This window comes from Bos indicus, chromosome 7 (assembly GCF_029378745.1).
Source record: "Bos indicus isolate NIAB-ARS_2022 breed Sahiwal x Tharparkar chromosome 7, NIAB-ARS_B.indTharparkar_mat_pri_1.0, whole genome shotgun sequence".
NCBI classification, from domain to species: domain Eukaryota; kingdom Metazoa; phylum Chordata; class Mammalia; order Artiodactyla; family Bovidae; genus Bos; species Bos indicus.
In genome coordinates, this window is record NC_091766.1 from 108,967,415 (window position 1) to 109,111,593 (window position 144,179).

Sequence of the window (144,179 nt, forward strand, 5' to 3'; positions counted from 1 at the left end):
CCCAAATGGAGGAAAGCTACCTCTCCATTTCCATCACTGCCATTGGACTGGTTGGTGAATAAAACATCAACTTCTACCATATCAAGCCACTGACATCTTGGGATTTTTTTGTTAAAGTAGCTAGTGTTACCCTAGTACAAATGATCTGTACCGGTTAAAAAGGAGGAAGTAGATTAGTATATTTTGACGTAACCATATCTCAAAGATATATTGATGAAGAAAGCATATAATATCATGTATATTAAATACAATTTATATATGCGTGTGTGTGTACAAACACACAGAAAAACTTCCGGAGGGTAAACAGCAAACTAATCATAGTGACTACTTCTAAAGAGGGGAGTGGGGCTGGGTATTGAGGGAAGTGGAGACTTTTGGTCTGCATTACTGAAACTTTTATGAGGAGAGTATTTCTTGTATTACTTGTGTAATTAAAATTATGAAAGAAATTGGATTGGCTCCCTAGGCAATTGCTTGACTTGAACTGTTCATGTTTGTTTCTGTCCTCATTTATGTGAGGAAAATAGATGAAAGCTTTTCATCCTGCCCTGCTCACCAATATCCTGTAATGAGTAGAGATTATTGGGAATAATTCCCAAATTAAGGTTTTTGGCACAGTAATGAATATATCAAGAATTTTAAAAACCACAGAATACTCTAAAGTAACTGGAGAAGACAAATGCAAATAAATCAGTTATGATGGCAAAAATAAATGCAGGCGGATTTAGACATATTTTGATGAGGCTATTAATGTAGCGCTATTGAATCATAAATATGCCTTTTAAAGAAGGCTGGATTTACTCAGCTGCTGTGACATCACCTTTCATCCAGCTGTGAAGACGAAGGGAAAGAATCCCCCTGCAATGTGGAAGACCCGGGTTTGATCCCTGGGTTGGGAAGATCCCATGGAGGAGGGCATGGCATCCCACTCCAGTACTCTTGCCTGGAGAATCCCGTGGACAGAGGAGCCCGGCAGGCTGCAGTCCACGGGGTCAGAGAGGGCCAGACACGAGTGAGCAACTGAGCACAGCACTCGGCCACAGTGAGCGACTGAGCACAGCACTCGGCCACATGCAGCAAGAACGGGAGCAAGTCTCCTCTCTGCCCTGCTTTTGGGACCCAGTGAGTCACTCGGCCACATGCAGCAAGAACGGGAGCAGGTCTCCTCCCTGCCCTGCTTTCGGGACCCAGTGAGTCCTTGGGTGTGTTTCGTAAGAGAGTAAGGAGCGTCCAGTCACGAATGCCCCAGAAAGCAGCAGTAGCAGGGTGCCTTTTCCCTCGTCCCCTCTGCTTTTGTGCACAGCTTCCTCGGGGCCTGCTCTGCAGGGTCACTGCCGCCTCTACACCTGCCGCCGTCGTCAGTGCCTCTTTGGCGGCGCCCCTGGGTTACCCAGGACTGCCTGCTCTCACGCCCTTTGAGAAAAAGCTACTAGGGGCTCCGGGGCTTGGGCCAACTAGTCGGTCTCCTCACACACCTGCCTGGGGCCCCGTCTTCAGACACGCCCGGGGCACCACGTTCCACTGCCCCCAGGGAAGAAAGGGTGCGGAGTTTGGTCTCATCCCTCTCTTCCCCTCCTTTTCACTTGCTTCTCCTAAATGGGGTCAGGTTTGACCTGAACTCCCCCCTTCTTTCCCCATCCAGTTCCTGCCCTCGTTTTATTCCGTAATTCCTGCTACCGCATTTAGTAAGATTCAGACACGACAGAGACAGTGCTGTATCCGTGTGCTTACAGGGAACGCTAGGGTGTGACCTGCCTGCCTTTGCTGCCTCGTTCCTTCTCTTCCGCAGGTGTTTCTCGGTGTTGCAAAATACCAACCAGGTGGGATTTTAAGCAGGGAGTCTTGGGCTGGAAACCAGGTGTTGTGCTTTATGGACGATGAGAATCGTGCGGGAATGATGAGGGTGGTGAGGGTGGGCAGCTCCAACGTGACTTACGAGCCAGAGGAACCCAGGGATGATGGGAGCCTGCTACCCACAGAAGCTCGTCGGGCCGAGCACCTTCTCCATCAAGAGTTGGAACCTGGCGGTAAGCGTATCTCCATTGGATTCTGATATATTACAGCTAGCATCAGGGTAAACGTATAAATCCTACCCCGCTGTGTGTGTGACTGCTTACGAGTGTGAAGAGGAATTGGGGAGTGAACAACCAGAGCGGTGGAGGGATCCAGATGAGAGGAGGAACGACTGTCCTTCTGGACGTCAGACTCTCCTGCTGGTCGAGGGGCCTTCGCTCCACGCTCTCGGTCTACAGCAACGTGCTCACTCCTGCCATCCCCAGCCTGGGGCTTAGTAGAGCCTGGTGTGACCAGCATGGAGGCTCTTCCACTTACTCTCTGCTGCACCTGCTCTTCTGCCAGGGCTCGTGCCCCTTGGCTTGTGTCCTGTGGCTCATGCCCTGTGGCTCATCCACCACGGCTCGTCCACAGTGGCTCGTGTGCCACGGCTCGTGCCCCTTGGCTTGTGCCTTGTGGCTCGTCCACTGTGGCTTGTGCCCCTTGGCTCATGCCCTGCAGCTCGTCCACTGTGGCTCGTGCCCCTTGGCTCGTCCCCCGAGGCCTGTCCACTGCGGCTCATGCCCCGAGGCTCGTCTTGTCCCCCGCGGCTCGTGCCCCGTGGCCCGTGCGCCTTGGCTTGTTCTGTGGAGAGGCTGTCCTTCATCCGGTGCCTCCCCCTCCTTTTCCTCCTTAAGTAGAAACTCCGCTTCCCTCCCTCCCTCCGGGTACCAGGCTCCTTGCTTTCCAGAGCTCCTTCCGCGCCCTTGGCTGATTCCGATTCTTGCCATTTGAACGCTTCCAGTGGTGACCCTGTGGTCTCCCACTGCCTCTGCTGGTTTCCTTTTTCTAAGTAATTTCAATGTCTTGTGCAATTCTTTCTCTTCTGCCATCTTGGGATTCAAGTTAATGACCCTCACTCTCATCCTTCTTGACTCAGTTGATTTTTCCCCCGTCTCCATTCACATTTCATCCATCCCAGGCTCAGCTCAAAAACTATCCCTTCTTCACAGCTTTCCTGATCCCTGCAACAACAACTATTTTTTTCCCTCTGGATAACCATATTCCTTTATTTGTACCATTTGATGTCTTTAAATTTTTTGATTTTGAATAAGAAAGGTTCCCCTTGTTAAAAGTACGGTATTTAAGGCCAGGAACTGTGTTTTAGTCATGCTTCTATTTCTATCAACCCTATTCCAGTATCTCCTCTTGCACTTGGCATGTAGAGTATGTAATAAATGCTAATTTGAAGACTGAATGATGACACTTGCCTCCTTATCATTTCCCATTACAGTGCTGCTTATTTGCATACCATAAACTACAACCCCTCATCCTCAACAATTGCAGAAACTCCTCAGATCACTTCCACAGTTTATTTTCTAATAATAATATTCAACAACAATTTAAGGCATTTCTTATATATTGAGCCCTTTCCTAGATGTTGATGAAGCAGTATTCCAGCTGACCCCAAATGAAGCTACTGTCCATCTCTAGGGCTGGGGGAGGCCCCATCTGCTCCCCTGAGCCATGTAGCTTGACCAGGATTATAAAATCAGGAAAGAAGAAGAACATGTGTCCACTCTATTTCCCACTTAACTTCTGCCTCACCTCCATCCTGTGGCCTCCTTAGAGTAGGCTACATTGCAATTCTGAAGAAACCCTATTTTGTGGAAAATCCCTCCACAGTTGTCGGTATGAAGGGCCCGCTTGAGCACCTCAGGCTTTCCTGAGTTTCCTGTTCCTGAAGCTCCTGAAGCTCCATCTTCTTGCACTAAGCCTTGCACAAGCCCACCCCTTAATCGTGGCGACCTTCTTTTAGTTCTCAAGCCTGGCACACTATCTTGAGCATCTGTGATTTCTTCACTTCTTATTTTTTTTCTTTCTATATGGTTTTCTTTTCTTTATTTTCACCTGATTTCTTAATCAGCTGGGGCTGTCCTATCAAAATACCACAGATTGAGTGGCTTCAACCACAGAAATCTATTTCTCACAGTTCTAAAATCTGGAAAGTCCAAGATCAAGGTGGAGACAGATTCCGTTCTTGGTGAGAACTTTCTTCCCAGCTTGCACAGAGCAGCCATCTCCCTGGATGCTCACATGACCTCTTCTATGTGTGCACTTAAAGAAAGCAAGAGAGTTCCAGGAAAAAATCTACTTTGACTTCTCTGACTATGCTAAAGCCTTTGACTGTGTGGATCACCACAAACTGGAAAATTCTTCAAGAGATGGGAATACCAGACCACCTAACCTGCTTCCTGCAAAATCGGTATCCAGGTCAAGAAGCAACAGTTAGAACTGGACATGGACCAACAGACGGGTTCCAAATAGGGAAAGGAGTATGGTAAGGCTGTATATTGTCACCCTGCTTAGTTAACTTACACGCAGAGTAAGTACATCATGAGAAATGTTGGACTGGATGAAGCACAAGCTGGAATCAAGATTGGAGGGAGAAATATGAATAACCTCAGATATGCAGACGATACGACATTAATGGCAGAAACTGAAGAGGAACTAAAGAGCCTCTTGATGAGAGTGAAAGAGGAGAGTGAGAAATCTGGCTTAAAACTCAACACTCAAAAAACAAAGATCATAGCATCTGGTCCCGTCACTTCATGGCAAACAGATGGAGAAGCGATGAAAACAGTGGCAGAATTTATTTTCTTGGGCTCCAAAATCACTGTGGACATTGACTGCAGCCATGAAATTAAAAGACACTAGCTCCTTGGAAGAAAAGCTATGATCAACCTAGACAATGTATTAAAAAGCAGAGACATTATTTTGCCGACAGAAGTCCTTATAGTCAAACCTATTGTTTTTCCACTAGTCATATATGGATGTGAGAGTTAGAGTATAAAGAAAGCTGAGCACAGAAGAATTGATGCTTTTGAACTGTGGTTGGAGAAGACTCTTGAGAGTCCCTTGGACTGCAAGGAGATCAGTCCTGAATGTTCACTGGAAGAACTGATGATGAAGCTGAAGCTCCAATACTTTGGCCACCTGATGCAAAGAACCGATTCATTAGAAAAGACCCTGATGCTGGGAAAGATTGAAGGCAGGAGGAGAAGGGGACAACAGAGGATGAGATGGTTGGATGGCATCATCGACTCCATGGACATGAGTTTGAGTAAACTCTGGGAGTTGGTGATAGACAGGGAGGCCTGGTGTGCTGCAGTCCATGGGGTAGCAAAGAGTTGGACACGACTGAGAGACTGAACTGAAAAAGAGAACAAAGTTTGGTCTCTGTCTCCTGTTCTTATAAAGCAATGGCACCTCACTCCAGTACTCTTGCCTGGAAAATCCCATGGATGGAGGAGCCTGGTAGGCTGCAGTCCATGGGGTCGCTGAGGGTTGGACACGACTGAGCGACTGAGCGACTTCACTTTTAACTTTCCTGCTTTGGAGAAGGAAATGGCAACCCACTCCAGTGTTCTTGCCTGGAGAATCCCAGGGACGGGGGAGCCTGGTGGGCTGCCATCTATGGGGTCGCACAGAGTCGGACACGACTGAAGCGACTTAGCGGCAGCAGCAGCAACCCCATTATACGTGCTCCACCCTCACGCCTTCATTAAACGTAATTACTGCCCCAAAGCCTCACCTCCTGATGCCGTCACCTTGGGGATTAGGGCTTCAGCATACACTGAAGAGACACAAAACATTCAATCTCTAACAACTAGGAAACTCCTTTTCACCCATTACTCAGTTTAAGAATCATATATCCCGGGAACCCTCTCTGTTTTATTTAAATTTTCCTCCTGAAGATCCCCTGGAGAAGGGAACAGCAACCCACTCCAGTATTCTGGCCTGGAGAGCCCATGGACAGAGGAGCCTGTTGGGCTGCAGTCCAGGGGATCGCAGAGCAGGACATGCCAACTACCACGTCCACCTTTTCCACTTTCTCTGCTCCTACAGCGCTCTTCAGTTGCCTCTGTTATAGCACGTTTCACTCCTTCTACAATGGTGAGTTTATATGTCTGCTTCCTTTTGTTTTATCCAATTTTTATGTTCACAGTCCAGCGCAGGGTCTGCCCTATGGTACGGACTTGGTACCATAAGCTCAGCTTCAAAGAATTTAACTCTCAATACTTTTCAGTCCCCTCTGCTAAGTTCAAAGTAAACCCTTGCTTTATTTACTTTTTTTTAAACTTTTTTATAAGTATTTACATTAGACCCATTTGTTATTTGATCGTACAATTTGGTGAAATTTTCCATTCATTTATTTTTGGATGAACGTGCTATTTCTAACTGGATGATTATTAATAGTTGATGTTGCTATTGAAGCACTTATAAAAGGGAATTCTTTTAATTATTCATTCACTTCTCTATATCACTCTGTTGTATCCACATCCTATTCATCATGGCAGAGTCGACGCCTGGCACACACGAGGTGCTCAGGGCAGGTTTCCTGAATGAATGCAAACACGTATCATATTCTGCTTTCCCAACTCACCCCTCACCTCCTTGGAAAGGCACCGGAAGCTACTCTTTCCCGCTCTCTTTGGAGCCTACTCTCGGGCCCTTTAAGAATCCCTGTTATGAGCTCCCGCCTTCTTTGTTCACTCGGAAAAGCAGACAGCAGGAGCAGAAGATGCTGTCCGCTCCTGCTCCTGAGCCTTCATCAGGGGCCGCGCCGCGACGGGGCGGGTGGGCGGAGCGGAGGCGCCCTGGGGGCGGTGCGGAGGGCGGGGCGGGCATGGGACAGAGGCCCTGCAGGCATCGCTTGGCGCTTCACTCCTGGGTAGGAGGCCACGTGAGCAAATGCAGGGACCGGATGCGATCACAAGATCGGGGTCGTGGTGTCTGTTGCTTTCTGATTCCATGCCTGATGGTGCGCAAGCTGTCAGTCCTAAGAGCTTTGGTTTCTGTGTCTGGGGTGGGATGATCACACCTGTCCTCACTGCCTACAATCATTTCTAAAATCGAATGAGGGCTGTAAAATCTACTGCAAATTGTTAGCACGTTTGTCCCGTGTGTGAGGACTTGTTATTGTTGCTATTATTTTATTGCTGTACATCTTACCTCCTTTCCAGATTTACAGTGGCAATTAAACTGTCCACTTTGCCATATCCTGTTACTGAATTATGCTCGTTACAGATTCCTCAAGAAAAGCAACAGCCAGTCCTCAAATAAGAGGACTGGCAGCAGCATTGGTCACACGCACACACTTCACCCTAACTTTACCTGGTAATTGGGGTAACCGTCTATGTTAGTTCACTAGCTTTATTCAGAAGAGCAAACTCCTCATACCTTTAGGACAACTTGGAAGAAAGTGCCCACCGAAGTCCTGTTCCTGCCCTCCCGTGGAGATTGGACCCAGGGAGCTCTCCTAAGGTCTGCATTTCAAAGGCCTGACTCCCAGGTTCTTGACAAAGATGTTTCTGGGTTATTAAGGTGACACAAAGTCTATCTAGTTTTCAGAAGGTTTTATATCCATTGAAAAGGGAGGGGAAACCGCTTAAAATTACATTGTCAAAGTGAATAAGAAAAAGAGAAGACGTAATCTCATCCTTTATTTTCAACAGGGAGGGTTAAACCTTGTATTTAAAATTTTTATGTGCCCTATACACAGACAACTAAGAATTCCAAAGGTGGAAACATGTTCACCTCAGAAAGACTGCCCCACAGCTTCTTCTGTCTCATTGGTTTGTGAGTGCTCACTCAGACTGGGAGACAATATTTATCTCATACCCTGCACGTATGTATCCATAGTACAGTTGGCCCTTGAACAACACAGATTTGAACTGTGTGGGTCCATGTAGATTTTTTTCAATCAGTATATACAAAAATATGCATGTAGAACATCATGTGGGTGATTTGTATTAAAGGGGATAGTCTATTTTTACATTGGCGTTAAGTGAGTAATATTTAATGGAAAATTGAAAATATGTTCATTTTCTTACTGTTTTCTAACTTTACTTTCAGAGAAATACGTTACTGTACAGTATGCCTTTCTCATCATGGGAGAATCTGCCTATCAGCTTGTCACAGGTAAGTGGTTTATTTTGAAAAGCAACACTGTTTTTAATAATGTATTATGGACATGACTGTAACATTGTATGACATACAATTTTATAACCATTTGTTCATTAGTGTATAAGCTTGGCGAATGTGAAGCAATCATATTGATTATACCAGGCAACTATAAAGCAATTATGTTGCTGCTTCTTTGTTATCAACACACGAATCATTTAACCTGCGAATGCATATGAGTTTCTGGTTCACATTATCTTTTCAGTTTTGATGTCTAGTGTGAGTAACATTGAGAGTATTTTGTATCATATAAGACAATATTGACGTAGGAACTGATAGATAATCATCTTGTGAGCTGACAATATAAACTTATGTTATCAAAGAACACACTTCAGTCCTGTAAATATCTTTTCTCTTATGGTTTTCTGAACATTTTTTATCTAGTTTAGTCTAAGAATACATATAACTTAAAATGTATGTGTTAATTGACTGTGTTATCAGTAAGGCTGTTAGTAGTTAAGTTTGGGGGAATCAAAAGTTACAGGCAGGTTTTCAGCTGCACTTGGGGTCGGTGTTCCTAACTGTCCTTGTTGTTCAAATGTCAATTGCATTTCTTTTGCCTTCTGATTTCATGGCATGTTTTACTGCACCTGAATACTAGCATTCCTTGCGTTCGGGGGCTGGGGGAGCCGCAGTGAGACTTCATTTGATCGAAATGGGCCAAGTCTGAAAACTCACTGTGAAAGCAGAAAGGGCTAGAAAGGGTGGGTGCTCCTGGACCTACACCTTGTCTGGACTTTGGCCTCAAGGACGGGCCAAACAGCTGAGGGTGGTCAGAATCACACTGTAACTTGATAATGTTTCAGCATTTTAGTCTCAGCAGTTTGGAAGTCCCCGGACATGTAGGTGCTCTGTACACCTACATCTTGATGAAGAGTTGTAGAGACAGAAGCACCCTGGCTGTATGTAGAGAGAGATGAGCGTCATATCAGGGTCAGTGGCTGCCTCTGAAGATTCCCCAGATAATTAATCACACTGATATCAATGTCTCAGCATTTCCCTCTCATCTCTGCAAGCCCTCTTAGGAATATCTGAAAAGCGCTTTTAACACGGACTTAAGTTTAATGAATGTAAAGTAATAATAATTAATATGGCAAAGCTTCCTTCCGATATTCTGCCAAATTCTAGAACTTCTGCTACATCAGTTCAATTCAGTCACTCAGTCGTGTCTGACTCTTTGTGACCCCATGGACTGCAGCACATTAGGCCTCCCTGTCCATCACCAACTCCCGGAGTTTACCCAGACTCATGTCCATTGAGTTGGTGATGCCATCCAACCATCTCATCCTCTGTCATCCCCTTCTCCTCCTGCCTTCAATCTTTCCCAGAATCAGGATCTTTTCAAATGAGTCAGCTCTTCTCATCAGGTAGCCAAAGGACTGGAGTTTCAGCTTTAGCATCAGTCCTTCCAATGAATATTCAGGACTGATCTCCTTTAGGATGGACTGGTTGGATCTCCTTGCAATCCATGGGACTCTCAAGAGTCTTCTCCAACACCGCAATTCAAAAGCATGAATTCTTCTGTGCTCAGCTTTCTTTATAGTCCAAATCTCACATCCATACACGACTACTGGAAAAACAGTAGCTTTGACTAGATAGACCTTTGTTGGCAAAGTAATGTCTCTGCTTTTTAATATGCTGTCTAGGTTGGTCATAACTTTTCTTCCAAGGAGTAAGCATCTTTTAATTTCATGGCTGCAGTCACCATCTGCAGTGATTTTGGAGCCCCCGCAAAAAAGGGTCTTTTACTGTTTCCACTGTTTCCCCATTTATTTGCCATGAAGTGATGGGACCAGACGCCACATACCTGTGATGTATAATGGCTGAAAAAGTGAGGCCTCTTTTTAATCTACCCCCACCAAACAAAGACTCGCCTTCCTGATCTTTGGGTTTGTTTTTCCAAATCTCTGGTGCCGGTAGGTAGGCATGCACCACGGCACCACTGGGGTCATCAGGAGCCGGAGCTTGCTTCTCATCGCTTGTGGCCACCAGCATCTTTTTCGCTTCCCCAGCTGCTATTCCTTTGCTGCTCAGGGTCCACTCTGACAGGACTCGTCTGAGTTTGTCTCGCTGGCTCTCCATCACACATCTCTGTCACAGCCACGCACACATTGTATGCGTTTTACTTGTACCTGTGTTTAGAGTAAGAGTCACCTAGAGCTAATGATACTGTAAGTCAGCACTTTCCTCCTTCCTCAAGAAATCCTAAAACATCCAACCACGTTTTCCTAGTTTCAGCCCAAGATGTTGGTAATTAATCTCATTATTAATGAAGAAGAAGGCAGTGATTTTCCACTTTTGGGAGACACAGTCTCTTTTGGGCTATTGGGAAGGCAGAATCCCAGAAGGACAAGGGGAGCCCCGTTTAATACAGGGAGAGTGCAGTGTGTTCCATCCACCCTGACGGTGTGCAGAGACAGACAGCGGCCAGGTTTTAAGCATGCAGACAGTTGGTTGTTCGGCATCATGCCGCATAAACACACAGGCGATAGCCTATTAAAGCACTGGGCCGCCCCGTCCCGAGGCTCCACGCGTCGCGTGGCCCGTGCTCTCCGCAGCGAGGGGGGCTCTCTGCTGCCGCCTCGTGGTGAGTGAAGGCATGGCGGCAGTTGGGACTAAGCAGGCACGTTTGGGTAAACCGGGTAATTTAATCTTGGGAAATTAATTCGTGGGGGCCTCAGTTTCTTCTTTTATAAATGGTAAGTTGAATTGATTATAAGAGTCTGTAAATATAGAGCTGTCTAATTGGCAAGAAACATGCTCTGCACTCTGTGAATAACTTTGCATGAAGCCTTGCATTTTTGGCTTTTAGAAGCCAAAAGCTTCTGCAAAGCTTCCATTTTGACTTCCAATGTACTTCCTGACTCACAGGTTTAGGTGATTTATAAGGAATTCCATGTCATCCCTATGAATTAATACACCCTTATAGTCTTCCTGTCCCAGGGCTTAGGGGCACCTTCTTTTTTTTTCAGACACAATAAGGCCATGAGGATAATTGAAAGCTTTTGCCCCCAACCAACAAAACAGGCTTTAATCAAAAAGTTGGATGCGGAGCTTCCTCCCGGAAGGTGAATAATCCGGTCTGAACTGGGGTGTACATAGAGACAATCAGAGTGGAAATTACCTCTGCTGCTACCTGGAAGAGCAAATTGTTTCATTGACTTAGTTTCAACATAGTTCTTGTTCTGCCTGGGAGGGGTTTTTCTTATTTGCATTTTTAAAAAAGATTGGATTTGATGATCTGTGAGGAAGGAGGCAAAGACCTTTGACGAGCACAGCTTCTGTCTTGCTGGAGGCAGAGCTAATTTTTGACATTGTACTTTTTAATTACAGTGGAGACTTACACGGCCTCCCAAGCCAAAGCCAGCTCTGGCCTTTCAGAAAGCAGGCAAGGGTGTAGGCGAGAACACACGGGCGTCTCCGCCTTCCCAGAGACGGAGCCTGCGATGCTGCAGCAGGAGGAGCTGCTCGAGCGCTGTCTGTTCCCGTCCAGGGTTTAGCTTTTCGGGAGGCCAGAAGAGACAGCGAGTCCCTGTCGTGAGAATTTTTGAGGACGCACAGGGCCTGGACAACGTTCTTTTTACAACTTAATCGCTCCAAGCAGCAAAATGCTTTGCCTGGTGGTTATGTAAGATGTAAGGCATCTCAAAGTCGAAAGGAACTGCATTATTCAGCTGCTTTCATTTACTCTGAAGACACCCGACTATATAGGTTATGCATGAATTTCTCCCATTTGCAGGAATAAAGCACAGTAACCAAAAGTCATCAATGTTTTATAAACTGTGACTAATCTCTTACATGGTCTCAGGCTCTCTCTTCAGAATTGTTTCTATTGGCTGATATTTAGTTGCTACTTTATGGTACTATTATTTTTTAAAAAACCACTTGAGACCGTGGCACACTGTGGGACTCAGGACTGATGGGGTTGTTGGGAGAGCTGCTCTCCCAAGCCTCTCAACTGCCTTGAAATGTCTGGCTTGAAAATGCTCTCCCAAGCCTCTCAACTGCCTTGAAATATCTGGCTTGAAAATGCTCTCCCAAGCCTCTCAACTGCCTTGAAATATCTGGCTTGAAAATGGCAACAGAGAAATCCGAAGCTCTGCCTTCCAGAAGCGGCAGCGTGGTGCGTTTCCAGGGTCCTCCTGGCGCCTACTGAGCTGTTGCCACCCAAAATAGTGGTGGGCTCATCAGCGTTCAGCAAACCACGATCGCGGATGTGGCCAGGGCAAGCCTAGCCAGTGTGTGTTTGTTTAATCATGCATCATTTAGTACAAAGATGACTCTGGGATGTTCTGGCAAATTAATTTGTATTGCACTTCCGAGAAGGGAGCGAGCAGCTGGGCCCCAGCCCACGGAGCTGCTGGGCTCTGTCTGCTGATAAACTCACTGCTGCCGCCGCCTCCTGTGAAAGCGTGAACCGAACCGCAGGGCACGGGGACTTCGGGTCACTCCCCTCCGGGGTTTGGGTGGGAGCTGTCAGTCCGTTCGTGGTTCCAAGCGTTCCTGCTGTGCTTTGTCAGCAACTTCAGGGTAGCAACCAAGCCACCATTTCCAAAAGATTCATTCGTTCCCAACAGTTTGACAACCAGCCACAATGCCACCATCTTTGAAATTTGATTACACCTGTCCTTCTAGATATTTGTACCATTCATTTGTGACTTGCTCCCTCATCCCTGTGTGATATGCGGTATAACCATCATGCAAGGTTTTTACGTGGCCTAGGTATTTCGTAGGTGTTGATTTAAAAAAATGAGAAATTTGCTCTTCTCAGGAAACATCGTCTGGGAAGGAAGGATAGGGAGCTGTGTGGTAATATGCACAGAAGCGCATTAGAAATCCTTCCTAACGGTCCTCATTCTAGCGGCCTCTGCACCAATGGCTGCTGTTTCCCCCCAAACTGGTCATCATTAATCTCATCTTCCAGCTGAATCGTACCCCAGTGGCCGGCACACACCAGCCGCTAGTTTTTAATTCTTCTAAACCATTTCCCCCTCTTTGTTACGCTGCCATTCAATACTTTAAAGAAAACTGGACATATGTATTTTTGATGCAAAATCTTTTTTTTTTGAAATTTTTGCCAGTTCTGCCTTTTAACCACTGCTGGAATTCTGTAGAAGCTATCCTATTCCTCTGCTTGGAGGGCAGAGGAGAGGGAGAAGCCACAAAACTTTCTTTAGCAGGAGAAAAGAAAGGCTGGGGGATACACATATTTCAATAAGTTTTTAATGGCAATAGTCTTGTCTGTAGGTAGACATGATCTCATTCTGCAAACCCGTAAGAAAATCATCCTGTTTTCTGCCTCTCAGAAGAGCTCCAGGGTGTCAGGGGTGGTGGAGGCCTGGAGTTAGTTTCAAGTATTTTGTAATGGAAATGTGTCTCCCCAGACCTTGCAGAGTTGAGGTTAACAAAGACATTTAGAAAAAACAAAGTCTTTTCATATCATTTAATGCTAAAATATAATTTTTAAATATTTTGAGTGATAAATACATCTGTGACTCTCTTCATGTATAAGAGTTTAGCATTTTAATTTATACGTCAAGCTCATATGTTTGGTTATTTGGTTGCTGAATGGTTTCAAGGATTCTATGGTCATTGGAAAGGCGGACAGGCCACTGTTTCATGGTAAGAGTCCTCCCAGTAACTTTCATGATGATGATGATGGCTGATCTGTATGGAGAAGCTGATGTGTGCTAGGTGTCTTTGGGAACTTTGTGTGTGTTAGTATCCATATGACCTCATTAGCAGAAACTCCGATTTGCATCCTGCGCATGAGGAGACAGAGGCACAGAGACGCTGACTGATAAGACGGGCTTGGGGCCAAGTTGCCTGGATGTGTCGAGCACAGCCGGTGCCTGGCCGAGTCGCCTTTAATGATTGGCCTGAGTGCTTAGCCCGGGGCTGCCTTCAGCGGGCCATCGGCCAGCTCGCCACCTCTGCTCAACATTTATCTCTATTAGAAACCCAGATTGGAGAGTTGCCACCAGCTTCTGATGTCAGATAGTGTGGCGTGCAGAGACACATTAATAGATGAGGATAGGAGACAGAACCGCAGCTTTTGGCCTGTCTGCGGCAGACAGACGACAGACTGGAGGGCACCCAGCTTCTGAACAAATGAAAGGCGTTTCTGTAGAACCGTGGCTAGCAGTTTTCAAATCCAAGCATGTGCTCTTTCGTGCCCAGTACTGTGCTAGGCAGACAGAATAGAAAACATAAAAGAAGCAGAAAAGGACTATTATCCGTTGCAGCGCTACCTGCAGTTTTGTTGGGGAGCTTCGACAGCACGCTGGCAGTCACAGGCTGTGGGCACATGTGAGCACAGCTCAAGGTGCGCTGTTCAGATAACAAGTATTAGGGGGGCTTCATACTGCACAAAGGAGAGTGGGCCTCACACAAGGGAAACCGCGGCTGCTTCAACAGCTCGCTCACCCACGAGCCCTGGGAAATAGAAAGTGCCATCCTGCATTTACCATCTCCACAGCCCTGAAATACTGCATGGCTCTCAGCCCGGAGTTAGAAATCGGCCGGTGACACTGTTCTGCGTTGACTGTTGATTCACAGGTGAGAGGTGAGGACTGAATCAGTGCTGAAAGGTGCAGGGTGACCTCTGCAAGTGTCACGTGCTGGGAGGTTCGGGTCTTCGCTCTTCACCGGCCCTGAAATGTCCAGGGACAAAGAGTGGGCCTGAGGGCTCATTCAGTGTGGAAACAGACGTGACTGTTCTGTGTCAGGCTCTCTGCTAGCTTTCTAAAGACATTTCAGATTCTCGGAAGGCAAAGCACAGAACTTGGTGTAGGGAAATCTGAGTTTACAATACCAGCTCTCTCTTTAGTTTATACTGAGGCGGAATAAAAGTCAACTTACTTTCCTTGGCTCCAACTTCTCATTTGTGAATGAGGAACTGGCTACACCTGTGGTTCATAAGCTGCTCCCGGGAGGTCTGCAGTTTCTTCCTCGGGGTAGCGGGGGGCGGTATTCTGGAAGAGTGGCTCTCAACAAGGGGCAGTTTCCTCCCCTCATTCCCAGAGGACGTTTTGGTTTTGTCTGAGGAATGTGTTTACTACTGGCATCTGTCTGCTGGGTAGAGACCTAGGTGCTGCTGAACGTTCTACTGTATAGGAGGCAGCACCCATGACCGAGAATCACGTGCCTACAAGGCCGACAGCACCCAGGCTGAGAGCCTTGCCATGTGGGAGCCTGAACCTCTAACCCAGTAACACCAAAGAACTGTTTTTACTGGTGCCCAATAATACCATTTTTACTGGATGTAGCAGATATAAGTTTGACAGGCGATAAGGAAATGTGCAAACTTTGATTTTCTTATTTCCTATAATTGAGCTTAGATTGTATCTTCTTTCGCCCACACTGGTTCTCAGTTGATTCAGAGTTTTCACTAAGGTATTTCAAGGTTCTGCTCTTTTCTGTCCTTCTCTTCCACTCTGAATCCACCTCTGGGCTTGAAAAGCATCCTGGAATTGGAAGTGGATGTCTAGTTCATTACCCTTGCTGATCCTACACTCTTGTCTGCCCCCACTTTTTAGATTCCACATATGAGTGATATCAGATAGTATTTGTCTTTCTCTATCTGACTTATTTCACTGAGCGTAACATTCTCTAGATCCATCCACGTTGCTGCAGATGGCAGTGTTTAAGATTTAGTTTGTTTAGAGACGTTCACAGTTAAGTTGAGAGGGGGGCACAGAGAGTTCCTTACACTGCCTGCCTCCTGCATGCATAGCCGCTGCTCTTACAAACGTCCTCCACCAGAGTCAGGCATTTCTTAAACCTGATGAGCCCTCACTGACACAGCTTCGTCACCCAAAGTCTGTAGTTTACCTTAGGGTTTGCTCTTGGTGCATATGCGGGTTTGGGCAAGCACATCGTGACGTGGATCTACAATCATGGTGCCATGCAGACTGTTTCCGCACCAGGCCCCGTGTCCCACCTGCTCATTCCTCCTTCCCTGTGACCTGTAGCTGCTCATCTTCACATTGTCACTGGAGGTCTCCTTTTCCAGAATGTCACACAGTGTGTGACCTTCTCAGATCGGCTGCTTTCACTAAGTAACATGCATTTACAAGCCTTCTCCATGTCTTTTCATGGCCTGATAGCTCAGTTCTTTTTAGTACTGAATGGTGAAGAACCCGCCTGCCATTGCAGGAGGCGTAAGAGATACGGGTTTGGTCCTGGGTCAGGAAGATCCCCTGGAGGAGGGCACGGCAACCCACTGCAGTATTCTGGCCTGGAGAATCCCATGGACAGAGAAGCCTGGCGGGCTACGGTTCATAGGGTCGCAAAGAGGTGGGCGCATCTGTATCTATCTAGTCATCTCCTGGAGGGTATCTTGGAGGGTATCTTGGAGGATATCTTGGAGGATATCCTGGAGGATATCTTGATTGCTTCCAAGCTGGCAGCTGTAAGGTTGCTGTGTGCATCCGTGTGCTGGTTTCCGCGTGAACTCTAGTCATTACTGTTTAACTGCTGCCCTCCCTGACCTGCCGTAACCCTGAGGCCTTGCAGCGTCCGCAGAGGCGTGCTCTAGTCGTAACTGAACTCACACTTCGGTTCACTTTCTCAGCCACTTGTGTTCCCTTTTGAGGTTCACTGGAAATTTTGCACTTGCTTCCTAACCCCTCTGGGCTATGGAGCCTCAGGCTGGGACTCTGACACGCTCTCTACCTACACCTGCCCTGCCGGCAGTTCTGTTCACAGTTGTGGCCCCACTGTGGGGGTGGGGAGGCCTTTCTGTAAGGCTTTTTGCCTCTCCTAAGGGGGGTCTGAGAAGGGGGTACAATTCTCTCTGGCCCTGAGGCCACGCCCCTAAACCTCCCTAGACTTTTTTTGGGCAAAGACTCCCACCAGCAACTCACTCTACTGTTGTCCGCTGGACTAGCCACGCCTCCTCCCAGCTGGTTGAAATTTATCTCCTTTTGAGAGCAGAAAATGATATCTACGTAATCTGGCATTGTTTTTCTAACCTTACTGTATATAGTATAAAATTAATGCTCTTATTTTTATCAAAACTGCCATTTCAGTAAATGCTTTTTTTCTTTCAAAGTCTTTTCTCTTAAAATAGAAAAATTGTCATTTAAGCTAATGACTCTGCTATGAATTTCAAAACCCTAAGTATAAGAATTGACTTCTTTGTAACCCAGTGGTGTCTGGCTTCCTCTAATGATGTGGAATGCCACGGATTCAGTAGGTAGTGGGTTTCAGGATTAATAGTTATAATTTCAGTGTGCTTTAAAAATGTGATCTGCTGCTTAAAAATAAGAGAAGGAAAGAAAGGAGGAAGGAAGGATGGGAAGCAGGGAGGGAAGAGTAGAGAAGGGAAAAAGCCCTGGGCTGGCATTCTCGATTCTTCTTCTTCCACCGTAAGGCGATCTGAACGTGAGAAGGCCTGGGCACTGTCCACACCTGGTGTGCTCCTGTGTAATATCGCCCTACAGGGGCCGGGGAAAGAACGGCCTCTGCAGTTCACACAAGGAAGCAAGGATATCCACAAGCAGTTGTCTCCTTTTAGATTCATGTCAACAGGAAAACAGGGTTGGATAACTGGAAATATTTTACATGGACATTTGGCTAAATGCTATTCACTTATTATGCCAGTCTAGAATACCAGCACTCAATATGTGAGCAAATTTGGAAAACTCAGCAGTGGCCACAAGACTGGAAAAGGTCAGTTTTCATTCCAATCCCAAAGAAAGGCAATGCCAAAGAATGCTCAAACTACCACACAATTGTACTCATCTCACACGCTAGTAAAGTAATGCTCAAAATTCTCCAAGCCAGGCTTCAGCAATATGTGGACTAAGAACTTACAGATGTTGAAGATGGCTTTAGAAAAGGTCTCTGATCTCTGTCAGATCAAATTGTCAATATCCATTGGATTATTGAAAAAGCAAGAGACTTCCAGAAAAACATCTATTTCTGCTCTATTGACTATGCCAAAGACTTTGACTGTGTGAATCACAATAAACTGTGGAAAATTCTGAAAGAGATGGGAATACCAGACCACCTGACCTACCTCCTGAGAAATCTGTATGCAGGTCAAGAAGCAACAGTTAGAACTGGACATAGAACAACAGACTTGTTCCAAATCAGGAAAGGAGTCCGTTAAGGCTGCATATTGTCACCCTGCTTGTTTAACTTTCATGCAGAGTACAGCATGAGAAATGCTGGGCCAGGTGCAGAGAAATGCTGGGCCAGGTGCAGCACAAGCTGGAATCAAGATTGCTGAGAGAGATTTCAATAACCTCACATACACAGATGACACCACTCTTATGGCAGAAAGCAAAGAAGAACTAAAGAGCCTCTCGATGAAAGTGAAAGAGGAGAGTGAAAAAGCTGGCTTACAACTCAGCATTCAGAAAACTAAGATCATGGCATCAGGTCCCATCACTTCATAGCAAATAGATGGGGAAACAATGGAAACAGTGAGATTGTATTTTTCTCAGGCTCCAAAATTGCTGTAGATGGTGACTGCAGCCATAAAATTAAAAGCTGCTTGCTCCTTGGAAGAAAAGCTAAGACCAACCTAGACAACATATTAAAAAGCAGAAACATTACTTTGCCAACAAAGGTCCGTCTAGTCAAGGCTGCGGTTTTCCCAGTAGTCATGTATGGATGTGAGAGTAGAGCCATAAAGAAAGCTGAGCGCCGAAGAATTGATACTTTTGAACTGTGGTGTTGGAGAAGACTCTTGAGAGTCCCTTGACTGCAAGGAGATCCATCCAGTCCATCCTAAAGGAAATCAGTCCTGAATATTCATTGGAAGGACTGATGTTGAAGCTGAACCTCCAATACTTTGGCCACCTGATGCAAAGAGCTGACTCATTTGAAAAGGCCCTGATGTTGGGAAAGATTGAGGGCAGGAGGAGAAGGGGACTGCAGAGGATAGATGGTTGAATGGCATCACTACTCGATGGACATGAGTTTGAACAAACTCCAGGAGTTGGTGATGGACAGGGAGGCCTGGCGTGCTGCAGTCCATGGGATCACAGAGTCGGACACGACTGAGTGACTGAACTGAGAGTAGTAGAGTGTTTATCTCTGAACACCTAGAAATACTCAAAAGAGATAGAAAAAATGTTTCCTAAATGGGAAACATAATCTATACTCCCAGTTTAGGGATTGGGAAATCATTTACTTGTTCTCTTTCTCTTTCACTCTCTTTCTCTTTCCCTGAACCCCTCTTTTCACTATCTATCTAATCTTTAGTATAGACAATAATTTCTGCTCTTTTATTTAGGAGACTGAAATTTAAATCCCTAATGGCAGGGCAAAGATTTATTTGAAAAGCATTGCATGTCATTCATTCATTCAAAGAATGTTTATTGAATATATAGTGTGTGGATAAACCCGTTGACCTAGTCTCGTATCTAGAAGGAGGAGGGCATGGCAACCCACTCCAGTGTTCTTGCCTGGAGAATCCCATGGACAGAGGAGCCTGGCAGGCTATGGCCCACGGGGTCACAAAGAGTCGGACACGACTGCATGACTCAACACAGCACTTGGAAGACTAGATCCTAGTCCTGTTTGGATTATTAATTTGTGATATGATTGCAAAAGAGTCATTTCATCTTTATATGGCTCAGTTACTTCATCTTTAACACTGAGGGCTGTTTCTACGCTTCTATTTTAATGGTTAGAAATATATATCTTCTTCTCCCTGGGTATATACAAGATTTTTAGAATCTAATGTGCATGTAAATGTAAGGCGTATTTTTAATGCTTGAAACTGTCTGTGATTAAATACTCAAACAGTTCTATTTCACCGTTGTTATCTTTTTTAGCAAGCATTCTCTGATAAACTGCACAGCAAATAGAAATTACTGATCTAATGAGTGTAAGCCACTGGCAACCCAAGAGCTAAAATCCATTTTGATTACAAATAAACCTCTATATTTCAGATAAATTTATTTATACCATGTAAATTTTTATTCAAAGCAGTCCGACAAATGAATCACTTCAGCTGAAAACAAAGTAAAGCCAATCTATTCTTCCTTTTCTTTCCATTTAATTCTGTGAGTTTGGGCAAAATTTAATCAATGCAGGGTCATGTTGAAAGCTAACACATTTATCTGATGGGTCAGCTTTCTGATTAAAGAAGGAGCATTGAACTTTTCGTCAGGACGACATTCTGGGAAATGTGGCTTTTCTGTCATGTTGCATCTGCTATTGCAGTCATTTATTATGAAATCCATTCGTTTAAAGGAAGGTGCAGGTAATTAGATTTCAACTCAAAGCTTTGCTGTCTTGTGGGAACTAACATTTTAAATTAAGGGACTTTTGGAAGGACACGTTTATATGGGGGTGACCACAGAGTCCCAAAGGAAAAAAACCTGCCGTCACTAAACCTCCTGGCATGCTTCCAAAATGCGTCCCTGGAAGTCCTCTGTCCGTGTTAATGCCCACATTTCTACCTCTTCTTGCCAGCTGGACTATCCTGCTGTTGATGTTGAATGAGTCTCTGGGTTCACATGGTCACACTGACCTTTGAATTAGAGTAACTTTTAACTCTGCTATCAGCTGACTGAGTAACTTTTCCTAAAGTTCTAGTTTAAGGTAAGACTTCCCTTGCATTCTAGTCTCCAGACTGGATATGCACCCGTAGCTAAAAGTGTGCTTGTCACCCGTGGGTGAGAGCCAGAAAGGGTAAAGGAATGCAGGACCGAGCTTGCTGGAGCTCCCACTCCTGTCTTTCCCTCCGTCTGATAGACTGTTGTAATTCTGGTCCCACTGCTGCTCTACACCGGTAGTTACGGAATGCTGGGTAAAGCGTTCACTTACCCTCTCTTCCATCACCAAGGGGTTTGATGAGGACCGTGGTGGACTGAAGCTGTTTCTGTGGCTGCTAGTCAATGAGTATCAAAAGACTGGTTTAGTACTTTCTGCAAACATGGATGAGCCAGGGCATGTGTCCTTTAAAAATTCACAAGGCTTTAAGATGAATAGATATATAAAAATAACTCTGTTGTGTCCCACTGTTACCTGAAATTTCATTTATAGAAGAGAGTCTTTGTGTTATTGTATATGGTCTATGTATATGGTCTTTCTGTTACTGCAGATTCAATAGGTCCGTATCCTCTAGCTGCTGTGTAGGTGAGGACTGTGATTCTCTGTAGACAGATGCTCTGCTTTCTATATTCTGTCTGTAAGGAGATCTCTTAATGTTCCAGCATAGAAAGTGAACACAGTCAAGAATTGTCTTTTGAACTAATGAGATCAGATCTGCAGAAGAATCTGACTGCAATTGTTTCTTCTTTCTAAATGTTCATTTATTCAAAAAAAGCACAGCAGAGAGTTTTCGGGTCATTTGACGCTTATCACGATCTGTTGAATAAAGAGAGGCAGCTAGAGCTGCATATTTCAGTTGTGTGAAAGGAAATTAATAAGAGATGGAGATAATCACAGCTTCCATGGAAGGCATCTTGCAGTACAGGTAAGACTGTCTCCCGCTGGAGTTTACGCAGCCAGAGATACTTAGCCGCTGACTGTCCCGTGCTTCTGTGCAGACGCCTGGCACAGTGTTGCAAACGCACCATCCACCCCCACGGGTCACGGGACTCGAACACCTTGTATTCGTGTAGCACCCGGCCCCAGGGACCTCACAGGGCCGACACGCAACACTGCTCCCTGATCGGTTTCTCAGGCCCCTGCAGCGACCGGGCGACCGCTGTGCAGATCCCACCGTCGCTGCGTACTTTGCGTGGGGAAACACAACGGCGCTTGGAAATTCACCCCTGCATTTGAACTCCAAGTGTAAGGCTGCCTGATGAATTAGGGGCAAAGAGGCCTGGGCTGGCCAGAAAAGGGCTCTGTCTCCAGGGCACCATTAGGTGTAAAACTCGGTTCAGTAATAGAGTAGTCATCAGTTCAGTTCAGTTCAGTCGCTCAGTCGTGTCCGACTGTTTGCTGATAATATTTTTTAAAATGACTAGGCATTATTGATCCTTATTAAGAAATAAAGTAAGAGACCAGTTACCAAGAGAAAGATGGTCTGAACCATTGACCCAGTCTGACCACCATGCATCTCCTGTGTGTCGGTGACTCATCACGACACAGTACGAGAACGATGTGTCTTTAAATCTTTGTCATACCACATCTCTGCTTGTGTGAGAAAGCTGTAACAGAGTTGGAGAAATCTGTGGTCCAGGGAGCATCAGACACGTCCAGGCTATTTGGGAACTGGCAGACCTCCCAGTGGAGAGATTTAACACATTTATTGAGGGCAGGGGACTATACCTCTATATCAAAGGGATGTATATTCGGTCTTTCTCAGTGTATTTTCTGGATGTGAATATTGATGTTTCCCCTGATTGTACTCTGAAGTATGGGGTCCTCTGAACTCAGAAAAAAATGTGCCCATGATTTCCACATAGCAGTAATGTCTCCATTTAGATAGCTATTTATAACAGACTAATGGCATTGAAAACAGGAGCTCCTATCTGCCCTTCCTCTTGACTTTCTGGTACATGAGCTAAGGCAGTGATTCCTTCTCTTCTGTCATCAGCCTGGCCTGTTATTTATAGGTAGAATGATAATCTTCTTACTTTCATATGTGAGAGACTCCAACAAAATCTTCACGATCAAACCCAGTTGGGATACTGATTACCGTATTAATAACTTGCCAATGTATTGTCATCACCATCAGAGGGAAGGGGAGACATGAGCATCTTTGGGTCATCGAGATAAACGTAGGGACATTCCAGCTCCCTTCCTTCCACACTCAGAGCGAGTGAGGATACGATGGGTCCAAGCCTGTGGACGGAGAGATGCTGGCTGCTGCGACTCCTGCCTGAGCTCCAGGGTTTTAGTGGAAGCCCCTGCAGTGTTCCGCTTGCTTCACTCCCTGTAGGGAGAGGAGCGCACGGGGCCAAGGGGATGTGTCCACTTAAACCCACTCTCCTCTAATAATAGAGCTACTGACAGCCTGATGCCAATGGGCCCCAAAGCCACTGCCAACGATTTCGTGTGCACTTTTACCGGATTTCTCTAAGTCTGAAGACAAGGCACAGCTGCTTCAGGGGTGTGTGGATGGGGCTTAGATCTCGGGTTCTGTGCCCTGGGTCTGCTTCTTCGTCCCTCACCGTGTGATGAGTGGGAGAATGAGGGGGTGCCCTGTGAGCTGGGGGGCTCTCTCTAGCACTGAGCTGCTAGCACTGACCTGCACCCTGCAAAGACCAGGTGTGGGTCTGTGTAGACACGTGCCAGACGGTATCATCACCACCGGTGTTTGTACCAGTGCCTCCCCATAGTGAACGCTAAGCTTCTGGCTCTAGGAATAAAGTTTTTCTTTTTCTTGACTTCTACAAAGCACTGCCCTTCTGCTTTTTTGTTCAAACCCAAAGGCCAGCCTCAGAAAACATCGTACTTTTTCAATCTTCTCAAACCTGTGTAGGGACAAAGAATGCCAAAGGCAGCCCACGTATGCCCAGTTGTGAAAGTGACCTTGGAAATGATGGTCTGCGTGAGTGGACAAGGCATTAGATGCCAGTGGGCATGGTTCTAATGCTCCAGGTGAAATTACGTTCAGGGCATGTGTGTGTGTACCTGATTGCTTCTCCCTGCCCCCCGCCCAGTCTACTTTATCCCTTCTTTCTCAGAAAAAGCTTTAAGAACCCCTGTTTCCCATCAATGATTTATTTTCTTTCTCTATGGTAAGTGTGGGCCTGGCAAGGCCCCAAATGAGCAAGACTTTGAGTTAGACAGAGTAGCTGTCGTGGAATTAGAGGGTCGAGTGTAATTTCAGAGAAGCTGGCTGAGTCTCTTCTCATCCCAGCCTGATGCCTCTCCTTGTCTAAAGCTTAGGAGACAGGGGAACAGCCAAGGAACAAGGAACAGGAGGCACGGAGAACTTGAGAAGGCGGGGGCGTCAGCAGGGAGGCGAACAGCATGGAAGGGCGATGTCAACCGTCTTGGCCTTTTATATAATTTTAATTGAGGAGTGTCTCGGCAAAATGAATAGCTGCTCGCGAACTGTACCACAGGCATTTGGAATCATTTCTTAGGCTGGATCTTCAAAGCGAGATTAGATCAGTCAGAGGATATTAATATTTTAAGACACTTGATGCCTAATGTCAAACTGTAATCTGCACTACTTCCAGAAGTGAGGAGAGTTCCTACTTTATTGAATCTTTTCCAGTGTTAGCAATTATTTTTTCTTATTATTTAAAAAGTTCTCTGCCTACCAGCCAAAATACTGCCTTACTGTTTTATTTTTACTGTTATTAGTGATTCAAACGGTCCATTGCCTTGTGTTCTCCTTTTAAGCTTGTTCAAGGCTTGTGCTCGTATATGTGTTAGATTTTTAGCATTTTGGTTAGGTAAGCCCTCCTTTAAGATACCAGTGGCACAGCTAACATGTGTGCATACCATGTCACACACGGCAAGATGTACAAAATGCCAAGGCACCGAAGGCCACAGCTAGTGTGTGTGTGTAAGAAGCAGCCAGGGCAGGGTTTTAAACTCCGTGAGATTGCTTTGTATGTCACCCACGCATTCTCTTTTCCTTTTTATTTTTAAACATTTTGTTTGAGATCTTGCAGTGGTTAAGTGAGTTAGCATGGGAATAAAGCTGATTTTGCCCCATTGAAAGACTATTTTTAAACTCTGGTCACTTAAAATTCAACCAGAAGATGCTGTCGGTCATGAGTTGAATCTTAACTGTAGCTAATTCTAACATGTTTTCAAATCAGCCAAATCTATTTTTAAAAAATATAAATGCTGATTTGAGACTCATATGAGACTCACAGTGATTTTCCTAACAGAAGGAAAGTATCAAAGAGTTTCTGCTCCTTTGAGAAATCACAGAGAGATGCGAAGAGAGGAGGAAGTGTGTGTGAAGATTTTCACTTAGTTCCCAGAGACGCCTAGAAACGAAGTGGCCATGCCAGTCAGAGTCCCCGCTGCTACGGAACACTGAAGCCTTCTTTTCCTTATTTTCTGGACTGAGTTATTTCTAAGCAAGTTCTCACTTTAAAAGAATAGCATATATATCATGAGTGAAGGATGGGAGGTCGTCATAAATGTACTTGCCTTTCCAACTAAATCGAGCTTAGTGTTTTCTGGATGGTTCAAGAGGTGGCTTTTTTCATTCATTTATTCATCTGTTCAGTTGGTATTTATTGAGCTGCATGCTTAAGGCATTAAGCTGGGTATGGGGGATATAAAAACGAACTGCTGTGGACTCTGCCTCCCAAGCAGTGTGGTTGAGTGGGAATGACGTGACGCCTTCTTCAACGGACGCGATCCGAGGGGCAAGCGAGAAATACGCACAAGTTTGCTGGAGGGCCCCAGGTGTCCGGCGTGGGGAGGGTGGTCAGGTAGCCCTGGCTAGACCAGGCGTTCAAGTGACGCTCACATTTCCACACGCTGGGGCAGCCACAGCGGCTGCCCTGCCCACAGCAGGCCTTCCCTGGTGGGCAGCCAGGCTCTGCCCCTGCAGGGGACCCCTCCACGTCTAAAGCGGCACAAACTGTTTGCAGGTGGCCCAGCACACTTTTTCTGCTTTCCATTGGGATACCATTTCTAACCTGTTGAGTAGGAGCTGACAGCACTCCATTAGAGGTCTTGTATGTCCTCTTAACTAAATTTGGCACGTGGTGACTGCAGCCATGAAATTAAAGATGCTTGCTCCTTGGAAGAAAAGCTATGACCAACCTAGATAGCATATTAAAAAGCAGAGACATTACTTTGCCAACAAAGGTCTGTCTAGTCAAGCCTGTTTTTTCTAGTAGTCATGTATAGATGTGAGAGTTGGACTATAAAGAAAGCTGAGCACCGAAGAAGTGATGCTTTTGAACTGTGGTGTTGGAGAAGACTCCTGAGAGTCCCTTGGACTGCAAGGAGATCCAACCAGTCCATCCTAAAGGAGATCACTTCTGAGTGTGCATTGGAAGGACTGCTGTTGAAGCTGAAACTCCAATACTTTGGCCACCTGGTGTGAAGAACTGACTCAACTGAAAAGACCCTGATGCTGGGAGGGACTGGGGGTGGGAGGAGAAGGGGAGGACAGAGGATGAGATGGTTGGATGGCATCACCGACTCAATGGACATGAATTTGAGTAAACTCTGGGAGTTGGTGATGGACAGGGAGGCCTGGTGTGCCGCGGTCCATGGGGTCGCAAAGAGTCGGACACGACAGCGACTGAACTGAACTGAATCAGAGGTCCTGTCTGTCCTCTTAACTAAATTCGGCACAAGCTAAACTTCTGTTGTTGTTTGGCTGCTGGGTCGTGTCTGACTCTTGTGACTCCGTGGACTTAACCTGCCAGGCTCCCCTCTCCGGGGATTTCCCAGGAAGGACCCTGGAGCGGTGGCCACTTCTTCTCCACTGGGCCCTCTCTAGAATTTGGGTGACGGGGTTCATCTCACTAGATTGTCACTAGAGTCTGTCTCTGGCCGTGACCCCCTTTCATTTCTGAGCCTAGTTCTCTAACCTCCCCGAGGTTATTCTTCAGAATCCTCCCCTTTGGTCGGTTGGGTGAGTGGGCTTTGGGGCTGTGTGGGCGTCTGTGGTTTCCCGTTTCAGACTGTGTCCGACCCTCTCCCCTCTGCCCTGTCTGTGAGCTGGCCTGAGTCAATGATAGCGGCAGGCTTCCCTGCCTCCTGCCTGTGTTTCAGCAGAGGGGAGTCGCCGCTGGCGACCCAAGGCAGGAGGAGAGTGAGGTCCCGTGTCTTGGTCCGTTCTCGGTGGGAATCAGCCTTGGCTGCTGCATCTCTGCTTGTCGGGTCTGGGCAGCTGCCAGGCTGATCACACACGACCCTGTGAATACTGCAGCGAGGGGACTGGTAGAGACGGGCAAGACCCTAAGAAGTTGAAAGGGATCAGGCAGGAACGAGGCTGGGGAATTTCTACTTCTGTGCTTCCCCGAACTTCTCTAACAGTGAGCTGTCCACAGAGAGATGAAGAAAGCGGCCTCATTTACAATCACACCAAAAAGAATAAAATACTCATGAATAAAACTGAACAAGGAGGTAAAAGATCTATAGAACATGCATGGACATGGAAGACACTATACTTAGCGAAGCACACTGGTCACTGAAGGACAGACGTTGTGTGGTCCCCGTGTGTGAGTCACCTAAAACGGTCAAACTCACGGAGACGCTGCAGAACTGTGAGGGCCAAGGACCGAAAGACAGTGAAACTTCAGCTTTGCAAACCCAGTGGTTGCTAGAGCTCTGCTGTGTAACACTGCATCTGCACTTGTCAGTGCTTACCAGGCACCTGCGATTTTAGAAGAGTAGTTTATAAGTGCTCTTACTGTGAACATAAAGAAAAGTTTGCTATGAAAAAATAAATATATTTCATTATCTGAGGAAAAAACACCTGTAGAGGACATTATTGGGATAAGTGGCAATCTCAAATACAGATAGTGAATTATATAACAATATTGTATCCAAATTAGATTTCCCGACTTTATTTATTATATGGCGCTTATGTAAGAGAATGTCCTTGGTCCTTGAAAATCGCATATTGAAGTACTTTGAGGTAACATGCATGACTTGTGCAGTTTCCACTCAAAGGGCAAATGATTCAGAAGAAAAATGCACAAGGATGTGTTCACAGACAAAAACAAAATCATAAATAACATAAAGGGTTAACACTTGTTGATTATGGTTGAAAGTTACATTAGAATTCTTTACGCCATTCATGTAGACTTCATCCATTTTTTTAAAAGTTAAATCGAAATCTAAAAGTTACATAAAAAAGAAGTATACTTCCAGAAAAGGGACAAATGACCTTGTCATTGGCATTGGTAGCCCGGGAAGTAAACTTGGAGAGCAAGCAAGGAGTGGATTCTTGAGGTGTTTGAGCAACTCTGATGAAATATAATCAGAGAAGACTGAATTCACGGAAGTGAGTGTACTCATTTGGAATTCAGAATCTAATGTTTTGGTTAAAACACTAGGTGCAGACATGTCTAGTTTAATGAACTGGCTGATCTGAAGCTGTCCCTAAGGCTGGCTTACACTGAGAAATGTTAAAATGCTAGCTCTCCTCTTTCCACCATTCGGAAGACGTGGGAGTCTGAAGCTGAAGGAAATGGGGCTGTTGGAATGGATTTCTTGTGTAACCTGCTCAGCCTCTCCCACTCACACACTCTGCAATGACGTGGCAGGCACCCTCTTCACTGAGGCATTAAGAAATCATTGGTAAGGAGCACACACCATCCTTGAAGGCCTGTGAGTTGCTAAGTCTCTGTAGCCCATATATAATAACATAGGGAAACTTCAGTGAAATTCTTTTTGTGTCAACAGGAGTAATATCACATGGAGTTGTAGAGAACAGGTGGTGATGCAATTTCTACAATTAAAATCATGTTTAAAATGGTTGTTGGAAGATGTCTGACCTGCAGGAATTGCTGGCAGTGGCTCCTTAGAAATGCAATAGGTGGCAGCCTAATAAAATCCTTCTTGAAATACATAGGCAAACACAAATTTTAGTTTGGCTGGGTTGAAAACAATATTGGATTACTATAAGTGGGATCTATCCGTTTCCTTACAGGGCACAGCCCCAGATTCCTTTGAGTTAAGGGGAGGGAAGGTCTCTCTGAGGAGTGACTGCAACAAACCCACATGTATTCTTCTGCTCTTCCAGAAGTCATTTACCAGGTGACCGTGCATGGGAGAGAATGAAACTCAGCTTTTCTGGGGTTTATTGAGTACCGGCTCTGAACTTAAAATGATCCCCAGAAAGTTAAAATAATACTGTTGTTTACTAGTCTTTGTGAAACCTTATAGAGCTCAGATCATACGGAGTCCTAGAGAGTGTCTGTCTCACGGTGTGTCCAGAAAGAACACAAACCCATGTCGTTCAGTCGTTCAGTCGCGTCCGACTCTTTGCCACTCCATGGACTGCCACACACCAGGCTTCCCCCTCCTCCACCATCTCTTGGAATTTACTCAGCACATGTCCATTGAGTTGGTGATGCCATCCAACCATCTCATCCTCTGTCATCCCCTTCTCCTCCCGCCTTCAATCTTTCCCAGTATCAGGGTCTTTTTTCCCCCAGTTGTAAAATTTGTTAAGTCACTTCAGTCATGTCCGACTCTTTGTAACTCCATGGGCTGTAGCCTGCCAAGATCCTCTGTCCATGGAGTTCTCCTGGCAAGAATACTGGAGTGGGTTGCCATTTCCTCCTCCAGGGGTCTTCCTGACCCGGGGATTGAACCCATGTTTCTTCTGATTCCTGCCTTGACAGGTGGGTTCTTTACCACTAGCGCCAGCTGGGAAGCCCCTAGAGTGCGCCTGTATGGAAGTCTCATTTCCAATGGTGCACTCAGTAATTGGAAATAGAACTTCTGTATGGGCTTCCTGACTCGTGGATGCAGGAGAGAAAGGCACCGGCCTGGTTCGTAGGTTTTCTGTGTGGTGTGTTGGTACCAGCAAGAACAGACTGCCTGCTGCACTGCTGTCTACTCAGGATGAAAACGCTGGTTAACAGGAGTCCTCCATGTGAGCAGAGCTCCTCGTAGACCATCTGGTCGGATATGTGGTGTGGAAAATCAGACCCACAGTGACTCAGAGGCAGTAGCTAAAGGGCTGGCCGACTGGTGGGGACTTGGAAGTAACACAGTTGAAAAGCCGGTTGTAAGTGTGACTGAAAGTGAGGCGTGTGCGTGGGTCCCTGAGGGTGGGGACAGCATGTGAGACCCTCATTGTTCCACGTCTAGCCGTCAGAGGACACTCAACGCGGAAATGAAGATGTCCGTTCTGTGGATGCAATTTCCCCCAACCCACTTGCTTCTAGTCCAGTGAGTCCAACTGCAAAGCATCCGGAGTAGCTGGGACAGAAGCTCTACGTGGTTCGTGGTTTCACACTCGTGGGCTTTCACTCCGGTGGCCACTGCCACTCCTAACTGTGCGAACTTCCAAAAACGCAGACCAGCTCCCGACAGGGCTCCCGTGTCAACGGGGGACCAGTGAGCGAGCTGGCGCTGTGCTGGCTGTGCCGACAGTCTCCAGAGAGGGAGGCGGAGCTCAGTCCCCCAGGGCTGCGGTCCCCACTCCAGAAATGCTACCCTCCGCGCGTGTGTCTGCGGAGCATCCTCTTCAGTCCCGGGGTACCCGGCATGGCGCCCCCTCCGGCCAGGGCGCGTGTCACAGCCGCGGAAGTGTGGAAGCGCGGGCACCATCCGCGGCCTCGGCGTGTGTTTCGTCGCTGGGAAGTGCGGCTCAGCAGCCTGCTGGGGCAGACTTCTGACAGCTGGGTTCTGTTTCCTGCTTAGAAGACACCTTGGGAGACCGAGGTATTGCGTGGCAGGATGTGGGATGTCCTGAACAAACGTTTCTCTGAGCTAGTCTCTCATGTATGTTCATTTCTCTGCTAGCCAGAGTCCGTGCCTTCTGCTACAAGAATGTGAGTGACCTCTCTCACTATTCCCCTTCACAGCCCACTTGGGAAGCAATTGCTTCTCATATCTACAGTTTTGGCTTTGGTGGTTTGGGAGGACTTAGGGATAAAAGGAGGAATTACTGTATCAGAGAGCAGTCATTATTCTGCTCGGTACTCTGGTCATTTTGGGCTCCTTGTGGCAGAGAAGGGGGTCACTGTTTTGTACGGGGTGATTACCCCAGTTACCAGGAAGGAATATAATTTATGCTGCTCAGTGGGAGCAGAGTAGCAGGAGACCAGAGGATTTAATAGAGGATTTCTTACTTGTGTACTGAATAGGCTGTTCTCAGTAGTTCTGCTCTATGGAAAACTACAGAAATGCAATTAAGATTAGTCCACTGCAGTCTTACGTTTGGCAGAAAGTCTGGACCACACTGCTGGGTGACGTATTTGTGTGGCTGAGGTCTTGGTGGAGGTGTGAGGAGCGCGGGCCAGGGTGGTAGATGATTAGGATGACTAGCTGCAGCGGTTACGTTTCGTTCTATAATTTTTATTCAAAAGTTTTCTCTTCTTTCTCATGGTGGACACAAATGGTGATGTGAGAGCTGGTTAAATTGACTGTTCTAATGTGTTAACTAGTGAGCCATTGTGTGACCTCTATACTGGGGACACGTTCCTCTTTTAAGAAAACTTTTTAAAAATTTAAACGTCACTAAGGAATAATTGACAAGTACTTATATGTATATTTGAATTCTCAATGTGGTGATCCAATATGCATATACATTGATTGATTACTGAAATCCAGGTAATTAACACATCTATCACTTCGCATAATTAAGTCCTTTATTATGTGTGGTGAGAATGTTTAATACCTACTCTTAGCAATTTTCAAGTATATAAATATTATTAAGTATAGTCACCATTTGCATATCAGGACCCCAGAACTTATTCTTCCTATAATGGGAAATTCATACCCTTTGACCTCATTTTTGTTTTTGTTTTTTTAAGAGTCCACATAGATGCACTGCCATATGGTATTTCTCTCTCTCTGTGTAGCTTATTTTACTTAGCGTAGTGCTCTCCGGCTTTATCCATGTTGAGGTAGACTTTTTTTTATAGTCTTAATATTCCTTTATTATGGAATTTCCTTATCCATTCATCCGTAAAAGGACATTTATGTTATTTTCATATCTTGGATGTTGTGACTAATGCTTCAATGAACATGGGTGTGCAGATATCCCTTTGAGATAACTGATTTCAATTCCTTCAGCTGTAAAACCAGAAGCGAAATTGCTGGATCCTACGGGAGCTCTATTCTTAACCTTTGCAGGACCGTCCTGCTTTTCCGTAGCTGACACTTTATATCTGGATAAAGGATAAGGTAGCTGCTGCTGTTGTTCAGTTTCCCAGTCGTGTCCAGCTCTTTGTGACCCCAAGGACTGTACCATGCCAGGCCTCCCTGTCCCTCACCATCTCCGGAGTTTGCCCAAGTTCAAATCTATTGCGTTGGTGATGCTGTCCAGCCATTTCATCCTCTGATGCCCTCTTCTCCTTCTGCTGTCAATCTTTCCCAGCCTCAGGGACATTTCCAATGAGTCGTCTATTTGCATTAGATGACCAAAATACTGGAGCTTCAGCATCCGTCCTTCCAGTGAGTATTCAGGGCGGATCTCCCTTAGGATGGACGGGTTGGCTCTCCTTGCTGTCCAAGGGACTCTCAGGAGTCTTCTCCTGCACCACAGTTCAAAGGCATCAATTCTTTGGTGCTCTGCCTTCTTTATGGTCCAGCTTTCACAGCCATAGTTGACCACTGGGAAGACTGTAGCCTTGACTACGTAGACCTTTGTTGGCCGAGTAATGTCTCTGCTTTTCAACATACTGGCTAGGTTTGTCATTGCTTTCTTGCCAGGAAGCAATCGCCTTCTGATTTCATGGCTGCAGTTACCGTCTGCAGTGCATTTGGAGCCCAAGAAGAGGAAGTCTGTCACTATTTCCCCCTTTTCCCCTTCTATTTGCCATGCAGTAATGGGGCTGGGTGCCATGATCTTAGATTTTTATATTTAGTCTTAAGCCAGCTCTTTCACTCTCCTCCTTCACCCTCATAGAGAGGCTCTTTAGTTCCTCTTTGCTTTCTGCCATTAGAGTGTTATCACCTGCGTATCTGAGGTCGTTGATGGGTCTCCTGCCTATCTTTATGCCAGCTTGTAACTCATCCAGCCCAACGTTTCTCATGATGTGCTTAGCGTATAGATTAAACAGACAGGGTGACAGCAGACAGCCCTGTCGTACTCCTTTCTCTATTTTGAACCAATCAGTTTGTCCATACAGGGTTCTAGCTGCTGCTTCTTGACCCGCATACAGGTTTCTTGGGAGACAGCTAGGATGGTCTGGTACTCCCATCTCTTGAAGAGCTTTCTACAGTTTGTCGTGGCCCACACAGTCAAAGGCTTTAACACAGCTGATGATGTTTTTCTGAAGTTCCCTTGCTTTCTCTATAATCCAGCAAATGTTGGCAGTTTGATCTCTAGTTCCTCTTCCTTTTCTAAACCCAGCTTAGACATCTGAAGTTCTTGGTTCGCATAATGCTGAAGACTAACATGCAAGATTTTAGGCATGACCCTCCTAGCATGGCAGGTGAGTGCAACTGTCCAATGGTTAGCACAGACTTTGGTACTGCCCTTCTTAGGACTTGGGATGAGGATTGACTTTTTCTAGTCCTGTGGCCAATGCTGAGTGTTCAGATTTGCTGACATATGAATGCAAAACCTTGATGGCCTCCTCCTTTAGGGGTTTGAATAGTTCTGCTGGAATTTCATCACATCCACTAGCTTTATTAACAGCAGTGCTTCTTGAGGCCCCCTTGACTTGGCACTCCAGAATGTCTGGCTCTGGGTGACTGACCACACCATCATAGTGATTTGGTTCATTAAGATCTTTTTTATCCAGTTCTTCCCATGTATTTTTTCCATCTTTTCTTGATCTCCTCAGCATCTCCTAGGTCTCCACCGTTTTTAAAGCCACCCCACTTTCCCAGAGCTGACACACTGTATGTCTGGGTAAAGGAAGAGGCGGTCCTGGAGTTTAAGGCCTGGGCGGCCGTGCTGCATACCTTCCGATTGCATTCCAGACCTTCCTCATCGTTCTCCGTGCCCGCCTCTGCCTCAGATGCGATGCATTCCAGTCAGGTTCGGCCAGTGGGAGTCCCTGCAGGGTTGGCTCAGGCTGTTCTGTCCCTTGACTGGGAGAGGCCTCCTTTAATAACCTCTGTTCTTGTGGGCTGGTAAGCCCTCTTTCTCCTCGTTACTGCACTGTCCGTTGTGGTTCTTCCACACTGACCAGCAGCTTCGTGAACAGCCTTTGGCCCTTCCTCGGCACATCCCACTGTGAATGTGCTGCTTGTTTCCTGAGTCCCTGGCCAGTACCATTGCTTAGCACCACAACACGGAAACAGACGGAATAAACCACAGCCTCAGCGTGCACTGAACCCATCCGTCTATAGATTGACATTACGGTGATAACTAACCATTTGAACCATTAAAGGATTAAATTTCATAAGGTAGAATTTTCAGATGTGAACTTTGAAGTGTATATACATATATATATTGGCCATGCCACACAGCACGCGGAGTCTCGGCTCCTGTCCTGGTTTAGTTCCTCTGCAGTGACTGCAAGGAGGCTTAACCACGGCACTGCCAGGGAAGTCCCAAGACGTGAAACGTTTTTTCAGAACACAATATTAATATATTATTTTAGTACTCGCTTCCCTTGTGGCTCAGCAGGTAAGGAATCCGCCTGCAATGCGGGAGACCTGGGTTTGATCCCTGGGTGGGAAGGTCCCCTGGAGAAGGGAACGGCTACCCACTCCAGTAGTCTGGCCTGGAGAATTCCATGGACAGTCCATGGGGTCGCAAAGAGTTGGACATGACTGAGCGACTTTCATTTCATTTTCATTTTTCGACCCTTTAGGAATATTTTATGACAGTGTAAGTGCTGAAAAAAGCCAGAAATATTAAAAGACATGGCCAAAATGTTGAAGAAGTACTGGCAATGTGATTGGAATCTTGCACTTTTCTCAGAATATCCTCTATTCTTTGGCTTGTAATATGATATCAGAAGCTTGCTGTACTCATTTTTCCTCATTAGCAAGTCTTTTCCATAAATCGTTTAGCTCAATATATCTTAAGTATAGAGTATAATATATTTATTCAGTCAATGGAGATGATTTCATAGAAGCGTTGACAAATTTGGTGCATTTTAGATTGCAAGTTTGTATTTATTTGTTTGTCTTTCAAATTATATACTGAACTTTTGATGTCTGGATTTTTTAGTGACTAGAAACAGCCTTTTTGAGACATAATTTATACACTATAATGGTCACGTGTTTAGGGTGCACAATTCAGTGGGTTTTAGTTTATATATAGAGGTGTGCGCTGTCAACCTTAATTTTAGAGCACTTTGATTCTGCTCCAGGGAAACCTTACACCACTTTGCTTAATAGTCACTATTTTCACTCCCTGAAAGGGAAGTCGCTCAGTCATGTCACGCTCTTTGCGACCCATGGACTGCAGCCCACCAGGCTCCTCCTTCCATGGGATTCTCCAGGCAAGAGTACTGGAGTGGGGTGCCATTGCCTTCTCCAGGAGATCTTCCTGACCCAGGGATTGAACCTGGGTATCTCACGTTATAGGTAGATGCTTTACCGTCTGAGCCACCAGGGGAGTCCCTGTTGCTCCCCCTAATTCTAGGCAACCACTAAACACTAAACCACTATCCTTTTTTTATAGGTCTGTTGCCGTCTGGATTTTGGTCTTTCTTTCTATATCTTGGTGTCTAGTACAGTGCGTGTCACTTAGTATCCATGCAGTGTAATGGGCTTGTCTAATAACGTGGTCATCGCCAGCTGGGTGAGGTTAGAGAAGCCGTGTTTGAATAGTCTGCTTTCTCTGAATATCTTTGATTGGTCTACTATAAATTTGTTTCTCTGGACATGCCAAATATGAAGCTGGGAAACTGTGCTTTTATAAAGTGTATTTTTTTTTAATCTTCAGAATTGAGATCACACAGCTGCAGTCAGCCTTGTTTTATAACCAGGAGCATACTCTTTTACTTAAATTTCTCTCTGCTCCCCAGAAGCCTTTTGTGACTTCACCATCATCTCTGTAATTATAGAATCAGGAAGCATGTCTTTGGAATTCAGAACTTGCTCTTCAGCTGGTCTGCTGGGACATCCTCAGGTATTCATGTATGAGATTTATTGACAGAATCCCCTCTGTCTCCACAGCAGGTCAGGGTTATGCAGCCAGGGTTCATGTGAAGGACCCTAGGGAATAAGGGCAGACAAACCCAAGGGCGCACCTTGAAGATGCCTGTTCTGGACGCTGACCCAAGCCAAGGTCACCTGCGGCCTGTCCCCATGGCCTGGTGGTGACGCCCGAGTCCGAGGCGCCTCAGAATTGTCATCGTTAGAATAGCAATGTGATCGCTGACACAGCTCAGACCACTTCATATTGACCTTGTAGTCAGAGCTCCCTTCTGTTTTTAAATGAAGGGGAATCAAACTAACCCTCTAGACCTGTGAACTGGGCTACCAGACGCAGATCCTCTTAGTGGCATCGTGTGCGGAGTCCACGCGGGTGTGTGTGTGTGAACACTTGGAGGGAAGGGAATACCATCACACTAAAATCAGGACAGTCTAAGGCTGGAGGAGCACACAGCTTTTGCAGTTTCTTCCCCAGCAGTCTTGGCACCGCCTCTCACAGTAAAAAGGCTCGCTGTGTCTCCTCAAGGCAGCTACCTAATGTATTGTTACTACAGAGTCCTGAGTAAGTAAAGTTCTCATTCTTCTCAGTTTTCACTTTCAGCTGTTACATTGCATCTTAAATGAAAGGGACAGTGACAGTTGCTAAGAAGTGGCACAGTCCTTTGTCTTGCTTATTTTCTTTGCCTCGTGCCAGTTTGGTGGTAGAGATTCTGTAGAGACAGGGAAAGACACACATTTTTAGTCCTATTCCATTTTAAATACTGTTAGATGGGTAGACATTAATACCCGGAGAAAACTTAATGACTCTGGGTATTTTCAAAAGGGAAAAAAAAAGGAATATGAAAAATCAACGAGGGAGAAGTTGTTTCTGCTTTTAATATTTCATCACAAAGGTTGTCAACTTGCGGTTATATTGGTTAGGCTTTTGGAAGCCCTTCTCATGGAATTTTGAGGGTATGAAAGGAATGCTGCTGCTCTTGCATAGAATTGATAGTGAAGTGAAGGCGCCCAGTCGTGTCCGACTCTTTGTGACCCTGTGGACTGTAGCCTACCAGCTCCTCCGTCCATGGAATTTTCCAGGCAAGAATACTGGAGTGGGGTGCCATTTCATTTCAAATAATCAGCCCAATGGCCGCCTTATTTCCACCACTGCTGTTTGCTTCATGTGTCATGGTAGTTTCTGGCAGCCAAAACTATTGGGAGACTTAGAAATAGGAGCACTTTTGTGTTGGAAAGGAGAAAGATGCAGGGTGGTGAAGGGAAGCTTCCATGATGGATTGTTGGGAAATTTTACTTTCTCTTCTACTTTCCGGAGGCTTCTTCATTTTGTACTTTCTCCTCAAGTTCACAGCTCTGCACAGTAGAAATTTGTGAACAAGAGCCTGTCCATGTCTTCTCTAGGGGTTCGGGGTGCCCTTGGAGGACCAATTGAAAGAGCTGATAGATTCTAGGGCTGGGTGTGGTCAACAAACAATTCAGTTCAGATTGGTTGCTCGGTCATGTCTGACTCTTTGCAGTATGCCAGGCCTCCCTGTCCATCACCAACTCCCGGAGTTCACTCAAACTCATGTCCATTGAGTCGGTGATGACATCCAACTATCTCATCCTCTGTCATCCCCTTCTCCTCCCTCCTTCAATCTTTCCCAGCATCAAGGTCTTTTCAAATGAGTCAGCTCTTCGCATCAGGTGGCCAAAGTATTGGAGTTTCAGCTTTAGCATCAGTCCTTCCAATGAACACTCAGGACTGATTTCCTTTAGGATAGACTGTTTGGATCTCCTTGCAGTCCAAGGGCCTCTCAAGAGTCTTCTCCAACACCACACTTCAAAAGCATCAATTCTTCTGCCCTCAGCTTTCTTCACAGTCCAACTTCTTGATGAAGGTGAAAGTGGAGAGTGAAAAAGTTGGCTTAAAGCTCAACTGTCACACGTTGCTGAGCTCAGCAAGGAAAACCTGCAATCTCGTGAGACCCACATGTCCCAGACACGCTTTCCTTCTTGGCTGTGAATCAGCCACTGTGTGAAACCGTCAACCCTTCCGGGTCCCCAGAGGAAGGCAGCTGTGCTGGTAGAGCCGAACAGAATGCCTGTCTCCAAGGGAGTGGACATTTGGAAGGGAGAGTTTGGTTACGCTTTCATAAAATACAACATCAAGGCTCCTCTACTGTTCTCTGCCTGTTCTTTGTGCTTCATTTTTCACGCCTTCTTTCTTCGATTCAACATTTGCTGAGAACCTGTTATCAAGACCCTGTGCCAGTCGCAGGTATACAGAGAAGAATGTGGTACACACGGACGCGGCTCACCACTTGCCCTCCCTGAACTCTCAAGGACACACCGGTTTCGTCTGCATCGAGGGCGCTTATCTCTGCTGTGTGACTGGATGATTCCTAAAGCAGCCTTCACAGTCTTGTGTGTGTGCGTGTAATATGCAGAGAAAACCCACAGCTTTCATCGCATTTTCAAATAGGTCCAGGGAATAAGCCTTGTATAATTAAAAGTCACTCCTGTTAATTTGAGTAAATATGGGGATGTATTTGATTAAACTGGCAAATTTTAGACATCAGATTATACCCACAAGCCAAAAGCTGACAAACTTTAGGACCAAACTGTTGCTGCTAAGTCGCTTCAGTCGTGTCCAACTCTGTGTGACCCAATAGATGGCAGCCCACCAGGCTCCCGCGTCCCTGGGATTCTCCAGGCAAGAACACGGGAGTGGGGTGCCATTTCCTTCTCCGATGCATGAAAGTGAAAAGTGAAGGTGAAGTCAAGGACACAACAAATGGTTGTGCAAGAGTTTCTAACTTCAGCAGAGCAGAGGGAAGCTTGTTTCCACAGTTCATCAGGCATCTGGGGCTTTGTGTAAGAAGTGATTGCGTAATGCATTGCACATATAAATACTGCAAAACAAAAGAATTTGATTCACCACCAGCCATTGGTCCACTTTTTACAAATCTAGCTATTTTTGTTCATTGTATAATTTATTTTGACTTTTTAGAAGCTAGGATGTCCTCTGAAATATGGGAGAGTGTTTTGCTGCATTTTATCATTTTAGGGATGTTTATTGTTGTGGCTTGTTTTAACTACTTAAAATGTCATGCATAAATAGTCAATGTAATCATTTGGAAGAACAATTAGCAAATTACTAATTGGGTAATTTGCTTTGCAAAGAATGACCATTGTTGACTTAATAGTAAAAAAAAAAAAAAAACCAAAAAACTCACAACTTACAGTATTCTATAAGTTTTATTTTGCCCTTTTGGGGCATTCTCTTAAGTTTCAAAACAACCCTATTAGATAACCAGTACTGTTGCTGTATTAAAGACATGAAAATTGATCTTTAATTGCAAGCTACCTTTTTTGAAAGTATTAGCTATATTTGACTATCATGTAAGCAAAGCAGATATGTAAAATGTCCTCTTATTAGTAAAATCTCAATAAAGCATTTGCTGAATGTCCTGTGTAATATAAGTAGATATAGGTGACTTTAGAGCACGCAAAACTCCTGAGCCTTTAACAGCCGTGTGAGCAGCATCTTCGACTCATGAGTCTGCCGTCCTCTTCACGCGTTTGTTCTGTTGGATCAGATGTTTGCTAGATTCACCAGTTACCTAGAACAGTGCCAGAGAGTGGATGGAAGTGCTAATAGTATTTTACAGAAAATAAGCTGTTATCAACTGGCTCCCATTTGCCAGGCCTACACGGGTGCTTTGCACACGTGAACATGAACTTGTAAAAACAAGCCTTTGTGGTAGGAAATATTTCTGATGAGGAAATTGGCATTCAGAAATCTGTGCAACTTTTCTGGATTTACTCAATCTGTGAGATGTCCACCTGGGAATCCAATTTAAGTGTCTTTGATTTAAAAACTCACCCTGTTACCCGCGACGCTCTTCTTGGAGCAAATTTGAAGGAAATCCTTAAAAGTGAAGTTAACTGCTCTGACTCTCAAATTAGTCATCTGCCCACCGAGTCACATGTTCTGTTGGAGACCAGTAATGGAAAGGCAACAGTCGCTGAAACTGATAGAAACTGACAGAAGCATTGCCTGTTGCTGATTTGCCTTCCCATTTGTTCCCAGAGGGTCGGTTTGATGCCTGCACAAGCACCACCCAAACGCAGAGAACGGTGTAGGGTCACTCAAAATTAACAGCGCCGCTAGTTCTGCCTGAACACAAGCAGCGCAAAGTGGGCGAGTGTCTCTGCTACTGTTCTTTGCTTCTCCAAGTCATCAGCCCCAAATCATCGAAGCCTCGCTGAATTTTCCACTACCTTCTAAGAGAATGGCTGTTTGCAGAAGTGGTGACCCTGAAGCATCTCTTAAATGACCTTGAATAATTTTCTGAGGTTTGGTTGAGTCAGTAATTCCACATTTAAATCTCTGAGGATGTCCTTTAGATGATTTAGTAAGAGTGTGTAGGTAGTTTTAACATAGACATGTGCCATATGTCAAGAGCTAACATTCCCTAAGTACTGAATGCCTTGCGGTATATTATATCTATGAACTCTAATCTTGATGTTAAATCTATGGAGCTATTATCACCCAGTTTCATAAATGGAGAAGCTGTCTCTCATCCCCTAGACCAACTATAGTGTTTTGGTCTATGGTTCTGCTTCGGACACTGGATGCATTCATTGTCTGATGCAAACACAGATACATTCATGTAAGCACAGTTATGAATAAGGTCAGTTCAGTTCAGTTCAATCGCTCAGTCGTGTCCGACTCTTTGCGACCCCATGAATCGCAGCACGCCAGGCCTCCCTGTCCATCACCAACTCCCAGAGTTCACTCAAACTCGTGTCCATCGAGTCGGTGATGCCATCCAGCCATCTCATCCTCTGTCGTCCCCTTCTCCTCCTGCCCCCAATCCCTCCCGGCATCAGAGTCTTTTCCAATGAGTCAACTCTTTGCATGAGGTGGCCAAAGTACTGGAGTTTCAGCTTCAGCATCATTCCTTCCAAAGAAATCCCAGGGCTGATCTCCTTCAGAATGGACTGGTTGGATCTCCTTGCAGTCCAAGGGACTCTCAAGAGTCTTCTCCAACACCACAGTTCAAAAGCATCAATTCTTCGGCGCTCAGCCTTCTTCACAGTCCAACTCTCACATCTATACATGACCACAGGAGAAACCATAGCCTTGACTAGATGGACCTTTGTTGGCAAAGTAATGTCTCTGCTTTTCAATATGAATAAGGTCAGGCACGGCCAAAACGTCTGAATTGATGTTTCAGGCTTCCAGTAGAATTCATGTGGAATGAGCAGCTGCCGTATGTTGTCCAGTTGCTAAGTCATTGTCCGATTGTTTGTGACCCCGTTGACTGCAGCACACCAGGCTTCCCTGTCCTTCACTATCTCCTGGAGTAGTGGTATATAATAAAAGTAATTTCTGTTTCTTCAGTTAATTTTTATTTAACTAGCTTGTCTGAGTCCATAGTGGATTGGACAGAAAACGTCACTGTCCAATTACAATGATTCATTTGACATAGAAAGTCGAAAAAGAGATGAATTCTTTTAATAAAAACATAACCTCTACATGACAAGTTGTTTTTGAAAAGGGCAGGAAGAATGGGGGACATGTTTGCCCTGTCATCGCTGTGGTCGCCGCTGAAACGTAATGCTGCCGCCGTGACAGTAACGGTGAGCTGACGTGCTGCAGGTGCTGTGACAGACGGATAATTACATTTCATGTCTCAGGGAAGGAAAATATGGACAACTTTTGGGTGTGAAATCAGGTAACAGAGGGAAACTTTGTCCCAAAGATCTGAGCACAGAGAGGAAGTATTTGATATTGAGTGTTGGAAAGAAGATTTTTTTAATTCTCACTTATACCAAGAGTATGGCTGAGGGGAAAGTGCTGAGCAAGATAGGAAAAAAGAAGGTACGATTTAGTCTATAAGGAACAAGTGGATTCTGTCATTAAATTGGCTCATGTCATCAGAGAGACCAACTGCCTGGTTACATGATCACGTACCATATCTTTGCTTTGCTCGTTTGGTTAGCTGTGGCAAGATGTCTGTTTCCAAGGCAAGCCCAGGATTCTCTGGGCTCAAAGGAACAGGGGCTGGAGTAACAAACCCAGCAGATGAAGAGATAAGATGGGGGCAGTGTGAGAGCCACTCAGGGATGCTGAGGATAAATCTCTCGAGCCACCAAAACAGGCCTCGTCCACCCTGCTTTCTGGCTTCTGTGGTCTTTCTGAGTCGAGAAGGTCAGAACCCAACCCGCGGGCTATCCTATCCACTGGTGGTTAGCTAGTGACCCTGTTGCTTAACCCACACTTACCCGATAGACACTGCCTATAGAAGAGTTAATCTGACTGTTCCTTCTTGACGTGAACATTAAAACAAAACAACAGCAAAGACACCATGCCCGAGGAGCACCCGGTTTCGTCGCAGGCATCTCTGTTTTTCAAAATGATCAACATTTGATTCCTGCAGCCTAGAGTTGGACATATAAACAAGAAAAGAGAAAAACATAGACTTTGTTCTTCAGAATAAATCATAATTGCTACCGTCATATTTAGAACGCCAGGCACAGTACCTGCAATATCTTCTTAATTTTCACAATTCCTATGAGACAGGCATTGTCATGTAGTGTCAGCTGGTGGTTAAGTATAAGATTTGGAGTCCACCGTGCAGTGTCGACTGGCAAGTGGAACGTTTCTAAACCTCAGTTTCCTCGTCTATAACATGGGGGTAAGTAGTAGCTGCCTTGTAAACATTGAAAACGGTTCAGTGCCAGTTATGTTTACAAGCTCAGAATGGTTAAGCTGTATTCAAGGTCACCAAGTTCGTGTGTGGCAGAGGAGAGATTCACATACAATTTTGGTTGGCCCAAAAACTCTCTTTTTTTTTTTCCTAGGAGTTTGTCAAGGCTGTATATTGTCACCCTGTTTATTTAACTTATATGCAGAGTATATCATGAGAAACGCTGGACTGGAAGAAACACAAGCTGGAATCAAGATTGCCGGGAGAAATATCAAGAACCTCAGATATGCAGATGACACCACCACCCTTATGGCAGAAAGTGAAGAGGAACTCAAAAGCCTCTTGATGAAAGTGAAAGTGGAGAGTGAAAAAGTTGGCTTAAAGCTCAGCATTCAGAAAACGAGGATCATGGCATCCGATCCCACCACTTCATGGGAAATAGATGGGGAAACAGTGGAAACAGTGTCAGACTTTGTTTTTCTGGGCTCCAAAATCACAGATGGTGACTGCAGCCATGAAATTAAAAGGCGCTTACTCTTTGGAAGGAAAGTTATGACCAACCTAGATAGCATATTCAAAAGCAGAGACATTACTTTGCCAACAAATGTCCATCTAGTCAAGGCTATGGTTTTTCCTGTGGTCATGTATGGATGTGATAGTTGGACTGTGAAGAAAGCTGAGCGCCGAAGAATTGATACTTTTGAACTGTGGTGTTGGAGAAGACTCTTGAGAGTCCCTTGGACTGCAAGGAGATCCAACCAGTCCATTCTGAAGGAGATCAGCCCTGGGATTTCTTTGGAAGGAATGATGCTAAAGCTGAAACTCTGGTACTTTGGCCACCTCATGTGAAGAGTTGACTCATTGGAAAAGACTCTGATGCTGGGAGGGATTGTGGGCAGGAGGAGAAGAGGACAACAGAGGATGAGATGGCTGGATGGCATCACTGACTGGATGGACCTGAGTCTGAGTGAACTCCGGGAGTTGGTGAGGGACAGGGAGGCCTGGCGTGCTGCGATTCATGGGGTCGCAAAGAGTCCGACACGACTGAGCGACTGATCTGATCTGATCACAAATTATATGTTTTTTTTCTTTGTCTTTCAAAATAAGACTGTTTCTTCAGAAAAACCAAACCCCACGTGCAGAGTCATGTTAGAGACAGAAGAATGCTTCCATGGTCCAGATTAGATATCAGATGATGTATTTAACCCCAACACCAGCCAAGAAAGACAGGAAAGAGGAATGAAGCCCCTGTCTTGAGGAGTTCAGATTTAACAAACAAATCCTATCCTCGGGCACAAGCACTCATTAGAAATGGTTTAAAGGAATAACCAGAGGAGAGTCCTATTTGTTGTTGTTCAGTTGCTCATTCGTTTCCGACTCTTTGTGACCCCATGGACTGCAGCACGCCAGGCCTCCCTGTCCATCCCCAACTCCTGGAGCTTACTCAAACTCGTGTCCATGGAGTTGGTGATGCCATCCAACCATCTCATCCTCTGTTGTCCCCTTCTCCTCCTATCCTCAATCTTTCCCAGCATCAGGGTCTTTTCTAATACTAAGCTCTTTACATCAGGTGGCCAAAGTATTGGAGCTTCCCCTTCAGCATCAGTCCTTCCAATGAATATTCAGGACTGATCTTTAGAATGGACTGGTTGGATCTCCTTGCAGTCCAAGGGACTCTCAAGAATTTTGTCCAGCACCACAGTTCAAAATTGTCAATTTTTTGATGCTCAGCCTTCTTTATGGTCCAATTCTCACATTAATACAAGACCACCGGAAAACCATAGCGTTGACTAGATGGACCTTTGTTGGCAAAGTGATGTGTCTGCTTTTTAATATGCTGTCTAAGTTTGTCATAGCTTTTCTTCCAAGGAGCAGGCATCTTTTAATTTTGTGGCTGTGGTCACTATCTGCAGTGATTTTGGAGCCAAAGAAAATAAAAATTCTCTCACATTTTCCATTGTTTCCACATTGTTTTCCACATGTTTCCATTGTTTTCCCATCTATTTGCCATGAAGTGATGGGACCGGATGCCATGATCTTCGTTTCCTTGAATGTTGAGTTTTAAGCCAACTTTTTCACTCTCCTCTTTCACTTTCATCAAGAGGGTGTTTAGTTCTTCACTTTCTGCCATAAGGATGCTGTCATCTACGTATCTGAAGTTATTGATATTTCTCTCGGCAATCTTGATTCCAGCTTGTGCTTCTTCCAGCCCAGGGTTTCGCATGAAGTAGTCTACATATAAGTTAAATAAGCAGGGTGACAATACACAGCCTTGGTGTACTCTTTTCCCAATTTGGAACCAGTCTGTTGTTCCATGTCCAGTTCTAACTGTTGCTTTCTGACCTGCATGCAGATTTCTCAGGAGGCAGGTCAGGTGGTCTGGTATTCCCATCTCATTAAGAATTTTCCACAATTTGTTGTGATCCACACAGCCAAAGGCTTTGGCATAGTCAGTAAAGCAGAAGTAGATGATTTTCTGGAACTCTGTTGCTTTTTCGATGATCCAACAGATGTTGGCAATTTGATCTCTGGTTCCTCTGCCTTTTCTAAATCCAGCTTGTACATCTGGAAGTTCTTGGTTCATGTACTGTTCAAGCTTGGCTTGGAGAATTTTGAGCATTACTTTACTAGCATGTGAGATGAGTGCAATTGTGCGGTAGTTTGAGCATTCTTTGGCATTGCCTTTCTTTGGGATTGGAATGAAAACTGACCTTTTCCAGTCCTGTGGCCACTGCTGAGTTTTCCAAATTTGCTGGCATATTGAGTGCTGCACTTCAACAGCATCATCTTTTAGGATTTGAAATAGTTTTGAAATATCTCAGCTAGAATTTCATCACATCCCCTGGCTTTGTTCATAGTGGACTAAGTTCATAAGAAGACTAAGAGTCCTCTTAGCCAGGCATTCCTTAGGAGTGTTAGTCTCAACTGTTACAGCTGCATCCGACAGAAATGGTCTTCTGTCACTACTTGGGCATAAAAGGGGGAGTCTGTTGCAAGGTTCCCTGGAGTAGCTAATATGCGCCTGCTAGAGCTGGAAAGGGGCAGGGATGCTTCTGCGCGTCAGCAACAGCTGGAACCACGATGCCTTTGGGTCATTTCCAATCACAAAATAATCTATATTTTGGTTTATAATTATTTTTAAATATAGACTTGCAAAAAACATGGCTGCTGACACTTTCAAGTCTTGCAGCTTCTAGTTTTCATTGCCACAGAGTCTAAATAATTTTCTCAGTTACCAGTTCAAATCCCAAGGGAGAGGCCCAGGGGTCAAGGCTATGGGAGCATGACAGAACCCTTAAGAACCCCGTAGAGCTGGAGGGGGAGTGGCTGTCTGAGATGAAGGGTCTGTAGATAGGCCACTCTCCAGCTGCACCAGGAAGCTGCCAAACCAGAGCCCATCCATTTTCAGAACCGGCTCACCAAAGTGTAAACCTATGATTTGTGGGCCTTAGACGTAAGCAAACACGTTTAAAATATCGGTGAAGAAACTCTTTTGTGGAAAATTTAAAACATCATACTCTTCTTGAGCAAATTTTCCTAAAATGCATGACAATCCAAGCTCATCTCATTTTCAATCTGTTATTCTCCTAAATGAATAATAGAATTCTATAGGGAAAAAGTATGTTTGCAGAGTTAGGGTTTTACCTTTTAAGGCTAACGGTAAAAAGCACAGTCAAATTCTTTTAAAACGTGCTATTGAGACTTCAGATCCCAAGCTGGATTTCTCCATTAACATAGTTCTTGAAATGTTTCTATTTATTTGAAAGAACTGGCATATGACTCTCAGTTTTCTCTTTTATTTTTTATTTAACTCCCATCACTAATTACCTCCATTATGGCACCCCACTCCAGTACTCTTGCCTGGAAAATCCCATGGACGGAGGAGCTCTGGTGGGCTGCAGTCCATGGGGTCGCGAAGAGTCGGACACGACTGAGCAACTTCACTTTCACTTTTCACTTTCATGCATTGGAGAAGGAAATGGCAACCCACTCCAGTGTTCTTGCCTGGAGAATCCCAGGGACGCGGGAGCTGGTGGGCTGCCGTCTACAGGGTCGCACAGAGTAGGACACGACTGAAGCGACTTAGTAGCTGCAACAGCATGGCAGTGCAGACTGATGTCTTCTGAAACCTAATTTTACCCTAAATCTGTTAATTTTTGAAAATTAGCTTTTTCCTAATGAAAGAAATGGAGCTATAATGTGGTTAGTCTCTTTTTATCTTCTTCTTAAATGTGGATATTTCCTAAAAATAAAGTGTCTATTTACATATTTTTTCTTCACGCCTTCACTGCCCATATTTAACATTTTGTTAAGTGTATTCAGTCCTGTAGATCCAGCTGTTACCTACCTGTGCATTGGCTGGATATGGATGTTGTATTGTATATGGATGTTACAGACCACGTCTATAACTCCATCTCACCTTTCCCTTTGTCTTTCATATTATTTCCTATCAATATCTGCAGTAAACCTTTCAACATCCACAACTCAGCATGTGCAAGAGAGAACTCATTACCTCTCCTTTAAAACCTGTCTCTTCCCAAGACTTCCTTAAAATAATAACTCAGTTCAGTCACTAAGGCTTGAGTCAGATTTTCAGTGATTCCCCCATCACCCTACGAATACCAGTCAGTATCCAACTCAGCAGTTCTGCTTTATCTCCTTCCAGTTCTTAGAACCTCTACTGTGGTTCAGACCTGTATCTTCTCTTGCCTAGACTTAACACCCTTTTGTTTGAAAAAGTCTACATAAATAATACAGAAAGTTCTTATTCCCTTCACTTAGCTTCCCCAACATTGACATCTCACCTACCATGACACATTTATCAGCAAATTAACATCTGTACAGTATCACTGACTGAACTATAGTCTTTATTTGAATTTCACCAGTTTTCCCATGAATGTCCTTGACGTGTTCCATGATCCGCATTGCATTGAGTTACCATGAATCCTTGATTCTCAATAATACGTGGCACTTCCTCAGTCTTTCCTTATTTTTTATGACCTTGACACTATTGGAGAGTATGAGCCCATTCTTTTGTGGACTATCCGTTCATGCCAGTTTCTCTCACTGTTTTCGGGGTCATGTTGAGGGTATCCTTTGTGGTTTGGCCTGAGCTTGTGTGTTTTTCTTACCCTTTGACTGACTTCGTTTCTGTCTTCTTTCTTGTCATATTGCACCTGAGGTTATTCATCTGAAGCATGGGTTTATCCATGTCTCTTCCTGCACAAAAAAGGCTCCCAGGGTACACCAGAGGCCCGCGTCTGCCGGGTATTCAAGGCCATGCGTAGCCTTAGCCCAGTCGCATTTCCAGACTTCTCGCGGCTGGTGCTCCCCTGGTGACCCTGAGGCAGACTGACTTGGGTTTTCCATTTTCTGTGCTGGACTCTGTGGCTCCACGTCTGCTCGTCCACATGCCTGGCCTGTGTGGTTTATATTATTATTGTATTCATGTTACAGGCGAGGAAACCAGAGTTCTGGAGACATACAGACTTGCCCAAGGTTGACAACCAGACTTGATACTTAGGCTGTTTTCCCTCCAGAAGTCAAGGGATTTAGCCTCTACACTGTACTGGCAGCTCTTCTATGAAAAATTGGGGTCTTATTCATCTTGAATTTTCTCAGTGAATCCAGTACAGTGCGTTGTACACAGTATGGCTGTAATGCGTGTGAGCTGAATGGATGGATCCGTAAATGCTGACTCTGAAGATAAAAATGGACAGTTGTGATTGTAAAGTGTAGAGCGAGGAGTTGCTTATATGAGCATCATGCTCTGATGAGAATTGACTATAATGTGTATCACACGGCTGCTACGTTACTGTGCGTTCTACAACTCTAAAATATAGTGTATCACACAGCAGTTACGTTACTGTGCGTTCTACAACTCTAAAATATAGTGTATTACACAGCAGTTACGTTACTGTGCGTTCCACAACTCTAAAGAGAGTATGTACCTGGCTCTCTTTCTGCATCACCTTTGGAGCTTAAATTATTTACAAAAGGCCGTGTGTAAATCTGCCTTTGAACCAAATCACACTCACTCCCAACACCGTCTTAGGTGTATGACCGGCATCTGTAACGAACAGCAAAGCTGCCAAGCGGGCAAGTGGGAGAGGAGGGGGAAGGGAGCTTCCAGAGCAGCGAGGAGCACTGACCTCTCTGTGCCAGCGGGGGCCAGGGGTTGCTGCGCGAGAGGCTTGCAGGGAGGGGATCGCAGTGCCCCGGGAGCTGCCCCTCTGACCTGCCCCGGTTCACTGGCTTGTGTTGAAAGTAGTAAAGTAACACTCAGAATTCCCCAGCCAGGCCTCAGCAGGACGTGAGCCGTGCACTTCCTGATGTTCAAGCTGGTTTTAGAAAAGGCAGAGGAACCAGAGATCAAATTGCCAACATCTGCTGGATCATGGAAAAAGAAAGAGAGTTCCAGAAAAGCATCTATTTCTGCTTTATTGACTATGCCAAAGCCTTTGTGTGGATCACAATAAACTGTGGAAAATTCTGAAAGAGATGGGAATACCAGACCACCTGACCTGCCTCTTGAGAAATTTGTATGCAGGTCAGGAAGCAACAGTTAGAACTGGCCATAGAACAACAGACTGGTTCCAAATAGGAAAAGGAGTACGTCAAGGCTGTATATTGTCACCTTGCTTATTTAACGTATATGCAGAGTACATCATGAGAAACGCTGGACTGGAAGAAACACAAACTGGAATCAAGATTGCCGGGAGAAATATCAATAACCTCAGATATGCAGATGACACCACCCTTATGGCAGAAAGTGAAGAGGAACTCAAAAGCCTCTTGATGAAAGTGAAAGTGGAGAGTGAAAAAGTTGGCTTAAAGCTCAACATTCAGAAAATGAAGATCATGGCATCCAGTCCCATCACTTCATGGGAAATAGATGGGGAAACAGTGGAAACAGTGTCAGACTTTATTTTTCTGCGCTCCAAAGTCACTGCAGATGGTGACTGCAGCCATGAAATTAAAAGACGCTTACTCCTTGGAAGGAAAGTTATGACCAACCTAGATAGCATTCAAAAGCAGAGACATTACCTTGCCAACAAAGGTTCGTCTAGTCAAGGCTATGGTTTTTCCTGTGGTCATGTATGGATGTGAGAGTTGGACTGTGAAGAAGGCTGAGTGCTGAAGAATTGATGCTTTTGAACTGTGGTGTTGGATAAGACTCTTGAGAGTCCCTTGGACTGCAAGGAGATCCAACCAGTGCATTCTGAAGGAGATCAGCCCTGGGATTTCTTTGGAAGGAATGATGCTAAAGCTGAAACTCCAGTACTTTGGCCACCTCATGTGAAGACTCATTGGAAAAGACTCTGATGCTGGGAGGGATTGGGGGCAGGAGGAGAAGGGGACGACAGAACATGAGATGGCTGGATGGCATCACTGACTCGATGGACGTGAGTCTGAGTGAACTGTGGGAGCTGGTGATGGACAGGGAGGCCTGGCGTGCCGTGATTCATGGGGTCGCAAAGAGTTGGACACGACTGAGTGACTGAACTGAACTGAACTGTTGAAAGTAGTTTCTGGGTTGTTGGCCTCAGGCCTGTGGGGACCGTGAACACAGCACGCGTGTGCAGTTCTGGAAGATACTAATGTTCCTCCCAACAATTTTGACTTGTGCTTTTTCTTCAGAGAGCACATAATATATTTTTTGGAGCTTGTTGATTCCCCACACCTCTGGGTGCTATTGAAAAAGTGGCATTTAAGTACTCTGCTCTTAAAAGTGCAGCGCGTCCTCATCTTCAAACTCCTTTAGGCATCAAAGACTTGGGGTGTTATGAATTCCTCTCTCTCTCTGATACATTTGAAGACTAATCAGTACCCCCAGTTCAACAGGGTGTTGACACTGGGGGAGAGACGGGAAGCAAACTCCATTTTACATCTCTTCAGGAAGTCGCTTATTTGCCTTTGCTTTTTTTATTCCCAAGGAGAACCTTGTTTAATATATTTTGGCAATGATACTTTCAGTTAACCAAAATCACATTTTCAAAAGCAGCACCTTTCAATGGAAAAATAAAAGGTTTTAAATCTACAACTAAGTGAGGTTTGCTTTTTCACTTGAGGGAGAATAATACTTTTCTTTTTTACTTCATCTTCTTGAATTTTAGAAGCGTGGACTGTTTTTATTGATAAAATGGGCAGGGTAGCTTCATATTCAGTCTACACATCTTCCAACTCGCCTACAAAGGCAAACTCAATTGACGACTGAGTTGTGGGGTCTGTCTTACTCCGGGAACTGTAAAACAAGGGCGAATGTGCTTCACAGTATGTCTCTTGGCAGTTCCACATTAAACTAGATCAAACGCCATCCCATCATCCTTTCCCGACTCTTCCGTGTGAATATTCGTCAATGCTTCTGTCTGGTTTCTGTCCCACGGCGACTTTGGGGACCCATGGAAGCACCCCTCTTCCGTGCACTCTGTCATAATCTCCCGTTTGGCCTTCTGCTTCTGCTCTGACTTGTTTGCAAACTCTTGTCCCACACCCCAGCCTCATCGTCCTAACAAAGTACAGTGCTAACCCACGTCACACCATTGCTTTAAGAGTTTCATTTTACTAAGGAGCAAGACCATAGGTTGCTTTGTTCCCCTCCAGCATTAATGAGGTATGATTGAAAAGTAAATGTTATAACTATTTAAGGTGTTCAATGTGGTGTTTAATATATGTATACACTGTGAAATGATTCCCCCAGTCAAGATAATTAGCCTATTTACCTTCTGTTTTGTAGTGAGAACACCTAAGATCTCCTCTCTTAGCGAATCTCAAGTGCACCGTACCTTATAAACAGTGGTCTCCGTGTGACTCCAGAGCGTATTCCTCTTATAACTGAAAGCTTGCACCCTTCAACCAGTGTCCTCCCGTTCCCTCGCGTCTCCAGCTTCCGGAGCTCTCTGTGGTGTTTCTATGGGTTTGACTTTTCTAGATTCCAGATGCAGTCGAGACCCTACGGTGTTTGCTTTTCTCTGTCTGGTATATTTCTCTTGGCACCACGTCCTCTAGTCTAGTTCCTGTTGTTGCAAATGGCGGGATTTCCTTCTTCTTATGGCCGAATTGTTGCCTGTATAGTACACCACATTTTCCTTATCCGTTCGCCCATGGATGGACTCTTAGGTTATTGCTGTATATTGGCTGTTGTGAGCAGTACTGCAGGAAAATGGGGGCACAGATAGCCCTTCAAGATGTTGATTTCATTTTCTTTGGATGTCAAGTGAGATTGCTGAATCATATGGTAGTTATATTCTTAATTTTTGAGGAAGCTCTGTTTTTTCCTAGTCATTATACCAATTTACGGTCCCACCAGTGGTATTCCAGTTTCTCCACATCCTGACCATCACTTGCTAATTTTTGACTTTTTGATGATAGCCATCTGAACAGGTCTAAAGAGATATCTCATTGTGGGTTCTTTTTTTTTTTAAAGATTTATTTGTTGATTACTTGTGCATGTTTGTGGCTTCACTGGGTCTTCGTGGCTGTCGTGGGCTTTCTCCAGGTGCTGTAAGCCGTGGCTGCTTGCTCGTTGTGGTTGCAGGCCTCCCACTGTGGTGGGTTCTCCTGTTGCAGAGCGTGGGCTCCAGGTGCGCTGGCTTCAGAGGCTGCAGCTCATGGGCTCCAGAGCTCTGGCTTAGCAATTGTGCTGAGTGGACGTAGTAGCTCCGGGGCAGGTGGGGTCTTTAGCCAGGGATCAAACCCAGCTGCCCTGCATTGGTAGGTGGAGTCTTAACCACTGGACCACCGGAGAAACCCCTCACTGTGCTTTCGATTTCCATGTCTCTGATTATTAGTCATGCTGAACACCTTTTCATCTTGGCCATTTGTATGCCTTCGTTTATTTATTAATTTATGAATGCACTCATTCACTTTTTAAACTGAACTATAATTGATTTGCAATTTCATATTAGTTTCAAGTGTGCAGCAAAGTGACTCAGTCATATCTGTATATACACACACTCCTTTCAGAGTCTTTTCCATCGGAGGTTACTGTTCATACAAGGTGCTGAATACAGTTCCCTGTGCTATACAGCAGATCGTTATTGTTTATCTTATCTTAGTGTGTATCTGTTAGTTCCCAAACTCATGATTTATCCCTCCCTCCCCCACCCCTTCTTCTTTGGAAACCATAAGTTTATTTTCTGTATCTGTTAGTCTATTTCTGTTTTGTAAATAAGTTCATTTGTAACATTTTTTTGGATTTCAGATTGTATGCCTTCTTTGAAAAAATGTCTATTCAAGTTCTTTGCCCAATTTAAAATAAGCTCATTTGTGGTTTTGGTCTTGAGTTGTATGAGGTTCTTATATTTTAGATCTTAGCCCTCTATTGATATGTGGTTTGCAGATATTTTCTGCCATTCCATAAGTTACCTTTACATTTTGTTGATGGTTTCCTTTACTGTGCAGAAACTTTTTAGTGTGATGTAGCCTCATTTGTTTATTTTTGCTTTTGTTACCTATCCAGGGTTATATCCAAAAAATCATTGCCAAGACCAGTGTTAGGAAGCTCTTCCTCTGTTTTCTTGTAGCAGTTTTTCGGTTTTAATCCTTATGTTTAAGCTTTCAGTTTGTTTTGAATTAACTCTTGTGTGTGTGATGAGGGTCCAGTTTCATTCTTTTGCATGTGCATACCCTGGTTTCCCAACACCATTCACTAAAGAGAATATCCTTCTCCCATTGACTCAATTAAATGGAATATTATCCCATGTTCATGGATTAGAAAAATTAACATTATTAGAATGTCCATAGGACCCAAAGCTATCTGCAGATTCAGTGCAATTCCTATTAAAGTTCCAGTGCTGTTTTTCACAGAGGTAGAAAAATAATCCTTAAATTTGAATGGAGATGGAATATTCTCAATAGTGGGGAATAACATGTACAAACAGGTGGAGGTAGAAACTTGTATGTAGCCATTTTGGGTAAATTATGAAGCACAAGTACTTAAGCTCAGCTGCATGTGAAATCACAAGGACTTCTTGGAGGTGCTGCTGCTAAGGCCCTATCCCTGGGATCTGACGAACTTGCTCTGAAGCACAGCTGGGCCTCTATCCATGTGGCCTGAACGCTGAGTTCATTTCCTCAGGACTGCAATTCCCAAGCTTGCTCTGTTCTAGCGTATACCACTTGCCCAGTCTCCTTATGACCATCATGCACTGGCATGAAATGTTTAGCTGGGTTTCGAGGGATCATGGGTAACTCTCTTGGGGTACAGGTTGTCTAGAGGAGAGCGCAACTAAACGGGTGCACTAACCGCCTGAACTAACTATGGATAACTACGTTAGCTTGTGTTACAAAAGACAGTAGCAGCATCTACCCAGTAAAGCAAGAACATGTTCAGTACTCAATACAAGAGCCAAAATGGTCATACAGTGTTCTAGGAATAAGTGTTTACACCAAAATGCTTAGAATCAAGTGGAAGAGACCAGGATAATATCTGTAAGACAAAGAAGAACATGTAATGCATATGCTCAATTGGCATGCAGAGAGATTCTAATAATACTGGCCACAGTTCTTTTTAAAAAATGAGAGAGGTCAGGGGTTGGTGTAAATGAAGGAAGTTTCCCAAAGGCGGTACAACCTGAAGGCCCTGAGAGAGGCTGAAACTTTCTCAAATGTAAGGGGAGGAGAAGAATCAATAGATTTTACCCTAGAAGCAATTGCCTGTTTTTCTTCTCATTTGCTTCCTTATATGGATGCCCCCCATTCTAGAAGAATGCACTTCACTGCACACACCCCACCAACAGGGGCTGAATGCAAATATTTTCCCTCACCTCAGGGGAGTGTTTGAAAACACTCTCTTGGAAAGAAAACCAATTTATTTGGTTGCTAATTATTTTGGTTTTAATGAGTCATCCACTGTAAAATATAAAGAGGATAATAAGGCTTTCTCTCTCTCTCTCTGTTTTTTAGAAAGTGATTTAGCAGCTATGGATAAGTGTCGTGTGGAGTGAAGATCCTGGATTCTGCTGCCAGACTGTGTGTTTGGATCCCTGCTTATCAGGTGTGTGACCTCAGGAAAATTGCTCTCTATGCCCCAGAGTCCTCATCCATAAAATGAGAAAAGTAACAGTACCTATCTCAAATGGTTGTAATGAGGATTAACACAGTGATTGTTATTGTTATTTACTGTCACTATTGGCCTGAAATCCTGGGAAGGGATGGGCAGTGGATGGAAGAGACACGTGCGCCCAGACTTCCGAGTGATTACCCTAGGACAGTGTGTGTGGATGGGGGCAGGGAAGGAGAGACTAGAAATCGGTTAAGTGCTGGCTGGGCCGGGTCTGTGAGCACACTCGAGAAGGCCTCTATGGAGAACACTGTTTGGTACCAAACATTTCTCCCTAGAAACTAACAGCTTTGTTTGTGTCTAATGAAGAATCTGTTTTGCACACACCCAGGACCTAGCCAGCTGATCCTGCAGCCACCGAGCCGGGGAAGCGTGCCCCTCTGCTGGCCTTAGCTGTGTTCTCTGTGCCACTTGCTTGTCCGACCCAAGTACGGGCTACTAACGCCACAGGGATTGGGTGGTCTCTGTCAAATTCACCTCCAGTGTGGACAACTATGAAGTCTGCAAACAATGCACCAAGAAGCTGTGGAACGCTCGTTTCCCTAAGGGGCTGTGGGGACCACAGAGCTGGTGTTGGGGGCTTCTTCTAAACCTGCATGTCTAGGGCGCGTGGTGGACAAGCCCGAGGCCCCTGACCTGAAATACTGTTTAGGCACATGTTTTGTTACCGACGGCTAGGTCTGGTAATTGTAGAAGGGCCCTGTTTAAAGAGCCCCTCATTCTGTAGGAGGAGCCCCTTGGACAGGTCCTTCGGGCAGACCTGGACCACAGGGTTGGTGCCACCTGGGCGCTCATGAGACAGGCGGATGCTCAGGTTTCCTTCCAGACCGACCGAATCCGAGTCTCCCTCTCCGAGGTCCCAGGCGTCTCAGGGACGCAAGAGAATTTGAACAACTCTCTTCCCCTGGACTCAAATGGGTCACGCCCCTTTTCTGGATGCTGGGAGTTGTGGAACACGGTCAAAGACTAGTTGGTCATCTCCCAAAATTCAAGGCAACGCATCCTCAGAAAGCACAGATGATGCTAATCAGCATAGCCATTACAAGTCAACCCCCTTCTCTGAGTTAGCAATTGAAGAAATAGACAAATAAACATGGGTGATTCTGCGCTGTGAGTCTTTTTAACTCTCCAAGGTCTTGAAGGGAGAGCTGCCTCAGGAAGGCGACTTTCCACTTAGATCCTTCAGACACTTAGATCAAAGGTGAGAGTCGTCAAAGTGTTGGCGGGCTCAAAGGCAAAGAGACATCGGCTCTGAAACACAGGGGCTGTGCTCAGGCGGCTGTGGTCCCTCTGTGCATCCTTTCGAGAGGGAGCGCTCCTTGAGCCTTTGAACCCTCGAGACCTGCCAGTTGGAGTGGGAGAGGTGGCATTTTCCTTTAAGCAGCAGGTTCCCTTCTGCTCAGATCCTCCAGCAGCAAGGTCAGGTCTGTCCGGAATAACTGAATGTTAATTGACTTGCTGGGAATGAACGTGCATTATCTTGTTTACACCAGCGTTCTCTGGCAGTTTGTAAATCATTCTCTCCGGCGGGCTCCGACATGGATTTGAAGTTTGTTTCTGCTTTATAGGAGTTGGGTTAATCTCCAGCTATGCTAGAGGGTTAGAGAAATTAGATGAAATCAGAGAGGGGGCACCTCTCCCCCACACACTCCTGTATCATGAATGATTATCACGGCCGACAGGGATAGTGGAGGCTGCAATTACCTCCAGGTAAGAAGCAGACTGGCTATATAATTAGGCTAGCATTTCCCAGGGAGAATTTTTTTGTTCTTTAGCTTTGCCAAATGTATATAGGTTCCTGCTTGTTTGAGCATCCCCTTGGCAACTAACCAACAATCACACACAAACACACACACACACGCTCGCGGGGGCACAGGCTGGCTGGTACGCTCATAAAGACCTTGCAAGGTGACCTCGGTGATTTGTATGGCTACCCCTGGCCACGGTCCATTTCTCAATGCCTTGGGCAGTCTTCCAGATACACAGCAGCTCTTTCTGCAGTAATCACTTCGCCTCCTTTGAAACCCCAAGCAGGAGATGCAGGGCTCCCCTACGCCTTGCTCTGTTTTGGGTCCATGGTAATTGCAGTTCTTCTGCTGTGCGTTTTTCTTGCCGCAGATGGGCTGTGTGATTTTGGGCAAGCCACTGTGCTTCAGTTTCCTTACGTACACAATTAGGTGGCTGTGCTGTTTCGCTCGAGTGTGGGTTTCATGCTTTTTCCTTTGGTTCTAGGAAGTAAACTGGTCGCCAGCACCCAGGCTGCTCGTCTTGGACCTGAAGCCTTTGGCTGCCAGGCCATCATGAGAACTGTAATGGGCTTAGAGGGGTTGTTAGGGGTCCTGGATCTACCTCTTGAAGAGGCATCTGGCCTTTGGCAAATCTCTTAGATCTTCAGTTTCCTCATCTGGAAAATGGTGATGAAGATCCTGTCTTGCAAATCCTGCAGGGCTGTGATGAGAGTATACTGCAGGAAAAGAATCTGCCTGCAAGGCAGGGGACCCAGGTTCCATCCTTGGCTGGGGAAGAGCCCCTGGAGAAGGCAATGACAACCCACCCCATACTTCTTGCTTGGAGAATCCCAGGGACGGGGGAGCCTGGTGGGCCACAGTCTATGGGGTCGCAAAGAGTTGGACACGCCTGAGCAACTTTCACTTCACTTCCAGAACTAATCAATACAAAGGCTGATTAATTACCAGGTTTTCTGATCTGTCCTTTTGGCCAGGGAGCTGACATCAAGCTGGTCCTAGGCCCCAAATGTGCTCGGTCACAGCTTCAGCGTAAACTCCTATAGTGATCGGATTCCTGGGCCAGCCTCAGTATCACCCAAGCAGAGCTTCTAGGGGAAGGACTGGGCATTTGAAATGGACGTGAAGGCAGAGTTGAGAACTGGTGATCTGAGGACAATGAAACCTCACGGTATTCTTGATCTCAAGTCGTAATACCCCTTGTGCTTGCCAGGACGTCCCCCTAACCCTGCTGCAAGGATCGGGTCTGCAGGGGCTGTCCGTGTCACCTTCTTACTCAGCTCGACACACATGCCTCCTAGTCCTGATGCCGTTTTCTCTTCCCACATATTAGGCGGGAACCACCTCCGGCACCACTGTTAGAAGTGAACTTCCTGAGAACTGTATATCCTTGGCGAAAGAGATCAGCCTGAACGCTCTTCACCCTCTCTAAACCCTCTTTAGAGCGCTGAGCTGGGCGCAGTGGGCTTCCCCTGTTGCCCTTTGAAGGCCTGCAGTGTTAGGAGGCGAGAGAGAAAGGAGGGAAGGCAGGAAGAGTCGAGAGGAGCAGAGCGAGCCCATTTCTGCCTGGACCACCATGTTACCTCTGAGAGTCTGTCTGGAACGGACAGTGGGTTTGTAACCCTAATGAACAGCTTTGGGATGAGAACCTGGGGTTGACGCCAGTGGCTTCAGAAGCCACAGGTCTTGGGCTCAGTCTCGGTCCCTCTGATCCCGCCCTCATGTCAGGGAATGAACTCAGGCCGGCTGTTTCAGAACCGTTGCCCCAGGCTGACGCCGTTGAGAACCTCAGAGGAGGTGCGGGCTCAGGGAGAAAAAAAGAAAACACCACTAACCAAAATCTGCGACTCAAAATGAAAGAGGCAATGTAAATTCTCAGGAGGTGAACTTTTTATTTGTCTTTATTTCCCTCTAATTTGTCAGTGAAATGAGATCAGAACATCTGTCTCCTGCTAAGTAGGAGCTGCGTTCTCTCAGGTAAGAGTGATCCGGCCTGGGGAAGGCGCTTCTGCAGACTGGCCTTCGTCTACTTCTGAGGTAATGGACCCGCACGACAGCCTCAAGCGCTGCTGTTAATGGCGTCTTACTTCTCCAGCAGAACCGCACTAGAGCTGTTTGCAGATGTGTGTGCACCTTAAGGAAAAGAACGGCAGAACCTTCTGCAAGAGAAAGAAGGAAAAGAAAAAGGCCCCTTTCTTTAATCTACCAGAAAGAAGAAATTACCTCAGTGCGTGTTCCTGCTGGTATAAATAGCAGTATTAGGCGGGAAAAAAAAGCTTGTTTCTCCATGACTGAAAAACATTCAGGACACAGAACCTGGACTCCAGCCCTTCTCTATTTCCCTGGTTACTTTAACACTGTGAGCTTTGGACTCCAGGGAGAAAGTCTAAAAATACTGTGGCCTATTTGTTCAAAAGCAAGTAGCAAAGATGGAAGGGGCCTGCTATTGCCTAAAGGGAAAAACGGAATAAAAAATCTTAATCTTTTCATTTTTAAACTCTAAACCAAAGCCAGGCCTTGGAATATTGTTCTTTGTTTTTATTTTTAATAGGCAATGTGGAGACATGGTAATACAGATCCAAACAGCACAAAAGGAAATATATTGAAAAGTGATTCTCCCTTCCAACCCTGCCCACCAGGACTCCAGTTCCCCTTCCCTGAGCTTCTGAAGATACTCCTGATGTCAGTTTCGTGGATCCTTCCATAGATGATATCCTCTGCGTATCTAAGCGTGTGTGTGTTCCTGGATGTGTGTGTTTATACACGAGCATCTTCACCGAGCTCTGACTTCCTTTTTTTTAACATAAATAGTTGTGTTCTATACACATTCTCCTGCTGCTTGCTCTTCTTTACTTAAAAAGATGTCGTAGAGACAATTTCATATTAGGGCATAGAGACCAGTCTTCTTCATTTAATAGCTGTGTAGAAGAACACTGAGGTGTGTATCATAATTGTAACCAGCTTCCTGCGGGTGGGGATTTAGTCCCTTTTGCCTCACTGGCTCCTGAAATGTTGGAATGAACATTGCACGTATCTCTTATTGTGGAAAGTATTCTTAGAGCTTAAACTGCCATTATGTGAATTGCTTCTCACATCTCTCCTCTCCTATGGTTGCAAAATTTCTCCTCGGCTCAGCAGAAAACTTTGGCAGACTTAATTATATTTTATTTTTGAAATATTAACTGTATGTCAGAGTACAGTGCTGCTTCCTGACTGTGGGATTTCTCTCTGGTTTAGTTTAGCTGTTACCAGCCTTGCCAGGGAAGACAAAAGTTTGAGCTGTGTTTCCATATGGCCCCTAGATTTGTCACTGAGCAAATATGACCCTTTCTGCTGCGGTGGTGTGGTCAGCTTAAAGGCCTAAGGAAATGAATTCCAGCGATGTTGAGGAACCACCTCTGACTCAGGGCTTTCTCAGTGCATGGAATTTCTGCCTCTGCATTGATAAGGTCATACATATGTATGTACCAGAACTCGGAGTTCCCCAGGGCCCTGGTTTCCAGCTCTGAATAAATAGAAACTGGAGCGCATTTGAGATGAGCTTGAAGGCTCTGGTAATATTGAAGGTGCTCTTATTTCTTAAATGGCAGATGTGCTTGGGGAGTGGATACAGAGGGATCTAGCCACGTAGCGATGGTGAGGTCATCCTTGACCATCAGGTGCAGGGTCACGCAGAGCTGCCGAGGTGGCCTTTAAGAGCTGAGGCTCCCTGCCTCAGGGCCTCATTGCTAGAGAAGATTTGTCGTTTGACTGATGAGGGCAAAGGAAAGCGGTATCGGGGAGGGGAGCAGGCAATACTGAGGCAGTGAAAAGAACATGGGTGAAGAGTTGGACAGCATGTCCTTGAGTTCGAGTTCTGCAGGGCTTTTGTCAGGACCAAGTCAGAAAACCCAAGTCACACTTTGTTAAACAGGAGAGGGGCTGTTCTGCAGGGTTTCAGAAGCACAGTGCACCTGGGCTCTCTCCACCTCCCAGGCTTGCTCTTTCTGCCCTGTGCAGACTTCCTCCTCACGCTCCAGATGGTGACACGCTGGCCACCAACAGCTCCTGTAGCGAATCCTCCCAGGCTCAACACTAGCAGATAGGGTGGCTCCTCTTCTCTTAAGAGTTCATGTGGAAGTTCTGGAAGGGCATGGATCTAAAACCAGGGTGCTCTGATCAAATAAATGGGGAAACAAGCTCTTGGTGACTCCAAATTCACAATGTCTGCCATCGCCCTTTCACGAGGCATCTGGTGCTGGCTCACCTGAATTCTTACAGTCTTCCTTTGTTTGTGAAGTATGGTTAAACTTGATAATATCTGTGATCTCTTCCAGTTCTAAATGAATTTTCTTTCTTCCTTGCATCCTTTTCTTTCTTCCTTGCATCCTTTTCTTTTTCACATTTATCATTTAACCTAAACAGGTATTCTCTTAGTTTCAACTTTGACTGTATTTTAACATGTATAAGAAACATATGTGTCTGAAGTATATATGTAATCTAAAAAAGGTCCGTCTAGTAAAGGTTATGGTTTTTCCAATAGTCATGTATGGATATGAGAGTTGGACCATAAAGAAAGCTGAGCACTGAAGAATTGATGCTTTTGAACTGTGGTGTTGGAGAAAATTCTTGACAGTCCCTTGGACTGCAAGGAGATCCAACCAGTCCATCCTAAAGGAGATCAGTCCTGGGTGTTCACTGGAAGGACTGATGCTGAAACTCCAGTACTTTGGCCACCTAATGTGAAGAACTGACTCATTTGAAAAGACCCTGATGCTGGGAAAGATTGAAGGCAGGAGGAGAAGGGGACAACAGAGGATGAGATGGTTGGATGGCATCACCGACTCGATGGACATGAGTTTGGGTGAACTCTGGGAGTTGGTGATGGACAGGGAGGCCTGGCGTGCTGCGATTCATGGGGTCACAAGGAGTCGGACACGACTGAGCGACTGAACTGAACTGACTGAACAGAGGTAAATAAGAAGAGCAGTGGGAACACAGAAGAGACAGTGGTCATCATTCACTTGGGATCATAGCATCTGAATCTAGTTTGAAGCCAGTTTAAACCATACCAGCACCGTCACCATCAGAAAATAGCACGGTGACTTGAGGCATAAAACCCAATGAAGTTAGGAATCAGTTAGTAATGGAGATTGGATTTTTCCCCCTGAAATCTTGAAACATGGGAGAGTCTCCCTTGTGATGGATTGTGTGTTCATACCTGAAGTCAGAGGAATGAATCAGAAGACCTCTTAGAGCCCTAAGGCATTTCTAATACGTTGCTTTACTTCAATGGTGGGTCTATAAAGTGACTTTACTCCAAATGAAAAATTGCTGCCACCTAATCATTGATGCTTATTAGAGATAAATGTATTGGTCCAGGGGACTTTTTTAAAGAATATAAAGAGAATGTCATTCTCTCCATTTTTTTTTTTTTCCGGCGGGGGGGGTGGGGGGGTGGCAGACAGCAACCAAAATGATTAGCAAAAAAATTGTATTCTCCTCAAGCATATTCGCCTTGAGAACAACAAAAGGTCTTACAGAGATGATCACTGTAAAGCCGGTTGGAACTACTGGAACAGGAGGGAGTAATCAGGGATGAAAAGATTGACTTTTTCTACTCTACCTTCCCTTTCTAATCCAGTTCTTTTCTAAAGCAAATTCTTAAGAGACTAAATGTATTCACTTTTCCAGGGAGAGTTAATTACAGTCTTATTTAGAGCTGTGCTTTACTTCACCCTTTAAAGTTCCTTCCAGGACTATTGTAATTCAACTAAAATGCTTCAGGCATTAAATAGCGTCAGAAAGCTAAATATGCATTCTTGTTTCTAACACAAGAAAGGAAAAAAAAAAAAGTTTCCAAAGACGAGTGAAAGAGGAAAAAAAGAGTCTTTCTCACTTGATGTTTACTTTCAAGGGAATACAAATATTTAGCATTGTTATGATTTTCACACTGAAGATGAATGTCAGTTTACTGCAAAGATGTGAATTAATTCTTGAAGTAAAGTCTAATATGCAAAATAAAATTTTGAACACGTATTAGTAAAAGCATGCTGTGCTGGGCACTGTGGAGAATATTAAAGACACAGTCACCACCTCAGGGGGCTTCTACACAAGTGGGAGATGAGACTGTTGATGGAAAAAATAAATGCACAGCCTAAAAGCTAAGAATTATATTGTATTTGGCAGACAAAAGTGTGATCTTAAGCCCGGGACATAGCATCTCAGATAACTCTGAGAGAGTGCTCCAAAGAGGTAAGGGAGGAATCAGGATATATAGTAATTTTTGCAGCAAAGACAAGGTACTCAGAACTTGAGAAGGTTACTGTTAAAGAAAACCAGATTCTCAAGTTAAGGAATTTAGTGCTTTTCTCTTCTATATATGGGAAGATGCAAGAGTCGTGTCTGACCCTTTGCGACCCCATGGACTGTAGCCCGCCAGGCTCCTCTGTCCACGGAGATTCTCCAGGCAAGGATACTGGTGTGGGCTGCCATGCCCTCCTCCAGGGATCGAACCTGGGTCTCTTGCATTGCAGGCGGTCTCTTTATCGACTGAGCTACCAGGAAGCCCCTGTTAGGGCACTGTTCTCCAGGGGAGCCGGTCAGCTGGTTGCACAGGGCCCTTTCTGTCGTCCAGCAGTGCATGATGCCATGGTGGGAGAGTGCATAATTGCCACGGTTTAGTCTCGCTGCCACGAGGATTTGAAATGAGGTGCCAGTCTTACAGGTCGGTTACACAGCATAATGTATTTGATAAGCAAAGGGTGGTACACCCCCAAGGCATGAGGTCTGGCCGACCCTGAAGGAGTGGCCTCCAACCCTCGTGGGTCCCTCTTTTTATGTTTTTTGTCTCCTCCCCTGAGCCTGCCCTAGCAAATCAGGGTAGCACCTATCATCAGTCAGGAAGGGCGTGTGTTTGTTTCACTTGAGGCTCCCACGCCCGGTCTGCAGATTTTCCCTTTGTGCCCTTTCCAAGGACTTTTCCCTTCTTTGTCTGTCTTCTAGCCGCCTCCACTTTGGACTCCTTTTTCTGTTCTAACCACCTGACTCTGATTTCCTTTCCCCGACAGAGCTACCGTTAATAGCCCCAAGTCTCGCCTCATTCATGGTTGTGGGGCCTTAGTTTTTAATGTTGTGGAACAAATTGCCACAAATTTTTTTGACTAAACAGCACACATTTATCTCACAATTTCCATGAAGCAAGACTGCAGGCATTGCTTATCTTAGTTCTCCGCCATCTCAACAAGGCTGCAAAGTATCGTCAGGCAATGTTCTCATCTGGAGGCTCGGTTAGGGAGGAATCTGCTTCCAAACTCATTTGGCTTATTACTGGCTGTCATCCGGAGAGTGATCTCAGGCCCTAGAAGTCACATGAGGTTCCTTCCTTTGTGACCTACTCTATGGTGGTTCAACATTTGGCTAATGACTTTTCAAGGCCAGTAGGAGAATCTGTCCCTCAGTCTGTTAAGATGAACATTATAAAATGCATGATGATCCTGAGAGTGATATTCCAACACGTTTGTAATATCTGCAAATGTAACATGCTTATAGTTCTGGGGATTAGGAGGTGGACATGTTTAGGCAGCTATTTTTCTGTCCCACCTCAGATGGCCCCAGGGCATGGAAGCCTTGGGTGCTGCTGAACATCATACCAGAAGGAGAACAGGCACCACAACAAAGAAGTCAGCAGTGTGGAGTCTGAGGAGGCCTCGGCCGGTGATTTGTTATTTGGCATTATTAAGGCATTAGTTGAATAATATACTTTGGGATTGGAATGAAAACTGACCTTTTCCAGTCCTGTGGCCCCTGCTGAGTTCTCCAAAGTTGCTGGCATATTGAGTGCAGCATTTTCACAGCATCATCTTTCAGGATTTGAAATAGCTCAACTGGAATTCCATCACCTCTACTAGCTTTGTTCATAGTGATGCTTCCCAAGGCCCACTTGACTTCACATTCCAGGATGTCTGGCTCTAGGTGAGTGATCACACCATCGTGATTATCTGGGTCGTGAAGATCTTTTCTGTACAGTTCTTCTGTGTATTCTTGCCACCTCTTCTTAACATCGTCTGCTTCTGTTAGGTCTGTACCATTTCTGTCCTTTATCGAGCCCATCTTTGCATGAAATGTTCCCTTGGTATCTCTAATTTTCTTGAAGAGATCTCTAGTGTTTCCCATTCTATTGTTTTCCTCTATCTCTTTGCATTGATCACTGAGGAAGGCTTTCTTATCTCTCCTTGCTATTCTTTGGAATTCTGCATTCAGATGCTTATATCTTTCCTTTTCTCCTTTGCTTTTCACTTCCCTTCCTTTCACAGCTTTTTCTTTTCATTTCTTTTCAGTCTTTTCACAGAAGACTCTTGAGAGTCCCTTGGACTGCAAAGAGATCCAACCAGTCCATCCTAAAGGAGATCAGTCCTGGGTGTTCATTGGAGGGACTGATGTTGAAGCTGAAACTCCAGTACTTTGGCCACCTGATGTGAAGAGCTGACTCATTGGAAAAGACCCTGATGCTGGGAAAGATTGAGGGCAGGAGGAGAACGAGACAACAGAGGATAAGATGGTTGGATGGCATCACTGACTCCATGGACATGCGTTTGAGCAAGCTCCAGGAGTTGGTGATGGACAGGGAGGCCTGGCATGCTGCAGTCCATGGGGTCGCAAAGAGTTGGACACGACTGAGTGACTGAACTGAATAATATACTGATAATGATGATTCCCTAAAATTCTCTAAGTTTTACTACTGCTGCAGGAAAAGCACTAAAAGTTGTTTTAGTCCTAAAAGAACTGAGTCCTCCGACTAGCTTTCAGGTCCAAAATTGATCATATATTAAATAATTAGAGTGTGGAAAATCTACCCCTGAATCCCAGTTGACTCATTTATAAAATGGGAACAATAATAGACTAGCTCGTAGTTTTGCTGTAAGGCTGAAGAGAATTTGTATACATAAGAGATGTTTGTAAAGAGGCATCCAGAACCAAAATAAATTTTTTATTGATACCTGGAATTCTCTTTTGATAAAATTGCATTAGGATAATACATTGTAAAAGACTTATAAAATTATGTCAAAATGTTTGCAGCCAGATTCTATGGATTTCTTTAACTGGCTTATTACAACTTAACATAGACATGAATACAATTTTGAAAAACAAATCAGTCACCAAATTTTTGAATTATAAGAAAAGTACTGAAAATAGTTCAGTTCAGTCGCTGAGTCATGTGACTTTGTGACCCCATGGACTGCAGCATGCCAGGCCTCCCTGTCCATCACCAGCTCCCGGAGTCCACCCAAACCCATGTCCATTGGGTTGGTGATGACATCCAACCATCTCATCCTCTGTCATCCCCTTCTCCTCCCACCTTCAATCTTTCCCAGCATCAGGGTCTTTTCCAATGGGTCAGTTCTTCAAATCAGGTGGCCAAAGTATTGGAGTTTCAGCTTCAGCATCAGTCCTTCCAATGCACACTCAAGACACTCCTTTAGGATGGACTTGTTGGATCTCCTTGCAGTCCAAGAGACTCTCAAGAGTCTTCTCCAACACTACAGTTCAAAAGCACCAATTCTTCTGCACTCAGCTTTCTGTATAGTCCAACTGTCACATCCATACATGACTACTGGAAAAACCATAGCCTTGACTAGATGGACCTTTGTTGGCAAAGTAATGTCTCTACTTTTTAATATGCTGTCTAGTTTGGTCATAACTTTCCTTCGAAGAAGTAAGCATCTTTTAATTTCATGTTAATTCACAGCAAATCAACTTGTCCTATAGGAGCTTCATCTTGGAGACAACGGCTTGGAGAGTTTTGGAAATTTTGTGCAGCTTCAAGGGATCTGACAAAGGAGAAAGGACATTTAGGTTTTGTCTTAAATAAGGTTGTTCTCAGCCCACGAGCTTAGGAACCTGTGTGTGCCTGTAAACCCCATTTTATCTCCCACTGACTTGGTCGTCTCTTGATGGGAGCAGCCTATCGTGAGTAACACAAGCGCGCTGTCTCTGGAAGCCCGATGCTCCATCTGGCGAGAACTTTCCACTCCGCGCTGCAGTGACAGTGCTTGGGTTTTACCAAATGTATATACCTTGGTATCGCAAATTCTAAAATTCACAGAAGGCGAGCATATCTCAAATGCCACTCTTTAGGAAGTGAGGCAACATGCAGGCATAGATAGATGCTTCCCCTCCCGCAGACACTGGTAAAGGCGTTGTCATTGTTTAGTCGCTCAGTCGTCTCCAGCTCTTGGCGACCCCGTGGACTGTAGCCCGCAAGGCTCCTCTGTCCACGAGATTTCCCAGGCAAGAATACTGGAGTGGGTCGCCATTTCCTTCTCCAGGGGGTCTTCCTGATCCAGGGATGGAAGCCGTGTCTCTTGCGGGTTCTTAGCACGGAGTCACCAGGGAGCCCAGTAAAGGAAAAGTGACAGTATTAACCATTCTCAGCTGAGTTTGTGTTTATAAATGACCAACATCCTTCGCCCTCGTCCTCCTTTTTTTACATAACCTTGTGTCTCTGTGTGGTCTGGCGAACAGAGGGCTGTTTTGCGCCCCTAATCTTGCCTGGAATATGCAAGATGACCTGTAATTGCACCCAGGCATTGAGATGCCTCTGACTGAGACTGAGCTGAATGGAAAGCAGGGAAGAAGCTCTTCAGACTTTGAGCTTTTAATTGTCAAGAGCAAGAGAATTTCATCATGAAGTTCAATTCCTTTGGACTTGAATGTTTTGGGGACTTAAGCTTGCAAGGAAATTTAATCTCTGATCTCTTCTCTCTGGGAATTTGATATTAGGCAGGAGTTTGTGTTCAGTGTTGGTGCATCTCTATGTTGGCGTTTTATTACTGGAGTATCTTCGTCTTGTCACTTAATCTCATTGCAGGATTTGTGATGTTCTGTCTGGGGTACTGTTGCTGGATGTAGCTCGGGAACCAAAACAGAGAAGAGAGTGCGTTTTATTTTCGTTCTTGAATGCAGAGGGGAACTGATTTATTTAATGCCCCTTTCTGGTCAATTTCAGGATATGCCGGAGTCAGGTCTAAACTGTCTGCAGATTGTCCTGGGGTGAGACACAAAACCTCAGCGCTGGTCTGAGGAGAGAGGTTCTGTGCAGGTGCGAGCAGGGCTCTGACCTGAGAGGTTGCTTTTCTCCCCGAAAGGGAAAGTCCCAGCCCCATTTGGCCCCAGGCTTCATGATTAAGCTCAGTGGTCAAGAGAAGAAAAAGCTGGAGAAAGTCAGCAGCAGATACTTCTTCCTCGAGGAGGAAACCCAAATAGGGCTACTGATAGGCTTTCTCCTTTGCTTACTCCATCTCATGGCAGAGAAGGCAGAGTTTGCTGTATGCTTTAGAGACAAGCCCTCTGTCTCATCCCGGATTTGCTTGTTTCCTCCCAGGGAGGTTTGTCTTCCCAGTCTCTCAACAGTTGCTCATGGCAAGGCTTTTAATTTTGATGAAGTCTAATTAAAATTTTTTTTCCTTTACAAGTCTTGTTTTTAGTGTATTGTCTATGGGCTGTTAGCCAAATTCTAGGTCATACATGTATTTCCTGTTTTCTTCTAAAAGTTTTATAATTTTATATCTATATTTAGATCTGTAACCTATTTTGCAGAGAAGGCGATGGCACCCCACTCCAGTACTCTGGCCTGGAAAATCCTGTGGACGGAGGAGCCTGGTGGGCTGCAGTCCATGGGGCCGCTAAGAGTCGGACACGACTGAAGCGACTTAGCAGCAGCAGCAACCTATTTTGAATTAGTTTTTGTATAAAATGAGATGTTCCCGTCAAAGTTTACAGGTTTTCAAGCACATTGATATGCAGTTGCTCCCATACCATTTATTGAAAAGACTATACTTAATCATTATTTTTTTGTATCTTTGTAAAAATTGTATTGCCATATTTGAGTAGAAATATTTCTGGGCTTTCTCTTCTATTCCATTGATTTGTGTACTGTCCCTTATCAATACGATACCATCTTTGGTAAGTGGTTAGATTCACTTCCTCCAACTGTTTCCATTTTCAAAATTGTTTTAGTTATTCTATTTTCTTTGCCCTTTCATATAAATTTTAGAATCCATAAAATCCATAAAATTTTAGAATCCATTCATATCTATAAAACCTTATTCTAAGATTTTTATAGATATTCCATTAAGTCTATAGATGAATTGGGGCATTTAAAGATTTCCACGTAGAGCTCCTATACATGTTTTTTTAGGTTTACAGTATTAATATTTAATTTTTGTTACAACTGTTATTAGTATCACATTTACCTTTCCACTTGTACATGGCTAGTGTATATGATTGATTTTTATGTGCTTACCTGTTATCTTATGATTCTGTTAAGAGGTCTCTTATAGATTCCTCGGGCTTTTCTATTAATGCACAGCTTGCAGTCCTTGAGTAGGGGCGTTTTTATTTCTTCCTTCCCTCATTGTATCCTTATTTCTCTTTCATTTAGGCAGACTTTTTGAAAGGCTCGTGAGGCTCCGAGGCCTTCCAGGATGGCTGGGTCTTGGTGAGCTCCGTGGGTTGGAGCTCTGAACATTTACGCCTTGAGGGTACCGGTGAGCTGTAAACAGTCCTGTCCTCGCGGGGCGGACACTACAGTCCTGTCCTCACGGGGCAGACGCTTGCTGTGACTCCTTCTAGTCTTTACTTTTTTCAGAGTTTCTTTGATTTGCTAGTGCCACTACCATTGTGCCACAGGGAGAATTATTTTCTCCATGAAAAAGAACAGCATTTTCCTAAGCCTCAAATTGTGCCTACAGTTCTGGGTAATAGTGGGTGACAGTCATGGCTAGACAGAAAATGTCCTAGCACACAGGAGGAGAGAAAAAATGTGGCCCAAACCTAACAGTAGCAACACGCTGTACCCTAGGTGATGCACAGAAACACAGGCGATACACATGATAGAAAGATAGGGTGCAGACTAAAGGACTGTTCAATACGCTTAAGGAAATAGGAGTGGTGGGTTCTTTTCCTTTCAGTAAAGAGCCAGCAGTGAAATTGCTGGGCCATGCGGAGTTCTGTTTCTTAACTCTTTGAGGAACTTCCCTGCTGTTTTGCATAGTGGCTTCATCAACTTATAATCCCACCAACAGTGCATGAGGGGCCCTTTTCTCCACATCCTTGCCAATACTAGTAATTTGTTATCATTTTGCTAACAGCCTTTCTGAGAGCTGTGAGGTAATATTACTGTGGTTTTGATGAGCATTACCCTAATACTTAGTGATACTGAGCATTTTTTCATGTGTCTATTGGCCATATGTGGAGAAGGCAATGGCACCCCACTCCAGCACTCTTGCCTGGAAAACCCCATGGACGGAGGAGCCTGGTGGGCTGCAGTCTATGGGGTCGCTAGGAGTCGGACAAGACTCAGCGACTTCACTTTCACTTTTCACTTTCATGCATTGGAGAAGGAAATGGCAACCCACTCCAGTGTTCTTGCCTGGAGAATCCCAGGGAGGGGGGAGCCTCATGGGCTGCCATCTATGGGATCGCACAGAGTCGGACACGACTGAAGCAACTTAGCAGCAGCAGCATTGGCCATATGAATGTATTCTTTGGAAAAATGTCTATTTAGATCCTCAGCCCATTTTTAAAAACAGATTGTTTGTTTTTCTGATGTTTAATCATATAAGTTCTTTGTATATTTTTTCAACCCACCATATATATTTTTGACATTAGTTACTTATTAGACATATCATTTGCAAATATCTTCTCCCATTAAGTAGGTGGCCTTTATGGTTTGTTGATAGTTTCCTTCACTGCAGAAAAGCTTTTTAGTCTGACAGAGTGCCGTTGGCTTAGTTTTGGTTTTGTCTCCCTTACCTGAGGAGACAGATTCAAAGAAATAACTGCTAAACTGATGTCATAGAACATACAGCCTATGTTTTCTTCTACAAGCTTTATGGTTTCAGGTCTCATTTTCTTTTCCATTGTGCCTTTATTTTTGTGCATGGTGTGAGAAAGTGGTCTAAATGGATTACATTGCATGCACTTGTCCAGTGTTTCCAACACCATTCATTGAAAAGCTTGTCTTCTCCCCATTGTGTGTTCCTGCTTCATCTGTCATAGCCAAGTTGACCGTTTAAGTGTGGCTTTATTTCTGGACTCTGTTCCATCCCAGTGACGTTCCTGTCTGTTTTTGTGCCAGCACCATACTCCTTCAGCTTCCCAGGTGGGAAAGTGAAGAACCTTCCTGCCAGTGCAGGAGACACAAGAGACATGGGTTTGATCCCTGGGTCAGCAAGACCCCCTGGAGAAAGGCTTGGCAACCCACTCCACTATTCTTGCCTGGAGGATCCCATGGATAGAGGAGCCTGGTGAGCTCCAGTCCATGGGGTCACAAAGAGTTGGACATGACTAAAGAGACTTAGCATGCACATACTTATCAGGGAATGTGATACCTGCGGCTTAATTCTTTTCACTCCAGATGCTTGTGGCTACTTGAGATATTTTGTGTTTTCATACAATCTTAGAATTAATTTTTCTAGTTCTGTGAAAAATACCATTGAGATTGCATTGAATCTGTAGATTACCTTGAATACTGTGGTCATTTTCACATTATGAATTTTTTTTATTGGAGGAATTTTTTTTTTATAATTGCTTTACAATGTTGTGGTGGTCTCTGCTGTTGTTCAGTCTCCCAGTCACGTCCGACTCTTTGTGGCCCCATGGACTGCATCATGTCAGAGTTCCCTGTCTTTCACTATTTCCTGAAGCTTACTCAGACTCATGTCCATTGAGTTGGTGATGCCATCCAACCATCTCATCCTCTGTCACCTCCTTCTCTGCTGAACATCAACGCAAATCAGTATAACTATATATATGTGTGTATATGTATATGTGTGTATATCTATCCCCCCTCCCTCATAAGCCTGCCTTCCACCCCATTTCTCTGGGTTGCACAGAGCACCAGGCTGGGCTCCCCCTGTTATTTCACACACGACAGGGTGTTTATCTCAGTGCTACCTCTTCTCAGTTTGTCCTAGCTTCTCCTTCCCCTGCCGTATCCACAAGTTTATTCTCTGTATCTGTGTCTCCATTCCTTCTCTATAAATAGATTCACCAGTACTATTTTTCCACATTCCATATAGATACGATATTCGTTTTTCTGACTTACTTCACTCTGGATAAGAGGCTCTAGGTTCATCCACTTCACTGCTTCTAAGTCACTTCAGTCGTGTCCAACTCCGTGTGACCCCATAGACGGCAGCCCACCAGGCTCCCCCATTCCTGGGATTCTCCAGGCAAGAACACTCAGGGAAGGCAATGGCACCCCACTCCAGTACTCCTGCCTGGAAAATCCCGTGGATGGAGGAGCCTGGTAGGCTGCAATCCATGGGGTCACTGAGGGTCGGACGCGACTGAGTGACTTCACTTTCACTTTCGCCCACTTCACTACAACTGAGTAAAATTCGTTCCTTTTAATGGCTGTGTAATATTCTGCTGTATATATGTACCATGATTTCTTTATCCATTCATCTGTCTATGGACATCCAGGTTGCTTCCATGTCCTGACTCTTATAAGCAGTGCTGCAGTGAACCTTGGAGTACATATGCCTTCTTGAACTATGGTTTCTCAGGGCATGTACCCAGTAGTGGGATTGCTGAGTCGTATGGCAGTTTTAGTCCTAGTTTGTTAAAAAGTCTCCATACTGTTCTCCATAGCGGTTGTGCCAATTTACATTCCTACCAAAAGAGCAGAGCTGCTGCTGCTGCCGCTAAGTCGCTTCAGTCGTGTCCGACTCTGTGCGACCCCATAGACGGCAGCCCACCAGGCTCCTCCATCCATGGGATTTGCCAGGCAAGAGTACTGGAGTGGGGTGCCGTTGCTGTCTCAAAAGAGCAGTAGGGCTCCCTTTTCTCCACCCCCTCTCCAGTATTTGTTATTTTCCCATCATCATGATGTATCTTTCTATTTGTGTCATCTTTAGCTTCCTTCACCAATGTCTTATAGTTCTTAGAGTACAAGCTCTTTAGTTAGACTAGGTATTTTATTCTTTTTGTTGTAATTTTAAAAAGGATAGTTTTCTTCATTTCTTTTCTGACTATTCATTATTAGTATATAAAAATGTAAGATTTCTCTATATTAATTTTTTATCCTGAAACTTCACTGAATTCATTTATTCTAGTAGTTTCTGTGGTGCTGTTTTTAGGATTTCTGTGATAGCATCATGCCATCTGCAAACGGTGACAGTCTTACTTCTTCCTTTTCAATTTTGACTCTTTTATTCTTTTTTCTTGTCCTGTTGCTGTGACTAGCATACCCAATACAGTGCTGGGTAAATGTGCTAAGCGTAGGCATCCTTGCCTTGTTTCTTATCTTAGGGGAAGTGTTTCAGCTTTTCATTGCTGAGTATTAAGTTAGCTGTGGGTTTATTCTGTGTGACCTTTGTTATATTGAGATATGGTTCCTCTTTACCCACTAGTACTTAAGGGTCTATCCAATTAATATTGCCACATAAAGCAAAGAAATCAAGTCAGCTATCACTGAAAATAGATACAGAGCTAAAATACATCGCGAGGGTAACATGTAATTCAAGAGAAGAAAGAAAGACGGTCGCTGTTGTACGGTTCCTGAATTGTGGAAACAAGGGAGAGTAGCAAAGAGCATTAGGCTTTGGTAAGGTTAGGAGGCATTTTTAATCTAGTGAAATCACTGATAGAAGAATAAAAGAGTGAACAACTATTGAGTTAGTAGAGAGAAAAATGGAACACTAAAAGATAATCAGCCAATCCAAAGTTAGGCACGGAAGGACAAAGGAGCGGAGGGTGGCCAAGAGAAACAGGAAAACTAATAAAATGTAGGCTTATTATAACTGTATCTGTCATGATACTAAATGTAAATGAGCTACCTGACGCCACCAAGAAATAAAGACTGTGAGGCTAGATTACGAGATAGCAAGTACATACTGCCCTTGCAAGGGACACATAAAGGACAAGACGTGGGACACGAAGCAAAGAGGATGGAGGGGTGTGTCACACAAACGCCAGCAAGAGAGCTGAGCGCGCTAGAGTGATGCCAGACAGAGGCAAGGAGCACTGTTAACCACAAGTCAGGGGCTTTCATAATGTCATTATATTAATTTCATTAGTAAGGGGTAATAATTCTAGATGCATATGTTGCATAAAGCAAATGTGGACAAAACTAAAAGGAAAAATAGACAAATCACATTCACAGTGAGATATTTAAACATGCTTTTCTTTTAATATATATTTAAGAAACAGCAGCAGCCTCCCCCCCCCCACCCACCCCGCACCCCGCACCCCCGCCAAAAACAACAACACAAATCCCTCTGAGACAAAGCAGGGGAGGGAGGGGAGAAAATACGTGCCAACTCAGTCTATGAAGCTAGTAAATCTTGGTATCACCACCTGACAGGGATATTAAAAGAAAAATTATAGATCAATTTCACCCTTAGAAATGGATGCAAAGGTTTTAAAATGACGTGTTATCAAATCACATCAAGCAATACATAAAATGATGACATGCCACGACTGATTTGGCTTTAGATTAGGAAAACAAGGTTGATACAATATGTTGTTTCGTTGCTAAGTCATGTTTGACTCTTTTGTGACCCCATGAACTATAGTTGGCCAGGCGCCCCTGTCCATGGGATTTCCCAGGCAAGATTACTGGAGTGGGTTGCGATTTCCTTCTCCGGGGGATCTTCTTGACCCAGGGATGAATCCCACATCTCCTGCACTGGCAGATGGATTCTTTACCGCTAAGCCACCAGGGAAGTCCTTGGTATAATATAAGGAACCCAATCAATGTAATTAATTACAGTAACAGGATAAAAAGAGAGATCATATATAATCTAAAGAGATAGAGGAAACACTTTTGAAAAAGAGTTTATACACTTATGGGGAAATGTGGGAAACAATCACCACAAAATAACTCCCTTAACTCTGATTTAAAAAAATTTTTTTTAAGCATCTGTTTAATGTTATTGATCTTGAGGTCAGTTTCAAAACAAGGAAGTACAGTAGAACTCTATTCAATATCATTTTGAAGATTAAAATCAGTAAATTAAGACATGGGTGCATAAATAAAAGATGGGGTTGAAAAAAATTTATCATTTATAGATAATTGATGCATTTCTACATAAAATTTAAAATCCACTTGTAAAGTTCCAGAAAATACTTGTTGGGAGTTTGATTATAAATGCATAAGTTCTTAAAATCAGCTTGGAAAAAAATCATCAGCTTTACAATACTGAGAACTTCAATCTATAAAACATTTTCTCTCTCCATTTCTTTAGAAAACATTTTATTAGTATACTGTTAATTCTTGCTTTGTATATTTTGGAGACATAATTTTAGATAAATAGTTTCCTGGTGAGTTGAATGTATTATTTTGAAATCTTTATCTGTATGCCTAATAATGCTTACTCTTAATAGTCTAATTTCTCTGATATAAATCTAGCTATATCAGTTTTCCTTCAATTAGTATTTATAGGGTCTTATTTTTTTCTTTCCAATTTTCTGTATGTTTTAGATATCTCTTGTAATAGCATGGGGTTATAATTTTCTTTATGTAATCTGGTCATATTTTTCTTATAATTTGAAAATTATAGTTTGAAGCAGTTAGTCCATTTATATGTAATATAATTGCTATTTATATTGAAATCTACCATTTTTCAAAGAACAGCAAGGAAAGGTAAGAAAACCTTCCTAAGTGAACAATGCAAAGAAATAGAGGAAAACAACAGAATAGGAAAGACTAGAGATCTTGTCAAGAAAATTAGAGATACCAAGGGAACATTTCATGCAAAGATGAGCACAATAAAGGACAGAAACGGTATGGACTTAACAGAAGCAGAAGATATTAAGAAGAGGTGGTAAGAATACACAGAAGAACTGTAAAAAAAGATCTAATGACCCAGATAACCACAATGGTGTGATGACTCACCTAGAGCCAGACATCCTAGAGTGTGAAGATGAGGGGACCTTAGGAAGCATCACTATGAACAAAGGTAGTGGAGGTGATGGAATTCCAGTTGAGCTAGTTCAAATTCTAAAAGATGATGCTGTGAAAGTGCTGCACTCAATATGCCCTCAAATTTGGAAAACTGAGCAGTGGCCACAGGACTGGAAAAGGTCAGTTTTCATTGAAACCCCAAAGAAAGGCAATGCCAAAGAATGATCAAACTACGGCACAATTGCACTCATCTCACATGCTAGCAAAGTAATGCTCAAAATTCTCCAAGCCAGGCTTCAACAGTATGTGAACTGAGAACTTTCAGGTGTTCAATTTGGATTTAGAAAAGGCAGAGGAACCAGAGATCAAATTGCCAACATACATTGGATCACAGAGAAAGCAAGAGAGTTCCAGAAAAATATCTACTTCTGTTTCATTGACTACACTACAGCCTTTGACTGTGTGGATCAAAAAAAACTAGAAAATTCTTAAAGAGATGGGAATACCAGACCACCTGAACTGCCTCCTGAGAAATCTGTATGCAGGTCAGGAAGCAATAGTTGGAACCAGACATGGAATAACAGAGGGTTCAAAATTGGGAAAGGAGTATGCCAAGGCTGTATATTGTCACCCTGCTTATTTAACTTATATGCAGAGTACATCATGAGAAACACTGGGCTGGATGAAGCACAAGCTGGAATCAAGATTGCCGGGAGAAATATCAATAACCTCAGATATGTAGATGATGCCACACTTATGGCAGAAATCGAAGAGGAATTAAAGAGCCTCTTGATGAAAGTGAAAGAGGAGAGTGAAAAAGCTGGCTTAAAACTCAACAGTCAACAAACTGAGATTATGGCATCCAGTCCTATGATTTCATGGCAAATATATGGGGAACCAATGGGACAGTGATAGACTTTCTTTTCTTGGGCTCCAGAATCACTGCACTTAGTGACTGAAGCCATGAAATTAAAAGATGCTTGCTCCTTGGGAGTTATTGCAAACCTAGTCAGCGTATTAAAAAGCAGAGACATTACTTTACTGACAAAAGTCCTCATAGCCAAAGCTATGTTTTCTCCAGGAGTCATGTATGGATGTGAGAGCTGGACCATAAAGAAGGCTGAGCACCAAAGAATTGATGCTTTTGAACTGCGGTGTTGGAGAAGACTCTTGAGAGTCCCTTGGACAGCAAGGGGATCCAACCAGTGCCTCCTAAAGGAAATCAGCCCTGAATATTCACCAGAAGGACTGATGCTGAAGCTACAATATTTTGGCCACCTGATGCTAAGAGCCAACTAATTAGAAAAGACCCTGATGCTGGGAAAGATTGAAGGTGGGAGGAGAAGGGGACAACAGAGGATGAGATGGCTGGATGGCATCATGGACTCAATGGACATGAGTTTGAGTAAACTCCAGGAGTTGGTGATGGACAGGGAGGCCTGGCGTGCTGCGGTTCATGGGGTCACAAAGAGTCAGACATGACTGAGCGACTGAGCAACAATGACAACCACTTCTCAAGTGCCTTCACTTCGCCTGTTTGTCCTGTGTCCCTATTTCTTTCTTCTTTCCTACAGCTTTATTGAGATATAATTAACATATAACATTATATAAGTTTAAGGTGGACGACATTGTGATTTGATGTATTTAACTATTGAGAACTGATTACCACAGAATAGTTAGCATAACCATTGCAAACCATGTATCTGACGAGGGGTTAATACCCAAAATACACAAGGAGCTTATGTAGCTTCATATCAAAAAAACCCAAATGGTCTGATTAAAAAGAGGGCCAAGGACCTGAGTGGACATTCTTCCAAAGAAGACACACACGTGGCTGACATTACATGAAAAGGTGTTCAGCATCACTAATCATCAGAGAAAGGTCCGTCCAGCCCACAGTGCGCTATCCGCTCATGTCTGTTCAATGGCTGCTCTTAAACAGATGAGAGATCACAAATATTGATGAGGATGGGGAGAAAAGGGAACTCTTGTGCATTGATGGTGGGAATGTAAATTGGTGCAAGCACTGTGGAAAAGAATATGGGGTTTCCTGCAAAAATTAAAAAATAAAACTACCATATTACCCTGTACTGGGTAATAAATACCACTCTGGGTATTTATCTGAAGAAAGGGGAAACCCAAAAGATACATGCACCCCCTGTGTTCACTACAGCATTACTCAGAATAGCCAAGATATAGATACAACCTGTGTCCTCTGATGGACGACTGGATAAAGAAGATGTGGGGTGTGTGTGTGTATAAAATGGAATACTATTCAGTTATAAAACAGAAGGAAACCTCACCATTGGTGACAGCATGGATAGCCATTGAGGGTATTACACTAAGTGAAACACGTCAGACAGAGAAAGACAAATATGATTTTACTGAACCAAAAACTACACCCAAAAATGAACTTATGGAAAATGATAAACAAACTGGTGGTTACCAGAAGTATGGGGTGGAGGATGAGGAGAGCTCGTGACACGCGTGAGGGTGATCAGAGGTACCGACAGCCAGTTAAAATGTGAGCGAGTCCTGCGGCATCAGACGCGGCATGGTGGTGACAGCTAACGACACGGTATCGTGCATTTGAAAGTTGCGAAGAGCGTACATCTTAAAAGTTCTCATCACAAGAAGTAAATTTTTGTGTAATTCTGAATGGTGACGAATGTTAGCTAGATTTATTGTGGTGATGATCTTGCAGTGTACACAAATATTGAAGAGTGTTGTACACCTGAAACCAATACAATATTACATGTCAATTAACTCTCAATTGAAAAAAAAAAAAAAGGAGGGATTAGGACTTAGACATGCCCGGAGGGAAGACCGTGTGAAGGAAAAACCGTGGGAGGAGATGGTTATCTGCAGGCCAGGGAGAGCAGCCTCAGGAGGAACCATTACTGCAAATGCCTTGATCTTAGACTTGCATCGGACAGAACTGTGACAAAATTAATGTCTTTTGTTTAAGCCAAAAAAAAGGAAAAAGAATTACTGTGTTTTCCTTAAGGTAGCTATCAAGCTACTTGAAGAATTTAAAGCTATGCCACAACTCACATAGTATTAGTGTTAATTGCCAGCCACCTAACAAGAAAAAAAAAAAAAAAAATAGCCCTTAATGTTAGTGCAATTAACATTCTGATCCAGGAGTAGTAAGCTGGCTGAGAGACTGAGAGCAATAAATTCAGTGCAGGGACATTTCCTGCATATAAAATGACCCTTAGTACTGACCCTGAGATGAAATCAAGTTGAAAATTGATTGGGGAAAAATCAGATTGGATAGTTATAACATATTCATGATTTTATCGTTCAGAAGAAATTAGAGGCCGTTTCTCTCATCACTGTATCTCTAAAACGACAGACCCCCCGAAATAGTCTCGGGCTAAGCAGAGGAGTGCCCAAGTAGGATGCATGGCTCATCGCATGTCAACATCAGTTTTCCGGGCTTTTGGCGCCTCATCCCCAGTCTTCATCGATGGAAAACTGTCTGCAGAACCTTGGCACAAAAATTACCCTGTGGATTCCAGAAGGGTGTATAGCTTTTTGCAGCAGTTTGGGATTCCTACTGAAATCGCCTTACTAACCTGACCTTTAAAGTCCTTGGGCGAGTGGATGAGAGGATGGAGGTCAAAGAAAGGAGATGATGGAGGGGCGCTCACCCATTGCTTCACTGCGGCGTGTAAGAATACGCAAGATCTGTCACAAAGCTGCATTCTAAAAGCAGCTTCGATTCCTTATTAGAAACTGATCAACCAGGTTCCAGAGCGCTAAGGGAACGCATGTGTTCTGAAATCGGCAGATGGGTGGAAATCTTCTAGAGGTAGAAGCCAGAGAGTGTCATATTTGTCTCTGTATCACCTATGCGTGAGCCACGGGAAGCACTCAGAGTTGGTGGAAAGGAAACCTATGGGGGAGGGGCCCATTTTTGGTAAGGTTGCCTAAAAATTCCTCACACTAATTAAATAAAGAGAATTTAAAATAAAGATCAGGTTGGAGGTACGGTAAAATCTTTGTCCTCTGGGCTTGTATGTCTGGAAATGCATCTTTTCTGAGCAAAGGGCAGAGGTGCATCAGTTAATATATGTTTAACTGGAAATGTCAAAGTATCTTGGAGGAAAAAATGTAGATAATTTGTAGTCTTAAGAGTCTGGTTATTCTTTTGTGCTAACATTATTTATAATGTAAGTGAGAGACATCACCAAGACTGGCCTGAAAAGTGATAGGTTCAAAAGGATGTTTATAATTTGCATTGTGTGTTGATATGCCAACTATTGTCCAAATTTTCAACCAATATAAAATATCTTTAAAGTTTTCAATTGTTAGATTTGTTGGAAATGAAACTGAAGCTGGCAACATAGTAATATTATACCATTTTTATGAGTTCTACCCAAAAGATTGGTACATATCTAGCTACGCATGTTATTCTGGAAAGCTGAAATCATAGTTAATGGGCTGTATTATTACTTGACATTATTGAACTCAGTGAGTAAATATTTAATTAATGAAGCTGATAAAGTTACAGAAAAATGTTATGGACTCCTTTTTTTTTTTTAGGTCTTAAAAATATGCTTCCTGGAGTCCACATTCTACTTAAATGGACTCCCTACTTCATGGAAATGAGATAAAAAACATTTAAAATCTGCTTGGGCATTTAAGATATCAATGGTTCGTGAATAAGAAAAAATAAATCACAAGCGGACACTAAAAGTATGTCTCTGGTTCTAACTTTTTTAAAGGAAATTTTATTTACACACCCTAGAATCACGTAATGGACTCACGCAATTCACATGCTTGTCTTACCTCTTTCCAAGTGGGTTTCACTGCCAGATGCAGGCCCAGGGGCCGCCGTGGCCCACCTGCACCTCTGTGCCTCCTGTCGGGGGCCGCGGAGGAGGGAGCGATGCCCGCCACGCCGGGGTCAACGAGGGCAGCTGCGTCCTGCTCGGCGAGGCGTCAGGGGCAGAGGGAGGCAGAGGACGGTTACGTGGGCCGCGCTTGCCGATGCCGTCTCCATGGTGGGGCGTAAGGCCCAACATGGCCGAAGTAATTAAAGGGTAATTTAATACGAACCTTGTGAATAAATGAAGACTAAGGACGGAGGTGTGTTGAGCTGACTTTAGACTTTCAGCTGTGAAAGCAAGATGTGGTCTCCATGGAATCTGATGTTTCACTACAGTAGAAGTGAGACATATCCTGATTCCAGCTGTTGATCTGAGTTTGCTAAAGGGCAGGATTTATACGTGCAGGGAAGTTAGCAAGCCGCACTCCCGAGGATCTGTCCTTCAGCCTCTTGGGGGTGGCAGCTTAGATGCCACGTTATCTTGCAAGACCACAGACTGCAGTCCACCAGGCTCCTCTATTCATGGGGTTTTATGACTCTGAAAAAAAGAAGAAAACAAACCACAGAAAAGGTGGTGAGGTCCGGGATGGGGAGAAGGATGTTAGCAAGAGTAAGGCAATATTGGTAAGAGTAAGTAAGTTCCAATCTTGCCTTTCTTAAGTGTACTTTTAATTTATTTTTAATTTTTGTTGCTATATGGTTGACTTATAATGTATTAGTTTTAAGTATACCTTTTAAATTCAGGTATTTTAGCACCATATAGTAACATTAAGAAAAGTGTACATGTCTTAAGCATATAGTTTCATGAATGTTCACAATTCACCTGATGCAAAGAGCCAACTCATTGGAAAATACCCTGATGCTGGGAAAGATTGAGGTCAGGAGGAGAAGGGGATTACAGAGGATGATGGTTGGATGGCATCATCAGCTGAATAGAGATGAGTGTGGGCAAACTCTGGAGATGGTGAAGGACAGGGAAGCCTGGAGTCCGCGAGGTCACAAAGAGCTGGACATGACTGAGCGGCTGAGCAAGAAAAACAACATATTCACAAACTGAACAAACCCATGTGAAAAGACCTCTCTCTTAACAGAGTGTTACCGGCATACCGAAATCCTTTTAATCCCCTTTCTAGTCAATGTTTATCCCTCTCCATCGAGGCAACCACTATCTTCATGATTTCTAACATCATGAAATAGTTTTGCTGTATTTATTATATGTTACAAGAATGAAATCATACAACATACATGCTTTTGTTTCTGCCTTTATTAATTTTGCTGTTTATGTTCATGGGATCCACCCATGTTACTGCATGCTGGAGTTGTTTCTTCTTTCTATATGGCAATCTGCTACTTTATATAACATTTTCTATATATCCATTCTCTTTGGATTGTTTCCAGTAGCTTTTGACAATTACAAATGGTGTTGCTATGAACATTATCGTGAAGGCTTTTTGGGGAGCCTAAGTGCACATTTCTCTAGAGTTGACGGCGTGGAGTGAGACCTTTGGACCATAGGCTGTGCTTGTTATAATGATGATACTGTCAACCGTCTCTCCAGGACGTTGTTTAGCTCCCTAGTGTTTGAAAGGGAATCTTCTGCAGCTTATAGCAGAGAAAATGGAGACCCAAAGAAAGGCTGTGCACGAAGGCTTGTCTCGGGGTCAGAAACGCAGGTGTTAAAGCCAGTTATCAGACGGGGTTGTGCTGTGCAGGGAAGGGCTCCACCGAAGGCACCAGGGAACTCTAACTGAAGAGAAGACAGGAGGAAGCCGCCTCCCAGGTCCTGTATCCGTGATAAGGACACAGGCTGCAGAGGAGCGCGCTTGCGGGCAGTGTCTTGGCCTAATTAGCTGTGCGGTGTGTCAACTGACTCCGGCGCCCGCACAGACTGCGGCCCACGCCTCGGCGAGGGGCCTCGGAGAGCTGCTTTCCTGACTCAGCCGCAGGGCCGGGGGCAGCTCGCTAACCAGCGCCGTGAGCACGCCGTGCGCGTTCACAGCGAGGGTGCAGACTGAATCCACCCCCTCCCGGAGAAAGAAGCAGCTTTCTCTCCACCTCCGTCTAAGACTTCAGCCCTCGTATCCTTCCCACCATGTAGGCTGCGAAGACATACCCATTCCCTTTTAGGTAAACCACCCACTTGGGAATGGTCTGGTTAGTCAATAGCCTGATAAAGAATTTATAGAGGTCTTCAGAAGTGTATTTTTTAAAATGTGGTTACTGAATCTCATCCTCGTTGTTGTATGAAAATCTTTTAATGAATTTTGAACCCAGTAAACAGTAAGGGAAGGAGAAAATTCACTGTATCCTTTTATCTGGTATTTTCCTCCCTACAGTGTTTTGTTGACTTCAGGGAGAGTAGACTGAGCCTGAGATAGTTCAGTAACGAGGGGTCTATGCTGTCTTCAAGTTAAGGGAGGATGCGCTCTTCCTGGAGGGTCACAGCTGAGCATACACAGTGTTCCTCCAGGCTCGCTGCCTCACTGCTCTGACCTCGGTAGAGGAGCAAAGGGCAGTGCACGCCCTGTCTAGCAAGCGTTTCCTGCAACAGGATTCACAGGAGAAAACATTTCCCTCATCACTAGGAACGTTGGGGTGCAAATGTCATTTTGGTTAGTATTGCGTCAGACTGAGTACTTCTCTACTGAAAAAGCGACATGTAAGGAATGAAGGAGATGATCGGAGATGCAGATTTGAGCAGCCCAGCTATGGTTAACGTAAAGGCTTCGGCAACAGGAAGCTCTGGGTTTTAATTCATGTTAATCCTGACTCTCCATTACTAGTCAAGTAACTTGACTGAATCGTTGAGTAGCTGTAATAATTTGTTTACTAGCTGAGTAACTATGTAAGGCCATTTGCTGCCTCTGAGTTTCCTTTCTGTGGCTGAGAGAATTCAGTGATCCTGCGCGTCAGGTCACACTAAATGGTACACCCAGATGGGGGTCGTGGGTCGCCGTGCACACTCGTGGGGGTGCAGTGCCTGAGGAGAATGTAAAAGTAATAATGCCTACTAAAAGCAGGATTATAGTCTAATATCACCGTGCATACATTCTAGACCATTTCAGTAATGAAGGACTCCATCCTGCCAGATACCCCACTGCCATGTCCACCCTGGTGTACCACTGAGTAGTTAGACAATGTCAGCCTCTTACAAACGATATTAACATGTGTATATATTTTCCTGATGGTCCAAGAAAGATCAGATGGTAAGACAGTCTCAGCCCTAGCTTTCCATTGATCTGTATGGATGCACAGAAATCAGGTTACAGAAGACCTCATTTTTTTCATGTGAAGATACAGACCCCAACAGCAGGCTAGTTCCTGAGCTTTGGTACATTCACAAACTCCACAGAATAATTTCATGGCCAAAATAAATTCAATTTAAAATGATCTCTTGACAGAAACAATCGGATGTCAGTATTTACAATATTCTAAATCTTTATTCTAAAGGAATAACATTGTTCATCCTCAATATTCTACTGAGGACAGATGGATTTTTATACCTCTCAGAAAAATAAGTCCATTAGCTCAAAAAAGTATTCACTATTAAACAATTAAAATAAGCATTTGCCGAAGATAACTTTTGTCTTCCTTTTTGGATGTGATTCAAAGGCATAATTAGCCCTGAGAGGAACTAATGTGGTTATCAGTCAGAAGAGTTCGCACATTAATCTTTTATTAGATGGAATACCCTTTCTAGCCTTGCTTTCGCCCTGCAGACAGAATGTGTTTAAATAGACCCTAATGCCCAACTTTCCTTCTTTTCATTTTCATGGATCTGGATCATGACTTGATGTCCATAGTTTTCCTTTTCTTGAGGAGGAAGTTTAACCTTTACTGTCTGATTAATTGGCAATTCCTTTCACCTACACAAATGCTATAGCACAGCTGAAACTCCCACTTAGCCGATGCCTCTCCCGCTTCAGCTGCGTGTGCAATGAACTGTGGAGAGAGTAAACATCCGAGTACTCAACCAGACCAAAATCAGAAGTAACCTACGCTGCTTTTTGCTGTAGTGCTCGTCTCCTGCAGACCCCGAAGCAGTGGTGTCAGCCCTGCCGAGCGCTGATGTGGCCTGACGCTTTCTAGACCGCAGTCACTGGCTCGTGGCTTCCTTGAAGACAGGTGTTAGACTGCATTTTTCTTGTAATAGTCAAATAAAAATGCTTTACAATCTCCAGTGGACACTTGATTGTGAGAAATGAGAATTTCCACATAGCAATTTTGATAATTTATATTCATGTTGTGAAAGTTGCTCAGTCATGTCCAACTCTTTGCGACCCCATGGACTATACAGCCCATGGAGTTCTCCGGGCCAGAATACTGGAGTGGGGAGCCTTTCCTTTCTCCAGGGGATCTTCCCAACCCTAGGATCGAACTCAAGTCTCCCAACATTGTAGGCAGATTCTTTACCAGCTCAGCCACCAGGGAAGCCCAAGAATACTGGAGTAGGTAGCCTATCCCTTCTCCAGGGGATCTTCCTGACCCAGGAATTGAACTGGGATCTCCTGCCCTGTAGGCAGATTCTTTACCAACTGAGCTATCAGGGAAGCCCATATTCATGTTATCAGAGATAATTTTAACTTTCCAACACTTAGCCTTTGTGCCACTGAGACAAAATTTTCTGCTTGTCTGGCCTACTCACCTTTAAAGAAAGAAAAATCCCCAAATTTGGTGGTAACCTCGTCTTCAGTGTTAATTTTAGTGATGTCAGTGGGTTCTCAGATGCAGGCATTAGGGGCTGCGGACCCTCCTTCCTGCCCCATCAGCCAGCTAAATGCCTATTTTAGATTCTGAGTATAAGCCGTAACGCTGGAGGCGTGAGAATCTGAACTGGCTTTCCTGTTGTCAGCTCGTCTCACACATTTATTTCAGAGTGAAAATGTGTCACTACTTTCCTATTTAATTCAACTTTTGATATCATTCTCTTCCTAGAGTAGAGATTCATTTTCATCTTTGGAATATTCTGACATAGAATAAAACATTTTGAATCGAGAATTTTTACTTGTACCTCTCAAATATTATTAAATGGTACAAAGTGCTTTGAAAGTGCACAACCAGACCACACATTATCAATATATTTGAAACAAAACCTGAGATTTCCACACGACGTCTCCCCCTAAAGCTTCCTTACACACCTGGGAAGCAATGAGAGCAAAGAGGAAGAGCCTTAATGCTTGTGTTCCTAGAGATGCAGCGGTGCGGATAGAGGGAGAATGTGGTTAGGTGTGGTTCTGACGGTCTGTTCTGACGGTCCCGTGCCCTGCATCCAGGGTGCTGAGAAGATAGGATAGAAGAATTCTTAGCTGCTCCCTGTAACACCCATACGGAGGCAAGGTGAATGCTCATTGTATCAAGCCGGAAGAAGGAAAACAGGCATGGGGGATCATACAGAGAAGGGTTTGGGGTTCAGACTTGGCAGTGGTAAGCATCACTTCTCTTTCTATGTCACTGGCTAGAAAGGCCTTAGTGACTAAACCTAATTGCAAGGGAGGCTGTCAATCTACTCCAGTTGTGAAGGCAGGGAGAAGAAAAAGCTAGATTTTCAAACTAGCTGTTCTCCACTATGGAACCTGAGGTGACTTTGAAAAGTTTCTGTTAGCCTTCATGAGGACCAGAAATTGTGGAAGGAAAAAGTAGAAGCTGGTAGAAAGTAAGAGAGCCAGAGAATGGTGGCTCTGGGGCCAGAGAGCTCGGAGCAGAGGCAGAGAGAAGCTGTGGGTTCAGGGTCCAGAGGACCTTGTCTTGCTGATTAGATATGGGATTATAAGAAAATAGAACACTTGAAGATGACTGAGTTTTGACATCAGCAGGTCATTAAAGGGTAGTGCCAGTTTTTGAGATGAGAGAGACACAGGGCTAGGCAGAGATTTGTGTTTTCGGTATGAGAAATCAAGAATCCCCTCTGAATTTCCTACCAAATATTTAAATACTAAGAAGAGGGGTGTAAAAATGGGCCTGAAAGTAAAAGAAGAAGTAAATGATGGTGATATCCATGTGGAGGTCATCAGTATATATAGTGAAGTTGGATCAGATTATTCAGGTAGGAAATAACCATTTTAGGATTAAGGGTTAGGGCACTGTGACATTACGAGAAAGAGGAATCATCAAATATAATCAGTGAATAGGGAAATGTCCATATAAATCTGATATTTTTGAAGCTGATTGAAGAACATTTTTCAAGAAAGAAAATATATTCACTTTGTTAAATATCATTGTATTGAACTAATGCCTTCAAACTGTGTTGCTGAAAAAAGACTCTTGAGCATCCCTTGGACTGCAAGGAGATCAAATCACTCAATCCTAAAGGAGATCAACCCTGAATATTCATTGGAAGAACTGATACTGAAGCTCCAATACTTTGGCCAGCTGATGCAAAGAGCCGACTCATTGGAAAAGACCTTGATGCTGGGTAAGATTGAAGGCAAGAGGAGAAAAGGGTGGCAGAGGATGAGATGTTGGATAGCATCACTGATTCAGTGGACATGAGTTTGAGCAAACTCTGAGAGATGGTGAGATAGAGAAGATAGTGAAGGACAGGGAGGATAGGGAAAATATCCTCCCAGGAAGGATAGGGAGATAGTGAAGGACAGGGAAGCCTGGTGTGCTGCAGTCCATGGGGTCACAGAGAGTCAGACCTGACTTAGCAGCTGAAAAACAATGGTACTGATGGAGCAGAAAAATCAAGGCAGAAGCATCACTGGATTTGTCAAGATGCAGTTATTCTGACTACAACTAAAGAAACTTCAGTGCAGGGGTGGGGTCAAAATGTATTAATAAAATAAAATTTCTAGTGGATCATTTTCATCGAGACACCTCCTCACAAACAGCTTTCCTTGGAACCCGAGAAGGTTAAGTTTTTGATAGGTTGCAGATGGTGGATTTTCAGCAAGTCACACTAGTAAGAAACCGCGGCGGCTTCTCTTTCATCCCGTGAGCTGTGGATGTGTCCTCTCCCGAGGTCTGGATCTCAGCCCAAGGGCAACTGCTTCCTTGGGTGTTCATCCTCAGCCTGAAGTCTGTCTCTCATTTGTGCTCTTCCTCTGTCCTTTGGAGTCCTTATGCTTTTTATTAGTCATTCCTTCCTTACTCCAGTACCCTGCGATGGTCCATTCTTTTTTTTAAATGTTTCCCATTCAAATTATTATGTAATTCCCGTCTCCTGATTGGACACTAACTGAGAGAATTCTCTCCAATTTACAAATGAAACCCATGTCAGGAAGCAGGATTAATTTGTGCAGGATCAGACAGCTAGCAGGCAACTGGGATCTGGATATAAGCAGTGTGAATTCAGAGCCTGTGCATATAACCACCATGCAAACTGCCTTCCACAGGAGAATATAATGAATATATTGTGTTCTATGAAGTAACCAATTGAGCAATATGAAGCACTGTTTTAATCTGTTCTTAAGTTGGGGTGGAGAGGGTAAAGAATTTGCCTACAATGCAGGAGACACAGGTTTGATCCCTGGGTTGGGAAGATCCCCTGGAAAAGGGAATGGTAATGCACTCCAATATTCTTGCCTGGAGAATTCCCTGGACAGAGGAGCCTGGAGGGCTACAGTCCATGGAGTTGCAAAGAGTTGGATATTACCTGGTGACTAATGCTTTCACTTTTCAACTTGGGGTTGATATCTAAGCCATTATGTATATATGTTAGAATTCTATGATTCCATAGCTTTTCATCACATATATTCTGAATTGCTTACTTGCTATGATTCTTTATCTTTTCAGTGGAAAGGTATTATTAAGTCATTTAAAATCTTGACTTAGATATCAAGCCCCCTAATCATGTTAATTTATCTGCCTAAGTCATCTCTGGTTTTATTATGTAAATAAGTACTTTGTGGAAAAATTTTCTGTGCATGTATTATTTTCCACATATATATTGCATTGGAGAAGGAAATGGCAACCCACTCCAGTGTTCTTGCCTGGAGAATCCCAGGGACGGGGAAGCCTGGTTGGCTGCCGTCTATGGGGTCGCACAGAGTTGGACATGACTGAAGCGACTTAGCAGCAGCAGCAGCAGTAGCCTATTATGTAGGAGAAGGCAATGGCGCCCCACTCCAGTACTCTTGCCTGGAAAATCCCATGGATGGAGGAGCCTGGTGGGCTGCAGTCCATGGGGTCACGAAGAGTCGGACATGACTGAGCGACTTCACTTTCACTTTTCATTTTCATGCATTGGAGAAGGAAATGGCAACCCACTCCAGTGTTCTTGCCAGGAGAATCCCAGGGACGGGGGAGCCTGGTGGGCTGCCGTCTCTGGGGTCGCACAGAGTTGGACACGACTGAAGTGACTTAGCAGCAGCAGCAGCAGCATACCTACTCAGGAAAATTACAGGGTTGTTTTTTTTTCAATTAAATCAAAATAACTTACTAGCTTGAAAAGAAATGACTGAATTCCGAACTCGACCGCAGAAGAGAATGAATGAGTTGGCAGAGCTCCCACCTGAGGGCCACGGGGACCCTGTATCTTCTAGTGTGTAAACTGCCTCTGCCTTTCCTCATTGTTGCCGTCATTATACCCCCAACGTGGCAGCTGCAGATTCTGAAAAGGTTTCATTTGTTAAAACGAATCCCCTGTCCATTTCCAAGAAGCAAGTACGTATTTTGTTCTTCCTCTCAGAGCAGGAGGATGGAAGTCAAAGCAGGAGTACGCTTGAAGACTTTAAGGGCCCTATGAAGTGGACTTCCAGATGTTCAAGCTGGATTTAGAAAAGGCAGAGGAACCAGAGATCAAATTGCCAACATCTGCTGGATCATTGAAAAAGCAAGAGAGTAAAACATCCAGAAACACGTGTACTTCAGCCTTATTGACCATGCCAAAGCCTTTGACTGTGTGGATCACATCAAACTCTGGAGAATTCTGAAAGAGATGGGAATACCACACCACCTGAACTGCCTCCTGAGAAATCTGTATGCAGGTCAGGAAGCAGCAGTTAGAACTGGACATGGAACAACAGACTGGTTCCAGATAGGAAAAGGAATATGTCAAGGCTGTAAATTGTCACCCTGCTTATTTAACTTATATGCAGAGTACATCATGAGAAATGCTGGGCTGTTTGAAGCACAAGCTGGAATCAAGATTGCTGGGAGAAATATCAATAACCTCAGATATGCAGATGACACCACCCTAATGGCAGAAAGCGAAGAACTAAAGAGTCTCTTGATGAAGGTGAAAGAAGAGAGTGAAAAAGTTGGCTTAAAACTCAACATTCAGAAAATGAAGATCATGGCATCTGGTCCCATCACTTCATGGCAAGTAGATGGGGAAACAGGGGAAACAGTGTCAGACTTTATTTTTGGGGGCTCCAAAATCACTGTGGATGGTGACTGCAGCCATGAAATTAAAGACTCTTGCTCCTTGGAAGGAAAGTTATGACCAACCTACATAGCATATTAAAAAGCAGAGACATTACTTTGCCAACAAAGGTTGGTCTAGTCAAAGCTATGGTTTTTCCAGTGGTCATGTATGGATGTGAGAGTTCTTTACACTATAAAGAAAGCTGAGCACCAAAGAGTTGATGCTTTTGAACTGTGGTGTTGGAGAAGACTCTTGAGAGCCCCTTGGACTGCAAGGAGATCCATCCAGTCCATCCTAAGGAAGATGAGTCCTTGGTGTTCATTGGAAGGATTGATGCTGAAGCTGAGACTAATACTTTGGCCACCTGATGCGAAGAGCTGACTTATTTGAAAAGAACCTGATGCTGGGAAAGATTGAAGGCGGGAGGAGAAGGGGACAATAGAGGATGAGATGGTTGGATGGCATCGGTGACTCAATGGACCCCATGACTCAATGGACATGAGTTTGAGCAAGCTCTGGGGGTTGGTGATAGACAGGAAACCTGGCATGCTGCAGTCCATGGGGTCACAAAGAGTCGGACATGACTGAGCGACTGAACTGACTGAACTGATGGAGTGGAGGTGTCCCCTCTGACCTTTCTACCCCTCTTTTGTTCTTCAACAGAAAGATTCCACAAAGGCAGCTGGGAAGATTACACAAAGCAGAGTTGACTTGAGTTTCCAGGTTAGTTATATGTGATATCAGAAACAGAATTCCATGGTCAGTAGATTATAATGGGTATAACATTTTTGAATATAATTTAAAGAGCTGTTGGTTTTGTTGGGTGTGTATGTGTGTTTCTGAACATATGGTTTTATGTGGGTATAAAGTGTGTGTGTTATGAATTAATTTATGTTTCCATAAATACAAAATGAGGTGTGTTTCAATCATGGGTCACCTATGTACTGGTAATTTTGGTTGTTTTCTTAACTGTACCCAAAGGATATTCCTTTTATTCATTTTCCCATGAATAAGCTCATATAAGTGATATGAGAGTTTTTTTTTTTTTTCCATTTTGTCTTTTTTCAGTTAATTTTAACTTCATTATTAAGATGAATTGTAATGATGTTTAAAACCCCAGAGGCAAGCTGGCTTCATTTGATTTCTTCTTGTAAATGAAAAAAAAAAAAAAAAAAACTGTTAGCAGTTCCAATCTTCTGTGAAATGTGCCCTGTGCTTTGTGCTTACATTTTTAATGTGCCTTTCAAAATAGAATTGATTTGGCTCTTTCTTTTAAAATATAAAACAATAAATATTTTATAAGGGAAGGGATAGATTTTTTCTCTTTTTGGGGGTATAAGCAAACTGAAGCGGTAAAAATAATCTCACCCTATTAACCAGTTGAAAGCAAACAATGCTGTTTTTAGTCTGAGCTTCCAAAAAATATTTAGCTCAGGATGTAACCTGTTTGGAGGTGCTGTCTCAGGAGGTTTTGCCCTGCACACCGCAAAGTCTGTCCCCTGCTCAGGCCTCCCCAAGAGGAGGGCCAAGCAACGCAGAGGGTCTGGAATGCACTCAAAGGGATTCGTTCAAGTGGACAAATCACAGATGTACCGTGTCATGATTTCTGGTGGAAACCAGGTGCCCTTCTCTGGAGAAAAATGACACATTTCATGCATTATGCAGCTTTCTGTGAAAGTGAAAGTGAGGTTGCTCAGTCACGTCCAACTCTTTGCAGCCCTGTGGACTGCAGCTCACCAGGCTCCTCCGTCCATGGGATTCTCGAGGCAAGAGTACTGGAGTGGGGTGCCACTGCCTTCTCCAGGGGATCTTCCCTACCCAGGGATCAAACCCGGGTCTCCCGCATTGCAGGCAGACCCTTTACCCCCTGAGCCTCCAGGGAAGCCCTCATGCTGCTTTCTGTAATATGAGCTTATTTCATGTGAAGAAGGTAGCCAGTCTTTGCCAAGCTCCCTGTGCAGGCTTTGGGATGGAACAGGGTTATCCAGTCACGACTCCCTGTGTTCCACAGAGCTCGGCCTCTTCCGTTCACTTCTGTAGTGCGTGTGATGAGCGCCTTCTGTGTACCTTGTGCTGTGGGAGACGAAAACACGCGTTGAGCACAGACCCTGCCGTCAGTGAACTTGAGGTCCATGGGGGATCTGGACCCGGGCACTGTCTATCCTCAGAGGAGCAGAGAGGAAGGAGGAAGAGGAGAAGGCAGATGAGGGCGAGGGAGGGGAGGGGAGGGGAGGCGGTGAACGGCGTGCGCGAGAGCTGGGGGACCCCTGGGAGGGGAGCCCGACTGGCTCTCCTCTGCAGACAGCACTGCTGGTGAGGAGCTGACTTTTTCCTGCATTAGAGTTTAATCTCACCTGAATTTTGGGAAGCAGGCATTTGTGGTGGCTACGGCTGCTTCGTCCTTTCTCTCATCAGGACCATGACGTTTGTGAACTGAAGGGGCCCCTCACCCATCCTGTTGGTAACAATCCTGAACCTGCCTTGCCAGTCTAATTATTAGCAAATTGCTCTTGCTAGATCAATGGGCATGCTTTCAAGTCTAATAAGAATGAAGGAAAAGTGTTCAAAGCTGGAGATATTTTTAGTCCGACAGAGAGATTGATTTTCTATGAGATCCTGAATTGACTTAAAAAAAAAAAAAAACAAACTTCTTTTAAACTCCAGCTAACATTTCAAGTTTGCAACTCACCATATGAAGGAATGTTTCCTTGGATACCCCTCCATTCCCACTAATTTCTCATCATTTCTCTTGGTTGGGAACTCATTCATGCTTTCTTGGTAAATGTAACATTCTACTGTTATCAACTTTTGCTATATATATATATATTTTAAGTGTGACTCAGATGCTTAAAACCATAAGTATGTATCATGATTCTGTAGGCTGGCTACACATTCTGGCGTATAATTGATCATCTGGGGCTAAACTGGCCTCATTCAGATGCTTGGGAACTCTGCTGGGGAGCTGAGAGGGCTGGGGTCTCTCCCTGTGGCTTCTCATGTTTTGGAGGCAGTTTTGGGTCCCATAGCGTGCAAGAAAGGGCAATCCTGAATGCACACTTATCAAGATTCTCCTCCCAGCTCATTGGCTGGTGTCCCATTAACTGAAGCAAGGCAAAAGACCATATTCAGATTCCAGAGTTGGAGAAAAAGATGGCACCGCTTGGCAGAAGAGAGGGCAGTCACATTGCAAATGGCCGTGTGCACAGGGAAGGAGGATGGGCCCACCGTACTCCTCTTTACCAGTTAACCCAGAGGTCAGCAGGAGGGCGTCTCACAGAGGACGCTGTCAGGGGAGCGACGTTCTTGTTCCTTGTTGTTGCTGTTATTCCATCACGAAGCCGTGTCCAACTCGTTGCGACCCCACAGACTGCAGCACACCAGCTTTCCCTGCCTCTCACGATCTCCTGGAGTTTCCCACACTCATGTCCCTCGTGTCGATGATGCCATCCAACCATTTTATCCTCTTCTGCCCCCTTCTCCTCTTGCCCTCAATCTTTGCCAGCTCCAGATCTTTTCCAATGAGATGACTTTTCACATCAGGTGGCCAAAGTATTGGAGCTTCAGCTACAGCATCAGTCCTTCCAATGAATATTCAGGGTTGATATCCTTTAGCATTGACTGGTTTGATCTCCTTGCAGTCCAAGGGACTCTCAAGGGTCTTTTCCAGTGCCACAATTTGAAAGCATCAGTTCTTCAGTGCTCAGACTTCTTTACGATCCAACTCTCACAAACTCTCACATCCATACATGACTACTGGAAAAACCACAACTTTGACTAGATGGACATTTGTTGGCAAAGTAATGTCTCTGCTTTTGAATATGCTGTCTAGGTTGGTCATAGCTTTCCTTTCAAAGAGTAAGCATCCTTTAATTTCATGGCTGCAGTCACCATCTCCAGTGATTTTGGAGTCCAAAAAAATAAAATCTGCCACTGTTTCTACTTTTGCCCATCTATTTCCCATGAAGTGATGGGACCAGATGCCATGATCTTAGTTTGTTGAATGTTGAGTATTAGACAGCTTTTTCACTCTCTTCTTTCACTTACATAAAGAGCCTCTTTAGTTCCTCTTCACTTTCTGCCATAAGGGTGGTGTCATCTGCATATCTGAGGTTATTGATATTTCTCCCGGAAATCTTGATTCCAGCTTGTACTTCGTCCAGCCCGGCATTTCTCATGAAGTACTCTGCATATAAGTTAAATAAGCAGATGACAATATACAGCCTTGATGTACTCTTCCCCAATTTGGAGCCAGTCCATTGTTCCAAGTCTGGTTCTAACTGCTGCTTCTTGACCTGCACACAGATTTCTCAGGTGTCAGGTCAGGTGGGCTGGTATCCCCATCTCTTTTAGAATTTTCCACAATTTATTGTGATCCATACAGTCAAAGTCTTCACCGTAGTCAATGAAGCAGAAGTCGATGTTTTTCTGGAACCCCTTTGCTTTCTCTATGATCCAACAGATGTTGACAATTTGATCCCTAATTCCTCTGCCTTTTCTAAATTCAGCTTGAACATCTGGAAGTTCTCGGTTCACGTATTGCTGAAGCCTCTCTTGAAGGGCTTTGAGCATTACAGCGGTACATTGCCTCTTGTACCTTAAAGGGTGCCCAATGTGGATGGATTTCCTTGAAGCTCACCTCCACTGCAAGTCTCTTCATTCTGCAATTCCTCACTCTTTGAACCTTTAGAAACTATACCAAGACCAGATGTTGACAGAGGAACTCATAGCCAAGAGTGGGGCTCCAAAGCAAGAGTGGAGCTTAATAAGAAAAAAATGGGCACAGGATGAGATGAGCAGACAGAAGTTGATTTCATTCTGATACTATTGCCAGGAGCAGGGCAGAGTGCCCGGAGCAAGTCTGGACACAGACTCACGGACACAAACGGCAGAGGGTTTTTAATCCTGGGCTGAGCTCATGGAAAAGTACCGGAGCACACTTAGTTACTCCTGAGTCTGCAAGGTTTTTTCTGTGACGAGGCCACCTGTGTTTGCCAACTGGCACCCACAGGTATTGAAAGTTGACTGCTACCCTTCATAGAAACTGTGAGAGTAGGTCTCTTTATCCTTCAATGTTGACTTTTCCAAAATGCTTCATAAGTCCTTGAAAAAAGCATTTCCTGGGTTGTAAAACTGGCAAGAGGCTGGAAAAAGATTTACATACAATTCAAAGTAGACGAGAAAGGATTTACAATGGCAAGTTTTCGAAAATAAATGCTCTAAGAAAAGTCAGACGCCTAGAGGGAGGAAGATGACTGAAGTTTAGTCAGGCTAAGGGGATGGTTAAGACCACCTCGATCAAGCTGTCCAGAAGCAAAGCACCCTGTTAGCTACCTCTGCACATGGCTGCCTGAGCTAGGCATCTTCCTAACATAACGACTATCAGAGAGAAGGATACTTTAAACAGTTTGGTATTTTAATAACTATTCCAAAAAATTTTAGGAATTTTAGGGAAAAAGCTGTGTTTCTAGGAATGAATAGTCAATGTCACCTGAATGTTTCTCTAGGTCCCTACTGTGCATCTCTAGGTCCCTACTGTGCATCTCTGACACAGTGATGTATCTGTAGTGAGTAGCATTTACTCAAATGCCCAGGAAGGCCAGGTAGCTGATACAGCATTCTGGAAGAGGAAAATTAGAGACATTAGATGAATTGCTTCAAGTTTTAGAGATCTGTACAACAAAGATGACATGTAGACCAAAATGTGTCTGACTACAAATGCCTTGCTATTGTTCAGTCACTAAGTCATGTCCAACTCTGACCTCATGGACTGCAGCATGCCAGGCTTCCCTGTCTTTCACAAATTTCACAGAGTTCACTCAAACTTACATCCATCAAGTCAGTGACACCATCCAACCATCTCATCCTCTGTCGTCCCCTTCTCTTCCCACCTTCAGTCTTTCCCAGCATCAGGGTCTTTTCAAATGAGTCAGTTCTTCGCATCAGGTGGCCAAAGTACTGGAGCTTCAGCTTCAGCATCAGTCCTTCCAATGAATATTCAGGGTTTATTTCCTTTAGGATTGATTGTTTTGATCTCCTTGAAGTCCTAAAATGCCTAGCTCCAAGAGCTTCTCTAACAAGCTACCCTTTCATGAAATCTGGCCTTGGGTTACTTTAAGGGATACTCAAACTCTATCTTATATATTCTTTAACTTCCTGTTTATTTCTCATTTTCCCCCCAGTCTGGCATCTGTGCTTCCCAAACAGTCATCCTTATGTCATCTGGTCCTCTGCCCTTTTGAAACCAGATCTCAGGTAAGGTCCTGATGTCTACCTTGCAAAGGTATTGGATCGGGTATCCTTTTAATTGGGAAAATGAAATGTTGATATCCTATGAAGGGAAATATAGTGGATAGTAGGGTGGATGAGGGAAGCATTGTTTATTACATTTTTTTTGTTTCTGAACTAGTGGGGTGAGGAGGAGGAGGTATCCATGGTGCCGTATCCATGGTGCCTGAAGACAGCTCAGCACAGCCAGTTGCATGTAGAGCGACAGCCTCCCTAAGCTGGTTCTACAGGAAGCATTCACATGCTCTGAGAAGTTGCATTCCTATCAGTCGGAGAATATTCATTTTTTAACTTTCTTGATATAAGGAGATTTCTTAATTAAAAGTTTCACAAGTACTGTTTTCTCCTTGTTGAAGTTGATTTCCCACCCAGTCTTAATGTTAATAGCAGGGTTATTCTTAAAACCATCTCTAAAAAATAATTAGCCACCTCCCCAGAAGCTGCTAGGACATCACCTCACTCTCTAGAAATTCTGTTCATGCCCTTCTGACTGCTATGCAATTAACAGTTTGCTGGTTCCTGTGAGCAGTGGAAAGAAAGAACAGTGAATGTGATGTAAGTATTTCTCATGCTCATTTGTTTTAGGACTGGGAAAGCCAAGAGCTAATCTGTTAGGACAGGGAAGGAAACAAGATTCTTCTCCTCTCCTTTAATGCCCCCATAAGTTATTTCTGAAATAAATAGCCCATAAATTATAGGCCAGGAAGAGTAAAATGGTTCCGTTTTACGAATGGTGACATAGAGGAAGCACCGTAGAACTGATGACTAGCTTCTCAGTTTTGGCTAAACCATCCGAGGGTTCGCTCTCCAGGGGGCAGAGATGTTGGCTCCGCCCTAACTGTCTCAGCTGGCGAGTCCGTTTGGCCCCCAGGAAGGGGGCCAGATCACAAATGTGAACACTACCCTTCTCAGCTTAAATTGAGAAAACGCTTCTCCAATGCTCTGTGCGAGGCAGAGGCCGAATGACTCGCTGCCATTGCAGCCCACCTCCGAAGACCCCAGCCACAGACATTGTCCATCTGCATCTTCCAGGATAGTTTTTTTTCAGTTCCCCATGTGTGGAGAATCTGGTTGCGGTGAGCAAATCACTCAGTAACTCTCCTTTGGGAACCCCACAAGACTGAAGTAGGCCCAAGGATACTACTTTTAGAGTTTCAGTTGGGTTCACCTCCTTCAGCATGTAGGTGAGAAAACCATGATTAGAAATGCTCCAGAGCAGGGAAAAGGAGCCTTCGCTAACCCCTGGATGTTTCAGAGCTCGGAATCTGACTCCTGCATATTGCTGAGTCCTCTCGAGCTGGGCTTCGTGGGGACGTCACCAGGCCACGGGTGCTCCAGGGAGGCTGGGTCCAGCCCACGGGGGGTGCTGTTTCTGAGAAGGCCGGTCACTCCGCCGCCTCTGGTCGGGCGCCAGGCTGCAGACTCACCACCCTCTGTGGGCAGCTGGGGCCTTTACTCTCCACCAGGAGACTGGCTTCAGACCTGGTTCCTTCACCACAGTGAGTTGTGTGAAATGGTGTCCAGAGTAACTTCTGCTGCTGGGCGTGTGGAGGTACAGAAAGTGATATGAGGCTGTACTTTAGAAAACCCCAGACGTACAGGCTGGGACTCATTGTATGACTTGACCAGCTGGGTACCATCCTTATTAGGTGACGAGAGTCTCCCCAAACCCCCACCTAAACTGCTGATTGTTACAGACCCTCATCACAGCAGGAATGGGAGTTTTGCTGAAAGATCAAGTATTTAACCTGTCCAAGCATTTATTTTACATTAGCTGTTAACACTTTCCCCATCATATACAATCCATCTGTGTAAAGGGCTTAATAGTAAAATTGATGGGCTCAACATTGTAATCAGGTCAATAAACTGTCTGATTTATTGAGATGATCCAATACTTTGGCCACCTGATCCAAAGAGCTGACTCATTGGAAAAGCTCCTGATGCTGGGAAAGATTGAGGGCAGGAGTAGAAGGGGACGACAGAGGATGAGATGGTTGGATGGCATCACCAACTCAATGGACATGAGTTTGAGCAAGCTCCGAGTTGGTGATGGACAGGGAGGCCTGGCGTGCTACAGTCCACAGGGTCACAGAGAGTTGGACACGACTGAGGGACTGAACAACAACAACAGCAACGTGTCAAATAGTCACACACGAGGTAGACGGCCTCTCGATGAAGGTGAAACAGGAGAGCGAAAAAGTTGGCTTAAAGGTCAACATTCAGAAAACGAAGATCATGGCATCTGGTCCCATCATTTCATGGCAAATAGATGGGGAAACAGTGGAAACAGTGTCAGACTTTATTTTTTTGGGCTCCAAAATCACTGCAGATGGTGATTGCAGCCATGAAATTAAAAGATGCTTACTCCTTGGAAGGAAAGGTATGACCAACCTAGATAGCATATTCAAAAGCCGAGACATTACTTGGCCAACAAAGGTCCGTCTAGTCAAGGCTATGGTTTTTCCAGTGGTCATGTATGGATGTGAGAGTTGGACTGTGAAGAAAGCTGAGCACCAAAGAATTGATGCTTTTGAACTGTGGTGTTGGAGAAGACTCTTGAGAGTCCCTTGGACTGCAAGGAGATCCAACAAGTCCATTCTGAAGGAGATGAGTCCTCGGTGTTCATTGGAAGGACTGATGCTAAAGCTGAAACTCCAATACTTTGGCCACCTCATGTGAAGAGTTGACTCATTGGAAAAGCTCCTGATGCTGGGAAAGATTGAGGGCAGGAGTAGAAGGGGATGACAGAGGGTGAGATGGTTGGATGGCATTACCAACTCAATGGACATGAGTTTGAGCAAGCTCCGAGTTGGTGATGGACAGGGAGGCCTGGTGTGCTGCGATTCATGGGGTTGCAGAGTGGGTCATGACTGAGCGACTGAATGGAACTGAACTGAACTGAGGTAAGCCTGCTGGACATTTGGGACAGTTAGGTGTCCCAAACACTCATTGGACTCAGTGTGTCCCAAATGAAGCTTCTTAGTCCTGCCAGCTAGGATTTAGGCTCACTATTCTACCAGTATTTCTTCAGAAATTCAAAAGAACCAAGATTTATAAAGAGTGATTTAGTAATTGCCTCACATCAGGGGCAGGACAGTGTTATCCCTCTTCCTGGTTTAGTAAGAGACTAGACGTGATTTCCTACTGTATTCAAAGAAACCCTATGACTCCTGACTTAGAATAGATATAAATCCCCAGCCTTTAGTTAAGAAATAGCATCTCTAATTCCTCCTTTGTCCTAACCTTTCCATATCACCTCCTTCAAACCTCATCCTAGACCTTAGGAACAACAATCTGGCTCCTGGAAATTTAAAAAAAATTAAATGTAGTTACCCAGAATTCTATGTATCTGAAATATTTTTCTATGAAGAGCTGATGGGGAGTGGATCTGTTTTGCTTGTATGTGTTTTGCTAGAATTGCCACTTTACATGGAAACACCAACAGGCACTCAGAATCACTTGAGTTACAGACAAACTCCTCCCTGCCCTCACTGTGTGGTCTGTCATCATCAGTGATAGAGTTCATTTGCAATTAGTAATCAGAGTAGTGATTGGCATGAAGTCCTATACAGGCATGGAAAGCAAAAAATGACTAATGGTAATCATGTTTGAAATATTGATTCATCCATTAATGTTACCTGCTAAAATCAACTTTATTGAAGAATAATATACTCAACAAAATGAAACCGTTTTAAGTATGGAGTTCAATGAGTTTTTAACTCAATGGGTCCGCATACTAATTAAGGAATGTTTGTACCACACCCTCCATTTCCCTCAGGCTCCCTGTGAATTTGCTAGGATTTTCATAGCAAAGCACTCCAAGCTGGGTGGCTTAAACAATAGAATGTATTGTCTTGCGGTTCTGGTGGTAGGAACCTGAGATAAGGTGGTTAGAAGCGTTGGTTCCTTCTAAAGGTTGTTAAGAATCCATTCCTTGTCTCTCTCCTAGCTTCTGTTGGCTTGCTGCATTCTTTGGTAGGTTTTGGTTTGTACATGAATCACCTGATCTCTGCCTTAATCTTCACATGCCATTCTCTCTGTGCCTAATTTCCCTATTTTATAAGGACATGGGTCATAGTGCGTAAGAGTCTAATAGTCTCATCTTGACTACATTTGCAGAGACCTTATTTCCAAATAAAGTCTGACGCAGTGGAGTTAAGAGCTAAATACATCTTTCACCATCACGCCCCTTTTCCTAAGAGCATGGCCCAATGTACCCATGAACAAGAATCCCTGTTTAGTGATGGAAATGTTCAAGCAGAGTCAGGACATGTTAGTTGCGTGAACAGGTTGTTCGAATTTCCCTGTCACCTGTGTCAAGAAGCAGTCATGGTTTCAGTGTGGTTTCCTTCCTCAGCCAACAGAGTTCAGTATGGAACCGCTCGACAAGCCTGAATCATCAGTTTCTCGCCTCTGCAGTCTTAGGATCTGCTGGGTTGAAGGCCCTCGTTTCCAGGGCTGATGAAGTAACGCTTTGTAAAGGGCTGCAGCAGTGGGCCCAGTAGACTTGAAGCTGTGACTCCTGCTTGGACACTTTGGAATCCTCGTGGTGTTGCACCAGTCATCCTAATTTCGGTGAGCTTTATCATATGTCCCAGTGAGGATCTGGAATTATCACTACCCCAATAGGGATATAAAGAAGTGGGTCTAAAATGCAAGAAACTCACCAAGTCATCTTTTGATGCCTTCAAACCCAGTGATAATCACACGTTGAAAATCATAGCAATCGTAACACCAGGGAAAAGCACTTGAGGACTCTGAAGCCTCGGGATTGACGGTCTGGGTCACCTTGCCAGGCAAGCAAATTAGAGCAACTGCTGATCCAATCGAGGGCTGCTTAAGGGCAAGACAATCCGGAACGAGTAGTGAAAGAGCGAAGTAAAACGACGGCACTTAAGCACTTGCTTTGCGCTCTGACTTTTGGGTGAGCATGCGCAGACTCCTAGAGATTGATGAGGCCGAGAGGGCCAGGCTGAGAGGAGTCGCTCTCTCCATTCTTGCCCATTTTCGCCCCATCGTTCTTCTCTCATTGCTTTCTGTGGACTCTTCTGTTGGGGTCTGAGCTAGTTTATATCCAATGCCAGACCTTCATACCAGGACTGACAGGTTATTTGGAAAGATTCTGAATCTTTATAAGTTTTTAAACTTATGAAATATATGAGGCACATAGAGAATGATATTGCAAACATCCATTATACCCACCAGTTCTGTTGAAGCCATTTCTTAATGCTTCTCAGAACTGCTGTGCGCTCTGCTCAGAGATAGCTACCGGGCCAGAAGTGGTGTATGTGATCTCCAGACACATGTGTTCACAAATGGTGTGTAGCTTCACGTGTTTTAACAAATACATATATGGTATATATTTTTCTAATTTTTTTTTTTTTTTGGCTCCACTATGCAGCTTGGGAGATCTTAGTTCCCGGTCAGGTGTGGAATGTGGGCCCTCCACAATGGAAGCATGGAGTCCTAACCATTGGACTTCCAGGGAATTTCCTGTAATTCATTTTTTGTTCAATGTGATTTTGAGATATGTTTTTGTTGATTAGCCTAGATTATTTTAAAGTCCAGAGATTGGTGAGGTTTTTTTTTTTGTGGGGGGGGTGGGCATTATTTTAATTTTCACCCAGAGTGTCATCAACTCTCCCTGTAACTAGAATATTTCATTCTTATTAGCAGAGGTCCTCGTGATTCTGGAACAAAAGAGATTCATAAGAGATTATTTAAGTCTAAGATATGCATCAGAGAATGAATGACTGTTGCAGAAGAAGGACTGGTTTTCTCTCCTGTGCACTACTGTGGAGCTGGGGTTCAAGACCATTCTTGTGAATTTCAGGTTGGCAAGAAAATAATTCCAGGTTAAGACCAGAAATTTCAGCAGAAGTATTGACTCTGTTACCCAATTGCTTGCCAATAATTATTGAAGATAAATTAGTTCTGCTTGCTTTTGTCTTCTTTTTCCAAGAGAATTTCCCATTCTTGTTGCTAGAAAGTATATTGTATTGAGAAGCAGTAAAAAAAAAAAAAAGGATGAACAAAGCTTCATTGGGAAATAACTAAAATTCTTACAGAGAGCTACCACCAGTAACTGAGAAGGATCAATAAACCCACACCTAACATCAAACGACAGCGCCGCTATCAACCATAACAGCCATAGAGAAGGATCAATAAACCCACACCTAACATCAAACGACAGCGCCGCTATCAACCATAACAGCCATAGAGAAGGATCAATAAACCCACACCTAACATCAAACGACAGCACCTCTATCAACCATAACAGCCATAGAGAAGGATCAATAAACCCACACCTAACATCAAACGACAGCGCCGCTATCAACCATAACAGCCATAGAGAAGGATCAATAAACCCACACCTAACATCAAACGACAGCGCCTCTATCAACCGTAACAGCCGTACCATGGTGCTGTTGTGCTATGTACTCTCTTTCCTCTGAAAAGAAATTCATGTTAAAACAGAGTTGTAGAAGTCCAACAAAGTCCTTACAAACACAACTACTCTCCAGAAATTTAGAATCCATGTCAGTGTTTGAGGTTTTAGTTTTTCTTCCCTAGCTTAGTACCAAAAGCCACCTCTGCAGCTGCTCTCATGACCTTTATTACTCTCCCAAGAAAGTCTGTTTGGGGGCCTCAGGGCAAGCGGTAGCCGGAATGTAGCCACTCTCACGTATGACCCAGGGCCCTTCTGGCTCGACGTCAGGCATTATCAAATACATGTAGTTCTGTCAGGTCACGTAGCAATGAACAGTACAACCGGGGCAAGTTCAGATGTAGGCAGAGTAGAATGAAAGAAGCTGGGAGAGTGTCATGGAGCTTTGCTTGCTTATTTTATTTTCATACTATTGCACGAAGGATGCTCAGCTTCAAATGAAGTAGACTCTGGGAGTCGGAGCATTATTGACGCCATATAAAGATGGTATTCGCTCTGTGTTGAGATGTGTAGGTGTCAGCTAGCGTATGTTTTTTAGTTCATAGATCTCTAGATTAAGAATAGTTGCATCCAAAGGTCTGCATCTGGACATATAAATCATGAGACCCTTTCCATATCGCCTTCTTTCACTTTAGTAATGTGCATTTACGTTCCTCCCATCCCTTTTTATGGCTTGATGGCTCGTTTCTTTTTAGCATGGAATAATAATATTACGTTGTCTGGGTGCAGCACAGTTTATTTATCTGTCCACCTACAGAAGGACATCTTGGTTGCTTCCAAGTTTTTGCAATTATGAATAAGCTGCTATAAACATCTGTGTGCAGGTTTTTCTGGGCATAAATTTTCAATTTCTCTGGATAAAGGCCAAAAAACGTAGTTGCAGGATCTTATGGTAAGGGTGTGTTTTGCTTTGTAAGGGTATATGCTGTACCATTTTCCATTCTCATCAGCAGTGAACGAGAGCTCTGTTGTTCCACATCCTCATCGGAATTTGGGGTTGCCCAGTGGACAGAGAAGCCTGGTAGGCTGCAGTCCATGGGGTCGCACAGAGTTGGACTTAGCGGCAGCAGCAGCAGCAGCAGTGTTCTGGATTTTGACTCTTCTAGTAGGCATATGATTATATCTCATTTTAATTTGCATTTCCCTGATGACATGTGACACAGAGCATCTTTTATAGGCTTGCTTGCCATCTTTTTGTAACTATGTTGTTGTCTTGAAAGGAATCCTTATATTTTAAAACTGTTGACCTAGGCAAATTTAAAACTACTGAGCTAGATAATACCACAGAGATATTAGAATTAGAAACATTGCCCATGTCTCAGTTACTTAATTTATGGGTCAGGAAGGTGCCAGTGTTAAACAGATGAGAGGGTGCATGTGGCGGACGATTGATCATGTAACCGGGACACGCCAAGTCCTTTCCCACAGCCGTGGGTCCCACAGTCCTTTCCCACAGCTGTGGGCTGCAGGCTTACTGTTACCTCAGTCCTCCTGGCAGGGAGTCTCTCGGCCACATGGAGGGAAGGGATACAAATCCTGCTTGGGTTGGGTTGGCCAAAAAGTTCGTTTGGTTTTAAGTACAAATAAAGTACATGCTTTTTATTTTACAAAGAAATTTATTGAACAACGTATTCACTAACCGAATGAACTTTTTGGCTAACCCAATATAACAACGTAAGGACATTCTGAAGAAAAGCATCACCATGAGAAATGCTGATTTTCTGCCATAGAAAATTTCGCTTTGAAGTTGCTAAAGGCTCCATCAGTTTTGCCTAGGGTCTGCAGGGTCCGCCCGTGCCCCTGAGAACTGGATGTTAAAGCTCGGATCCTGGCAGTGATGCCAGTGGAGGGTGGGGAGCAGCAAGTGCATATAACTTCTGAAGAGGGAGCAAGACTAGGAAGGAGCAGCGATTCATAACTTTCCAGCTGAGATTGAATTTAATGGCGGAGAGGAAATCTGACTGAAAAGTAAAAGTTTTGCACGAAGCTCGAAGCTCTGAGGTTTCAGTACCATCTAGTAGCAGTGTGATAGAGCCATATTTTCAAAATGTTACCATGCATTCCTCCTCCCTTTCAGGCAGATAGTAACCTGGACACATTGCCACTGGGAAGAATGTACAGCAGAAGGCCCATCAATGTTAAGTCTCTTTCTGAATCCTGGGTTCAAAAATCCTCGGGCTTTAAGGCAGAGTGGACAAAAGTATTCTCAGTAGGGCCCAGACTCTGAGGTCAGGTTTCCTGGGCTGGAACACCACTGGCCACCGACCACCTATGCAGTCCTGGGCAAGTTAATTGTCTTTCTGTACCCGAATTTCCTTACGTGGAAGCAAAACAAATTATACTTAAATGGGAGGAAGAATAGTTTTCTGCATAGCGCTGCTGAGGAGTAAACAAGTCAACATTTGTCAAGTGGTAAGGCAGCTTTTGGCACACAGATAACACATGGATGTTAGTTCTCTCTCTTTCTCACCACGCCCTTCCCATGTCAGGCCTTCCCTAAGAGATAATCCATGACAAAGAAATGAGCAAAATATTAACCTCCAAGGATGTTAAATGTAGCTTAATTTTGAAGTCTTAAAATGTATCAAATGAGGGCCTTAATGAGAATACTAGATGGCCTGCTTTCATCATACCTGTTTAGCTGCGTTGATTGCAGTTACGTCTGCGGCCCTGTAAGGTAACTAGGCTTTTAATATTACCCGACTTCCAAATAACTGGTTTCATGCGAGTCCCCCTCCCCAATTGTGCTCGTTCTTCCCCCTTCCCCAGGGAAGGGGCTGCCCAACATTCAGAAGAGAGCTAACTAATTAGCTTTAAGCTTGGTTTCATCTTCTTACCCACAGTGAATGTAGAAACCTCTCTGTGCTATCTGGGTGAGTGCTGCAGGCTTTAAAGCCATCTTTGAATATATTCGCTTGATTTTAAAGACAAAAATCTCCCTGGAACTTTTAACCATGGGCACCGCTTTCGCTTTTCTGAGTGGCTGCTCTCTGAACTTATCTGAAGCTGCCGTTAGAGGTGGTTGGGACCTGTTTCCGAAGATTCAGCTTCTGTGCTGCACCATTAAGCCTTTGAGGGCCAAGAAAAGCCACAAAGCATTGCTGATGTCAGGACTGAGGGAGAAACAAGCTTTGAAATATAGGAGAGGGAAGAAAGCAAAGCCTCTGCAGGTATGTCATTCCCAACCAGATAAAAATACAAACCCAGTGGAGAATAAAGGCGTGCCTTGCAAAGCTACCGCCAGTGCGGTGAAAAATTGAGGAGAGGAGGGTCAGAGAAACGGGAGAAAAATCCCTACGGGTATATTTAAACCTAAACCTGATGTTTAATTACAGTATTGCCACAAAATCCTTTCAAGTGCATGTGACCAAAAGGAACGGAGGGACAAGACCACACAGGGAGACATTGTAGAGGATCCAGGACACAAGAGCTCTGGTCTCTGTTTAGAAGTCTCCCCAGACCTTCGATTCTAAATCGCAGGTCCCGTCTGCATGGCTCACCAAAGCTCACAGATTTCAGCCTTGCCTCCAGGTTCCTGACGAGAACATTCAACCAGAAATAAGGCCACTGGCAACATGATTCAGGCTTGATTGGACCCTTAACGTTGTTTCCCAGGGATATTTATAAGAGAAATGTAATTTTGGAAAGAAAAATGTGTTGAGAATGGATGGCAATTCTTTCTGGCCCCAGATCTTGATTAAGGCAAAAGCACTGCAGCAACACAGAAGAGTTTGAGACTCAGCTTTAACTTTGTTTCACATAAAAATGCACCAACCGCAGTGTTCCGTAGAAAGACCTGGAGCTTTTAATGCCTTTAGTTGTGTTGTTTCCTGATTTATGTGGGGCGTTGTACATAAATGTGCCCCGCTTCCTTGATGAAGGTAGGCTTTCCTGCTTTATGGGTCTGCATACATTGTACTAAATTTCACTACAAGGGTCAAAATTTATGTTGAAGGTGGATCCAAGGAAAATTGACTTGAAAGAATTTCTTCAAAAGGAACAGAAGTGCTCACATTAATTATAGTTTCTGGTAGATGAGCTGAGTAGATAAGATCATAAGACATATATTAATGACAATAATATGAACACTTTTATTAAAAAATCAATTTAGGAATTATAGATCACAGAGAACACTCTCCATTTATCATGATTTTTTTGCATAGAATTTTCTGTTTACCTCCACTGGAGAGAATTATCATCATTCAAACTGTCTTCAAAAACATACTTCAGGAGACGATCTATAAGTTTTCCATAGTCTCAGCCTTGCTTTCCACACATGGGCAGGTGAAACACAGATCTTTTTCAATTGAGTCTGGTCAGGACTCTAAGTAACTTCATTTTGCCCGATCCCTGTTTCATCTCAGCTCTTCCTATAATTCCTTTGGGTCACATACTGTTCCAGCTCTTGGAAAAGTTTTGCATCGTGCTTCCTTTCCTTTCATCATCCTTCATTCTTTCTTTGATCTCTTCCTACTCCTCTTCTTCATCCACTGCATTTAATGCTGCTACTGAGGACCTTCTAACATAAGAAAATTCCAGACTAAGAAATTTCCATCTTTTTAAGTGTCACTGTGGACTGTGATATAGCATCAGTGATGTGGAGGCTATTAGAATAGATTTATTCATCAAACAAGCTTGTAGGCAAGTGTCTGAGGTCAGCTGTGTTGGGAAATATAAAGCACACCATCTGTATCCAAAGAATTTACAGACCAGTAGACTGTGTGGATCACAATAAACTGTGGAAAATTCTGAAAGAGATGGGAATACCAGACTACCTGATCTGCCTCTTGAGAAATTTGTATGCAGGTCAGGAAGCAACAGTTAGAACTGGACATGGAACAACAGACTGGTTCCAAATAGGAAAAGGAGTACATCAAGGCTGTATATTGTCACCCTGTTTATTTAACTTATATGCAGAGTACATCATGAGAAACGCTGGACTGGAAGAAACACAGCTGGAATCAAGATTGCCGGGAGAAATATCAATAATCTCAGATATGCAGATGACACCACCCTTATGGCAGAAAGTAAAGAGGAACTAAAAAGCCTCCTGATGAAAGTGAAAGTGGAGAGTGAAAAAGTTGGCTTAAAGCTCAACATTCAGAAAATGAAGATCATGGCATCCGGTCCCATCACTTCATGGGAAATAGATGGGGAAACAGTGGAAACAGTGTCAGACTTTATTTTTCTGGGCTCCAAAATCACTGCAGATGGTGACTGCAGCCATGAAATTAAAAGACGCTTACTCCTTGGAAGGAAAGTTATGACCAACCTAGATAGCATATTCAAAAGCAGAGACATTACTTTGCCAACAAAGGTTCGTCTAGTCAAGGCTATGGTTTTTCCAGTGGTCATGTATGGATGTGAGAGTTGGACTGTGAAGAAGGCTGAGTGCCGAAGAATTGATGCTTTTGAACTGTGGTGTTGGAGAAGACTCTTGAGAGTCCCTTGGACTGCAAGGAGATCCAACCAGTCCATCCTAAAGGAGGTCAGTCCTGGGATTTCTTTGGAAGGAATGATGCTAAAGCTGAAACTCCGGTACTTTGGCCACCTCATGCAAAGAGTTGACTCATTGGAAAAGACTCTGATGCTGGGAGGGACTGGGGGCAGGAGGAGAAGGGGATGACAGAGGATGGGATGGCTGGATGGCATCACTGACTCAATGGACGTGAGTCTGAGTGAACTCCAGGAGTTGGTGATGGACAGGGAGGCCTGGCGTGCTGCTATTCATGGGGTTGCAAAGAGTCAGACACGACTGAGCGACTGATCTGATCTGATCTGAGGCTGTATGCAGATTGAGAAGCAACAGTTACAACTGGACAAGGAACAACATCCTGGTTCAAAAGTAGGAATGGAGTATATTAAGGCTATGTATTGTCACCTTGCTTATTTAACTTATATGAGGAGTACATCTTGTGAAAAGCCAGGCTGATGAATGACAAGCTGGAATCAAGATTGCTGGGAGAAATATAAACAACCTAGATATGCAGATGATACCACTCTAATGGCAGAAAGTGCAGAGGAATTAAAGAGCCTCTTGATGAGGGTGAAAGAGGAGAGTGATAAAGCTGGCTTAAAACTCAGCATTCAAAAACCTAAGATCATGGCATATGGTCCTTTCCCTTCATGGCAAATAGATGGGGGAAAAAGTGGAAACAGTGGCAGACTTTATTTTGGGGGGCTCCAAAATCACTGCAGATGGTGACTGCAGCCGTGAAATTAAAAGACATTTGCTCCTTGGAAGGAAAGCTATGACCAACCTAGACAGTATAATAAAAAGTAGATATCACTTTGCCGACAAAGGTTTTTCCAGTAGTCATGGATGGATGTGAGAGCTGGACCATAAAGAGGGTTAAGTGCTGAAGAAATGATGCTTCCAAATTGTGGTGCTGGAGAAGATTCTTAAGAGTCCTTTGGATTGGAAGGCAATCAAACCAGTCAATCCTAAGGGAAATCAATCCTTAACATTCATTGGAAGGACTGATGCTATAGCTGAAGCTCCACCTGATGTGAAAAGTCATCTCATTGGAAAAGATCCTGATGCTGGCAAAGATTGAGGGCAAGAGGAGGAGGGGGCAAAAGAGGATAAATGGTTGGGTGGCATCACTGCCTCAATGGACATGGGTTTGGGTAGACTCCAGGAAGGAGTTGGTGATGGACAGGGAGGCCTGGCATGCTGCAGTCCATGGGCTCACAAAGAATCAGACACAACTTAGTGACTGAACGACAAGGTTGTAAAGACAGAAAAGTGGGAGAGTAGGGTAAATTGTTAAAAACCCTCCATGACTTTCTCCCTTATAGTTATCTCACTGCTGCTGCTGCTGCTGCTAAGTCACTTCAGTCGTGTCCGACTCTGTGTGACCCCAAGACGGCAGCCCACCAGGCTCCCCCGTCCCTGGGATTCTCCAGGCAAGAACACTGGAGTAGGTTGCCAGTTCCTTCCCCAGTGCATGAAAGTGAAAAGTGAAAGTGACGTTGCTCAGTTGTGTCTGACTCCTAGTGACCCCATGGACTGCAGCCCACCAGGCTCCTCTGTCCATGGGATTTTCCAGGCAAGAGTACTGGAGTGGGGTGCCATTGCAGGAATACCCAAAAGAGAGGAGAGTTTAAGAGTTTCATTTCTTTTTGTCTATTTGAAATTCCTTTGTTTCTAAACAGAAATTATCTTTCAGCAAGTGGGAGTTTATATTAAATTCATTCTATTCATAATGCATTAGAAATCTAAAATATCATGCTCTTAAATCACATTGGGAGAAACTGAAAACCAGGCATTGGATGACATGAAAATAGTATGTGAATAAAAGATCCCAGTAGAGGATTCGTATGCATGAGTATGACATTTCTTACTTGACCAGAGTTGACTGTAGAAGCTATTAAGTTGGGTTTACATGGTACAACCAGAACAACAGTTTAAAACCCAGTTGGATTTAATACTTTTCCCACCGAATTTATCGTTTCAGTAAGCAGACTTGTAAAAGGGTCAGGGTGGTTGAGTGGTTCATGGAAAACAACTCCAGACCCATAGTGAGGTTTGGGCACATGGCCCTTAAATTGACCCCACATAACTTTTACTGCCCTTTTGATTTCCCTTTAGTTCTGTGAGCTTGTTTGTGTTGTTCCTGAACTCTGTGTTAATGAAGCAACTTGAAATACATTTACCGCAGTGAGATAGTTTTTCTTAACCAATTTACTTTTCCAACATGGTCTTTTTTTTTTCTTTCTTTTTTTCCTATCTGCTTAAAAAAAACCTTCTGGTGTTTACGGCTAAGCTCTCACCCTGGCTTTCAAGGGTAAACGGGACTGTCTGTGGTAAATATCTGGGGAAGCAGTCAGGTACTCAGCACTCATTTTTACGCCTTTCTGCTTTATCCTTTGTGTCGGAGGCTACAAGCCTTGCAACTACATTTTCTAGAGCACTTTGACTCCTGTGTTCTAGATAGATTGACCTTTTGCCAAGTAGAAGCACTTATACAAGATTAAGAAAGAAAGAGAGGCAGCAGCTACTTTATTCTTTCTCTAACTCTAGACTTTGTGCTTTACAGAGATGGGGGTAGTGATCTCTTTTTCATTTACTTCTCACCTGCTATTGGTGTGTAGAGAAACTGTGAAGCGTTATTGGTTCTGCACATTCTTAACCTCTGGGCCTGAGTGCCTGACTCTGTCCAGGCCATTCTATAATGGCCTGAGGCTGTGGCCCGCGGCCTCCTGGGCGGCCCCTCCCCGGGGCTCTGGGCTGCGGCCTGCGGCCTCCTGGGCAGTGCTTTCCCCGGGGCCCTTGGCTGCGGCCTGAGGCCTCCTGGGTGGCCCCTCCCCGGGGCTCTGGGCTCCGGGCCGTGGGCCCCTACGCGGCACTTTCCCCATGGGCTGCGGCCCGCAGCCTCCTGGGCAGCAGTTTCCCCTGAGCTCTCCCCAGCCTGGCTCTGGGGCCGCCTCCACCAGACACCCGCTGTGGGTGGCAGGGGCAGAGTGTTCTCTGGCCGGGGCTTCCGGGGCCTTCCCCGCCTGCTGCCTGGCCTGGTCTGCGGGTGGCGCGGTGGCGCAGCACCCACAGCTCCCTGACCCCCCAGCTGGCCCCCAAGCCCAGGGGAAAAGCGGAGGAAGGAGGAGTCTGCAAACAGGCACTTAGCAGGCGTGCGCCGGACGCCAGCCCCAGGCCCGCGGAGGGGACCGCGCCTGTCGTGGGGGGTGGGCATCACTAGAGGATCCGGCCCTCACTCCACTCCACCCAGTTACTGCTCAAGAGTTCCCTTCCTGGTGCTGCAGATCCGGTCTGGGGCTGACCCCAGCGGGTCGGCTCTGAGGTCCCAGACCCTGGCTTCCTGCCTGCCCGGCTTGGTTCCTCCGGGCCCGGGGACCGGGTCAGGTTCCAAGCGGAGGAGTGGCTTTGCACGCGGTCATCAGATGCTGTTGACTAAACAGCAGATGCTGTTCTTAAATTTCTAATTCAGAAAGAATCACTAGTAACATACCAGTTAATAAGAATCATTTTATTTATGAGCATTTAGGAATAAAGTGTTGTGTATCATTTTTTTCTAGGAACATTATGAAACATTTTGCTGTTGTTAAAAATTTCACATACACGTTGAGATGGCTTCGTAGCACTTTATTGTACACATGTGGCATCATTGAACAATTCCTCTATTCCTGAATATCTAGGTTGTTTCTAGAATTTTTTACTATAAATAATGCTGCAACAAAAATAATAGCACAAAAATCTTCACAAAGAAATATCAGCATATTATTTCTTTAAGATTAAAGATATTTAGGGGTTATCTATTAAACATGAATACCGTTATAAGTGATGTGCAGAGAGCTACTAGAATTCAGAGGAGAATGCAAAGAAGTCATCGGTAGAGTGTGACTTTCCTCCAATATTGATTTTGTAAATAATAAACAAGTGGGCTAATGAATGAGCAAAGCAGGCCTGTTGTAAATCCACTTCTCACATGGCGCATAAATAAAGCAGATGCTGGGCTTAGAAAAGTGCTCGCTACCAGCACGTGTCACTTATATCGTCACAGTTAGTCTTACTCTATCCTGAACCTACTATTGATTTTGAAGCTTCTCTTGCATAAAAGGTTGATCAAAGTCCAGTACATATTATCACTATCAAGTACAGAGTCCACCCAAGGCCATCACTTCACCACTCATTTTAATTTAGGAACAAAGCCCTTTAAGCTCAGTGAGTCCAGACAAGGGGTGATACCGAGGGCCCCCGACCACCAGGTCGGTGGTCTTCCTGGGAGGAGCAGAGTGCCTGCAGGAAGAGCGGGAGGGCGGCCCCTCGGTGTGTCAATGGGCCAAGGCAGATGTTCTGTGCTAAATAGAACCGTTGTGAAGCTTAGTCATCTTAGGAGTCTACTCTCTGGACTACAACCTGGATGAGCAATATATGATGAGCTCATTTCTCAGCTGAAGGAGCTGCAGTGGGTAAACAGAGCTGTTTCCAAGTTAGCCCCTGGGCAGCCAATTCCTAGCACTGGCATTGAGCATATCAGACACTGATAGTTTCTTTTTACCATATTGGTGCTTTTAAAAATGGAAAACCACATCAAATACCAATATAATATAGGGGGAAATAAAGGTCAAGTTTCATATAATAAAGGAAAGCAATTTGTTCTGCTGACAATCCCTAGAACTTCAGCACTCAGCACGTTCAGAGGGAGCTGTGTGATGAAAAGCACCAGAGGGGGAAGCTTCTTAAAAGTTACAACTAATCTGATAAGCAAAATTTCTTTGAAAAAGTATTCCAGAAGGAAATCTTGAAGGAAGGAAAGCACAGCAAAAAATAATGTTGGTCCAGGTAACAAAGTTAGGGTTCACCTTGCAGAAACTTGTGGACATCCTTCCCTTTTCTTTGGCATGAGTGATTAATAGCCGGTTCAGCCCGTAATTTGTCATCCGCACGCTGGGCTTTTGGCACCTGATGTATGTGCAGCCGACACAGACCTCACCGTGGCCCGGGGCCTTGGCGGGAACAGTACCCGAGACGGGCATATATTCCGTTGATGGACCATTCTGGGGGACCGAGCAGTAGAGACGTGGTAGATCTTCCAAAGTGCCTGAGCAACGGCTCAGGGATGAGAAGTTCACTCTCGAAGACAATAGTAGGAAATCTTTTGACATGTGAATTAGCCTGAGTCTGGCACTGTTTTAAGTACTTTGCATATATTAACTCATTAGTTCTCACAACAACCCCAAAGAGAGCCTCGATCAGGATATCCTGAAGGTGAGGAAACTAGCTCATAGGTAGAACTCAAGGAATCTTCCCAAGTCACAAAGTGGAAGTTTCTGGGATGAGGCACAACCACCTTTTCCTTAAAAACCTCGCTGATGACTTCCAGGGCACGTGTCGGCTTTACCAGTCTGGCTTCAAGCATCTTCTGTCTCAACCCCTGTTGCTCCCCAATGCATCCTCTCTATTCTAGGCCCTCAGACGCTGTGCCATTTTCAAAATTTGTTTTGTCTTACGATATCCATATCTATCAGACGTATTCCTTCATTCCTTCACTGCTTGGCAAGTTTCAACTTCAAAGTTCCTCTGAAATATCTCCAATTTCCAAAGTGGCCCTGGATGTCTCCTTTGTAGAAGAGAATAATTTTTCTCTCCTCCATTCTCCAATAGCCTTTCCTCCTTGCTGTGATTAACACTTAACATGTTATATTATTTGTCATTTTTAATTTTAAGTGGCATTCCTTCAGAACAGGAGCGAGAACAATGTGCTACTCATTTTTCAAAAGAGCCTCCACCTGAGGAAGAATGTGGGATTCAAATATGTACTTTATAGGCTTATGCTGAGTTAATAATAGCAAATAAATGGTTAGCAGCATAAATAGATTACCAAACACCGGAAGAGTGGAAACATTATCAGACAAATTAGGGACAAATCATGGTTATTTACTTACAGATAATATCAGTCTTCCCTATAGCTCAGATGGTAAAGAACTGCCTGCAATGCAGGAGACCCAGGTTTGATCCCTGGGTTGGGAAGATCCCTTGGAGAAGGGTATGGCAATCCACTTCAGTATTCTTGCCTGGAAAGTTCCATGGACAGAGGAGCCTGGTGGACCACAATCCGTGGGGTCCAAAAGACCCCAACTGAGTGACTAACTCTACTACGTGAGGTAATATTGTGATTCTCATCTAATTACTTTGTTTTGTGGTCCAGTTGGTCCATTGTGTTCAACTCTTTGCAGCCGCATGGACTGTTCCCCACTATCTCCTGAAGTTTGCTCAAACTCAAGTCCATTGAGCTGATGATGCTATCTAACCATCTCGTTCTCTGTCGCCCCCTTCTCCTCCTGCCCTCAATCCATCCCCCTATCTGGGTCTTTTCCAATGAGTTGGCTCTTTATATTGGGTGGCCAAATTATTGGAGCTTCAGCATCAGTCCTTACAATAAATATTTTATATATATAATTACTTTATATATAAAGAAACTTTGTATAGATATAATTACTATACATGTATATACATATGTGTGTGTGTATATATATATATATATATATATATATATATATATATATATATATCTTGAAGGCAATGGCAAGCCACTCCAGTACTCTTGCTTGGAAAGTCCCATGGACCGAGGAGCCTGGTAGGCTGCAGTCCATGGGGTCACTAAGAGTTGGACACGACTGAGCGACTTCACTTTCACTTTTCACGTTCATGCATTGGAGAAGGAAATGGCAACCCACTCCAGTGTTCTTTCCTGGAGAATCCCATGGACAGAGGAGCCTGGTGGGGTAAAGTCCAGGGGGTCACAATAGAGTTGGACACGATGGGGAGACCACACATACTAGCAAAGTAATGTTAAAAATTCTCCAAGCCAAGCTTCAGCAATACGTGAACCGTGAACTTCCAGATGTTCAAGCTGGTTTTAGAAAAGGCAGAGGAACGAGATCAAATTGCCAACATCTGTTGGGTCATTGAAAAAGCAAGAGTTCCAGAAATACATATATATTTGCTTTATTGACTACGCCAACCCTTTGACTGTGTGGAACACAACAAACTGTGGAAAATTCTTCAAGAGACAGGAATACCAAACCACCTGACCTGCCTCCTGAGAAATCTGTATGCAGGTCAAGAAGCAACAATTAGAATTGGACATGAAACAACAGACTGGTTCCAAATAGGGAAAGGAGTACGTCAAGGCGGTATATTGTCACCCTGCTTATTTAACTTCTATGCAGAGTACATCATGCTAAATGCTGGGCTGGATGAAACACAAGCTGGAATTACGATTGCCAGGAGAAATAACCTCAGATATGCAGCTGACACCACCCTTATGGCAGAAAGTGAAGAATTAAAAAGCATCTTGATGAAAGTGAAAAAGCTGGCTTAAAAATCAGCATTTAGAAAACTAACATCATGGCATCCAGTCCCATAACTTCATGGCAAATAGATGGGGAAACAATGGAAACAGTGACAGACTTTATTTTCTTGCACTCCCAAATCACTGCAGATGGTGACTGCAGCCATGAAATTAAAGAAAAAAAAGCTATGACCAACCTAGACAGCATGCTAAAAAGCAAAGGCATCGCTTTGCCAACTAAGGTCAGTCTAGTCAAAGCTATGGTTTTTCCAGTAGTCATGTATGGATGTGAGAATCAGACTGTAAAGAAAGTTGAGCACTGAGGAATTGATGCTTTTGAAGTGTGGTGTTGGAGAAGACTCTTCAGAGTCCCTTGGACTGCAAGGAGATCCAGCCAGTCCATCCTAAAGTATATCAGTCCTGAATATTCACTGGAAGGACTGATGCTGAAGCTGAAACTCCAATACTTTGGCCACCTGATGAAAAGAACTGACTCATTTGAAAAGACCCTGATGCTGGGAAAGATTGAAGGCAGGAGAAGAAGGGGACAGCAGAGGATGAGATGGTTGGATGGCATCACCAACTTGATGGACATGAGTTTGGGTGAACTCCGGGAGTTGGTGATGGACAGGGAGGCCTGGCGTGCTGCAGTCCATGGGGTTACAAAGAGTCAGACACAACTGAGCGACTGACCTGAACTGAACTGATATCATCTTACGGAAAAACCCAACTGAAATTTTTGGCCAAGGCAATATTAAATTACATAGTCTCTTAACAAAACACTTCTTTAAGTAAAAGCAGATGTAAATTATCTTACTGTATTACGGGAAAATCAAGGACACTTTATATGTGGTTCAGCTAAATTCTGGTTATGAGTTGATTTTCTGGAATATGTATTGCTGAAAGATTTCCACTTTGCTTCCTCGGTCTTTTGCTCTGCTGATGTGTCTTGTAAGAAAGAGAACAAAGGAGGAAAACTAATTGCACGATTTCATAGAGGCTCAGCCACACAGTGGGCATCCCCATGGCTCAGCAGGCAAAGAAGCTGCCCGAAGTGTGGGAGCCCTGGGCTCCATCCCTGGGTGGGGAAGTTCCCCTGGAGAAGGGAGAGACTGCCCACTCCAGTATTCTTGGGCATCCCCGTGGCTCAGCAGGCAAAGAAGCCACCCACAGTGTGGGAGCCCTAGGCTCCATCCCCGGGTCAGGAAGATCCCCTGGAGAAGGGAGAGGCTGCCCACTCCAGTATTCTTGGGCTTTCCTGGTGGCTTAGCGGGCAAAGAAGCCGCCTGCAGTGTTGGAGCCCTGGGTTCCATCCCTGGGTGGGGAAGATCCCCTGGAGAAGGGAGAGGCTCCCCACCTCAGTATTCTGGCCTGGAGAATCCCATGGACTGTAGAGTCCATGGGGTCACAAAGAGTCAGACACGACTGAGCGACTTTCACTAACCACGGAGTACTCTTCCGTTTCCTGTTGCCTGGAAAATTTCAAAAGCTGATACCATGTGTAAAAAAGCAATTTTGTGCAGATAATTTGTAGAATTTACTCATGGAATTCTGATGGTCACTAGGGTGGATTATGGGGTGGGGAGGAGTTGGTGAAGCTGAAGCTTGTCCCCACGTGAGAATCCGGTACTGAGGTTGGGACATAGTAGCTGTGGTGGGGAGCTGGGGAGTGTTCCAAAGATGCTAAGCGTATGGGCATTTACTGCTGCATAAATATCACTACTGAGAAAAGTCAGTCTTGTGAGTGGTTTAGAGAAAGTGTCAGCCCACATCCTCTGTGGAGGGCCACGTGGTAAATATTTTAATGTTCTGGAACACATGTCCTCAACTTGTGGGGGCAACTCTGCCCCAGTAGAGCACATGCAACTGAGGAAATGCTTGAGTGAATGAGTGGCCGTGTTCCAATAAAACTTGATTAAAACAAACAGCGGGCCAGATTTGACCTGAGGGCCATAGGTTTGGGACGTCCGCTTAGGACCATAAATGAACAAAACGTTTGCTACTGAAGAGCATAGCTTGTCTCCCTGCCATTGACTGTGACTCTCTTAAAGACTGCCGAATAAAAAGATACTGGTCAGGGTTCACAGAAGAGCTTCTCTGATTAGAATTCTCAGAAGTTCTGCTCTGAAGAAAGGTATCAGGCCAGGTGCTGGAAGTCAATATAAAAATGAAGACGAGAGGCCTAAAGTCCATGAGAAAAGTGCTGGGAAGCAGGGAGAGAGGCAGCTTTCCCCTTTGAGGCCTCAGAGCCTGGGACCAGGACTGTCAGCTGTAGGAAATGGGAGACACACAGCAACGGCCTCGTCATCTAAGGCCTGAAGACCTGCTCCATGGTTCTCAGAAGGAGAAACACGGGGGCCGCTGAGGGCGCCTCCCCTGCTGGCTGCAGTGCCATCACAGTGGGCCCCAGGATCAGGCCGGACGGAGGCCGGGGAAACTTACGGGGCTTAAGCATTTGGTAGGATATGAGGTCAGTGTGACTTAAGTACCTTGGACGCGTGTTGTGTAGATTCACTGGTCACTGTATTTTTATACTTTATCTTTCTTTTGCTTCTGAGTGTTTTCCTTGTGTTTTCTTTTAAAGATTCTTCTGGGAAAGCTTCATTTCATCTTCCCTAGACAGATGTTTTCCTAGTCTTCTCTCAGCGGTGGTGTCGACAGCCCTGGCCTGCATCCCGGCCCTCGGGTTTCTGGCCTGGAGAACTGCAGCAGGTTCACCGCGGGGCTTGCTGCCTCCAGCTAGAGCCTTGGATGACCTCCTCGGCTCTGTAATCTGTCTCATTGGTCAAATCTGACCTGGTCACTTCTTGCTTCTGGACTTTCAGTGGCTCCTCACTATGTACAGAAAAGAACTCAAAGTTCTTCAAGCGAAAGAGGCACCTCGCTACTTTGCTTCCGTCCACTTCTCCAGAATTCCTCTGCCACTGACTACTTTGAAACTCCTATGAGAGCAACATCCAATGATTTTTAGTTTCTTCCCATGCTGAGCTGTTTCTCGCCTCTATACATTTGTTCGTGCCAAGATCCTCACTTCTGGGCTTGTCCGCCTGACTCCCATCATCATTTAAGAGTCAGAGCCTCCTGGCTTCTCACAGTGTGCACGTCTCTCTCATTGTGCTAGAACACTGTTTCCTTGCCTTCACCCCCAGGGCGCTGGGAGCAGGACCTCCACTCTTAACGTCTGTGCCGCTGCTGCTGTCGTTCACTGCTAAGTCAGGTCCAGCTCTTTGCAGCCCGAGGGACTGTGGCCTGCCCGGTTCCTCTATCTGTGGGATTCTCCAGGCAGGAATACTGGAGTGGGTTGCCATTTCCTCTTCCAGGGGATCTTCCAACCCAGGGATCAAACTCATGTCTCCTGCATTTGCAGGTAGATTCTTTCTGCCGGGCCATCAGGAAAGCATGTCAATAGCACAAGGCCTGGCATACACTATTCGTGTTTTTCAAATCAATTACAAATCAATAAGTATCTGTGATGACTAGGTGAGCAGAATGTTCTTATGGATGAGATTCACAACAGGGAAGAAGAAAGAAGTCAAAACTTCGAACAGAGAAAATGGATCAAGCTTGGATACTAATTGCTTTCAATCCAGGGTGGTTCTGGATAACCATAGATGCAGGGTATATAAGTAAATAAAATGCCAGTCATTCCACCTAGCTTCTTCCTACTTTGTTTCTTGGGAAAAAATGCATTTAACATACGAGTTTGTATGTTACAGTCTAAGGAGATTTTGGCATCCGTATTAGTCCTGAGGAAAATACCTCTAATTTTTCCTGCTTTAATTAATGCTGTTAACTTTTAATGATAACCTCTGCTCTTGGGTCTGCAGGCATTCAAAATACTTTGGGCATTTTAATGTGCAGAAAAAATATATATGGACACACTTCAAAAAGCCTAATCCTTAAGCCTCTTCTGCTTATCTACAGCACTCATCTGTGGCTGTTGCCACGCTAGCTCATTACCATGGTGATAAATAGCTATCCCTAAAGTTCCCTGTGTAATTCAATAAAAATATCAATAATGACTATTTTTATCAGTTACGCCTGACACCATGCTAAGCCCTTCACTCGCGTTAGCCCGATTAGTCACAAGGGCTGTATCTAGGCACGGAGGCCCAGGGCCACCCAGTGGCAGAGCCAGGGTTCTGACCCCAGAGACTCTGCTCCACGTTGTCACACCACGCCTCTGTTCTCACTGGTTACTTCCTCTGGGTCTCTCTCAGATGCCTTTAGTTTACACAGCCACTGTGGGAGCTGCACACCTCCTGAAACGAGCGTGATCGGGTAATCCCAGCCCTCCACTGACTGAAGTCAGTTCCTCGTTTCAAGCTCAGGCTCAAAGTGGAGACTCTTTTATGCAATTTCTGGCGGCAGGCAGGTGAAAGAAAGGATGCCCAACCATTTCCTTTGTTGGGAGAGACACATCAAGCAGGTGGGAGGAAACGGGCTGCCTCTCTGACACAGTTCCGTGCAGCCCACAGTCTCCTCGCTTGCAGAGCAGCACCGCCGTGGCCCCGTAATTGCCGCCTGGAGGGCGGGAAATGGGATGGGCCGCATCACACCCAGAGTGGGCCTCCGAGGTCAGCCTCCACGCCAGGGAAGAGGCTCAGGGGTTAGCAAGGCAGCCGCTGTGCTGTTTGGCTTTTCTTAATAGAGCACTGTATAAAATGTACAACAGTAGCCCACAGCTTATTTTAAAGTGCTTTCTTCTGACAGCTTATTAGCACACGATTAGAGTTGAAAACTGAGAAGCGAATCCTTCTTCACTCGCTGACCTGCAGCATAAAATGCAATCAGGTGACCTACCGAGGAGGCCTCCCGGGTGGCGCTGGTGGTAAAATCCCCGCCTGCCAATTCAGGAGATGCCAGAGACCAGGGTTCAATCCCTGGGTTGGGAAGATCCCCTGGAGAAGGAAATGGCAACCCACTCCAGTACTCTCGACTGGAGAATCCCATGGACAGAGAGTTGCATTCCACAGGGTCGCAAAGAGCCAGACACAACTGTAGTGACCGCAGACACAAACACACAACTTTCCCAGAACCAACCAAGACACAGGGTATTAAGCATCTAGCAGCCGTCCAGCGTGGGTTTTGTGCTTTGGATATCAAAACAAGTACTGAGAACAAGGTTTCAGCTTAATCTGTGCAATACACAAGTGAAAGGAATTCATTTCGGGGCTTAAGTGGCTGGTAGAAACGATGGCGTTTGAGAAGACAAGTAGGTGAACGACAGCTAGACGGGTTGGGTATAGTGCACAGTTGCTCTGACTGCCCGCAATCTGCTTATTTTTTTCTAATAACACAATGCAGATTTTGCTCCCAGGAATCATGCATTCCCCCTTCTCTAAGGCCATTTAGTTTGGGTGATGACTAAGACAGGAATGGCCACGTAACTGACTATAGTCAATGAGACTTAGAGAGAAAGAAATTGTGGATTGCCTGTAGCTGAAGCCAGCCTGACACGTGAACTATTCAGTTGGGTGAAACAGATTCATGTTTCCTAAGCCAGTTTGCGTCTGGTGGCTCGCTGCTTGCAACCAAAAGATTCCTAACTTGGCCTTTTCTACTTCTAGATAGAGTGTGGTAGACTTGTGCTTCTAGGTAGAATGCAGTGGATGCTCCCAAGGCAACAACTTGACGTAAAAAGATAAGCTGTGAAGTTCATATTTCTGAATGCACGAGAGCTATGGAAGTAGCAGAGGTGAGATTCACGCTTGAGAGGGGAGAAGTACGCTGGCCCCTTGCAGTCAGGTTTCAACCTGAGTCATCTCCTGGCTCGGGGCATGACCCAAGCGGTAGTCTTGCTGACTCAGCAGGACTCTGCTGGGGTGAGAGTAACCACCCAAGCTTTCAGCAGCTTAATGTGACCGATGTGGCAATTCAGAAACTTGAAGGAACTCAAACTCATGTTTTTTCCACACAAGTTCTGGAGCTGCAGGCGAGCTAAGCTAAAAGCTTCATTTTAAAATGCAGAGTAAAGTATCTATAGTTTCCTGATGGTTAGGAACTAAGATCTGCCAGTGAGAGAGCATTCTTCAACAATATGTGTCAGGAATTCAAGGCATTTGCTCCAGGGGATGGATATATTGCCTGAAACTTGTAAAGAGGAGAGATGGAAACCATTTACTGCTCTGGGGTTCAGTAGACAGAATCCTATCAGGGTTCTATTAAAAAAAATCTGGGAGATTTATGCCCTTCAAGCAGTAAAAATTAGAAATGGTCTGAATACTATAAGTATTGCAATCTGGTTCTGTCCATAATGAATTTCTAGATGGCTTAAGATGATATTTCACTGCATTTGCTTAATTGGGGAGAGAGCACCCTATGGTGAAAAAAAAAATGATCTGGACCTTCTATGATTTTTTTTAATTGAAATATAGTTGATTTACAATATTGTGTTAGTTTCAGGTATACAGCAAAGTCATTCAGTTATATATACTCATATTATTTTCCATTATAAGTTATTATAAGATATTGAATATAGTTCCCTGTGCTGTCGCATAAACCCTTGTTGCTTATGTATTTTATGTATAGAGGTTTGTATCTGCTAATTCCTTAGTCCTAATTTGCCCCCTCTCCATACTTCCCTTAGTTATCCACAGATTTGGTTTCTATGCCTGTGAGTCTAGTTATGCTTTGTATATAGATTCATTTGTATTTTATTTAGATTCCACATATAAGTGATCTCATATAATATTTGTCTTTCTCTGACTTCACTTCACTTCACATGATATCCTCTAAGTCCGTCTGTGTTGCTGCAAAAGGTAATGTTTCATTCTTTTTTATGGCTCAGTGGTATTCCATTGTGTATATATAATTATATATATATAATGGGACGGTTTAAGAAATGACATGTGTGTATGTATGTGTGTGTATATGTGTGTATATATGTAATATATATAATATTATATATTATATATATAATGTATATATGTAATATATTATATTATATATATAATATATATATACACACATACATACACACATATCATTTCTTAAACCAACCATGTGTCAACGGACACTTGGAGTGTCCCTGTGTCTTTGCTGTTTTAAATAGTGCTATGAACATTGGAGTGAATATATCTTTTTGGATTAGAGTTTTTGTCTTTCCTATATATGTATATCCAGGAGTGGAATTGCTTGTTCTTATGGTCGTTGTGTTTTTAGTTAAAAAAGGAACTTCCATGCTCTTTTCCATGTTGGTTGTTCCACTTTACATTCCCACCAACAGCATAGTGTTTTCTCTCCACACCCTCTCCAACGTTTACTGTTTGTGGACTTTTTGATGATGGTCTTTCTGACCAGTATGAGGTGATACCTCACTGTGGTTTTGATTTGCATTTCTCTAATAATTAGCTCGGAGAAGGTAATGGCACCCCACTCCAGTACTCTTGAGTTCAGCATCCTTTCATGTGCCTACTAGCCATCTGAATATCTTCTTTGGAGAAATGTCTATTAAGGTCTTCTGCCCAAAATTGGATTATATGTTTTTTTGGTATTGAGTTGTATGAGATGTTTGTGTATTTTGGATATTAACCACTTGTCAGTCACAGCATTTGCAAATATTTTCTCTTATTCCATAGGTCATTTGTTCATTTTGCTGATGGTTCCCTTTGCTGTGTAAAAGCTTTGAAGTATGGTTCTGTCCCACTTATTTATTTTTGCTTTTATTTCTTTTGCCTTTAAAGTCTGATCTAAGAAAATATAGCTATTATTTATGTCCAAGAATGTTTCGCCTGTGTTCTTTTCTAGGGGTTTTATGGTGTCATGTTTTATATTTATGTCTTTGAACCATTTTGAGCTTATTTTTGCATATGATGTGAGGGAGTGTTCTAACTTCATCATTTTACAAGTAGCTGTCCAGCTTTCCCAACACTATTTTTGAGGAGATTGTCTTTTCTCCATTCATGCCTCCTCAGTTAACCTCATGGGTTAATTGACCATAGGTGTGTGGGTTTATTCTGGGTTCTCTATTCTGTACCACTTATCTATATGCTGTTTGTGCCAATACCATGCTGTTTTGATTACTGTAGCTTTGTAATAGTGTCTGAAATCCGGAAGGGTTATGCCTCTAGCTTTGTTCTTTTCTCTCAGGATTGCTTTGGCAATTCTGGGTCTTTGTGGTTCTGTACAAACTTTAGGGTTATATCTTCTAGTTCTGTGGAAAAAAAATGTCTGCCTATTTTGATAGAGATCACATTAAATCTACAGATAGCTTGGGAAGTAGTATGCCCATTTTAATGGTTTTAATTCTTCCAATCCAAGAGCATGGAATATCTTTCCATTTCTCTGACTCATCTTCAGTTTATGTTATCAATGTTTTATAGATTTCATATAGGACTTTACTGCCTTGGTTAAGTTTATTCCTAGGTCATTTTTTTGACATGATTTTAAAGGGAGTATTGTTTTTTAACTTTATATTTCTAATATTTCATTGCTTGTGTAAAGAAATGCAACATATTCTGTATATGAATCTTGTATTCTGCTGCCTTGCTGAGTTTCTTAATTAGTTATAATAGATTTTGTGTGGAGTCTTCAGAGTTCTCTATATGGAGTATCATGTCATCTGCAGTTAATGGTGATTTTACCTCTTCTCTTCCTGTTTGGGTACCTTTTACCTCCCATTTCATTGCTGTGGCTGGAACTTCCAACACTGTGTTGAGCAGAAGGGGTGAGCGTGAGCATCCTTGTCTTCTTCCTGAATTTAGCAGGAAGGCTTTCAGCTTTTAGCACTGAGTATTATGTTGGCTGTGAGTTTGTCATAAATGACTTTTATTATGTAGAGATATGTTCCCTCTGTACCTACATTGGTTAGAGTTTTTATCATGAATGAATGTTGAATTTTATCAAATGCTTTTTTACATTTATTGAGATGATCCTATGGTTTCATCTTTTCGTTATTAATGTGGTATATAACATTGATTTGTGTATCTTGAACAATCTATGATCATTCTATTCATTATATCTGGGATACAATTAAACATTAATAGCACCATGAAGAGACAAGGTAATAGGGCCAGTGATGAAGAGACATAACATATATGCAATCCTCTGATGATCAAGGTGACAGAGTTAGTGTACAAAGTGTTTAGAATAACTACAAGCAATATATCAAAGAAATTAGAGGAAAGGGCCAAATACATAAAGCCTATCTCAAAAAATAAAATAACCATCCTAGAACTAGACAATAGCAACAAAATCAAACCTGAAATTTGTCTGGATACAATGGAACACAGATTTAGTTAAAGCAGGTCAGAAGAGAAGATGCACACTGAGACACAGATGAAAAGACACAGACAGAACAGAATAGAGTGCAAAAGACGTATGAAACACACTTTAAAACACCAATATATAGTATGTACCATACGCATAAAAGGAATCCTAAAGGGAGAATGCATAATAGGACAGCAGCAGTATTTAATAAGATAATGATTTAAAACTTTCAAAATTAAAAAAATAATAATTTTTAATAACAAGATGTTAGATATGAACCCAATCCAAAGATTCAAGAATTTAGCAAGTCCAAAGTAGAAAAAAAATAGTTATAAGCATATACAATTAATCTGTTAAAAAAAAAAAAAAACTAAACTAAAAAGGAAAATAATCTTACAAGCATTCAGAGAAGAAAGCCACATTGCTTTCAAGGGAAATAAAGTTAGATCATTAAATTACTTCTTTGCAAACACAACAGAAGTCAGAAACATAGAATGATATCTTTAAAGTGCTAAATGAAAATAACTGCCACACAAGAATTATGTATTCTGGAAGAATATCCTTTAGAATAGCATGAATGTTTTCAGACAAAGACTGAGAGAAATTTTCTTCACTTAGCTTTTAGTAAAAATAAAAAGCAAAAAACTTAGAATTTATCAAGCAGAAAGATTATCAAAAACAGAAGTGTAGGAAGGAATAAAAAGGCAGAAAGAATAAAAGATAAACATATTGATAGATACATGAATATATGCATGTTCATCATACATGAACATTATGGAGTTTCATTTATGTGTAGAACTAAAATGTATCACGACAATAAAAGGAGTTTAAAAGTCTTGAAGTAACAACAGTGCTACAGAGTGGTAAGTGTAAGAAATGGAAATGAACTATATAATTCAAGAGTATTTTTTGTAGTTATCTATGGCTACTTTTCGGAGAAGGCAATGGCACCCCACTCCAGTACTGTTACCTGGAAAATCCCATGGACGGAGGAGCCTGGTAGGCTGTGGTCCATGGGGTCGCTAAGAGTCGGACACGACTGAGCAACTTCACTTTCACTTTTCACTTTCATGCATTGGAGAAGGAAATGGCAGCCCACTCCAGAGTTCTTGCCTGGAGAATCCCAGGGACGGGGCAGCCTAGCAGGCTGCCATCTATGGAGTCGCACAGAGTCGGACATGACTGAAGCGACTTAGCAGCAGCAGCATGGCTACTTTTGAACTGTAGTATTGGAGGAGACTCTTGAGAGTCCCTTGGACTGCAAGGAGATCCAACCAGTCCATTCTGAAGGAGATCAGCCCTGGGATTTCTTTGGAAGGAATGATGCTAAAGCTGAAACTCCAGTACTTTGGCCACCTCATGCGAAGAGTTGACTCACTGGAAAAGACTCTGACGCTGGGAGGGATTGGGGGCAGGAGGAGAAGGGGACAACAGAGGATGAGATGGCTGGATGGCATCTCTAACTCGAAGGACGTGAGTCTCAGTGAACTCTGGGAGCTGGTGATGGACAGGGAGGCCTGGCGTGCTGCGATTCATGGGGTTGCAAAGAGTTGGACACGACTGAGCGACTGAACTGAACTGAACTGAACTGATGGCTACTCTTAACAGAAGAGTATAAGAATGCATGATGAAAGTTAATAGAAAATGTTGAGTATGACCTAAAAGAAGTCAAGAATAGAGGAACAATGAACAAATGGAGAAAATGGAAAATGAATCACAGGATGTTAGATATGAACCCAACTATTACAAGAAATTGCAACTAACTACTTGTTGGAAAGTTGCTCAGTCATGTCCGACTCTTTGCGACCTCATAGACTGTAGGACACCAGTCTTCCTTGTCCTTCACTAACTCCTAGAGTTTACTCAAACTCACGTCCATTGAGGCAGTGATGCATCCAATCATCTCATCCTCTGTCGTTTCCTTCTCCTCCTGCCTTCAATCTTTTCCAGCATCAGAGACTTTTCCAGTGAATCAGCTCTTCCCATCAGGTGGCCAAAGTATTGGAGCTTCACCTTCAGCATCAGTCCTTGCAATAAATATTCAGGGTTGACTTCCTTTAGGATGGACTGGCTGGATCTCCCTGCAGTCCAAGGGACTCTCAAGTTTCTCCAGCACCACAGTTGAAAAGCATCAGTTCCTTGGTTCTCTGCCTTCTTTATGGCCCAGCTCTCAGGTTCATACATGACTACTGGAAATCTCCAGCACCACAGTTCAAAAGCATCAGTCCTTGGTTCTCTGCCTTCTTTATGGCCCAGCTCTCAGGTTCATACATGACTACTGGGAAAGCATAGCTTTGAGTGTGCATATGGATCTTTGTTGGCCTATAGACGTCTCTGCTTTTTAAAAACCTTACTAGGTTTGTCACAGCTTCTCTTTCAAGGAGCAGGTATCTTTTAATTTCATGGCTACAGCCATGCAGTGATGGGACCAGATGCTGTGATCGTAGTTTGTTGAATGTTGAGCTTTAAGGCAGCTTTTTCACTCTCCTCTTTTGCTTTCATCAAGAGGCTCTTTAGTTCCTCTTCACTTTCCGCCATTAGAGTGCTGTCGTCTGCATATCTGAGGTTGTTGACATTTCTCCCGGCAATCTTGATTGCAGCTTGTGCTTCATCCAGCCCAGCGTTTTGCATGATGGACTCTGCATATAAGTTAAATAAGCAGGGTGACAGTATAGTCTTGACGTGCTCGTTTCCCAATTTTGAACCAGTCTTTTGTCCTATGTCCGGTTCTAACTGTTCCTTCTTGACCTGCATACAAGTTTCTCTGGCATTCCCTGCACGTCATGGCTCCTAGCGTGACTGAGTTATGCAAGCCCCTTTGCCATGACAAGGCTGTGATCCCTGAAGGAGCATTGTATTTTATACTTAAGCATATATATGTCAGTTATAGCTCACTAAAGCTGGGAAGAAAATGAGAGAGAGAAAAAAATATATGATCGTCTCATGTAACCTACACTATGATTAAAAACATTAAAAGAAATTCTGACTCATCCATCAGGCAGATCCTCATATAGGAACTATCCTTTAATTCGGATCTGGAAGCATTAGTAAAAACAGACTCAAGTGCCTGTTGCCTGAGCTACTAGGATTTTCCACTGGGGATGTTGTGAGTGGAATTCCTGGTTGGATCCAGGGTCCTACAAGAAGATGGCTACTGTGGCTTCTAATTCCCTGAGCCCACAGTGCACAATTTTAGTAGCAAAGCAAATTACAGTTTATTGACCCCCTCATACGCCCGACTTTAAGAAAATTTCTACTTCAAAGAAGTATAGCAATTACCTATTTATTTGATGGTAGTTGTCCTAGATATACACACTGAGAGACCTTTCAAATGATGATCTATGTAAGTACTTAACATCCGGACTGTAGCATTCCCCGCTGTTGATTTACCCAAGCAGTGAAGCAAGAGGAAAGAGTACAGGGCAGTTGTTACGAACATGAGCTTTGGCATCACTGTAGCAATGTTTGAATCTTTGCTCTGCTTTGCATTAGTTATAATCTAACTTATCTCTTCTCAAATCTTTTTTTGCCTTGCTTATTTTATAAGGGGAATTTGGGCCCTGGTGAGCTCTATTACTACTACGTACAGCTTCTTACAAATCAGTGGAATGACCCTCTCCTCCACCAAACAAATATCCACCAATTATTTTTCTCATCTGTGAAATGAGAATGCTAAAAGTAATGTACTCATTGAATAGGAAAATTAAAAGAAAATTCATGTACAACTATTAATACAGTGACCTGTGCATACATATTATGTGCTCAATAAACATTACCTTATATGATAATCCGATTCCCATTTACTTTCTTATAAACAACAAAAGAAGCATAATTCTCACCATCTCAGTGTTACTGAGGACATCTTTATTTGAGCCAGTAACCACTATTTTCTCAACAAGTATTTTCTTTTTTACACTTGGGTAAAATAAATGGAAGGTGGCTTCATCTTGCTAGCCTCCTTATCTGGTCTGACCAGCAGGGTGTTCTAACGCACAGTGAGAATGACCACAGTAGCAAGGCTCCCCATCTTCTTAAATTCAGTTAGATTTCTAACAAATAAGCACAGAGTGGAAATTAATATTTATTGCTTTCCTTTGGTGGCTTCAGGCATAAAATGCTCTTCTGGAAAAACACAGTCTTCCCATGTGGCCCAGAGCTGGGTAGGCGGACAGTCCTTGTGGTAGGGTTTTATGGAGTCTGGTTTCTCCATTTGCCAAGACAGTCCCAGCCCAACAAGGAGGCAGATGTACCAACAATTGCATGTAGAGGAAACTGATCATCTTTAATGGACTCCTTGATGTATGTTATTTTCTTTAAGCAGTTTCATTTTATCCACGAACACTTTTTGGGATTTATGTGCCCAGCAATGATCCAAAGGTAGGAAATACATGGACTTAAACTTAACCTAAGGCATAAATGTCTATCAGCTGCTAATTTCCTGAAACACTTTTTTATCTGTGGATGGTCCATGAGAGCTGACGGTAAGTACAGCGCCCGCGAGAGAGAAAACAGTGAGGTCTCTGAAGGCAGCTCCGTCTTGGAGTTTCATCCAGGGTCCGTCTTTGCATTGGTGAGAAGAGTGTCCCTTGAAGATTTGAGGAGCTTGAAGACTTCACATTTCTGAGTCCCATCACACAGGCATCGAGTCAGTTCTCTCTTGGGCGTAGGGAGAGAGGTGGGTGGGACTCAGGCTGTGCAAGTTTGTGTAAGTCCTGTGTGATCCTTTGCATACTCCAATTTCAGCATCTCTGTCTGAGCAATCGACCCTGTGAGAGCGTCCGCAGCCCTGGAGACGGAGGCCACATGCCGGCCCGCTGGGAGCAGTGTGGGGGGCTCGGGCTGCCTGCTTGGGGACATGTGTTTAGGGGTGGCTCGAGCAACCAGTCCTCACTCATTGCCTGTGCTCTCTGTATTTATAGCTCCAGCATGGTTCCCTGCGGCCGCCAGCTCCTTCATCATTTTAGTACTTTTTCTGGACTCTCTGCCCACTGGTAATATTTTTCTGCTCCAAACTGTTTAATTTATTAATGCTTCCCTGAAGAATGCAGTAACTGTTAGTTGCTGCACCCAGGAAAACACACACACACACACAGCCATGCCACAAGCCGTCACGTTAGAGACACGAGATGATTCATACCTGGTACCCCTGCTGCTGCTGCTGCTGCTGCTAAGTCGCTTCAGTCGTGTCCGACTCTGTGTGACCCCATAGACAGCAGCCCACCAGGCTCCCCCACCCCTGGGATTCTCCAGGCAAGACCACTGGAGTGGGTTGCCATTTCCTTCTCCAATGCATGAATGTGAAAAGTGAAAGTGAAGTCGCTTAGTCGTGTCCGACTCTTAGCAACCTCATGGACTGCAGCCCACCAGGCTCCTCCATCCATGGGACTTTCCAGGCAAGAGTACTGGAGTGGGTTGCCATTGCCTTCTCCGACTTGGTGTCCCTACCCTATCTTAAAGCCTAGTATTCATGTATGTTAATGGAAATGGGGACACCATCAGCTCCACCCTTTCCATTATGCTTGGGTGCAGCTGACGCTGGCCTGCGGGTGTTTTGGTGGCAGCCGTGGGGCTACTCCTGGGTCCAGCTCTCGTCTCTGCTTTTGCACTAGCTGGTCTGCACACATTCTGCACAAGCACAGCCCCCTGAACCTTCAGTCTTAGCTATGAACCTCCCTCTGAAGGCCCGGGGAGAGCAGCCCCTAGTGATGTCTCTGTCTTGCTCCCTGGTTCATTCCCTTTGAGTCCCCGCTTCTCAGACCAACACTTTCTCTTTGTCTCTCTCTCTCAGTGGGCATCAGCTCCCTGGGAGTTACCCGTGATGTGCTGAGTTCAGCTGTGGAGGCAGTCACTCTAGCTGGGTGATTCTGAAGGCCTTGGGAAGGAGCACAGACCTCACACAGCGGTCTAAGGGGTGCCAGGCTCTCAGCACAATTGCCTCCTGCAGGTCGCTCCTGCAGCTGGAGGAACTCGGCAGGCACACACAATAGTCCCCTGGACCCACCAGAACCTGCAAACACCTCCTCAGTGCTGCAGAGGAGAAGAAAATTCACATGGGAAACTGCTATTCTTCAGCTTCATTAGGCCGAGGAAAAGCTAACTAACCGCACGCATTGGCTCCCCTACCAGCCAGGGCCTGAGCGTCTGAGGGCAAACGGCAAGCGACCTGGCTCACGTAGGCTTTACGAGGTTCAGAGAAACAGCAAGGTTATAAGCCAGAGGGCGCCCACAGGTTCCAGTTTGTGCAAAGATGGCATTTTAAAACGGATAAACCTTTTTTCATTCTGTGGCTTTTCAAAAGGGGAGTAGACACATGTGCTAGCAATGGAACTTTCAAGAATGCGTATGTGTGAACAAAAAGAACTATGAACCTGCATTTCGCTCTTTGGCTGGGCCGAGGGACCAGCCTTTCCCTGATGCCGTGTGGTCAGGGCAGCGGTGGCCTGTGCAGTCCCCCCTCCACTTCCCGTCGCCCTTCCAGGATAAACTGGTGCCCTGTATTAATTACATGGCATGGATAATTTGGGTAGACAGTTAATATCCTGAGCAGTGTCTGAGCATGGCTTCAAACAGCATACTCGGTTCTGACCCATGACTTTAACAGATACTGGAAAGCTTTGAACTTTTCAAATACCATCTGGACATTTAGAAACATCTGTGCTACTCACGTCACAGCTTCCTCGACCTGCTCCCTGATGGGGCAACGCCTTCTTTCCTAAAGATAGCATGTTTGAAGAAATCACAGGGTTTATTCAAGTCTGAATCAGGCATACACTTTGTACTTAATTATTTTCACTTATTTTCAAAGCCAGTTTATAGCATTTGGAGTGTAACTCGTGTTGTGGCTCATTTGGTGAAAAGATTCCCCGTGTGCATGTGCTGAACTGATATGCTGGCTGTCTCCATTATCGCCGAAAGCGAGCATGTAATTGGAAGCACTTGGTCTCTGCTTTTAATTGCTCCTTGCCCCTCAGTCTATTCTGTCCGGGCTCTGGAGGACAGAGATATCATTGAGAGTGTTTCCAGGGCGAGCAGATTTAGGACGGCTACTGGGAGAGATGAAGGGGAAGCATAAAATGGAGCAACACAGAGCTGAATCTGCCAGGTGAGAGAGGGGAAGGCGTGAAGAGGCCTGCTCTCGGGAGAACCACAGGGGAGAAACGGACACGGAAGTTAAGGGCAGGAAACGATCAGAGGCAGGACCTGGAATAAATCTCCTGAGCTATCGATCAGGTGGGGACGGGCTCTACAGAAGCAGAGAGCTTTAAGGGCTGTGGAAAGGCAGGGAAGGAAAGATACGTTACCTTATTCCAAGTGCGTTTGCTGGCCATAGCTGGAAAAAAGATATATGTACACTCAACAAAAGTTGATAAGACAAAGATATATGCCTGGTAGCCTCAGAGCAAATAGCTGGGGACTGTCGAGAGCGAGCAAACGATCACCATTTGGAAATAGCTCCCTACGGCAGGGACACATCAGACAGAGCGACAGCTCTCTCTCGTAATTCTCTGCGTCGCCTGTGAGTGTGACCACTGCTGCCATGTCCTGAGCCGTTTTAAGAGCACCAGCACCCTTCCCTGCATCCCCAGAAACGCTGGCTCATCTCACCAGGCGCCGTGGACTGCATGCCTGTGACCTCCCAAAGCTGACATGTGGAAGTCCTTCCTTCTGGTATGGTAGTATTAGGAGGTGGGGCCTTTGGGCGGGAATTACGTCGGGGGTAGGTCCTCATAAACGGGAGTAGGGCTTCTGTAAGAAGAGGCCCAGGAAAGCTGGCCTGCTTCCTTTCTGCTCTCTCTGCCAAGCAGGGGTATAGTGAGAAGCTGGCTCCCTCCAGTCAGGAAGCAGGCTCTCACTGGGCACCTTGATCTCTGACACCCCAGCCTCCACAACCGTGAGAAATGCATTGCTGTTGAAGCCACGCAGTTGTGATAGCTTGTTTTAAGAGCCTATAGTGATTGACACCAAGATGAGCGAGTCCTCTGTAGGGATCTCTAGGCCCAGAGTAGAGTCTCTCCAAATGTTTACAAGCCACAGGGCCTTGGACTGGCAACCAGGGTGAGAGCAACGGCCTTCTCCACTCGTCAGAGGCTGGAGGTCCCTGGGCTAGAGCGCCCCCATTATGACCGCTGCTTGTCCGAGACGGGGCCACCATATGGTAGAGAAACAGGCCATTTTTATGGAGCCATACGCTTTTTGTGAACACAACAGCAGTCTGTACAGGAGCCCCGATGAACATATTGGATCTAGGGTTAATGCTTCAGGTTCTTCATGCATTTTCCCTTATTATTGAAAAAGATCTTTGTTTTTCCAACTAGCATCCAAGCTTCCTTCCTTTTAGTGTTTGGCTGTGACCCCGTGCTTCTGGTTCTTATCCTTTACCACTTCCTTTAACCGCTGGAGTCTGGTTTTCACCCTCATAACTATATTGAGACTTCTTTCTTGAAAGTCATCAGTATAGTCCTGTGTCTTATAAAATGCAGTCTCCTTCAAGGCACCATTTGCCTCTTTGGAATATGTTTCATAAACTTCTCATTGCCTCAATTTCTGTGATGTGATCCTTTCTGGACTCTTACATTTCTCTTGTTTTTTTTCTTTCTTGCCTCTCCTTGGCTGATCCTCGAAGATGATAGTTCTTTAAGATTCCCGATCTTACCCTTTGCTTGTATCGCTTTGGAAGTTCCTCTTTGACTGAGGTCATTTATTTTTGTATCTGTAACATTGCTGTGAAGATGAACACTTTGAAAACAGAAGTCCACAGCATTGATCTTATAGTATAGTATAGTATAGGTCTAATATTTCCAAAGTAATAGGCGTGTCAGTCTACCTTAAAGACAACATGCTATAATTCTTTATTCATATCTTTCCCCGAAAGTCTTGTTCCCTCTCCCAAGCCATTTCAGTCCTGGCTTTTCAGGACTAATGGCATACTGGATGGAGTCCCGTCCAGCCTCTCTCTTTTGCACTCCTGCCTCTCTTCTGATGTGTCCCCGAAATTTGCGCATCCGTCGTATTCCTGTTCCCACTGAGTTCATCCGGGATATTACTCCTAGGCTCCCGCCATGCCAGCTCTGAAGCTGCTGCTGGAGACTGCGTCCACGTGCCGGCTGAGGCTGAGGGGATGAGGCTCACTGTCCTCCCCGTCACCCGCACTTCATCCGCCCTCTCCCCTCCCTGTCTCCCCAGACTGTCTCTGAAGGTGCTGTCCAAGGCAGCTCCTGGCTCCAAAGCACATGGAGAAAAACATGGTTCACTAGTGGGAAATCGAGTGCTGTAGGGGGGTGTACACTGGAGGATGGCTCAGAAAGCGTGAGGCGTCCTGAGACGGAGCAGGTCCCGGCCTTTCTGTAGCTCAGTTTCCTAATCTGTGAATCAGCATTGTAAAAGATTCATTTTTTACATTGAAATATGGTTGGTTTACAATATTGTGTTAGTTTCAGGTAAGCAGCAAGTCTTTCAGTTACACATATGTACACATTTCAGATTAGTTTCCATTATTTATTATAAGACACTGAATTATAGTTAGTCCTTATTTGTTTTTATATATATAGGAGTTTTATAAATAGGAGTTCTTATCTGTTAACCCATACTCCTACTTTATCCCTACCCGCCTCCCTGTCTCCTCTGGTAACAATAAGCTTCATTTCTATGTCAGTCTTTTTCTGTTTTGTATACAGATTCATTTGTATTCACCTTGAATCCATGTGTAAGTGATATGGTATAACATTTATCCTTCTCTGTCTGACTTCACTTAGTGTGATTGTCTTTGGGTCCATCCAAGCTGCTGTAAAGGTTTCGTGCTGTTTATGGCTGAATAACATTCCATTGTATACATATAGACTACTCTATTTTAAGCCAGTTGTCTGTCAGTGGCTACCTGGGTTGTTCCATGTCTTGTCTATTGTAAATAGTGCTTTTATGAACATTAGGGTGCATGCACTTTTCAAATTAGTTTTTGTCTTCTCTAGAAGTGGTGTTGCTGGATCATGTGGTAGCTCAATTTTTAGTGTTTTTTGGGAACCTCCATACTGTTTTATATAGTGACTGCACCAATTTACATTCCCACCAACACTGTAACAGGATTCCTCTTTCTCTACACCCTCTCCAGCATTAATTATTTGTAGGCTTTTTGATGAGGCCATCCTGACCAGTGTGAGATGATACCTCGTTGTGGTTTTGGTTTGCATTTTTCTAATAATTAGAGATGTCGAGTATCATTCCATGTTCACGTTGGCCATCTGCATATAGTATTTGGAGAAATGGCTGTTTACAATGTGTATTTAGAAACGCTTAACCTGCCCTAAGATGAGCATATTAATCCACGACTCCATGGTGTCATGGCAAGGACTGACCAGGATGACCTTCAGGTTCCTCTTGCTTGGCTGGAGTTTAGAAAGCCTGCTTTCTGCCCCTTGGCCCAACTTCGCTCTCACCCAGGTCCTTACAGAATCCATGTAACCCATGATTTCCCACCATCCCACCTCTTAAAAACTCTCTCTCCCTTTAAGTCATTGGAGATAAGCTCAGATTGAGTTCTGAAAAAATTGTGAAAATACTACTGTGCCATGAATTCCTCCTGTGATCATTATGATCCTCCCAGGAATACAAAGTCAGAACAGAAAACATTCAGAGAATTCTTGATTTTTGCCAATAGGAAAAGTTGGTGGTGAGGGAAGGGATAGGTCTTATTCAAAACTTTGAGCTAACCAAAACTCAGGCAGTATATTGTAAATCTTGAGGTGGACAGTAAAGTAAAATACACCAAGATTACCCGCTTCCCAAGCCAGAATGCCTGCTGTGGCAGAGGCCTCAGAAACCTGCTGAAGGGTAGGGGGGACACAGGTCTCTGGGTGTTTTGTTTTGTTTTGAATTTCTGAGAGTAGATCAATTTCATAGAATTCCTTTAAGGTTATTGGTTCATAGCCCTTGATGCCTTGCATAATTCCCAGTCCGTACAGCAGAAAAGAGGAGATTGGAGATCAAATTCACAGTCATAACTAATGCTTTCCTTCACTTCTGTCTTCTGTCATACCAAGGTGAAAAGTGAAGTCGCTTAGTCATGTCCGACTCTTCACGACCCCATGGACTGTAGCCTACCATGCTCCTCAGTCCATGGGATTTTCTGGGCAAGAATACTGGAGTGGGTTGCCGTTTCCTTCTCCAGGGGATCTTTCTGACCCAGGGATTGAACCCAGGTCTCCCGCATTGTAGGCAGACACTTTACCGTCTGAGCTACCAAAACCAAACTAAGTAAACAAAGCACAAAGTCCCCAGCTCAGCAATCTCCATTTTTATCTACTCTTACTTGGGTCTGGAGCAGGGCCCAGGGTCCAGCAGGACTGACCTCACAACAGCACCGCTGCTCTCTCGTTGTTGCTCTGTCACTCAGTTGTGTGTGACTCTCTTCGACCCCACGGACTGCAGCACACCATGCCTCCCTGTCCATCACCAACTCCCGGAGTCCACCCAAACCCATGTCTATTGAGTCGGTGATGCCATCCAACCATCTCATCCTCTGTTGTCCCCTTCTCCCACCTTCAATCTTTCCCATCATCAAGATCCGATGAGTCAGCTCTTCGCATCAAGTGGCCAAAGGCTTGGAGCTTCAGCTTCAGCATCAGTCCTTCCAATGAATACCTTTAGGATAGACTGGTTTGATCTCCTTGCAGTCCAAGGGACTCTCAAGAGTCTTCTCTAACACCACAGTTTGAAAGTATCCATTCTTTGGTGCTCAGTCTTCTTTATGGTCCAACATTCACACCTGTATGTGACAACTGGAAAAACATAGCTTTGACTATACAGAACTTGCTTGGCAAAGTAATGTTTCTGCTCTTTAATACGCTGTCTAGGTTGGTCATATCTTTTCTTCCGAAGAGCAAGTATCTTTTAATTTCACAGCTATAGTCATCATCTGCAGTGATTTTGGAGCCCAACAAAGTAAAATCTCTCACTGTTTCCATTGTTTCCCCATCTATTTGGTGTGAAGTCTTGGGAATAGTTGCCAAATCTTAGTTTTTTGAATGCTGAGTTTTAAGCCAGTTTTTCACTCTCCTCTTTCACTTTCATCAAGAGGTTCTTTAGTTCCTCTTCACATTCCATCACCTCCATATCTGAGGTTATTGATATTTCTCCCAGCAATCTTGACTCCAGCTTGTGCTTCAGCCAGCCCAGCATTTCTCATGATGTACTCTGCATAGAAGTTAAATACACAGTGTGACAATATACGGTTTTGACATGCTCCTTTACCAATCTGGAACCAGTCTGTTGTTTCATGTCCAGTTCTAACTATTGCTTCTTAACCTATATACAGGTCTCTCAGGAAGGAGGTAAAGTGAAAGTTGCTCAGTCATGTCTGACTCTATGCCACCCTAAGGACCATACAGTCCATGGAATTCTCCAGGCCAGAATACTGGAGTGGGTAGCCTTGCCCTTTCTCCAGGGGATCTTCCCAACCCAGGGAACAAACCCAGGTTTCCCACATTGCAGGCAGAGTCTTTACCAGCTGAGCCACCAGGGAAGCCTGGAGGCAGGTCAGGTGGTCTGCTATTCCCATCTCTTTAAGAATTTTCCAGTTTGTTGTACTCCACAGAGTCTAAGGCTTTAGTATAGTTAATGAAGCAGAACTAGATGTTTTTCTGGAATTCTCTTGCTTTTTCTATGATCCAATGGATGTTGGCAATTTGATCTCTGGTTCCTCTGCCTTTTCTAAATCCAGCTTGTACATCTGGAAGTTCTCAGTTCATGTACTGTTGAAGCCTAGCTCGAAGGATTTTGAGCATGACCTTGCTAGCATGTGAAATGAGTACAATTGTGCAGTAGTTTGAGCATTCTTTGACATTGCCCTTCTTTGGGATTGGAATGAAAACTGACCTTTTCCAGTCCTGTGGCCACTGCTGAGTTTTCCAAATTTGCTGTCATATTGAGTGCAACATTTTAACAGCTTCATCTTTTATAATCTGAAATAGCTCAGCAAGAATTCCATCAACTCCACTAGCTTTGTTTGTAGTGATGCTTCCTAAGGTCCACTTGACTTTGCACTCCAGGATGTCTGGCTCTAGGTGAGTGATCACACCATGGTGGTTATCTGGGTCATGAAGATCTTTTTGCGTAGTTCTTCTGTGTATTCTTGCCACCTCTCTTAATATCTTCTGGTTCTCTTAGGTCCATACTCATCTTTGCATGAAATGTTCCCTTGTATCTCTGATTTTCTTGAAGATATTTCTAGTGTTTCCCATTCTACTCTTTTCCTCTATTTCTTTGCAATGTTCACTTAGGAAGGTTTTCTTGTCTCTCTTTACTATTCTTTGAAACTCTGCATTCAGATAGCTCAGTTGGTAAAGAATCCTCCTGCAGTGTGGGAGATGTGGGTTCGATCCCTGGGTTGGGAAGATCCCCTGGAGAAGGGAAAGGCTACCTACTCCAGTATTCTGGCCTGGAGAATTCCATGGACTATATAGTCCATGGGGTTGTAGAGTCAGACAGGACTGAATGGCTTTCACTTTCACTTTTCCCTTTCTCTTTGCCTTTTACTTCTCTTCTTTTCTCAGCTATTTGTAAGGCCTCCTCAGACAACCACTTTGCCTTTTTGCATTTCTTTTTCTTGGGAATGTTTTTGATCACCGCCTCCTCTATAATGTTACCAACCTCCACAGAGTTCTTCAGGCACTCTGTCTATCAGATTTAATCCCTTGAATCTCTTTGTCACTTCTACTGTATAACTATAAAGGATTTCATTTAGGTCATACCTGGATGGTCTAGTGGTTTTCCCTCCTTTCTTCAATTTAAGTCTGAATTTGGCAATAAGGAGTTCATGGTCTGAGCCACAGTCAGCTCCCAGTCTTGTTTTTGCTGACTGTATAGAGCTTCTCCATCTTTGGCTGCAAAGAATATAATCAATCTGATTTCGGTGTTGACCATCTGATGATGTCCACGTGTAGAATCTTCTCTTGTGTTGTTGGAAGAGGGTGTTTGCTATGACCAGTGTGTTGTCTTTACAGAACTCTGTTAGCCTTTGCTGTGCTTCATTTTCTTCTCCAGGGCCAAACTTGCCTGTTACTCCAGATATCTCTTGACTTCCTACTTTTACCTTCCAGTCGCCTATGATACCTCTGCCTCGAGGAGGTTTCCCCCAGGACAAACCTTTCTGGGGCAGCCTCAGCGTGGCAGAATCTCCCATGGCTGTAAGTTGTCTTGGACCCCGCTCCTGTCTCTGCCAGGAATCAGGAGGGTCAAGGTGATGCTCTTCTCCCAGTTACAGCTAATGATGGAATGATTATTCATTGGGGAAACATAAGTCTTGTTTCCAGACTGTGGGGTCTTCCTTCAAATTATTTGATAGATTAATTCCCAGAAGCCTGCTTGCTCTGAGATAAGAAGTGTATGAGAGTGTGGTGGTGGAGTGTGTCAGGGCAGGTGGTGGTGTATTTACCGTGATGGGTTGAATGCTCATTCAACGCTAGTATTGGCTGATAATTATCCTTGCAAAAATCACAGTATAACAATATTTGGAGCCAAAGAAGGTTTGGCAAAGGACTCTAGAATGAGAGGCCAAGACAATGCCTGGCAGACCCCACACGTGGGCAGGGGTGAGGGACAGCACTGGGCCCCCCGTCCTTCTCGGAGTCTCTCAGGGTCAGTGGGCTCCCTCCCTTCTCGGGGTCTGTCAGGGTCAGTGGGCCCCCGCCCTTCTCGGGGTCTCTCAGGGTCAGTGGGCTCCCCACCCTTCTTGAGCTCTCTCGGGATCAGTGGAGCCCCCCTCCCTTCTCGGGGTCTCTCAGGTTCAGTGGGCTCCCCTCCCTTGTCGGGATTCTCAGGGTCTGTCAAGGTCAGTGGGCCCCCCGCCCTTCTCGGGGTCTCTCGGGGTCTCTCAGGGTCAGTTAGGGTCTTCATCTTTTCACCCCCAAGGTCATACTCAAGTTCTGAGAGATTCAGAACACAGGCTAAGAACTGAGTCTTCATCCGGACCTGAGCTTTCTGCCCGAATCTCTTCCCGCGTCTCTGTGATAAGCTGGATTGGACAGCACCAAGGGCGTCCGCTGAAGGTGGTCTGTTTACGTTCCGTGCATCCTCCCTGACCCTGTCTGTAAGTGCATCTATTTTTGTCAGGACAGGCCCCAGGTGAGACGCTCTTCCTGCTACTTTTAGCTATGTTTCCAAGAGCCAGTTCTCCCTTCTGCCCTCCTTCCTCCTGTGTCATAGCACAGGCACACGTGAAATCCTCTGCAAGACGCTAAGTATTTTTCTACTTGGAGTTATTACCCTTATGACTCCGTTGCCAAGCCTATTGGCCACTACTGTTCTGAGGCCAGAAACTGGGCAGTAGCCTTCTTTGTGTTTGACTGATCCAGATGATTAAGTCTTGCCAGTGAAAAGTAACCACATGTGTAGAAATTCTGGGAAGTCTCTTTCTTCCCTTCTACTCTTATACTGATTTAAATTATGGCTGTGACGGCTGGAGCTCCAGCATCCTTTTGGGACCCTGATGATGAGGGCCACATCGTAGTAATCACAAAAAGAGTCTGAGTCTGTGGTGACCAAGGAATTGTCATTCTAGCCCAGGCTTAATGACGTCCATGCTTTTTGGCTTATGTACGAGAAATAAATATTTGCCAGCCCTTTCAAGTCCAGTTGTAATGTAATCTTCAATCTTATACTAACTATAGTATGTCAGCCTGTGCTAACATGCTGGGTGTATTTTATCTTATTGTTATTCTGTGCTAAATTTCTATGGTAGCTGCTAACATCTTTATACACCTCCTATTTCAAATTTTCCCTCAGATAAACTTCAGTGGAAACCAGTGTTCCAGGAACTATGCCAGGCAACTAGAAAACAAAGATTAGTGATGTATTAGTAACATGTCATGGGTGTGAGACATTCACTAGTCCACCCCCTTCTAAAGAAGTGCAGTGAGTGACTTCAGGTGATTACAGTACAAGTCAGCCTTGCTCTTGGCATATGAGAAGAGTGGGCCTGGTCTCTGGCTTTGGGAAAAAATTCAGCCTAGTAGGAAAGGAGGACAGAAGGGCATAAAGTGATTAACGCTCACAAGCATCCAGGCAGAGCTAGATTTGTGCTTCTTTTCCTTTCAGGCTTATTGTTGAAAAATTAATAAGCTTCTGGAAGTGCACTGTTACCATAGAATCAGCAGTGACCTCATAAGGAGCCCAGAACTTTCAGATTGGACTTTCTCTTCCCTTCACTGGCTGGGTGCAGTCCAAGAGGAACGTGAAAGTGTTGGTCACTCAGCTGTGTCTGGTTCTCTGTGACCCCTTGTGCTGTAGCCCACCAGGCTCCTCTGTCCATGGAATTCTCCAAGGAAGAATACTGGAGGGGGTTGCCGTGCCCTCCGCCAGGGAATCTTCCCGACCCAGGGATCGAGCCTGGGTGTCCCACATTGCAGGCAGATTCTTTGCCTTTTGAGGCACCAGGGAAAGATGACTATGGATAGCCAGACAGCTGCAAAACAGCTTTCCTTTTCTCTTTGCAGTTGTTTTAATATTTACTTCAAACAAAGGTGCTTTCAGCCCTTGAGTCCCGTTAGAGGGCTCTGAAAACACGAGTGAGAGTAGAACAGGGGAATTAGTTCTTCCACTTTCTCTAATTTAAGGCTTTTGAGACTTTTTTTTAAGGGCTAACATGTCTAGTAAAGACAAGCATTCTGTTTTTTTTTATTGAAGTGTAGGTTATTTATAATATTGTGTTAGTTTCAGGCATGTACAGCAAAGTCCCTGTTATACATGTATATTTTTCAGATTCTTTCCCATTATATGTGATACATAATGTATTATATACATTACATAAGATATTGAATACACTTCCTGCGCTGCACAGTAGGTCCTTGTTCATCTGTTTTGTGCACAGCGCTGTGTGTCTATTCTCCCGCACTCCTGATGCATTGCTCCCCGTTGTCCCTTCTCCCCTTGGTGATCACAGGTTTGTCTCCTAGGCCCACGAGTTTGTTTCCGTTTTCTGTACAGGTGCATTGGTACTGCTGCTGTGGACTCACATGGGTGGCGTCATATTTGTCTCTGTCTGACTTCACTCACGTGATGCTCTCTCGGTTCATCCATGTTGCTGCGAGTGGGCTCGTCTCACTCTCCTTGTGGACAAGCAGTGTTCCATTGTATGTGTGCCCCACACGTTCTTTCTTTTCATCAGTGGGTGGGTGCTGGGGTTGCGTCCGTGTCTGAAGCCAAGTGTTACTGATGCCACGCATGGGCACCAGGTGCTGAGCCTAGGAGTGTCTCTGCGGCGCTGGCTTCTCCCTCTTCCTTGGCTACTTCTGCTCTGGCTGCCGGTTTGATCAAGTTCTGTGTGCTAGGGGCTGCAGGCCTTCTCGCTTTACCTGAGTGAGCTCTTAATCCTCTCAGCCACTCCGTGAGATAACGTAACCACTGCTTTACAGATGAGGAAACTGAAGCTTGGAGACGTGAAGGAACCTTTTCTAGGTCCCTCCACCAGAAGTGTGGCCAGGGTTTGGTCCAAGCAGCGTGACTCCAGAGCTCTGCTTTTAACCACGACATGGAAGTTTATAAAATGATTCCAGATCACACATGGAAGGATCAGAACCTTGTCAGATCAGAGACTTAGCGCTCCAGGGGCAGGCTGCCTCTCCACCTTCTTCCTCACATCATACCAATATGGGAGGTTAAAATGTTGCAGAGAGGAAACTGGAAGACACGTTAATTTCAAGTGAGAGCAGAGATGAGAGGCCATCTCTGAGTCGACCTTGGCCAGGTCTGTGGTCCGCGTGGCAGGCTGTGCTCCATCACCAGTAAAGGCTCCGGGCGCTCCGTCCCTGACCAGCCTCTGCCCTCTGGATGCTTTCAGGCGACTCCCATACCTCAGGGCTTCAGGGACCATTATTACAGGAGGGGAGGGAGATCGGCCCTGCCTCTTCTGATGTTCTCTCCTTTCCTGGGAAAGTGAGCAGCAGGCACTCTGCTGGGCCCCTGTCCTCAGCTCTCACGCCTTTGGGTCAGCTGAAAGAATGACCCTGTGACTGGAGGCCACACTAACATACGGCTTTCACCGCCACGGACGACTGTCTGGGCCGGGGGTCAGGCTGATTGTACTCACAAGCAAATCAAGAAACGCGATGGCCTTTGTGTTTGCTCTTCTCTCTGCCAGGAACGTTCTCTTCTTACCGTTCAGCTCTCAGTCCAAGTGTTACCTCCTCATCCAGGATTGCTCTGGGCAGCCACCTTGGATGTTTCCCTCTGATACCAGCACATCATGTTTAATTTCCTTCAAAGAAAGCATTTTTATTCTATGAAATCACTAGTGATAATCACTAGTTGCAATGGTACATCACTAGCTATAATGATATATGCTAGTTACACCACTGGTTATAATGATATGACTAGTGGTATATAATGATGTAGCTAGTGAGTAACTAGTTATAGTCTCCTGAGAACAGGGGTCTTTGGTTCAACAGTATATCCTCAGCGCTGGAGTCTGTGCCTGGCATACAGGAGGTGGTTGATAAATGTTGGTTAGATGGGTGAACGATGGAGTGCCATCGTTTTCTTTGGACAGCACTAGCAAAAACAGTCTGTAAAATGCAACTAGATGACAAAAGCTGCAGGTGGTTTTGACACACAGCTCCCTTTGCAACAAAGTTCAGGAATGGGAGCCTCTCTCCTGCAGCTGAGGAAAGCGCGTGCTGGGGGTGTGGCCAACCTGCTTCCTCCGGAGTCCTGGGAGGGGGCTGTGGCATCCCCCCGCTCCTGCTCTCCCCATTCTGCCGGAGGAAGAACTGCAATCTCGTTTTGAGCTAGTTGCTCTGCTTTCAACAACTGTCTTGTACTTTCTTTGTGTCAATAGTGTGTGTGCACATGTGCACATGCACACACACATGTGGAGACAGCTAACACGCTCTCCATTCTAGAAGGTGTTTTTGTATCTGCCCTCCTGACAGATTGATCCAGTAGGAGAATGCCTGTGACGCGAGCCAGGTGCTGGTCTCGGTGGGCCAGGGACATTGCCAGGAAGCTCCCTACTGGAACACTTCCTCACCAGACACCACCCAGGCCTGAGGGGAGGCCACCCTCAGACTTTAAAACAGGAAGGCAAAAATAAGGTAAACTCTCTTCTGCAGCCCGGAGTGAAGTTCTTTGATTCAGCTACTGCCATTTTTCAGCCGCCTCCATCTCTTGTGCTACCGTGGGACCTACCCCATGAAGACACAGGCATTTTAGGCTCCCAGTGGATTATTCATTGCAGACCTGCCGCGCTCAGCTTCAGTGCCAAAGCTCTAGGGGATACAGATGACAAGGACTTGCACTCTGAGATTTCACATTCTGAGAGGAGCTGTGAGACCAACTCCATTGAACACACAATATATTGATTAAGGCTAAGTTGGTTTTCAGCACAGTATTGCATTGTTACCACACTGGTTCAGGTTTATAAATCTTGTGTCCAAAAAGCAATTGTAAATTACAGGGATACTTTGAAGTCTAGATTTTTGACTGCAATTTGCACAGTTCTGGATACAAAGTAGACCCTCACGGGAAAAGTGGCAGTTGGAGTGTTGTTTGGTCACTCAGTCGTGGCCAGCTCTTTGAGACCCATGGACTGCAACACACCAGGCTTCTCTGTCCTTCACTATCTCCCAGAGTTTGCTGGAGTGGGTTGCTGGGCCCTTCTCCAGGGGATCTCCCCCACCCAGGGATCAAACCCAGGTCTCCTGCACTGAAGGCAGATTCTTTACTGTCTGAGCCACTAGGGAAGCCCCTTGAACATTATGGAACACTACAGATGTTGATCTAGGCTGCTCTTTTTATTAATTGAAAGGAATGGTAGATGGGGAAGAATTTCTGTTCTAATCTCAGGGCACATTTCAAGAAAAGGGTCATGCGAGCCACCCCTAGAAGCACCATTGAATTGCTGAAGGAGGTTGACCCAGAAAGCTTCTAGGGGTCCCTGGAAAAGATGACAGCTATGAAGCTGTCCAGGTCACATCTGGGAGGCCAAACAGGGCTTGGACTCCCAGTGTCCTGGGCTCCCTAATTAGTTACACTGTTGCCCAACTCTCAGGAGCCCTCCCTCTGCTGGAGGCCGGGAATCTCTGCCTGGCCCCGCCGCCTTGTCTGCCTGCTTTTGTTGTTGGTCTGCCTGCTCTTTTAGTGAGCTTAAGTTTGCCCTTCTTTTGTTCAATTCCTTTTTCTGGCCAGCTGGCCTGAACCTCATTCAAATGCCGTGTGCGTGTTTTTGAAACCTGGCCATTTAATTCACAGAAGAGCCTTGGGAAACTTCTA

The 144,179-nt window shown here is 44.4% G+C and overlaps 2 long non-coding RNA genes across 2 annotated transcripts in view; both read left to right on the top strand.

Moving 5' to 3' along the window:
• Positions 1-7,852: 7,852 nt before the first annotated feature.
• LOC139184242 (uncharacterized) lies at positions 7,853-96,871 on the top strand. Its single transcript, XR_011567840.1, has 4 exons — positions 7,853-7,977; positions 54,228-54,318; positions 89,829-89,888; positions 95,345-96,871. It is a non-coding gene; the product is annotated as an uncharacterized lncRNA (long non-coding RNA).
• Positions 96,872-142,819: 45,948 nt separating this feature from the next.
• Positions 142,820-144,179, top strand: part of LOC109561322 (uncharacterized) — a 15,230-nt gene continuing 13,870 nt past the window's right edge. Inside the window, exon 1 of the long non-coding RNA XR_002181026.2 lies at positions 142,820-143,002. This is a non-coding gene — a long non-coding RNA (uncharacterized lncRNA). The remainder of the gene's footprint in view (positions 143,003-144,179) is intronic.